Here is a 144,179-nt window from a genome sequence, read left to right on the forward strand (position 1 = left end):
GAGCACACCGCGTGCTTGTGTCGTGTTTCAGCAACACGAACTTTCAACGTGCGCGCGCTTTACGCCTTAAATACGCCTTGAATAATGGTGCTTTTCTCTATTTCTTCCGCAAATCCGACACAACATTCTTAAGGCCAGTTACCGACTGACAAAGCAAGATCTAGATTGAAAAAACTGCTCCGCAGGACTCGAACGAACTTTTCCGCGGATTTCCTCCCGTAGCGTGTTAGCCGTCGTCTGCTACGGCAGGCCCACTGCCGGCGGCGCCACCGTCGAGGCCGCGCCGAGCGGAGGAGGAGAGAAGTGAATGGCGCTACTTTGGGAGATTGAGGGGCTTTAGGTTAACCGAGGGACCCGATAATTATTAGTCATATAATGAGAAGCCAACAAACACTGACACCAAGGGCAATATAGGGAAATTGCATGTGCTTAATAAATGAAATAACGTAATGATAAATTAATGGAAATTAAAGTGGATGAAAAAACAACTTGCCGCAGGTGGGAACCGAACCCACAACCTTCGCATGTCGCGTGCGATGCTCTACCAGTTGAGCCACCGCGGCGGCGTTTCCCCATCCAATTTCTTGGGTATTTATGTGTACTAGTAGAACCCTGGGAGTGTTAGCCAGCGCCCCCACTCACAGACCTTGGCGGCGGACGTGGAACGTCTTTTTTGCCGCAGGCGTCACGAGAAACCCAAACTGTTGACCCAAACGCCAAACCCGTCACGAGAAACCCAAACTGTTGAAACGTCACAATTGGTAGAGCATCGCACGCGACATGCGAAGGTTGTGGGTTCGGTTCCCACCTGCGGCAAGTTGTTTTTTCATCCACTTTAATTTCCATTCATTTATCATTACTTTATTTCATTTATTAAGCACATGCAATTTCCCTATGTTGTCCTTGGTGTCAATGTTTGTTGGCTTCTCATTATATGACTAATAATTATCGGGTTCCTCGGTTAACCCCCTTTCTTCTCGTTTATTACATCACGAGGGTCTCGAATCCGGAAACATTGATGCCTTCAGGTAGCATATGTGGGTTTATTGACCAGCTGCCTTCACCCGAAAAGATCACGTTCTCGTGACGCCTGCGGCAAAAAAGACGTTCCACGTCCGCCGCCAAGGTCTGTGAGTGGGGGCGCTGGCTAACACTCCCAGGGTTCTACTAGTACACATAAATACCCAAGAAAGTGGATGGGGAAACGCGGCCGCGGTAACTCAATTGGTAGAGCATCGCACGCGACATGCGAAGGTTGTGGGTTCGGTTCCCACCTGCGGCAAGTTGTTTTTTCATCCACTTTAATTTCCATTGATTTATCATTACTTTATTTCATTTATTAAGCACATGCAATTTCCCTATGTTGTCCTTGGTGTCAGTGTTTGTTGGCTTCTCATTATATGACTATATATATATATATATATATATATATATATATATATATATATATATATATATATATATATATATATATATATATATATATATATATATATATATATATATATATATATATATATATATATATATATATATATATATATATATATATATATATATATAGTATTGACTCCCTCATATTTCTGTGAACTTGGTTTTGCTGGCATTTGTACAATTACAGCAGGACAATTGGCAAAGTTTTGCGCTAGCTGCTCATAAAACATACTCATGAAGCTCCGGCACTTGCATGCGTATTTTATTGCAAAAGCCGTAATTAAACCACCAACAATAAATTTTGCATAGACATTACCCAGCACATACGCCATATAGTTCATCGAGTACACTGGATTAACAAAGTTCATTTCTAGTATCATGTATGGAAACAATAAAAAAAGAAAGAAATGAAGATTATAAAATGATCTCCAATGCTTATATTGATGCCAAAAACTCGACAGTTTCGTCACAGACTTCACATTCCCCATATTTTCACTGAACTTGAAGTTGGTGTCATTTGCCGTTGTTTTATGACCCTGGGAATCGTCGCGGATAACGAAATCGTGACTCTCTGGAACGCTTGAATAAGTCATAATCATCATCGCCATCATCAGCCTATTTCATGTCCACTGCAGGACGAAGGCCTCTCCCTGAGATCTCCAATCACTCCTGTCCTGCGCCAACCGATTCCAACTAGCGCCTGCGAATTTCTTGATTCCATCACCCCACATAGTCTTCTGCCGTCCTCGACTGCGCTTCCCTTCTCTTGGCACCCGTTCTGTAACCCTAATGGTCCACCGCTTACCTAGTCTACGCATTACATGACCTGCCCAGCTCCATTTCTTTCCCTTAATGTCAATTAGAATATCGGCTATCCCTGTTTGCTCTCTGATCCACGCCGCTCTCTTCCTGTCTCTTAATGTTACGCCTATCATTCTTCGTTCCATCGCTCTTTGCGGGGTCCCTAACTTGTTCTCAAGCTTCTTTGTCAGTCGCCCACTTTCTTCCCCATATGTCAGCACCGGTAAAATGCATTCATTGTACACCTTTCTTTTTAGTGATAATGGTAAGCTTGCAATCTGGAGCTGGCAATGTCTGGCGATTCCTTTGTAAATGTCCTTCTCATGATCAGGGTCCACTGTGAGTAATTGACCTAGGGTAAACGTAGCTCCTTCGCAAACTCTATAGAGGCCGAATGGCGATCCTGAACTCTGATTTTCTTGCCCAACTATTGATCATTATCTTTGTCTTCTGCATATTAATCTTCAACCCCACTCTTGTACTCTCTCCGTTAAGTTCCTCAATCATTTGTTGTAACTCGTCTACAATGTTGCTGAAGAGGACAATATGCAAATCGAAGGTTGCTGAGATATCGCGCCATTGATCCTTACTCCTAAGCCTTCCCAGTTTAAGAGCTTAACTACTTCTTCCAAGCATGCAGTGAATAGCATTGGAGCAATTGTGTCTCATTTTCTGACTCATTTCTTTATAGGTATCACTCTACTTTTCTTGTGGAGAATTAAGGTAGCTGTGCAATCTTTGTAGATATCTTAGATATTTACGTAAGCGTCATCTACTCCTTGATTACGTGATGCCTCTATGACTGCTGGTATCTTCACTGAATGAAATACCTTCTCGTAATCAGTGAAATCTATATATAGAGAGGCCGATTGTACTTTGCGGATTTCTCGATTACCTGATTGATGACGTGGATCTGATCCATTGTAGAGTATCTCTTCCTGAAGCCAGCCTCTTGGCTGATTGAATTCCAGGGTTGCCCTTATTCTATTTGAATTATCTTGAATATCTTATACGATACTAGAAGTAAGCTGATCGGCCTATAATTGTTAAATGCTTTAACGTCTCCCTTTTTGTGGATCAGAACTTAAACAGATGAAAAACTACACATTTTAATGACGAATTCGTCGCTCAGCCATCGTGGTTTACCTTGCAAAGAAAGAAGTTTCTTTTTTTCTCAAAATAATAGTTAGGGTGTAACATATTATTTAGAACGGGAAACATCGCAAATCGGGGGAGGCGCCTGTTCTTTGAGCTGTACGTTTTCGTTCTAAATACCATCGTACCAATCGGCGCAACAACAATCTGTCTTGTGCAACATGATTCACAGTAAATAGTGCACTTAGACAGTGTAGCCTGTGCCGTTTATTGCTTACTTATGTTATTGATAATACTGCGCTCATGAGCATAGTGACAGTGCGAGTAAGTGAAAGTGCATAGTGATAGTGCAGTGAAGTAATGTGTTAAGTGATGGCGTCCGAAGAGTGACGATAAGCATTAGGCTGAAATTGTTGACCGTTCAGGTATAATCAGAAATTCTTTTTTACGTATACAATAAGGAAATTCTGAAATGTCTGCAGATGTGAACTTCTTCTTGGGAGTTTTGTCGTCAAATGTTTCCGAGGTTCTCTGCAAGAAATAACAAGAAAAGCGCGTTATTACATTTTTTTTCTCTCCTTTACATGGGTACCGAGAAAAATGGCACAAGTCTAGTGATGCACATCTCGCAGGTTTTGTGACGTCAAAGTTTGATTGCCGTTTCAGATGATCCCAGAGGATCACTAGCTCCAAATCACGCGCCAGTCTCTCTGCAACCCTACAAGATCAGATCAGATACGCTATATGGTTTGATTTCATGCTGCACCTGTCATTACTGCAACTGTGTTGACTGGCATCAACAGAGCACTTGAATGAGTGCGCCTGGAAACACATAATGCATACTCTGTGCTGCCGCTAAATGCCTTTCAAAACAATAGCTTCGATCGCGAGCGAACCATGAACGGGGTTATTGATATAGAGTATTGCTTGCATTGAATTCATTCGCAGGAATGTTTGCAACCCTGATCAAGAAGAAAAGACGGGGACTAAAATGCAAGATGCTCTCCGATATCCCCTGAACAGCACAACTTGAGGTTCACAAGGCCACAGCTGCAGGGACAGCATTTACGCAAAGCATAATCATTAAATGGCACAACACTCCGGTCATTTGCCATAATTGCAAGTACGGCGATGCCATATGTCCGTAACTTATTGGGACGTGCCCGGCCACGACGGAGCTCCGTGCCCAACCTTGCGGCACTCTACTAATTTCATCACAACCACTTAATTGACTCGAGATCCGCAACCGCCATTACCAAGATTACAACCATTCTGGAGTTGGCGAGAGAGCCGAATATCCTCCTTTTCACCAAACCTCATTTTCTCCTATGTCTTACAGAAGGCAAGCCGTCGTTATGCAATTTAGGCGTATGCTCGTCTCCGTCAAAAAAGATAAAGTTATGTTTTTATGATGATCAGTCCTCCTCATCTGTTGTGGTAATAGTACTGAAGCGCTGAAATAACGGCGAAAAATTTTCGTTAATTCGAGAAAACTTTTCTATCCCCTAAGTTCTAGAAGTTGCTACTGTAATATCGCGGCGGAAACAGCAAAGTGCGACTTCAGCGCTTTTGCGTTCGGCTGTCTGACATGTTTGTAAGACGTGTGTAGCATCATGGTGACATCTCGTGATCACTGCGCGGATCACAAGCGTAAGCATCGGCCTTTGATATATGTGCGGTGTGTAGCAATGCACAACGTAAGCGATTGCAAAGGCGAGGTAACGAGATGCAGAATGCTAGCCTCCTACGCGGGGGATCCAAGTTCGAGTTTTTGAAATAATAATAATAATAATAATAATAATAATAATAATAATAATAATAATAATAATAATAATAATAATAATAATAATAATAATAATAATAATAATAATAATAATAATAATAATAATCAGCCTATATTTGAGTCCAGTGCAAGACGAAAGCCTCTCCTAGCGATCTCCAATTACCACTGTCTTGTGCTAGCTGATTACAACTTCCGTCTGCAAACTTCCTAATTTCTTCACCCCACCTAATTGTCTGCCGTATTCGACTGCGCTTCCCTTCCTTTGGCACCCTTTCTGCGACTTTAATAGTCGATAGGTTGTCGCATTAGATGGCCTACCAGCTCCATTTTTACCTCTTAAAGGGCCCCTCACCAAACCACACATCAAATTTTCGTTATACCCTGGAAGTTGTTACACGCCCTCTAGGAAGTGTTCCACCACAATTTTTTCAAGTTGGTTCATTACTAGAAGTTAGAAGTTATGGAAATATTTAAGTGTGGCGAACCCATGATTTCAGGAGGCGAGCTTCACTGCCAACATCGACGCTCTCGCCACTTGCCCCGTCTTGCCTCCGCCAGCGAAATCCCTTCCTTGCGTTCTCCCATAACGGAGCCGGAGGAGCGCGTGACGTACGTGTAACGGTCCCCCCCCCCCTCTCTCTCTCTCTCTCTCTCTCTTCTAGCGTTTTTGTTGCGTTGCGCACTTTCGGTGTGCGTATCGCGCCCGAGTCCGCAAACTGTTGCGTTTGTTTCGTTTCGATCTGTGCACGATCTCGTGAGCTGTGCAGGAAAAGACCTACTTTGTTGTCTGGCTGCTTCTGCGAAATGGATCCCTAAGTGCGTACACGTTTGGAGAGGCTGGCCCGGCTCATGAATCCTTACCGCGATACACCGCGTCGTTGTACCGATGGAACCGCCGTCAGGTACGGTGCCCCTAACTAGCGGTATGATAAATCAGTGCCCCATGAACACTGAGGTAGACGCGAGCGGATGATAGAGCGGGATCGAGCGCTGGAGCACGGTAGAAAATTACATATTTTCGCTCTCTTCACGCGCAACTGCGCGACGTGGGAACATCTCTCTCGCCACGGTACGAATTAAAACAAGGACACTCAAGACATTCGCTTTCTATGTTTTATTATTTCTCTAAACTTTAACTCGTCTGCTGAAACAAAAGATCTAACAAATAACTGATGTTGCCTTGAATAATTCTCGAAGACACGTGTCACTGTGCGTGACGTCACAGAACTACCATTTACGCAGGCGCACTTGTGCGACTGACATCGCATGACATTGTCTCTCCGGCTATTCCGGATGGAAGCGCGGCGCCCGCGATGAGAAGGACGCACGGCGTTTGATTTGAAATGTTCAGCTGTTTTCACTGCGCGTAGTGGTGCAATACTTTGCAGACATGATCCTTAGCGCGCATTGTATGCACTGCGCTTGTCAGCTCAAAATGGCCAGACCTGGTGAGAGGCCGTTTAATGTCAAATAGAACATCGGCTATCCCGTTTGCTCTCTCATCCACACCGCTCTCTTCCTGTCTCTTAACGTTACGCGTAACATTTTATTGCGATAACAATTTTATGGACACTTCAGGCGCAATTCCACCGTCGGCGTTGGCGTCGCCATGATGTACCATATAAACTACAAGTGCGATAACATCGTTATCATCGGCATCGCATCGTGAGTGCCAGAGAAAGCGTGCAAGTGTGAGCCGAGGATGGTGGCTCGATCTCGCGCGCGAAAGGGAGGAAGGTGGGGAGGAAGCGTGCCGTGTTCCATCACGTGCCAGGCACCGGATGTCGAAGGGGCGTTCTACTCCGGCGGCGGCTGCGTATGCCGCGGCCACGGAGGAAGGAAACTAAGGAGAGGCCCTACCGCCTCCGCGCGCTAGGAGAAAAGTGTGGCGGAAATCACGTATAGGTTCTCATTTTTTTTGCTGCTTTTTTATTTTTTTGCTGCATAGCCACGCCTTTTGGGCCACAATGGCGGCGGCGTTCCGATTTTTTGAGCGCTCACACGTGTTGCTCTGGTCGGTTTCGTGCCGTGGCAAAGGCGCTGTGTGGGCGGGTTTGCGTTAGTCACCGTGTCTTGTTGCGCTGTGTTACCTGCACCGTGCTCTGCCGGATGTTGCGCGAGCGCGCGCGCTCCGCGCGCGAAACCACGCGCAGCGCGGCGTGGTTTCGCGAAAGATGAAAACAAGAGAGGAGGGTGGCACAAAAGGCGGAGCATCGCCATGAGCAACGCCAACTTCCGGCTTCACTTTTGCTTCATAAAGAGTGACGTCAGGGCCTCTCCTTAGTTTCCTTCCTCCGTGGCCGCGGCGGACCGCGGTCACGTGGGCCTTATCTTGAAAGCGATGTGCCATGGGCGAAGCTAACAGCCTTTGATGCGCCTATAGGCACATAAAGAGCTGTTATCTACGTGTGCTCTGTGTTCTCGCCGCTTAGTTCGCGTTGAAACGACAGAAAACACGAAGGTCAATTCGCTCGCTGCTGCTGCCTCTCTCCTTCACGTGTGTCCGCGATGATCAAGTGAATTAACAAGCATGGTGTCCCATGCTTGTTAATTCAATTAGTAAGCGAATGTTTATAAGTTCATACGGCCGATAAAATTACTATACTTAGTATAGCTGCCTAATAATTTGCTATCGCAATCGATGCTTCGCCTTTCGGACAAAACTGCGACATTTCTTTCGTTCCTTCGCTCATTGCGCGGTATTTTGCTGGAGTATTGATGAATAACTTCGACCTGGTGGACACACTCGATGTCAAGGCGTCCAGAAGAACACGATTTCTAAGTTGTTTGGCAGCAGCAGTAGCCTCTGGTGTCTTATAGGTTCGGAATACCTTCGGCACGAACGCGCCGCGGCCGGAAACTCCGTAGAACTGACACCTTATCTCCTTCGGCTGACAACTCGGTTGCTGGCCCCGTATTGTATAATTTGAATTAGGAAGGAACAGCGCCCATACTAAGACGATCACAAGGGCGGTAACGACACAGGACAAGCGCATGTCCTGTGTCGTTCTCCCCTCTTGTGATCGTCTTAGTAGGCGCTATTCCTTCCTAATTCAAGTATGCACCATCTAGCCCAAATGAATGTTGTCCTGAACTACGTATTGTATAATGTTCACCAGAACGGACCGGTGGGCAACTCGCTATATAGCACTGCAGTAAAAATAGTACTAAAGCGACACATAACGATTAGGCCGACAAGGAAGGACGTCGACAGGCTGCTACTAACAATGCAATGTTCGATTACACCTGTATAGATAATATCGACGGTTATCTTGGGTTCCTTTTTTTGTCATCCAAGTCCATTGTATCTGTACCTCCCCTTGTGTTGCTCTTCGTCTCATTAAATCAGCTATACTCAAGGTCATCTTCAGAAGAGAATATCGTTAGACTGCATATGCTTTGCGGGCCCAGAAAGCAACAAGGACGTTGCTGTAGCTTCACAAGTCGGTCAGTTCGCTGCTCGGTGCGAGCACTCACGGCCGCGTGCCGCAAGTGTTATTTCACTCCCCTTCTTTCTCTTTTCGTCCTTTTATCCCGATCCCCATATCACAACGCGGAGCAAACAGGAAGCCCGTCTGGTTAATCTAATTGCATTAACTACCTCTCTATCTCCTCATCCGTTCTACAATGTTTCTATAGGTTACACGCGCAATAAAAGCTCTGATTGCAGTGACGCCGTTTCTCCGCCATTTTTGACGTCGGCAGTGACGCATGACAATTTCGCGTTATTCTTACTGTTACCTACGGTGGCGACGGACATCTTTCATCAACCACGTAGGCAAGCAAGACATAAGGAGGAAAGCGAATTACCGTTCTTTATCTTTCCCAGGATTGGGTAGAGGACCATGGAAAGGATGACGCAAGAGAATATGCATACGATCACGATGGCGCAGGCGACCGAGGTGAACGTCTTGTTGGCCGCCATGCCTCGCAGCCTGTACGTAGGAAGGCTGATATATTTAGTGTATTCATCATACTCTCTTTCCAATTCACTCTGCGTTTAGGTTTCTAACAGTCCGGAAATGTAGAGCTGCGTGCTTTTTTTTTCTCGAAACGGGAGTGCGCGTGGCCTTGGAAGACAACTAATGTTCGTAGGGGGTGATCTGCCGACACGAACGAAGTTGTACGTGTTGCTTGGCAAACAGAGCAAGGCAAACGTGCGATATGGAAGGTTATAGCGCTACCCTGGTTACCATGTGATACAGCTTAATTTCTGCAAGATCGTTGAAGTTGACGAGGTCGTGTTCCCTTGATGTGACTACTTTCGTTTTCGCCGTAGAGACTGACAGCTATGTTTACGGCCGCCTGCGTGAGTACTTACAACAAGCTGCGCTTGAGAACGGGGCGCATTTTTGCAGTCCATTGTACCAAGCGTGGCTGCGATACGCAATTCGCGCTCATGCCCGCGTTGCCGGTGTTATTGTGATGCATATGTGCAAGGAAGATTATCCGAGGTTGTACATTGAATAGAGTCAAGTGTTAGCACCTCGTCACTTGTTGAAGGCACGATATAGCTTATCATTTCTTCTTATTATTATGTTTTTTGTTTACGTAATCATGCTCTTGTTGGTCGTGCGTATAGGCGCAGACGGGTAAGCATGCTCCTACAGTTTCAGCTGCGTTTATACTGCGTACCGTCGCGTGTGATGAGCAAGACAACCCGAGATCTCATGCTGGCTCCGTGCGGAGACAAGCAGTGTCTGCTACCTCCACAGTGTCGTCTGCTACATTACCGTTCAGCTTGGCTAGCACTTATGCTGTAACGGTGCATGGGAAGATCCCGCCATCTTGCCCAAGCAATTGACAGCCCACGTGCGATCTCCGAGGCGTCACCATCTGCCTCACTGGCTAGAAAATTCCCCGACGAGCCGTGAGACGAACTCTGTCTTTTTGTGACTGGCTCGAAGGCGAGCGATCTGTGCTCCAGCGACGTACCTCGGGTCGCGCTCAAAGCCGAAAGACACGGGGGGCTCGACGTCGTCGATGCGCTCGGTCGACTCACGACTTTGCTCCATTGCGTTCCGCTTCTTCTTTCTTTCGGGTAGGTGTCGAGAGCACTCCTTTTCTTTCACCGAAATTGGACTTGAATTGTTTTTGCTTTATGGTCACGCTAGAATTCTCACTTCCATAAAATCGTGCGGGCTCTACAATCTTTATCTTTCGATTATAGCTTGCCTGTTATAAAAATGTCGACTTATTTTACACTTTACCATAACCTACCCGATTCTTGGCCAATCCCCCAGAGTGGGTACATGCCGGTAGATCACAAGGATCCACATCTACACCTAGCACAAAATCGCCACGCGCGAACATACGTTGTTTGGCTCTGGGCTTGTTTGAGGATAGCCGCTTTGCTTTAGCTTTTATGCATGCAGGAAACTAACGATTCAATTTGGCCCAGCAGGAGTTCTTGAAGCAATTGTGCGGCGTACCCATTCAGTCGAGTGCTTTACGCCGGTTGTATTTGTTATAATCGAGGATGAAACCGCTTGTGTCACTAAGATGCAATATTCTTCAATGTTCATATACCGGGCGTTTCAGCGAACACTTTCAAGCTTTTTTTAAAGGTTGCCTGTGGCAGATAGAACAATTTTAGTTCACGAGCTGGTCTATCCTCGGAAGAGCAGACATTACTCGCACAAAAATTTTTAAATGCACAATCGACTAATTAACAATAATTCACTATTTATATTTTTGACTACCTACCTTATGGCCCATATTGCAATGACCGAATTCTAGCCATGGAGTTCGCAAGGCATATCCACTTGGAACGAGTTCTCGGCATGACGCCAGTTTCGAGATATGAATTCCCGAACTTTGCTGAGAAATGCATTGGCGTTCCAGTTATTTTTGTGCTTCAATGCAAGAAGTGACGTTTTGTTAAGAGAGTAACTGGAACGCCGATGCATTTCTCAGCAAAGTTCGGGAATTCATATCTCGAAACTGGCGTCATGCCGAGAACTCGTTCCAAGTGGATATGCCTTGCGAACTCCATGGCTAGAATTCGGTCATTGCAATATGGGCCATAAGGTAGGTAGTCAAAAATATAAATCGTGAATTATTGTTAATTAGTCGATTGTGCATTTAAAAATTTTTGTGCGAGTAATGTCTGCTCTTCCGAGGATAGACCAGCTCGTGAACTAAAATTGCTCTATCTGCCACAGGCAACCTCTAAGAATTTTTGAAAGTGTTCACTGAAACACCCTGTTCGCTGAAACACCCTCCATTCCTCTGGATGTGCTGTCCGCACATCCAGAGGACTGGAGTAGGGTAGGAATATGGGCCTGTCGGTGCAGCGTAGTTCAAATTCTGAGTAACAGCGCCTGGTCCTCCAGAATTGGAACCAGAGGGCGGCCTGCCGCGAACGATGCTTATCGTCGGCGATCGCTTGCAGATTATGTTGATGCAGCAGTATTGTCGCTTCGTCAAGCGGAGCAAAGAGCTAGCGAGCTTGCGCCACTATCATCAACGACAAAACGCAGCTGCCGCCGCGAGGTTACCGTGGAAACAATTGTACGCTGCCTTCTGCGATAGCGTCTATGGCTGCGGCGTACGCCTCCGCCGTCAAGGTCGGAAACGCCGCGCGCGGAAGCAACGCCGCCACGCTGCGAACTTGGCAACAGCGTCAAGAGTTGTGTCGTTATGTTTACCGCCGCCGTCTCGTTTCGAGGCCGTTGGGCCGTTCGTGGCCTCGCCAGGGTAGTTCGCCGCGATCACGTTGTCGATGCGGGTTGCTTCGCCGCTTATCTGCACCTACGCCGGCCTTCGCTTCATTTCCTGCTCGGCCGTCGATACCGGTGCACGCCTGCTCCTCCTTTAAATATGAGCGATCCTCTCGTCCGTCCAGGCGCTCGTTCGGCACCGCTGGACCGCTCCATTGCGTTGTGGGCGACCAACGGGCGCGGTCATTTCGTCAAGGAGGACAACCTGGCGTCAGGCTGCGCCGACTATGTGGCCAACCACAGCGGTCCGCTTCACCCCGTGCTCGCGAAGTTGTGTCAGGTAAGTCGGTCTCGAGCGCAAAAATAAGCGAGTCGAAGCGCGTTTCCAGCATTACAGCGTGAACGTGGTGCGGTATTAGCAGGTTTTTATTTTTTTTTAAATTTCGTAGTGGGAATAGCTGCTGCGCGCACTGTAGCTACATCTACCTTGGGCTGCTGATACCTGAGCAGCGGCCAACGAAGGGGGCGTGGCGACGGCAGTAAATGCCAGCGCCGACCTGAAGAAGCGCGGTATCTAGCCACTGTAGTATCGAGGCACCATAGAAGTAAATGATAGGAAGAAAAAAATAGCAGAAAGGATAGTGTGGTAGGAAACAACTATATACACTTATTTACAGATGGCGGGTATGTTAACCTTTTATACCATAGGTCGCTAACAATGTCGCTTCACTGAGTGTTTGATGAGTGTTTGTTACCGCGACAAGGTGCCCCGCACCTTGTCGCTGTAAGACGTTCGGACAGTAGAGTATCCAGAGGGGAAGTCCTGTCACCCCCCCTCTCCCCCCTCAGCACACACGCACACGCACACACGCACGCACACACATGGCAATATACCTGCTAACGCAGAAAGCTGGGGCATTTAGTTGCTTGACAAGCGACAAGAGGGGGGGGGGGCGGAGGGGCAGACTCCACATAAGCTGAACTTAGAGGGGAAAAAAACAGTTCTATTTATCAATAGTTCCGGTTAAGCGAAGGACACAGAAGATCTTAAAAGAAACCTTTGCTTAAGAATCATCTATTGTTGCTGATATTATTCTGGCTCAAAGAAAAATAAAGATTTAATGATTCTGTTTCGATTTTGCAGCCTAATTTTAACCACGCGTGTACGAAAGGCCGCGTTGAAGTTATGCGCAGCCGTCGTGTTCGGAATTTCGCTGCAGAGTCTCGATTTCACTTTTCCCCTCGCCGTTTGTCCGGATATTGTCGCGCACACTGGATCGCGACGACTGCATACTCGTACATAGCCATAGGCTCATCGACACGATATTCTTGTGTTTCTCAATGACAATTTGCTGTCGCTTGGACCAAATTAATCACTTCCACGACATCTTTCATCACGAGAATAAGAACGTTTGGTGTGATACAGCTATTTCTTTGTTCCTATAGCGACGCTCAACAGAAGGCGGACGCCATAAGACGCTGAGCATAGTGAAACGCCGCAAAGGACCGCTTTCACGACATTGAGGCAGTTGCCCATCTACCGCGATGGCATAGCTGCTATGACGTCATGTTGCAGGACATAAGGTCGCGGGTTCCTTTTCCCGGCCTCGACTGTCGAACTTCAAGGGGTCGGAGTGCGTAATCGATCGAGCATAATGTGCCCATTAAAGAATCCCTGGCGGCCAAATTTTATCCGCAGCCTTCCACTATATACGGCGTCACATATGTTGCTTTCGAACGTTAACCTGTACATAGTATAATCACTAATATCTTTTTTTCACTTTTGACGTTGCAGAAATGCGTCTGATTGGATAGATTATATACGTCTCAGCCAATATATTTCCCGCACCGTCGTCTGAAGCGGTGCTGTTGTATGGGCATTGCCGGTATATTACGGCCGTTGCAGTTTCGGCACAGGTTCCGTTTAGCCGAACTTCAGAGAAACAGGGGTTTCGTGTCATCGATGAGTGTATATAATAATGCACATGTGCCTTATATGGGTGGCCTACTTAAAGTTGGTGTCCACGTTCTGTTTACCCCGCAGTTCCTTTTTAAGTGCTCGTCGTTTAACAGGAATTCGCTGGAGTATATCCCGAAGAACTGGCTGCCATGGGACGCAAAGCAGATGAGATGAGCGCTGGAATTCTCGTTTGTCTGTCCATTAATGGACAGACAAACGAGAATTGCGCTTGGTTAATTAAATTCTGGGGTTTTACGCACACGTAAAACATATATGGCACGTATATGGCACGTATACGTGCCAAAACCACAATATGATTACGAGGCACGCGCCGTAGTGAGGGACTTCGCGGGATTAATTTGGGTCACCTGGGGTTCTTCAACCTGTAAGCAATGCGCGGTACACGATCGTGTCTGTATTCCCCTCGTCCCTCCCCTTAGCTAAATGCGGCCACCTCGTGCTTAGCAGTGTGACACTGATAGTCGCTAAGCAACCACGGCGGATCCGTTGCACTGGTAAAATTTCACATGGGGAAGATATAACCGGGGAATTTGGTGTGTAGCTAGAAAAAAAACTAATAAGAAAATCGAATTAACTATCAAACACATGTCGTATATATACCACGATAAATGGGAGCTATAGGCGTGCCTTTTATTGACCCAAACTGTTTTTCTAGACCGTTAATAGGAATATAGACCGGCACTCTTTTGGTGGTCAGATGCAGCGTCCTCACTTCCGTTCGGCTTCCCGCAGCAGTATTTCGACTGCCGCAAGCACCGGAAATAAAGAGGCCTTGACACAACGGAAAGATATTTAATAAACAAACTTCAAAACAAGATACACTCGGAAGGTATATTCAAGCAACCACTCAAGCACGAAAGTGAACGCACAGCCATCCTTCACCTCAGCACGACACATATCTCGCACACACGTGCTTGCTGCGCTGGCCCAGCAAAATCTCCCCGCGCAGCTAAAGAAAAAAAAACACCAAACGAAAGCAAACAAAGAACTTGCGTGTTTTGCGGAATGTTGTGTCAAACGCGCCGTACAGGCTCTCCTTCGCACACGTAGTCGGTTTGGGTTTTTCTATAGCATATTTAATTGGCCTATTCGAAGGAGCAGTCGCCGAATCAAATTCTGGGGTTTTACAAGCCCAATTGCATTTGCATTTATTGCATTTGTCTCACAATCATTCCTGCCGCGAATCTCACGTGACTGGAACCATCTTCCCGCTGAAGTTGTAGGCCTTAATAATTATGAACAGTTGCGTGAAGCCTTAGCTAATCTTTAATATACAAGTGCCATTTAAACACTCATGTAACCAACTGTATTTGTCTTCTTCATTCTTTTGTATTTACCAATCCCCCTCTGTAATGCCCTTGACCTTGAGGGTAAAGTGAAATGAAAAATAAAAAAGCATATGATATGATTAGGAGGTACGCTGTGGTGCGGGAATCCGTAATAATTTTGACCAACTGGGGTTCTTTAACGTGCTACCGATGCACGGTACACTGGTGTTTTTGCATTTCGCCCCCGTCGAGATGGCGTCACCGTGGCCGGGATTTGATATCGGACTAGCAGCGCAACGCCATTACTCCACCACGGCAGAAGAAAGAGCTGTCGTTAAGGTCATGAAAACCCCTTCATCGCCGCTACATCACGCTGCAGAGATTTTCCAACTTGTCCCAGCTTGGCGAACATGTGTTGCTATTCTGGATATTTTCAAATTCCGCCACGTTGTCATATTCTGTAACGGCGGCATTCGGAGCCAATCAGAGACGCCGTAGCATCCCTCTGGGCCCAACCAGAGCTGGAAAGATGGATAACTTGACAATATGGCGGGATTTGGCAGGCGCCCAGAATAGTGTCCTCGATCTCTCTCAGCAATACCACAAACAGCTATAGGGATCGCATACTGACGACGCAAGCAAAAGCCATTGATTGGGAGGTCATCTGTGGCAGCGTGCAGTAAACACAGATGGCAATTGTGCGAGGCAGAGGTGCATCTGCACATGCAGTACGCATAATGGGAATGCCACAGAAGCACGCCAGATGTGGCATGGGCCGATCTATTCTTTGTTCGCGTTAAGTGCTATATAAGCTCCAGCTGGGGGGTAGGGGGGGGGCGCAAGATTTATAGCTTCATCTCAGGAGCTCCTATTCATTTACATGGGTACGGAGAAATAATTTTTCTCAACTACATCAGCTTTGATGCGGTTTGTGCACTGTATCAAATTGGCATATTATTTGGCCCCTGAAGTTTTCAAAATATTCTTGAATATCGCGAAAAACTTTCTGATGAAACTCAGGTTCCATACAATTTTTACAATAGCACTGTAAATCAAACACCGTACATTACAGCACCCGCATGTCTCGCCGCACTGCACGTCCGTCTCGGATTGCCCGGCCTCTTTCTCGAACTACGACTTTTTGAGGTTCCTTTCTTCCCCTCACTGTTGTCGACTGGAACGCCCTCCCCGCCGATCTAGTCGCCATTACGTGCCCATTGTTATACACAAATGCTGTAACCGCTTATATTATAAGGCACTGACTTGTATATATTTGTTGAATATTTTAACCCACCCCGGGAGTCTTCAAGGTGAATAGAGTGAAAGTAAAAGTATCAAGTTTATAAATGTAATAAAATAAACGATGTGACAAATATGAAAACTACACTCATTGAGAGAAGCATTCCGGGCAAGTTGGTAATCCATTATTCAAATGATATTGCGCAACAAAAAACGACACGGGCGTAAGAGAAGACGACACACCAAGCGCTTGGTGTTTCGTCTTCTCTTACATCCGTGTCGTTTTTTGTTGCGCAATATCATTTGAGTAACACTTGTTGAGCCAACTAAAGCGGACAGAAATGAAGTTATTATACAGCACTCTGAAACAAACCACATCAACAAGCGGAGGATTTCGTAAAATCTCTGTGGGCTTTACTTAAACGCCGGCCGTACTCGTGTTTTTTGTAAGAGGGTGTGTTCGGATAAGTAGAGTAAGGGATGCTCCGGCTATTTTCAATTTTCAGCGCTATATGTATATAAGATGGGAAAATGTATCTGCAGAAAGGAATCAGTCTTCGTCTTGCGAAACTTAGCGCGGATATCTTCAAAAATATTTTTATTTGACTAAAGGTGTGAAAGGGCGTTTTATCGACTTGCAGATTAAGGCATTGTGCAACAACAGATTTCTTTCGGTAAACCTAAAACACTATAGTACTAGTGGCCGACGGGAAGTTACGTTTATGTCACCCAGAGTATGTTTTTGAAAAATTTGTGTTTTTGAGCAGCTGCCTCTGTTTGACCCCGAAATCAGTTTCTTGGGCCAATTTAGGAAGGCGATGAAGCTGAAAAATGCTTCTGACAAATCTTACTCTCAAACTTACTCAAGCTTACTCCCAAAATAAGAATAGAAGTATGCAAATACACGGCGTACTTATTTCGCTCTAAAACCGAAAAAATGCAAACATTGCAAGAATAGCGAAAATTGGAACACTTTAGGGACTTTTTTTTTAAATGATCATGTCCGATTCCTATAAGAGTTTTATAAAATACGCAACCAGGACTGTTCAATCTAGTGCTGCAAAACCATTTGCATTATTATATTTTAGATGAGAAAACAAAGCCTATATTAAGACGCGTGCATGGTCATCCCAGCGATGTGTCTCGTTCTAACAATAAAATAAAGATCCTGCTCATATTGAATTCTGAACTCACTCCTTTTTGCTGTAGTAAAGAAGAGTGACTCAGACTTTGCCTTTAACGCCTCTCTTTAGCCATGAAATGAGTAGAGCTTCAGTTTTCAGGGATCCTGCATCCGTGTTCCTACTACGGTACGTTGAGGTAGCAAGCACGCGAGAGCGCACACAGCAGTTTTTTAAGCCTAGTCGGGGGAACCTGTTCCTGGCATTCATCTCTGCTTACACCTACTAATTGAAATGTTCCCCTTGTACACAGACGATACAGCAGCCTAGTGGGAAAGCGCGATGGTGCCACTGCACTGGATGAGCTAGCTGATGAGGACAATCGTAAAGCGGGTCCCGAAAAATTGTTTGTTTTCACTTAAATTTTTATAGTAGGCGTTAGAATACTTTCGCACGGCGGAACTGCGACTACTTTTCTAAGACACAATTTTTCACTCACAAAGAATCTTAACTACAACAAGGTGCAAGAAATCTTGTTATCGATTAACAAAACGTTGCAAACTTTGAAATCGCGTGGTATAAAAGAGTTTACTAGAGGTTAACCCTTTTAATCTACATCTATACCACTTGGCACGTGGAATCAAAAGTGAAGTTAACCGACGATACGAGAAAAAGAGGCTTCTTTGGACGTTTCTTATGGCCCCTTGGATTAATTAAGGGTTCAGCTTCAATTTTTTCTTTCTATGTTGTTCGTTAAGTGCTACACAATTCGCAAAATACTCTGTTCACCAATTTCTTGCTTTTGCATGAAACTGTATGGTAAATTAGAAAAAGAGGGCGTGAAAAGTAAGGCTGGCGCCTATTTTTTCTTTTAATAAGAGAACCTTACAACCTCTGTTAAATTACTTGAGAACCATCTCTCGATAACCTTTCTGCAAAATATGTGTTGCTACACTATATTAATAATGACACTATTCGACGTAGACTAGGATTTTTGATCCGCTTAGCTGTCCAACGGCGTAGGTAATTATCATGGTTAACGGAGTACTTATCCTGATTTTATTTATAAAGCAACGAACTTCAGGGTGGCTGGACTATAGGTTCCAATAATGAACAGGTATCCCGAGCGTTATTGTAATACCAGGTTATTTAGAAGCTATCACGAGGCTACTAAAGGTTGAATAATTGATAATTCCCAACGTGGCTTGAAAGGGAGAGTGTGAGGAAGTGATATCAAAGTGCAAGAACGGCAGCTGCAGGTTTGGGATTTCTGAAAGATTTTATTCGCGTTACTCACAACCAGTAGTAATGAGTTGGGCAAGCAAGTTTTGCAAACTGCAAGTTCACAGCTTCTTCAGTTCCGTGTTTGCGCAATGCGCTACCTGCAACGAATTTCCTCGGTCAGATTTTTCGTCTTTCCACATGCGGGTTGTCTGAATTCCTTGTACCTACCCGACACCTTTCCATTCTTTTTTTTTTCTTTTTTCTAAAATCTGGCCCTTTATTCTTCTTTATGTGCAGTAATGAAAAACGTTTTTAAGTTTACCAGCGACAATGTTCACAAAATCACTTGCGCATTGAATGACTTCGGTGGCTGCACCAAAGCCTACTCAGGACCACCGAAGGCTATTCAGGACTACCGAAGGCTATTCAGGACTACCGAAGGCTATTCAGGACTATCGAAGGATATTCAGGACCACCAGAGGCTATGTTCCTGAATATTGCAGTCCTGTCCAAAGAAGCTGTAGTGTGAGACGCGTTCCATTCAAGCACGTAAAATACCTGAGTTGCATCTTTCTTTCTTAAACTACCATCTCCCAATTTCCGTCTTGTCCTTAAAAAAGGTCATTCGCTGTTTTTGTCCGCACCGTGCTCAGAATAAATTAAATTCAATTTAATTCCGCGTGATGTGTGGTATAGCTGTGGAGTAAATAGGTTAACGTGTAGAAAACTGTTTTATATACCACACGCTTCTAATGTGTGCATGGTTTTGCGACTCGATAACAATATTTTTTGCACCTTGTTCCAGTTACGATTTCTCGTGCGTGAAAAAAATAATGGGTGTTGAAAAAGAAGTCGCAGTTACTGGGTGCGGAAGAATTTTTATGCTTAATATAAAAAAAATGACGTGAAAACGAAAAATGCATTCAGCACCTGCTTTGCGACTGTCATCATCTGAACATACCCAGCTGGCTCATCCACTGCTGTTGCGTTCTGCTGCTGTTCCCAATAGGCTAGTGCTTCGTCTATATGTACACGGGAAGTATTTCAGTGAGCATATGTAAGTACAGATCAATGCCAGAAATAGGTTTTACTGAATAGTCTTAAAAAGCTTGCTGTATGTGCTCTCGCCGGCTTGCTATAATGTATATATATATATATATATATATATTTATTTATTTCAATACCCTAAAGGCCCAATGCGGGCATTACATAGGGGGGGATTCATCAAAGAAAACTTATAAATATACAACACAGGTTATAAATGGCTGAATACAGAAATAAACGAGTGAAGAAGCCAGGTACAAGTTATTAAGAAAGAAACAATGGCTAGGAACAGGAACTGGAAAATTGCACATGTAGCAAATTCAAAAAAAAAGAAAAAGAACAAAAAGCACCTTCAGAAGTTCTAAAACATGGCATCCAACATTTCACGCAACAATACGGCCGGCACGCACAAAAAAGAAAAAGAAAAAAAAACGAAAAAAAAGAAAGGAAAAAAAAAACAATGACGCACATCATTTTACGTTGGAATTTTCTAAGTATGACCAAAGAGCTGTCTGAAATTATGATGTTTCAGCGATATATATATATGTACACGTATATATATATATGCACACGTATATATATATACGTGTGCAGGAGCGTTGAACACTCAAGCTCAGCTCATTTCATGGCTCAAAAGAAGCAAAAAAGACACAATTTGAGTCAGCCGCCTTCACTACAATAAAAGGAATGAGTTCAGAATTGAATACGAGCGTAATTTTTATTTCATTATTAGGACGAGATACATCGTTGGGGTGACCATAAATGGGTCTTAAAATAAGCTCGTCTCTCACTTAAAATAATATTATGCAGCGTGTCTTTGCAGTATTAGATCTGTCAGTCTTGGGTGAGTATTCTATGAAATTTTCGTAAAAATGGGCGATGATTGTATTTTTAATATATGCCCATTTTCGCAATATTTTGCTATTTTGGCATAGCTGGGATTTTATAGCGCAATATATGCGTGGTGTAATGGCATACTTCCTTTTCTTTCAGTTTGCGAGAAATCTTTTGAAGTTTTGTCAGAAATATTTTTCTGCTTCAACGTCTCAGCTAAAATGACCCGAAAGGCCTTGGCTTTGTGGTAAGTCAGACGCAGTTGCTCAAAAACCAAAGTTGGGCAATTTTTTCAATACCATAATCTGAGGGGGGGGGGGGGGGGGGGCATAAATTTAACTTCCCGTGGGCAAATAGTACCAGTGGTCTAGATTTATACAAAATATTTTGGCTAGGTAGAATACGCTGATTTTAGAGCGATAGACCTTAGAATTTGTAAAATCTGCAAGTTGTTAAAACGCGGTTTTCCAGCTTTAGTGAAATATGACTTTTTTTTTTTTTCAAGAAATCCATGCCGAGTTTTGCAAAACGCAGGTTGGCAATGACATTTTCCCACTTCGTATAAAAATTAAGCTGAAAACTAAAAATACTCTGAACTCCCCTTAGTCTGTCTTTATTTGAACACACCCACGAGAGTAGATTTTTGCTCTTATCTTTTTGAGTAAGAGTGCACATTTGCCGCTTGTGATTGAGAAAACGTGTACCATGCGCAGGTACAGGACTCGATAAGTAGCAGGAAGCGAAGTCAATGTTTTCTAATAAGTACATAACGAAAGAGATGTGTGGCTCGTTTTGTACAAAAGATAAAGTGACGCAGAATTGCTGTTCCCCCACCCTTCTTTTAATTCTTACCCCCTATCGTTTCCCTATGTGTTCGTCATCAAAGGAGACCCAGAAGCAGCACTTTCGTGTAATGATGAGCGACACAGCGGAGCTTCAACTCTTCAACATCTTCCTCAAGGCCAGTGGAGCCAGAAATTACCTGGAAATCGGTGAGTTGATAATAATAATAATAATAATAATAATAATAATAATAATAATAATAATAATAATAATAATAATAATAATAATAATAATAATAATAATATAACCCCCAAGGTAACTTTCCTATGGAAATCAGGAGCGAGTCTACTTTTACTAGTGCAAACGTTAATAATTCCCAATGCTCGCTATAAAAGCGCGTAAACCAGCCAAACGGAAATAAAATGAGGTGTATCTGACAAGTAGGCCTGTGATATATACACCTCTGCTTTGCCTGGCAAACCAGGAACCACACCAAATTGACTCGCGCCGGAAGGAGGCGCAGGAAGGACACAGACAAGAACAAGTAAACAAGCGAAAGCGTAAAATGAAGGTTTCTATTAGTGTTTTTCTGGTGAGTTCTGGATGAATTTTAATGGAAGGATATATTCGCGGAACAACCATAGTTCTTTTGGGTCACTCGTTCACTGCTCTACCAATTGCCGAAACCGACTCGTATTGTTATTTGGGCAGTTGCGTAACGATGCGTGGCCGCCAGTCCCGTACAACCGCGTAGAGCGCAGGACGCTGCGGTTCTAGACGCACTGCACCAAATGCGGAAGCTTAGAAAAAGACCCAAATAAGCACATCACATAAGTGGCTACATCAGGCCGCTCGACCGATGAGTGTAGGAGTGTCATTCAAAACACTAGGAATTGTTCTCCACTGCCGGTGCTGCTTCCGCTCCACTGCTTCCGTTTTAAATAAAAATATGTTGATTATTAAACATTTTCATAAACAACGGTTAAATTTGTTAATTTTCGCTTCTCCTTCCTGTTTGGCTGTTGCCTTGGCTCTCTCCCTTTGAAGAGTGCTTAATTTCTCAACTCCTTGCGACTCTTGTTTCCAGTTGGCAATTTTGCACGAAAAGTGCTGTACAATTAGGAAAAAAACCAGACGAGGTGACGAGTGAGAGTCATAATGCTTGTGGGCTTAACGGTTATTGCAGGGTTTGATTGAAATTTTGAAATCTTTAGAGATGATTATGAAACGCAGCTCCTTGAAAAGCTATCAGTGGGGCCTTTCTAGCGGCAGCACCTTCAGATTCTGAAACAAACATCGATATAATGAGAAAGGCGAAAACATTCCGCTATCTTTTACCTGGGGGAATATCAATCTGTTTCACGCCTTCAGTTCAGTGTCCTTTCCCTTGACCCGATCAACGATCACTTCTATGTCCCTGCCATAATAATACTGTAACAGCAGCCCATGCACTGTTGGCCGCCAAATAGCTCTCAAGTCTCAAGATTGATTTGGCGGCGCTTTAGGAGTGGTGGCGTGGCCGGGGAGAAGATGGGGGGGTATGCCGCTGAATTTCGGGGTTCGGGGCGCCGCCTTGGGTACGTGCCTGAACGGTAGCATGCAATGACTGTACACATTTATTTTAAACGACAGTGGTAAGCTCAAGTCATGATTTGGAAATGCCATACCGAGTGGAACTAGCGGTAATTTTTCAACACGCACGAATAAAGCTATATGTAAAGCTTTATAAAGCATAAGTGCACGCAAGCTAACAATATGGATCGCGGCACTGGTTAAGGGACGTGTTTATGATACAAATGTGTATCTGAAGTGATACCATCTTGTTCATACGTCACTGTGTACTATACAGCTGTAGTGTTTCATTTATAACTTCTTTTATATAGGTGTATTCACCGGTGTAAGTGCACTAGCGGCTGCCCTGGCGCTTCCACCAGACGGCCGAGTCACCGGACTGGAGATCAACGCGGAAACCGTGAACGTCGGGAGGCCATTTTGGAAAGAGGTACAAATCTCTTCTATAGACTTCGCCATTTGATGCGCGTGATCGTTTCCTCTGTTTAATTCGCACATCTACTATTAACGAACGTACACAATGATCGCTCTGTCTGTTATGCCCGTTTGGTGCATCTCCTTGAGACATTTGCAGCGTGGTTTTTTACTCTAGGAACAATGTATATATGTACATTAACTGAATGCTTGTTCGTGGGGTGATGCATTAGTATACTTGTGCTTCAGCACCGAATGGTCTCTGCGATCGCAAATTACTGAAGCCATTCCTCAGTTAATCCCAAGTGTGAGCAACAACAGGAAATGGTGACGAAAGTTACTTCACCATAAAGACGGAAAGGTGTAGAAAAACGATTGCCAAGAATGGCCCTTGTTTGCGGAATTGCAATTTTTTTGGGAAATGGTTGAGCAGTGCCACATCGCGCAGCATAACTTCTCGTTCGTGAAATTTTCTCAAAGTTAATGGTAAGTGTCAGCCGTTGGTTCTTTTACTATTTTTTCTTTCACACGCACTTGGGCTGAGGCTCAAATATACTGCCCCTTAGTCCCAGCCACCCACGCCATGAATCTGTAGTAGTAGTCCTGCTCGTAGTGCGCAAAATTTTATCTCGGTATATGACTCGTTCTGTGAAGTGCATAGTTGCTACAGTACGAGCGATAAGAACATCGACGAGTAGATTACTTGCAATAAAAAGGGAAAAGAAAGCCTCAACGCCCATAAATACGTGGGGTTCGTTTTGCTATTTTACGGCGACCTTCTCATTACCTTGTGCGCTTTACTGCAGTGCATCCTGTGTTTTCGGAACAAATGCCACGTGTTTTCACGGCAACCGCGTTGTATTTTTTACTATTGGATTCCACAGTAATGACATGGCAGTGGAAATCTCTGTGTGCCCAGTTCCTAAATGCACAGTACCTGAACTACACGCACATAGCTCGTGCAATGGCAAACAATCTTATCGAAACTTTTTATTTGTAGGCTGGCGTCGACGGCAAGATTGACATCATTATTGGCGACGCAAAGAAGTCCCTAGGCAAGTTGGGATAGTCGATTCCCGGTGCCTTTTTCTTTCTTTCTTTCTTTCTTTCTTTCTTTCTTTCTTTCTTTCTTTCTTTCTTTCTTTCTTTCTTTCTTTCTTTCTTTCTTTCTTTCTTTCTTTCTTTCTTTCTTTCTTTCTTTCTTGCCCTGGTTGTGTGTTTATTTGTAGTGGCAGTGCTTATTGTTTCACGCCGCTCGCATTGCGTGTCAAGTTGTGAAGCAGCAATATAGTAAGAAGTGGGAAACGCTAAGCCAATGACAACGCTGACTGCTTGCCTTGGCTTAGCAACATAACAGAAAGGACTTGCATATTCTCCGTAGCATCACACCTGAATGTTCCCGTTTCAATAGAAGACCATGCTTGGCAGATAGAGAAAACGCAAAAATACAGCGACGAAGAAAGGCAGCCAAAACAGACAAGTCGCGACTTGAGCCTATTCCCGAACGCTCGTTATTATGGTGGAAAGCCCAGATTATGACTAAAGGTATTTGGTGGAAGTTAGTGCTCTCTGATCTTTCTTTCTTGGCTCAATTTATTTTAATACTTGTGCAGAGCAAACTTGAAATATAGAAGCAGATATAACGGTAAGCTAAAAACAATTAAAAAAAACACATGTTTCTTTTTTGTTTTTGTCTCATTAGATGCACGCTTAATTGTAGACCATTTTCTCGCAATAGTTACGTTCCTCCGTGGTCTCACTGAAAAAGATCTAGGGGAACTTGTAACCCAACCTAATGCCTGTAAAACTGAAATTTAAGGCACTGGTTTCATCTGTAACACAAAAGTACTCGGATCGTCTACTATATTTCTTGTTTTCTATAACGTTGACATTAGGTTCAAAAAATCAATAAGGGCTTAAAAGCATTTTCAACATGTTTCCATCTGCGATATACATAAGCTCTCACTTGGAGGGCGGGCTACGTTTCAAACACGCCGTTTCCTCTCTACAGTTACTATATTTTGGGGGGGTAAATGTATAGCAAATTGTCTTTCTTTGTTGTGTTTACACAATGTGGCCTACTAGTAGCTGCAGTATTGTAGAGATTGAAGAGCAAAGACGAAGGAAACGAAAGTTTGTCGAGAATCAATACACGAAAATCACAGTGCCCGGACGACTCGGTGACAAAATTGCTTCAATAAGTGCGCTGAAACTCCGTAACTGATGTGGACGATGGCTGCGGCGCTCTGGATCAATCTCTGCACTGGAAGAATCAATAATGTATTCTTTTTTTGGCATTATGTCACACGTTGTTTAGTCCCGGATGACTGCTTCAATGTTTCAAACGGACAAAGGCCAACCAAAGTACGTGAACCTTCTGACTCTCTAGTTTGCTGTGTATGACGCTCTGGGTCATTTCAGCAAGCGCAAGAGAGAGATACTTGATATGCTGAAATCGGCTCGAACATAACTTAGTATTTACGCAATGAAATACTTGTCTAACCGTCAACCGGCCGCTCCCCGTGAATGCCTTTACAGTACTTATGCTTTCAAATAAGTTAGAAAAAGAAATGTTGAAAAAAATTAGACGAACACAAAATTTAGGGGGAGACAAGTTGCGAATTCGGCGAATTTTAGCTCTCCTGATTATTATTATCTTTATTTTTTTTTGAGGAGGTGGATGGTGGAAGGGAGTAATGCAGCTGTTCCAAGTCCTTTTTGTAGATTTTTTCAGAACCCGTTGCTTCGCACTTCTTTGATACGCCAACAAGAGTAACTATCTTTATAATAAATATTTTTCTGTGATACCGGGCACATTTATTTTTTACATCGTTGTTGCTTATGCAATAAACTACGAAAAAGAAAATCGTACGATAACTTTAGATAACGCTTCATTTTAGCAAGGCATATAATTAAAAAATTCATTTTTCGTTATGTCATCATTACGCTCTCAGAATTTTCCAGATACATTTATATTTGGTTCATTGAACACACCAATGACTTTTCTATCTGATTGCGATAAATTACTTTGCTATTGCGAAGTAAATTTAGGTTATATGTACAGGCGCGACACCGAGATGTATTAACAATGGCTAAATAAAAAAAATGAGCATTTTTTATACGTTACTTAACACTTCAATTCCCCTAAAAACATGTGCCTTATAGGGTACATTTATAATCTGTATTTAGATATGAAAACCGTGCTTGGCAAACAAATGAAAGAAAACCGTACAGTGATGATGACTCTTCTGACTATTCTTCAAAAACAATTTTTTTTAATCTTCGCCCACAGTTTAAGCTTAATTTTATAATTTTAAATTGACTAACAAAGCATCAGAAAATTTACAACTGTAGCACCTCAGTGACACCTTAAAGCTTGTCTCCATCCTGCAGCAACTTGTCAGGGAGTCTTCGTGGAGTTCCTAATAAATAATTAAATAAATAAAACAATACACACGTGCTTACGTTTTCGTAGCGTCTGAGACAAAATCGCTGTGATTGAAAGCAATCTGGCTACGTGCTTTTTGTTGGCTATGGAAAACTGGACATTACAATTTGTTTGTTTATGAACTACTACAGCAACATATTCTATTACGATACTCGAATGCTTGCATATCGAGCCACTTGCCATGATGAACCGTTCTTTCCAGAGCCAGATGCAAAGGCATCTGATAGTAAGTCTGTGTACCAACGATTACCGCGGTTATTAAGTCCGATTAGCAAGATAGAGAGAGAAAGGGGAATAAATGGGAGAGTTAGGCAGGGATGTTAGCCAATTTCAATCCCGATTTGCTATACCGTATTCGGGAATAGCGGAGCAAGGAGGTAGACGGACAAGCGTATAGAACAGATAAAATAAAATATAATGCACCCGTAGACGCGAGAAAGCACGCAATTAATCATAGAGCCTGTCACACAGTTCGCATATAGCTTGGCTTGCATGTTTTGGGTGTCCCATGCAATTTTTCTTCTGCGTGGAAAACACGTTAACCAATTTATAAGGCTGCCGGTGCTTCACTTCCAAAAGGAGATTGAATGCACGTGTGATATCTCTTCTTTAGCGTAATTTGTAAACAGTTCACTTATGGTATTCACCAATGGCGACTGCTTGTCAATTCAGAACAAGAAAGCTGATTATAATAATCAAATCAGCTACATTTAACAGCGAAAAACCTTTCATGGCACACAGGGAACACACACAGACGTCTCGAGGCATGCGAGTGCGGCACATTTTCCCCGCGCAATATCCGAGTGCTCTTTGCAAATTATGTCAGGAAACTAGAGCGATGCTCTCGCACATGTTGTGGGAGTGTCGTGTTACATCAGCTACAATGGCAGCTAGCTTCGGAGGCTCTTGCGTCGAAGTGGGCCGCCGTTCTGCGCCGCTCCAACCTCAAGACGCAAGAGTGGGAGGTCCAGCAGGCCCGAGAGGCGGCGACGAAGCAAGGCCTCGAAGTCCCCTCATGGAAGACCTGAGCCCGGGTCGTCAAACTTTGCCGGATATAAAATAAAGTTGTTTCCATCCATCCATTCTCGTGCGTCCAGACGTGCGCCTTATAAATTAATAATGCAATACTGAAAATATTACAGAGGAAGCAGATATCAAAGCACGAGCGACAGCCACTGGTGATACCAACTCCACGAACAGTGCGTCCTAGCGCCAGACGCACGCACGCACGAGAGTGACGTATATAGTTAGTCAGGGTTCAGCTGTTTTAGTACACGGTCTAGCGGTTGAGTGCAACTGCCTTTTGCAGACACGTACAGCTTGCCATCGTCTCGTGTCCGCTTTCACCTCGCAGATGATCTGATCGCTCAAGGCAAAACAAACTTCTTCGACTTCATTTTCATCGACGCTGACAAGAACTGCATGGATGATTACTACGAAAGGAGTCTGCAGCTCGTCAGACGCAACGGCATCATCGCTGTCGACAATGTGAGTTGTGCGTAATTGGGGAAGTTAATTAACAGCGTCGTAAACAAGACCAAGGCGAGAGCAGACGAACTCTCGTTCTAGTCTAGTCAAGAGCGAGCGTATCTGTATGCCCTCGTCTTGGTCCTCTTTTTAGCGCTGTCACCTTCAATTTCTGAGATGCACTAACCCGCCCGATTCAACACGCTGCTCCTATATAGTCGCTTTCACGTGACCTGAGTGCAGGTGACATGGATGAATCACGCGACTGATTCCAAGAGTCTAGGTTTCATTACACTATACGATGGAGTTCTCAGCTCCTCTTCCATACAAACTTCGAAGGTTTGGATTGCCCTATAACTCCTGACATTGTGTTGCTCTGCCAAGCCGCCGCCTTCAAAAAGGTGCATTGAAGAACGTTTCTTGTAATAAAGGTCCCGCCCCTCCGTATACATAAAAGTCCATACATTATTTTCGTTCTTCTTCCATGTTCTATTAGAATGACTGTTTACTGAATCGTCTTGGATTTACTAGCTTTAATTTATTCATCAATATTATGGATTTGTAAATTTATTTGCTTAGCACACGTGTAAAATCTGCCCGACTTCTGGCCAGTCACCGTGAGTGGGTATGAGCCAAAGATTTTAAGATGATGATAATGATTGTCATCATCATCATCACCATTATAATCAGCAATGGTGCAGAAGGAATCACTTGCGTTAATGTGCGCGCACTCGCGGCGGCGGTACGTCTGCGCAGGTCCTGTGGCACGCGCGAGTGTTCGACCCAGCCATCGACGACCCCGAGACGGAGGCCATCCGGCGGCTGAACCGCAAGCTGGCGACCGACGAACGCGTCGAGATCAGCTTCCTCACCGTGGGCGACGGCGTCACGTTCGTCAAGAAATGAACGCAGCCACGGACAACGCCCAACGTCACTCTTAATACCACACTCACACGTGTATAGCACTCTCGATCACGATCTATAGCCTGACGTGGATCGAATTTCTCAGTTAGCCTCCTTTGCAGAAACCGAAGTAGGAAGTCAATTGCGATCGATAATTTGATTCCGATCAAGCACGATCACGATCGAAAGTACGCACGTCTGGGGTAAAATATCTATCCAAGCTCAAGGCCTCGCGCCGGTGATCGACCGGTGATCGACCTTGGACCAAGGACGGCCACTGTCTACGGTTGCATATGCACTGAATGACCAACTGCGCACAGAAACACTTTGTCACCGCTGCGATGTAGCGGCTACCATGACCTTTGTATAATACAACAAGAACAGAGGCGCCGTTTATCGTGCATACAGTGAACGGCGCCGCCACTATGAAAGAACGCGAAATATTACGTTCAGTATTAAAGAACATTCCGTTTGCTGCTTTTCTCTGTTGTTTTGTATCTTTCTTTTTTTTGTCGTACTATGCAGATGTAGCTCCTGTACTGCGGCAGAAAATGGATGCTCGCATGCCTCGAGTTGTTAATATGAAAGAAAATAGTAGCGCCTCTCATATCGGGCCTCCGCTTCTCCTCGTCGACCCACGTGCAAGGACAGAAAAAACGCACACACTAAATTAAGAACACAGCGAGGGCGTCATACAAAACACACTTGAGGCACAATTCATGCAACTAGTTGACCAAACCTCGCGTTCACTAAACGAGTTGTAGCACGACTGCACGCCGCACCACAAACAAGTTCAGTTCAGCCGCGTGTGGTTCACCTGGGCATGTTCTTCGCGCATCAAATGATTACTCAGTAAAATATGAGTCTATCTGATTGGCGAGACATCTCTGAAATTATTTTTTGATGCAATTGCGAATTTGTTAGTACGGCACGCTATCGCGCATTCGAAGCTGTTGACACTAATACCGCCAGCGACCCCCATTTTTAAAGCGAAACTTTACTAACCGCGTCGGGCCGAGTTTCGCCGTCGCCAGCAATTTGACCTTCATTTAACCGCAGCTGCGCCGTAGCCTTGGCAACGCATCACGTGTCTCGCCGCGCCGAACTCCGCCGCCGGCTCGGCGCGCTCTCCGCAGCTGGGTCGCCGCCTGACCGTGTGACTCGTCGCGCGCCTGACTGGAGGAGTGCCGCGCTCACCTAGTCAGTGCAAGGAGAGCGAGGCTGTGTCGTCTTCCCTGATCCCCGTATTCAGAAATATATCTTGAAGCTCATGATTGACTTGACATAAATGACGCCTGGTGCGAACGCGCCCAAGACGCTCATTGCGTTTCATTTGGTGCATTCACGACAGGCGTCATTTAAATCAAATCAAGCATGGGTTTCAAGTTAAGATGCATTTCTGAATTCGGGGGTGAGTGATCGTGGATTGTAGCGCGAAGTGACACGGACACAGACTAGAAGCAGACAGGGGTAAGTGTTGTGCAGGGGTGAGTATTGTGCGGGAGCTGCAGGCTTTGAGCCGTCGTTGCCAGACGGCGTCTGACCACCCCGTAAATATCGCCCGGCGAACTGCTTCACTGGAGAAGGTCCGTAATGCAACAGGCGTCGCACCGTCGCGCAAGCGTCCTTCCTTTCTCTAGACCACTATCATCATCATCATCAGCATCATCATCATCATCATCAATGTAGCGGCCGCGTTCACGCCCTGTCCGTTTGTGCTTCGACACTGCGCATGTTCGCGGCGTCCTTTTGCATGTCTAGCACCTGCGCTTTCCCTGTGGCACAACAGGCGTCGCACCGTCGAACGATGTTTCTACCCAAGCCTAATCACAGTCATGCCTAACCACTGACCTATGCACAGCCATCATGCCTGGCTTAACGATGATTTTATACATAAGTATAATAATTACAGCTAAATCGGAGGTTAACCAAGTGAAACCAAGACTTAACCAGACTAGACCACGCTTTCGCTTTGCACGTTCAGGGTGAGCTCAACCAAACCACAGCTAATTCTATTAGTGTGCCCTCCACGATGCAAAAATAGTGATCTTTTTAGCCCGAAAGTGTTTTATGCTGGATTCCAGCAAAAATCTGTCCCATGTATGCACGTCACGCGACCATCATCACGCAAGTCCTAGAGAGGGCCTATCCTAAAGCTTACAAAAGTAGGCATTGAATGGTTAGAAATTTTTGCTTTATTAAATAAACTGTGCTCTTGATGACGTATACTTGTTGCATTTAGGACACTTGGGTATAATTAGTTTTATCACAGTAATTCTGTATAAAATATGGCTGGCAGCCTGGACACCTTTAAAGGCAGTAAATATGGTAGTGCTTGGAAGCGTCCAGCCGTCTAGCAGCTCCAACTCAGTCGGTCTTTACGGGCGAGGCGGTTCAGGTGCAAGAACGCCACAGCACCTATACTCCATCTCAGTAGTTCCCTGCAGTACTGTGGAACCTGCAGCGCTCTTTAAGCAATAGGAAGGCAGAATGCCCTTCGAGATTTGTTCATCCACACCACGTCATGTGTTCAGCGTCTTCTAGCTTATCTTGTCGATACATGTTCCACGGTTGGTGGATTGAGGCAACAAACGTTTTCGCGTTCTAACCATAAACTGCGTTCACATGAATGCGACAACGGGGCTTCGCTTCATATTATACAATTTATCAACCGTTCATTGCAGCTTCCTTGGCCAAAAGTGTACGGGCGAAAGCCGTTATAAATGTTCACCGGTGCCGCGTCGTCTGCTAGGCCTCTATTTGACGTTTGCTCGCCACCGTCATCGCGTACCATACTGAGTGATGGTAGTAAATTAGCGATTCAGTGAACAATTGGCCTTTACAGCATTTCGCATCGTCAACGCATCAGCATTGATAATGCTTTGACGGCATCTCATAACAGGAAGTCAAACAACCATTACAACTCGGCGCCGCCTCTGCACTCTTAAGCAAAATTGCACCCTTTGGTTCGTATCTTGCCACACAACAATAATCGTAATCTGTCTTGTCCGCATGTCTTTCCTTTAACGCTGCGAGCCCGGTACTTCCAAGTCACGAACGGTATGCGCGTTATGAGCATGACAGAACATTCTCGACCGGAAAGTAGCGAGCGCAGCGTTTTCAAGAAACTCAAGTAAGACAGACGACGATTATCGTTGTGTGGCAAGATTTGACCCAAAGGGGTGTACATTTAAGAGTGTGTAGTCCTTTGCAGCGTAAAAAATGGCTGTGGCTTAGCTAAGGTTAAGCCCAGGATGCGAAGCATACTAGCCTTTATTTTAGTTGTTGAACCACTGTTTAGCCTGGTGAACTGCTGTTGCTTGGCTATATTTGGTTCGGCTAGACGAAGAAACAACTCATGCGTTACTCTGCTTCGCCTTCAAGAGTGGAACGCGGCAGCGTTCCCGTCGACCCGCCAAGGGGTGTAAGACAATGGGCTACGGCGCAGCGACTACGCGCCCCGCATTGGACGCGGTGAGCGTCGAGCAACGCAGCGTTCGGCGTGGCACCGAAATGTGCACCTGAGCAAGCGACGCACGCCTGAGCCTTAGAAACAGCTCGTTTCTAAGGCAACACCGCATTCACTAGAGGCGCTTTTGTACCGCTTTGAAGCATCGTACTCGTGGCTCAGTGGTAGCGTCTCCGTCTCACACTCCGGAGACCCTGGTTCGATTCCCACCCAGCCCATCTTGCAAGAGTTGAGCCAAAGCCACCTAGAAAATCAGACTCTGTAGCACGTCGCAACCTTGGCTTCTCATTCCAACGAGCAGCTCTTTTTCCAGGAGGCATCTCATCTCGTGAGTGTCTAGCACAGGCAAGCGCAGCTACGCCGCGAGCGACGGCGCGAGTTGGAGCCCCGTTTCTCCTCTTTCGTGACGTCACGGTGTCACGTGGTATTGAAGGCGACACCGCCGCGCCTGAGGAGCTGGGTTGAGCTCTCGTAATATGCTTCGCATAAAACAAACAGCTGATCTCAATAATAATGACAAAACATGCGTACCTGATGATTTGCCCTCAGCGTGAGATGAGACCAAGCAATGACGCATTTTGCCATTTATTTCTTACCGTCAGTAATTCGCGGTATATATAGGACTTACGTGCGCAAAGTGACTAATATGTGACGTATCGCTGTAACGTATCATCTACCAATCAAAACTAATCTAATTGCGCCAATAATCAAACAGTTGCGCCCGGAACTATATCCCGCTGCGCCTGTGTGCACCTCGTACCTTCGGCGGTGCTGCAAGTTAGAGCATAGTTGTTGTCTGGTGGCGTCTTTCAGTGATCGTGGGCAGACGCGAACAGCGCGTCGCGCCGGCGTCTCACGGGCGTCTCGTCAGCGTCGAGGCCCCAGTTCCTGCTGGCTGCAGCAAGTTAGATATCGCTTTAGAGGCCGCCGACTAATGAATAATGACACGTTGATACTGCGAACTCGTTTTATTGTAAGATATCAATCTGGAGGTTATATATACTGAAGTTCATATTTGCGTCTGGGCAGGGCTCAGGTGGCCCGCACTGTAAAGGTCGTCTCCCGCCCGATGCCAAACACGTGAGTGACAACGGCACCTTCTAGCCACATCTCTTCTCCCTTGCAAGATATTCCCTTCTCCTGTCTTCTACAATGACCTTCTTTCCTGTGCAAACAAACTTTAGGCGCCGCCCTCTTCACCATCACACACTATCATCTCTCAGCGATGACAGACTGTTAAGCCAGAACTGAACGACCGCTCGTGTGTGTTGCCCCATTTTCTTCATTGTGGTATTAGTGTTTTGCAGTGCTGGGGTACTTGATTTTCAAGCATGTCGTAATGTGGGGGAATTGCATCTAATGCGACGTAGCGCTATTAGTTATGATCAGTGCATGAATGCCAATGCGAAGTGTCATGGTGAAATTTTACCATTATAGATTTGCGCCAACTTGATATAGGCGCAAATAGACACCGTAGAGTCGCGTTTCGGCTGGCTTTGGGTTAGTTCTAACCAGTTCTAACCATAGTAGAAAGGCAACAAGCGCTGCCATTCTGTATGATTTCTTTCGTTTGCGCCCTATTAGCGCGCACGTTCATTTTTTTGTTATTGTGTGAAATGAATCAACTAACTTGTATGCCATTCAATGTTAGAGGCTTCCGCGGAACACTGAAAAGCAACAGGCAGCAGTCGACTTAACACTCGGAAATCATGCCGACGCACTCTTCCCACAGGAAACAAAATTCTGAACTTGTCTAGATGTTATCGCCTTTAGGAGCAAGTTTCAAGTGGCAGCTTTTCAATGTGATTGTAATTTTTACGGTACTTCGCGCACTCCCGGAGAGCTGGCTAGCTGGCTGTGTCTCTGACCGTATTCCCGCCAATTTGGGTGACCGGGTAGTCCATGATCTAGTGTTCAGAGCATCGCGCTGGCTGTGACGAGTGAACCGAGATCGAAACCAATCGTCGGGCCAATTCGGGCCACGGGCACGTGGCATTGCGTATGTGTCGCTCATCAATTAACCCTTGTTATCGGACTTCACGCACTTTCCGGGAGCTGCGTATCTATGTATCTACGTATGTTTGCATCTAACCGTTCTCCCGCCGACCTGGGTCGAATCTGGATCGTGTTTGGCTAGATACCTGGGTCAATTGAATCTGAACGAAATTACAAGCGATGAGTTCCTCCACCCTTGCGAATTCTTTTAAGCACGCGCCACGCGCGTACCTCATGGCGGCGCCGCTAGATGGCACAGCACGAACACTGCGAAGTGCGAGAGAGGAGCCCAGCTGCATGCACGCCTCATATATTATGCGTTTTGGTGGCGGCAGTATGGTGTGTTGCAACATATTTGCTTCAATGCTAATCGCATTAACGTCGACATTCATCGTGGGAGGGCTCCTGCCGGATTTTCGATGTTGGAAAATAAATCGCACATGGCGAGGCAAATATGCACCTGTGGCTAAAGCCCACAGCAGGGTCCCCGAGGGAATGTATTAGTGGTTAAACTCCTCGCTTACAAAACTTTCACACTTCCTAAGATATAATATGCCAGCGCTGCCTTTTATCTATAAGCAGCTAATCCAACTCTCTAGAATCCCTGCAAAACCACGAGACTGCGTTCACAGGCTTAACGAATACTTTCATAACACAGCCATCTCGGCTTCAGAAACACAGCCTGAACTTCCTATACTCACCTCCCTCCGTATGATCGCATGACTTTGTTTTTACCGTACGTTCTTTATGGCTCCCCAGCATACACCAACCAAATCCGTTCAGTGTTTGCCGCCACTGCCGCCCCAACGCCGTTTATCCCCCAAGAGCTCATACGGAACACATTTCAGTTGTTGTTCTTGTTGTTGTTCCGCGCATAGGCAAATACCAGAACGATCTCCAGGCCCACATTGCCCTGCAGTTACTGACCACTCTCCGTTCAAAGTCCACATCCCTGTTTGACCTTCCTTAACGCACGTACTATGCAACGCCGATTTCTACTCCCGACGATCATGTAATGTCCCACCAGAGGGCCCCTTGCGGCATATTAAATAAAAATAAAAAAATGATCGAGTTCGGGAAAGTCTAAGCTTTCAAAAAGGAAGCTTCGAGACGTCCTTTTCTTGTTATCGAGAATGAACGGCAGAGTAACAAGAAATCATGAATATTTTCAGATTCGAAGCAAAAAAAAAATAAAGAAATGACGTAAGGGACGCGACATTTGGCAGTGAAGAAAACGTCAACGTGACCGAGGGGCACGCGCGCCGCGCCCAGCACGCGAAAAAGCGAACGGGGGACGCCGAAGTCGGGTGTTCGCCGCTAGCTGCGCCCAGTGCCGGGGCCCTGCCGTGCGCCGCCGTCGCAGCTCCCGGTGTCGTGGCGGTCGGGAGACCTGCAGGACTGTCGGTGGGGGAAGGTGCGGACAAGGCACGTATACTGCGCAACGAGAGAAGCAGCTGGGCCGCGCGTGGTCCTCCGATCCGCCGACATGTCCAGGACTTTGCCCCCCTTTACCGAGGAGGAGGAGGAGGACACCACCCCTCCGGCGAAAAAACGAAGGACCGACGACGGTTCCGGCAACGACGCGTCAGACAAGGCGAATGTGAGTGCACACATTCCCTTGCATAGGCTTGAGTACACGCTTCCCGCTTCCCGATCCACATTTCCGTTGCTAAAACAGTTTTTTTTCCCCTAAGCCTGATGAAACCCGTAAACAGTTTTCGTAAAAAAAGCGCCAAAGACGAAGACGAAGTCGAAGGAACACATACGACAGGGCTGGCGCCAGTCCTGTCGTATGTGTTCCACAGGACGTATGTGTGTTCGTATGTATGTATGTGTGTTCGTATATGAGTGTTCGTTGTATGTGTGTTCGTATGTATGTTCGCCAGTCCTGTCGACAGGGCTGGCGCCAGTCCTGTCGTATGTGTTCCACAGGACGTATGTGTGTTCGTATGTATGTATGTGTGTTCGTATATGTGTGTTCGTTGTATGTGTGTTCGTATGTATGTTCGCCAGTCCTGTCGACAGGGCTGGCGCCAGTCCTGTCGTATGTGTTCCACAGGACGTATGTGTGTTCGTATGTATGTATGTATGTGTGTTCGTATATGTGTGCTCGTATGTATGTTCGCCAGTCCTGTCGTATACGACAGGACTGGCGCCAGTTTCGTCGTAAGCGTTCCTTCGACTTCGTCTTCGTCTTTAGCGTTTTTTTATGAAAACTGTCGAGATCAACCAACTCGCCCAAATCAAGGTATTGTTGCAAGCCCATAAAAGCACGTGAACAGTACCGCGCGCCTAGTCGCGCGGCCCTTTTTTGCATGTTGCGGGCTTTCAGTAAGGCTTACAAAAAAAACTTTCATGCATCATGTACAGAGCAACAGAAAGATGAATCGGGAATATCTCGTAGTGGCCTACAGCACTCTGATTGACAATGTTAGGCGAAAAAAGAAAGAACGTAGGTCTGACTTGCTCCAAGTGAGGGCAGACATTGCCATGGTTCAGTTCTGCTACGTGGCACTCGCGTATGTTCATACTGTGGTACAAGTTACGTTGGGCGCCCTGTATATTTATTGTACAGTTGCATATGTCTATAACGACCCCGGCTCTAACAATCTCTTGTTGTTGTTTTTTCTCACCAATACTGTTCACGTATCTTGCTTCTGATGACATGCTTTAAAATATGAAGCATTACTCCTGGCGTTTGGAACGCTGTTTACTTCGCTGCTCTAACGCCTTGTTTTAGCTATAGCGACGCAGGCTTGATAAAGGAGCCACACTGACGTCTGAGTCACGCGTGGCGCCTACAGCGCGGCTCTATAGTGTAAGCGGTACATATTTATCTCAAATGTAATAATCCAAGAAATCTGCGGCGCGAAATAGGCGCAGACAGAGAGCACACACGATGGGAGGGGAGCCCGTCTAGTCGATGTGTGTTCTCTGTCCGCGTCTATGATGCGCCGTCGATTTCTCGGAGTATGACACACCGACTAGTACAAACCAAGACTCTGCCTCTTTCAAAAGGTTTCACAGATGCCGTTGAACTGGTACTGAAAAGTTAAGACTGCGAATGAAAGGCGTTAGCGACGGTTACGCAAATCGGGAAGCCCAGGGAAACGAAAATTATGTAGGTGCATATATATATATAATGCAAGCCGATCACTGTCGTGCTTGGAGATAAAGTGCCGGATTTCGAACGCAAAGACTACCCGTGACTTGAAATTTGAGCGCCTGCTTCTTTGATTGTAAGAGTTTGCCCCTTCTCTGTTACAGTGACTTAGTATAGGTTGTTGCCTCGGGTTGGTTGGGCAGTTGCTTTCTCTCTTACACTGACCGTGCCATCTACATTTGCGCACGCAGGGACTGCAGGCCCCGGCTAACTCGTCAGCACAGAATCCGCCAGAGATTGACGAGAGCCTCTACTCTAGACAACTGTAAGTTGTCCTGTCACGTGATGCCTGGGGTGCTTACCGAAGTGAACCTATCGCATCGCGTTTTTTGTTTCATTTCAATGCGCAAGCTATTCTTCCCCGAAGTTCGCATCAACTTCTGGTCAACTTGGGCCTGCACTGGCCTTTTATTCTTATTTTTCGTGGGCGAGATAAGTTCTATATCGGCCTCAATCTCAGTGGCATACTAAAATCTCTTGTCTGCAATCTTGCAGCTAAGCGAAATTCCATATTGCGACTCGCTCGCCGGGGTTCGTGTTTCTTCATTTCCGCCCCCCCCCCCATCTCTCTAAAACCTGCCTTACTTCAATTTTTGTTCATCTTTCTTTTTATGGCAGGACTCTTTCCTCAGTTTATATGCCTAAACGAGAAGTTCTTTGTATTTTTGGTTTCGTTTCTCTCGTGTTGCTTCACTAACTTCCTGCAGAAATAAGACTTGCATGATGACTGGCGCACATTTAACGCGTAATATTAGCTTAGGCTGACAATTGACTTAATTAGCACACAGGGTGTCCTGGAAAGGGAACGTTCACGGAGAACCTGTATGTATCCTCGCGGGTCACATACTTTGGTTGTGAGACCAAATATCTTTATACAACTGCTTGGTTGCGTCGTTGGCGTTTTTGTAACGTATCGTGCTTTTTTCAGTTTGATTTTATACTTGTGAATGCCTGCCGTTACCCGTTAAGCAGTGGTGTAACAGCATAGGGAGGGGGTAGGGGGAGGCGGTCACTTACAACGCGTAGGCGCTGGCAAGAAAGATGAGCAAAAAAACAAAAAAAACCCCACGTGGCTCCTTTTTCACAGCTACGTGCTCGGGCGCGACGCCATGTTACGCATGGCACAATCGGACGTGCTGATATCCGGTATGGGGGGACTGGGCGTGGAGATCGCCAAGAACGTCGTTCTGGGGGGCGTCAAGTCGGTCACCATTCACGACACGGCCGTTTGCACACGAGACGATCTTTCATCGCAGGTGAGGACGTTTTTTTTTTCCCTTTTTTTCATTCGTGCCGTATTCCCTCAGGTGTCGTCGTAGGAGCGGGAACCAAATAGTGTTTAAACCGTGCAAATCTCCAGCGTTTGATCAAATAGTTGTTAATATGATTGGATTTTTGTGCGCTTCACGTACAGTAGCTAATAGTAGCTTGCACGTTTCGTATTAGTTGTTTTCATTGACTTCCAGCTTGTCGACAACTGCAGTTTAGACGACGTTGTCGGTAAACAGGAGAGATAAGTGTGGCTTCTTGCCTTTGTCTACTGCTACTTTGTGCTTGCGGTTTTCATTGTTGCATCGTGTTATCGTGGTGAAACAAGGAGCTCTTGGTATTCGAGTGATTTAGATGGGCGGATTACTTGAGCGCACAACTGTCACTGCGCAAGCATAAGTGCGGTATAGGATAGGTGCATTAATCGAATAGTTTAATTAGACGAGTAAACACATGAACAGAAATTGGTTCCAAGATCCATAATGCTCAATCCGACTACACCGATCCAGGTGGTGCAGGTTCACGACGAGGCTGGTGTGCGAGGAGTAGCTGCATCAAACAATGATGTGGCTGTTGAAAATGACGATAGAAGCATGTTCGGGACAGAATTGGTTCATTATTTGCAGGCGTAGTTATTAAAATGATTGCTGAATGTCTGAATGAATTTAATATAACCAATATTACTACAGTTCATAAGGGAGATGTTGCTAGTGATCTTAACAATTGCAGGACAATTTCAGTCCTCCTCCTTCATTTCAAAATTCTTTAGCGTGTTTTCACGACAGACTAACAGGTTTACAGCCCCCCCCCCCCCCTAAGTTATAAGAGAATCACAGTACGGTTTCCAGAAAAGCAGGTCCCTAGGACAGGCACGAATGCCCATTAAACATAAAATAGTAGGAACAATGAAAGAAAATTAGTGACGGTTGGTTTATTCTTAGACAAAAATAGTCGCTGTTTTGCCCGAAAGGTGAAGCATCGATTGCGATAGCAAATTAGTAGACAGCCATACAAAGTAAGGCTAGTGGTTTTATCGTCAGTATAGACTTACAAGCATTCGATAATTAACTAAATTAACAAGCATAGTGTCAACGCGCACAGGCAAACATGAACACATCACACTCGACGACCACCGACACTCGCTGCCAAAATGCTGGCGTGAGGAAGCGCGGCAGCAGCAGCGAGCGAAGTGACCTTCGTGCTGTCTATCGCTTCAACGCAAACTGAGCTGCGAGAACGCAGCACGCCCAAAGGTATGAGCCGTCGGCGCAGCTAGACCCTGCCCTCAAAGCAGGGCACTTTCAAGATACGGCCAGGGCGACTGCGTGCGGCCGCGCATGCGGAGTTGCTGGCAGAGCACAACGCCGCCCTCCATCCCTCCCCTCCCCCCCGGTGCCTCGCGCGCTACGAAAGACGGCGCGCTTCTTCCCCGCCTTCCTCCCTTTCGCGCGCGATTGAGCCAGCTTCATTGGCTCCCCACGCACGCTTTTCCTCGCACCTACGGCGCGCGGCGACGGTGATATCACCGTTGGGATTTACACAGAACATCACGGCGACGGCGCAGTCGCCGACAACGGCAAAAATGCGCCTGGAGTGTCCATATAATGCTATTGCAATGAGAAGGCGTTTGATGCTGTTCAAAGCGATATTTTACTCAAAAAGCTCGAAATGTGTGGTGTGCGAGGAGTAGCTCTAAGAGTGCTCAGCACTTAAATGTCAAATTGCTACTAGTATGTGCTTATTAATTTATCGTCTGGTGAAATGTTGATGCGGCAGGCTCTATTTTGGGGTCCTTGCTGTTTTTAAGGTATGCGGATGATACAACAAATTTACCCGGTTGCCTTGATATAGTGATGTACGCCGATAATAGGAATGTGTATAGAAAATGCTTAGAGAATAGTGCCAGTGCTTACCTCCAAGATCTGCGAAAATGTTTAGAGGTGAATGGCCTAAGCATAAATACAAAGGACACTAAATTCGTCACTTTTGAACCAACAGGCAGGAAAAATCGCGAAGCTATTTATTACGTTACGATTTGAAGACTGCTTATTGGAACAAGTCGGCGAAATGGAAATTTTGGGCGTATGGTTTAGAGAAAAACTCTCATGGAAGGCACATGTCATTAGGTTGTCACCTGAACTAGCTCGAATTGCAGAAAGCATATACAAAATACACAAATTATTACCTGTATGGCTGAAGCAAGTGCTATATAACTCACTCTTTTATTCCATAATTAGCTACGCAAGCCTTGTATGGGGAACAACTGCATCCAATAACTATGGGAAGCTAATTCTTCTTCGAAAGAAAATATTGTGCCTATTTGAATATTACACTGCAAATCCGCGGGACTTAGAAGAGCAACCGCTCTTTTCAAAATACAACCTGGTAAAAGCAGGTCTGGTTTACTGTTAAGTTATTACAGTGTATTTACGAAGATTCCCTGTACAACAAATCCAATTACAGTTCAGCCACCCACCCGATCTGGCAGCGTAGACGAACGCCGGCAACACAACCATTGACAGTAAACATTGCAGTATCAGATGACAAAGTTGCTTAACATTGTAGAAAATTAAAATGATTTCGAGAAAAAGCTTATACTTTCAATAACAAATGCAAGCAGATTCCGATTACCATTGACATGTCGTTTTCCATGACAGCAGCAGCACTAGGCATCACACTGTGTTCTTATCATAAAATGATAGATTCAGTGAACGCTTTTTGAGCATACATCTTTATTATGCTTTTTCTTGCAGCTCAGATAGCATTTTTTTTTATGATCGTCACACTATACGTTCTCTTTATTGCGCCGCTGTTGCTTTTCGAGGGAAATATCACCTCGTTATGGTAGTCTGTCTGAAGTGTATACTTTAAATTTGAGCAATACCTGAGACATTTATTGCTTTCTTATTACAAGTGATCTTTTCTACTTGTAAACTGATGCGCATTAGCTTTGTTATGTTATTTAAATGCGATACTTCGCGTTTTTTCTTATTGAATTTTTGTTCCGGACGTGTGCCAGTGCGTCCACAGCTGCGTGAACTGATAAACAAAATATGTTTCGACGTCATATGCATTGTGTAAAGGGGGTCTGGCCAAGTCATGCAAATCACTGCCTTTAGCACATACTGCTCTTTGACCTTTTCTGATGACCAAATAAAAGGAAAATAATAGAGCATTGCGAAGATTAATGTATCGATTGTCCAACCCTATGGGTTAAACACGCGGCGTTGTAGTTTGCTCAGCTGATGCTAGCTTGTGTACAAATATACTTTTACGCTACCGTGATTTAAAGAACGACAGTTTTGTAAACGTGCAGCATACCGACGCCACTGTGTGTTTTTTGAGCCAGGACATTTACCATTTACCAGGCTGTAAGCTCAGCGGCTATACTTCGAAGACAGCTTCGCTTCGGTCAAATAGCGCTTGTTGCCGCAATAGCGGGAAAAATATATGGCCTTTCTTTCCAAGGAGCGATGTCAAAACTCGATACCGCCTCAAGGCCTGAGGAACCTACAAATGCTACATTTTTTTTTTGTAAGAACGCTCACGCTGCACGACAATACGTATTTTCTTTGGACGCACTTCAGATATTTTAAAGTTGATTCAACATCTTACGATATTGTTTCACGTCTATTGCATTGCGGCACTAGCTTCCTCGCTAGGCGATACAGCAGAATATTTTTTACACTGGTTGGAGTGGGGTCAATACCATATTTGCTTAAGCTTTAGTATCAGCACGCTTCAGTTTCTCAATGGAAAAAGAGGGCGCGTTCAACCTAGAGGCTCAAATGAAGTCAGAATAAAGTTGAAGATTTGGCTCTTTTTACTGACCTCAGCAATTTATACGTGTTTGGGAATATTGCTGCATGTCCTGTTAGGATGACTTACTGCACCACGAACAGTGTTTGCCGCCTGCACTGTGATGCTTGTATGTTTTCCAGTACTACCTATGCGAGGAGAACCTGGGCGAGAACAGAGCCTCCGCTTCCGAGCCATGGCTGACGCGACTTAACCAATACGTGTGTGTGAAGACCTATACGAAGCCGCTGTCCCCGGACTTTGTGCAGAACTTCAGTGTAGGTGGCAATGTTCTGGAGCTAACGCACGAGTGAAATTCTGTAGCTTGCATTGGTTCCTTTGACATCGTAGCTAACGTCACTGGAATTCCGAAAATCACCTGCAGACCACAGTGAGAGTGCACAAAGCTTATTTTCGGGTCTGAGAGTTACCCGTCAATAATCTGCATTCTATAATTGTTGTACTCGGATTGGTCGGAACAGGTAACGTCATAAAAAGCTGAAACCGAATGATCACAAAGCGGAGGGCGAGAGGTACAAGGCCGAATTCGCAAAAGCTTTGCGCTCGTGAGTGATCTTTGCCGTTGGCTGTCCGCCTATGCTAAATATAAGTCCACTGCCAGATTTCGCTGAAAAGTGCTCTTACGAACAATTAAAGCGTAAGAACTTTTTGCGAACGAAAAGCATTGTGGGTAGTTAGGCTCAAGGGGCCGAGTTCACACATCAGTTCGATAGCTATTATCAGTAATATGAGCCGGGCAATCATTTGATGATTAAGCCACTGTGGCCTACCAATGATTCAAATAAGATTTACGCACCAATATATTTGTGAATTCAGCCTCATATTTATGTAGTGACCGGGGCTCTCATTTGCATAAGGTCCGTTAGGCACATGCTTATGTCCCTGGGCTTTGTCAAAGTTTCTTTGTAATTCAGAAAGGAAGTACACCGAAAGAATAGCGCCAATTTTTTATTGAAATCAGATTCAGTACCTCCACAGCATGAAAGTCATGTTTGCGAGGCATGATCGCGAACTAAAGTCTATATTCACTAAACGAAAAGAAAAGGTGAATCGTCACTAATATAAGTGCTGGCACGTAGCGGCTGTTTTTCTATAAGCTTGTTAGCAATAAACTGCTATGTTGTTTAGCCTTGCGTTGCTGCCTTCATTGCTGGCTTTAGAGCCTAGACTGTGTCGTTCTCCGACACTTGGCTTCGTGTTCCCACTTGCATGCGGCTTCAAGCTGGGCACTTAAAGGCGCGGATTTCGACACCCATTTGCAGGCAGTTTTCTCCCTTTCGTGCCCCGCTCAAGACAGCCCTTTCGATTGCTGTTCGATGCCCTCATTCCACAGTCCACGCTGCGGCTGCTGCCGCGTATCAACAATGGCCGCTTTAGCAAGGCTACGGAAAGTCACAATCGTGAACTTTCGTTGCAAGCACACTCGGAGCAGTCCGCGGAAAGCGCCGAGAGAAACATGTGCTGGCCTCGAGGGCCACCGCTAGAGAGACCGGCGCTGCTATCGCTTTGACGTAGAAAGTGACGTCACGGCACTCGCGTTCGCGCCTCTGCCGCAGCCAACGCAGCTCGCTGGCTGGGCGACTGAAGCCTTGATTATAGGGTTGTAGATAACGTGTTCCATTGCCCACTTGGCAATTTAGAAGGCCCCTTTTACGGCATGGTTTACTGCTCGGTGCCGCAGTGCCGGACGAATTCGCCCCCCCCCCAAAAAAAAAATAATAAAGAAGCGGAAGCGAGATGCTTGGCTGATAAATGTCACTGAAAACGAAAAAAAAATGGTCTGCCAAAGAGTCGAGCAAGCGATGCACACAGTTCTTGTAGCCTGATCACTTGATATCACATCAGTCGAAATACCCGGTGCGGAGACGCATGCGACCTGGGGACGTATTCTCGGACGATCACTATTCGTCCATAGTATCACCTTCGCATGACGCAGTGCTCAACCAGCCAATCAGATCATCCGGTTTTGCTCAACCAGCCAATGAGCTCGCACTGAAAGTGATATCGCCGAAATCGATCGTCCGAGAGTATGTCTCCAGCGTGCGCGCACATAGGGGATGCATTGGATTGAGGTGACAAAAATATAAGCTGTTGAAGTTCCACGTATTATAATAGACCGCTGATAAATCATCGTCCCGCGATAATTTTGGCGTAAGTGACAAGCTACACTCTCCGCGACGAATGTTCTGAACAGTATTCTTATTGCGGCAGCAGTTCGTATATCTACTTTTATGAAAGATCACGCGAGCTGAATAACCAATGTGAAAGCATTGGGTTGCTCACTCGCCACAACCATTTACTGCCCTACGCACTAGACTGGGATGTATATGCTAGGTTGTTTTGCAGCCAAGATGCCACACATATGACGCATAAAACTTACAAACACTCGGAATTAACAATGACTGAACCGTTGGCGATGCCGAACACTTGGCAGCCGGTGTCAGGTGATGTCGCCTTCCACGTCACGGAGAGATTGCAGCAGGTGGCGCCACAGTATGTCCACGAGGCCAATAGCCATTTAATAGGGGTGACATTAAAAAAAAAAAGTTCACTTACGCTAGAACTGTTCGCAAGAGCACGAAGCAGCCAATCGGGACAACGGACATATGATTACCGAAGGCGGCCGGCCAATGAGGCGCAGCACTTACGAACTAAACGCTTTGCGCTTTCGGCTGCAGGGGTGCTATGCAGGGTGCCCCGAGTTTCTCGCTCGCCCGAGTTTGCTGGACGACAGACAACGAGCAAAGATAGCGTGGAGCGCGCGAAAGCAGCAGACGGCAAAATGTCGAGATGAAGACACCTATGAAAACACGAGCGCCCCTGTGCCCGCCACTTCCTCGTTTCAATTAGGCAGACGAGTGGGCAATGTTACGCGCCAGCGGCGCTTATTGTTATCAGAGCAATATCGCGATACCGTGAGTGTCACAGGCGTGTCTCCTCTTGCGGACATTATCTGCTTATCCACCGTCGCAAGCGTGCGAAGAATGCACACTTGGCGCACTCCCACACCAACCCTTTCATTTCTTTCGAATGCATTAAAAGGCAATTTTTTAATAACTTACTTGCAGAGGTAATGCACTGGGCGGAACAATAAGAGAAGGAACCGACGGTCTGACCACGTTACTCCTCTTTTTTTTTTTCAGCTACCCGTTAGGTAGCGCTCCAATGATAACCCAAGAGTGAATCTGGATAAATCTATGAAATTGGAGCCGTGTCGAGGGTTGCATTTTATGCCTTGATACAGTTAGCCCATTCGTATGAGGGCGTCGGCACAGCTCGCGGAGATCCTGAACTTTGCCAAACTCAGGCTTTCCTTGCATAGCACCGCAGGCCCGTAATCGCAAAGAGCTCTTACCCTAGAACTGTTCGTAAATGAAAATTTCGGCCAATCTTGATGCTGGACACGTAATTTAGCTAAGGCAGACGCACGTTTTCAACGGCCTATATTGAAATGTCATGTGATTAGCTACACGTCGCACTCTCGATAAATTGAGACGCATTGTTGTAACTACAGAGTTGGCAGCTAAATCAAAGAAAAAAAAAGACGGAATATCTTAGTAACGCTGCTCCCTTACTGTTCAGCATATCGCCACCAAGCCCAAGCTTCCCTTATAACCAGATTGTGTCCTTGTAGGTGGTGGTACTGACCGAGACTCCGCTGGAACAGCAACAGCTCATTTCGGACTTCACCCACGGCAACAACATTTCTCTCATTGTGGCCGATACCCGGGGCCTTGCTGGGTGGGTCCCACAGCCGAGCGCCGTTTTCACGTAGCGAAACGTCGTTTTTCAAATCGCTTCGTAAAACCGGCGTTTGTGTCAACGCGTTCACACCTTCTTGCACCGCAGGCAGATATTCTGCGACTTCGGCGAAGACTTCCGAGTGCTGGACACGAACGGAGAGCAGCCGCTGTCTATATTGATCGATTCCATCACCAAGGTATGTAAGAAAGCACGTTCGCTCGCCTATAATTTTGAGAACGCATTACTAGAGGGCCTAGCGGTAAACAAAAAAATATAGATGAGTCTTTCTTTCTTATTCAGGAAGCCACTTTTACCCGTTTCGCTTTGGCTTGTCTCGCGCATTGTTAACTTGGTGTACCTTAGACATAACAGCAATTTAAACTGGCCCAGCAACTGTGCACAGTGGGTGCACGATAGATCCAAATAGAGGCTCTATTTTCGAGACTCATGGCGACTGCACGGACGCCATTATCCGACATGTTGACTCTGATTGGCTGTCGAGAGCTCACGTGCCTTTGAATTTGTGCCGGAAAACGTACTGAATAACGAACGAATACAGATACGACAAGTTAGGGCGCGCTTGTCCATCGCGTGTTGCTGAAATGTTTAGGCTTTGTAACAAAAAAATAATTTGCATTATTTGCTTCACTCACGCTACATGGTATTTGTGTTTTGTTCGAGCACGTCTACCGTTGTGTAGGTCTTTATTCCGTTGTTAGCTTCTTCAAGTGGTCTTGAGCGAAAAGAGAATGAATTGCGAGAAGTTCCGATAATTTTTACGATAATAAACGAGAACTGCCTGTTTCTCATTTAGTCTTACGTTCTCTCCAGCCCACCTATTCGGCAATACTCTACCTAACCGGCAGCATGGGCCACTTCCTGCTTTATCGTCCACACACATTATTAACGCATAATGTGGCGAAGAAATCGCTGAACAGGTCCACTCTTCGCTCATAAGATGAAAGGTTAAAACACATCGATTGATGGGAGCGAAATCTTGACTTTAGCCCCCGAGCGTTTTAGAAAAGTGGATCGAAAAGTGATTGAAAAGCACCTTATAAGGTAGACAGTATCAGTGCGAAAACAGGCGTGGATGTTTCGCTTTCGTTCGTTATGGTCACGGAATAAGATAAACTCTATCTTACACCGTGGTTACGTGATATCTCTCTGCGCACCTGGGCAGGACGAGGAGGGCGTGGTTACCTGCCTGGACAGAATGCGGCACGGCTTCGAAGACGGAGACTACGTCACCTTCTCTGAAGTCAAGGGCATGGCCGAGATAAACAACTGCCCACCGATGAAAATCAAGGTGCTCGGTGAGTGAGCTGTTCTTCTAGTGGCAGCGGAAGTATCGCTTAGAATGTAAAGCCTTCGCCTTAGTACGATGCTATGGAGTCCTTGCCTTTCCTGGTGTGTTTTACGCTCGTCCAGGTCCCTACACATTCTCCATCGGCGACACAACGCAGTTCGGTGAATACACCCTAGGCGGCGTCGCAACCCAAGTAAAGATGCCAAAGGACATCAAGTTTGTGAGTTCTTTTACGTTATTTTATCGAGTGTAGGGTATACTGTTTGTTAGTTGCTTTTAGGGTATACTATCAAGTGTAGGGTATTCAAGCTGATTGAAATCGCTGTGCGCTTCTATCGTAAGTGCGGCCTTGCCTTTTTGTGGTTATTTCTTCAGAGGAAGCAAGCGTTGATGGTCTGCCTGTGGTGTGCATATGCAGAAATCTTTAAGAGAGTCCATGGCTGAGCCGGACTTCGTCATTTCGGACTTCGCCAAAGTGAACCGTGCGCCGCAGCTTCACCTGGGTTTCCAGGCTCTTCACGAATTTCACGAGTTGCACTCGCGCCTTCCTCGGCCATGGAACAAGGTACGTCATCATCACAGTTGGCTAGATCAGTATACATTATAGTGCAACGTCGGCCAAGACGTCTACATGGAACTGGAATGTGTTGTAGAAGTGAGCGCGATGACAAATTCAGTAGTAGAGTATCTATATATGAAGATTGCGTCGGCAGTAAGAGGCATGGCTGAGCAGCATAAGACGCTACATCCATGCCTTTTGCACTGGAAGTTCGCAACGCAAGTTATTGGTCAATCTGTGTTTTTCATTTCAAGTGCTGGAATCGCAACGTTTTCTTTCCACGTCTTTTGTTTTGACATATCTTTTCTAATCGCTCTCACCACGTGATCACATATTTGCTAGAATTACAGTGAGCACGACCGTATTTATTGCCACGCGGCGATAAAGTTTAACGGAAAGTGAGCCGATTTTCGCTTATTTGTTGGCAAGAATAAAAAATGGCCACTCGAGTGCAAGTGTGCTTCAGTTGCTTTCAATATTCTGGTGGTTTACCTTCATTCTAAATCAGGACGTATATCGGCAACATTCCTGCCTAAGTGTCGTCCGTTATTGGCGATCATAGCGGTGATTGTCTCGTTATGATAACGATGCTTATCAAATAACGCCCTCATACGATAACTAATAGATCGTTTTCGCTAATACGAGCTTGATTGCTTAGAAGAAACGAAAGCGACCGTGTACACTTTGGTATGTCCTTCCACTAAAAGGAAGTCGCAATTTCGCCCGAAAAGCAAAGCAATGATTGCTATAGCAAATTATTAGACAGTTGTACGAATTAAGAATAACAGATTTATAGGCCGTAAAAGCTTGCAAACATACTCTTACTAACTAAATTAAGAATCCTGGTGTCGAGCGCATACACACAAACATGAATACATCTCAACGCTGGCAGGAGGAAGAGCGGCAGCAGCAGCGAGCGAATCGACCTTCGTGCTGCCTTTTGCTTCAACGTGACCTAAGCGGCTATAACACAGCGCACACGAAGTTGTGAGCTCTCGGCGCGTCTCGACTCTGAACGCATCGCAGATCGCTTTCAACATAGGGTCCACGCGGCCGCGCTCAGCCGCGCCATACGCCGCCACCGAAGGAGTATAGGTATAGGTATTGCATAGGTATTGGCTGACTTGATACATGAGGCTGACATCTTGCTTCGTCATCTTGTCCATGAGATTCGTCCGCTAAGCGACCGTGGTCGTTGCAGGACGATGCAGCGGAGGTTGTCCAACTAGCCAAGAACAAGAACGCTGCTAAGGCCACACCACTGGAAAGTGTAGACGAGAAGCTGATCACGACCCTGTCATGCGTATCAGCGGGCTCCCTGTGTCCCATGCAGGCAGTGATAGGAAGCATCGCCGCCCAGGAAGTGATGAAGGTGGGTTCCTCGCTCGTTGCCCGTTTGGCCTGAGCTCGGTTTCGGTTACACAATGGAAATTTCGGTTACACATTGGAAATGTAAAGCGCCATCTAATAAGCCTGTTACGAAAACAGTGTTTCCAATAGGATCAGTATTGGAAGAAATTGCAGAAATTAACTGCCCTGCTATCATGCCGCCCCAGGAGGTGAGAGTTACTGCCAACGGAGACACACTCCCCCTCTGCATCTTGTAGCGTTTCCAAGCGGTGCTTTTTCCCTGCCTTCTCCCATACCGGAGTCGAGCAATGCATCGCGGCGTAAGCCCCGCCTCCTTTACTGCAGCGTTGCGCCTCCCGCTTTGATTGGTCATGGTCATGACTGGATTATTGGTCATAGTCAGTGACGAAACGCGCACGCCAACGAGGAATGTGCGTGCGTATGACCGTGGCTCTGCGGCTGGCAGGGCGCTGTAAACGAGCGCGAGGGAGTGCGGCGTTTGCTTTGAAATTTCAGCTGATCTCGCGGCACACAGCGCCGTAATGTTTTGCAGACATGATTGTCTCCGCCCCACGTATGCGCTGCGTTCGTTTGTTAAAGATGGCCGAATGTGGTGAGGGGCCCTTTAAGGGTTTACATTCAGGTGGCTGTGCTGCGCAGAGTCAGCTTCTAAAGCTCAGCTTTGTAAGCTTTCTATGAGTAGTGCCGTGAAATGGGCTACGTACTTAGTAGATACTTCGTTCTTACATGGGCTGCGTACTTATAGCAGACACTTAGTAGAACCAAAAGACTTGCTGCCGCTGCCTTCTTGAATATAAAAGGGTGTGTAAAATAAGGTTTAAAAATCGTGCATGCTTTCCTTGCTACTGATATGAACATGATGTCAAATCAATATGAACGCGCTGTGATGGAGAATGTTATTATCGGCCGCGCAAGAATTTTCTTTAGAACTGTGTAGAAAATCAACAAACTTATTGAACTCCATACGGAAGCGTTTCGAAAAGACCACATAGTGCCGAAAAGCCTTGAATTGCCGGACACAGTTTAGCCGTTAAAGCTAAGCAGCGAATCTCCCCCCCCTCCAAACAACTTCACTCCCCCCCCCCACAAAAAATAGAGAAAAAAGGAAAACGAGCACGAAGGCGACGTTCCGTCACTATAACCGCGAACGATGGCAGTGCGACAACTTTGGTACTCTTTGTATTTTGATTTCTAAGTCTCTCGACCGTAGCTTTGGACAAAACCAAAACGATTTCGCCTATTCGCTTATTGGTAGGTGTGAAGGCCTAGGTGTACAGCAGTCAAATGTGACAGAAAAGCAGGCATTAGCTTTTTAAAGATTCTCACGCACGCAGGATATAAGACCATAATACCATACGTAGTCCCCGAATGAATTTTATGTGTCCTGTTTAGTAGGGAACATAAGCTGCTTTCTCAAACCGCGAATTGACTGATAAAATTGGCAAGTGCTTTTTTTTATAGGCAGCCGCATAACGCAATATTTACTGTTTGCACGTATTTTTCTCCCTCGACTATACTTTCACGCTGTTCAGTTTATTTATTACCTCACAGGCTTGCAGTGGAAAGTTCATGCCGATCCAGCAATGGCTCTATTTCGACGCTTTCGAGTGCCTCCCAAAGGGCGGAGACGTTTTGGAAGCGGCTGCCAACGCAATGGTGAGCTTTCTATAGAGTAAAGACTGTCAGTAGTTTCGGAATGATTCGTTGCGTTGGCCAGGAATTCGCCAGAATTTTCGCCGTTGCTGCAGATTTATTTATTCAGGAGTGTGCGGCTTTCTTCATCCTCTTGTCTTCACTGCGCAGGAGCGCACCCGTTACGCTGCACAGACCCGGGTTTTCGGAGTCGATGTGCAGGACCAGCTGATGGCTCAAAACTACTTTGTGGTGAGGAATTTAATCTTACGCTATCGTTACCTACTTTTTGTTCGCAATTGCTTTCTTGGGCGAATTTTGCGCGGTCGGCTGTCTTGTTCTTTTGAGCTATTAGGAATCGCGTATGTTGTACTTAGCCCTGTAATGCCCAACCTATCGCATGTATATTCGACGCTGTCTTAATTCCTCGGGATACCGATTTAGGGGCGTTTAAAAGAACGTTCTTAACGCTCTTATTGCTTCTTGTGGACTAGCTTACGCAACCAATTTGGTTCCGCTTCAACGAATTCAATATCAAGCTATCCGTGCGATTACCTTTTAGTCCTCGCGATTCTGATGTCTCTCCACGCTTTCATTATTTCAGTACACTTAGGATTGATCACTTATAGTTCATTACAATGCGTCAATATTTGCCTATCGCATCATTAGCAACCGCCTTATACTTAAGTGCATTCGTAGGAAGGAGATTTAACAAGATTTTCATTACGAAATAACCTACTTCTGCAAAACGTTTTATTTCATTACGGCACTCAAGCGACTGGTTTTCAGTAAATAAACTACCGAATATTTTACCTTTTAAGGTTAGGACTAAATAATCGCTTTAATCATTTTAACGAACTCTGAGGTCGCGCATTTTTTTCTCAGTAGTTAAGTTATAGTTAGCATCACATACCTCACATCGTTTTAGGACTTTAGTTTGTGTATCGACCGGGTCCCGGTCGAAGAAACCAACAGCAGGCGTTTCAAGACAACAGTCAACCCTTATGTTTATTGCGCTGGGCATTTTATACCACAGCGGGGGAAAGGGGGTAGGGGAAATAGAGGGCAAGGAAAGGCACGTGTCGTTCCAGCGTGCCGAGATAGCTTGTGCTCGTTGAACTGATACGATACATCTTCCCCTTCAACGCCGTTGGTTTGTCTGCTGGAAGTTTTGATCGTATCCCAGACGTTCAGGAGGACGGGTGTGACGCAGCGACCTTCGTTGTGGCAGAACTTGTTGCGAAGGTGGCTGCGTGCAACTAACTTGTTGCGAAGGTGGCTGCGTGCAACTAACTTGTTGCGAAGGTGGCTGCGTGCAACTAACTTGTTGCGAAGGTGGCTGCGTGCAACTTGAGTCGGATGTGCGAGATTCTAGAGAGGCCGGAAGCTGGCCTTCATGGGAATACTCTTCGTCTGTAGTGTCCTCAAAAGGTTCGCTCGTTGCCAGGAGGTGCTGCCGATTACGGCGTAGGATGTTGCGGTCCTGCGTTTCCACATCGAAGGAACGTGATCCGACTGATCCGAGCACTTTGGCTTTTCGTGCCCATGCCGTCCCTTTTATGCGAACGACGTCGTTGCTCTTGAGGCCAGGAAGTGCGCGCCTGTTGTGCTTGCCCTGCTTGTGCTTTCTGACTCGCGTGGCTGCAAGGGGTCCGAAGTCCGGTATGGGTGTGCGCAGACGTCTTCCTTGCAGCAGCTCCCCTGGTGAGCGGCCATCCTCCAGTGGACTTGCTCTGTAATTCAGGACGCCAAGCCAAAAATTTTCATTCGCATCCTTTGTCTTTTTTAGAATGCGCTTTATTATCTGTACACCTTTCTCGGCAAGACCGTTTGACTGAGGGTACTCTGGGCTGGATGTGACATGTTTGAAATCGTACTGCTGAGCAAATAGCGCAAATTCATGGCTGGCAAACTGAGGGCCATTATCTGTGCAAACTTCGGTCGGTATACCATAACGAGAAAATATGGCCCCCAACTTTTGTATCACAGAACTGGCTGTGCTATTAGGCAATAGTTCCACGTCAGGGAAGTTGGACATTGAGTCATAGGCGCACAGGTAATGTTGGCCGCCGTACTGAAACAAATCAACACCAACACGGTACCAGGCTTGTGTGGGTGTTGGGCGCAAGATGAGTGGTTCTGAGTGCTGCTTATACGCATAAGTCTGGCACACTGGACATTTGTGGATCAGCATTTCAATGTCAGCATTCAGATTTGGCCAGTATACTAACTGTCTTGCTCGGGCTTTGCATTTTCCAATGCCGAGATGCCCTGCATGAATGCGTTTTAATATTTCCAAGCGCATGCTACTTGGCACTACCACCTTCGTTCCTTTCAAAAGAATTCCTTTTACTACAGAGAGCTCAGAAGCAACAGGCTTTAGCGGACCTTCCACAGCACACCCCTGCCCAAGCTTTTGTAGTACCTGGTTGAGATATACGTCACGCTCGGTCTCACTTGCAAGCCTTGAAGCGGTTCTTTCACTTACGAGTGCCGATACTACGGTGACTCCGTGAACTTCGACGTCACTTGTGGGCGAGGCTGTGCCATCTTGAGGAGCAGGTGCCCGGGAAAGCATGTCTGCCACCACCATCTGCTTTCCAGGAACAAAAGATAAGGTGTAATTATATTTCAACAACCGCAGAAAGAAACGTTGTACTCTTGGCGGCATATCAGCAATGGCTTTTTTTTGTATGTCAATTAATGGGCGATGGTCGCTCTCAAGGATGAACGGTTGACCGTAGACAAAGTGATAAAACTTTTCACATCCGAAAACCAGCGCCAGAGATTCCTTTTCGATTTGCGAATAGCGTTGCTCCGATTCGCTCAGGGCTCTTGAAGCGTAAGCCACAGGCCTCCAGCTACTTCCGTGACGTTGCATGAGTGCCGAGCCGACACCGTACTGAGAAGCGTCTGATGTTATCTGTTTCTCTGCCGGGCTCGAAAATTGCTAGAAGTGGCGATTTACTGAGCTCTTTGCATATAGCCTCCCACTCGCTCTCGTGATTAGGCGTCCATTCAAACACAACATCGTTTTTTAGCAACGAACGCAAAACGGAAGTGCGCTGAGAGAGCGACGGCACGTATTTGCCAAAGTAGTTGACAACGCCCAAGAGCCTTTGAACCGCTAGCTTGTTCTGTGGTGCCGGCATCTTCAGCAGAGCTTCGACCAAAGCAGGGTCAGGACGTATGCCCCTGTTGCTGATAATGTCACCAAGAAATAAGACTTCCTCAACACCGAACCGGCATTTTGACGCATTAAATGTCAGCCCCGCTTTTGCTGCTGCTCGTAACGCGTTTCTCAGCCTGTCATCGTGTTCTTCTCTGGTAGCACCCCAAATGAGCACATCATCCACATATACACGCACCCCTGGCAGGCCATCGAATATCTCATTAAGCGCCTTCTGAAATACTTCGCTTGCCGATGAAATGCCAAAAGGCAGTCGGAGAAACCGGTAACGGCCAAATGGAGTTGCAAACGTGCATATTTTGGAAGACTGCTCATCCAGAGGGATCTGATGAAACCCAGCGTTAGCGTCAAGGCGAGAAAACATCTTTGCGCCTGCAAGCTCCGCTTCTATGTCTTCTCGGCGGGGCATCTGATAATGCTCCCTCTTCAGGGATTCATTAATTTTTCTTGGGTCCATGCATACCCGCAACTTGTTGTCTTTTTTAAGCACGATTACCAGTGGGCTTACCCAATCTGTCGGACTGCTGACTTTTTCGATGATGCCCTCCGCTTCCATTCGCTGTAGTTCCGCACGGAGAGGTTCTCGGAGCGCCAAAGGCACTCGTCTGGCTGGCTGGATGACGGGCACAGCATCCTCGCGAAGGGTGATCCTGTACTCGCGCTGTACACGGCCTGTTCCCTTAAAGAGCTGCGGAAATCCCTCGACGACCGCTGAGCTGCTGCTCGTTGTTACAGCATCAATATTCCGCTTTATAAGCCCCAAGTCCTCTGAGGCTTTTAGACCAAGGAGGGCGCTGTGGTCTTTCTTAACAACGAAAAAGTCAGTGTATATCTTGCGGTCACCAATGGTAACGTGCGTCGAAAATTTGCCGAGCTGTTTGATGACGCTGCCACTATACGACCGTAGAACTGCGTGACTTGTCTTCAGCGAACCGGCTTTCAATTTTCGAAAAAGCGACAGTGGTATAAGGTTTGCTTGAGACCCTGTGTCGATCTTGAAGTTGATGTCCTTGCCTTCAACATTTGCCGTCATGATCCAGTCCCGGTCACTGATAATATTACCGATGGCGACGTCCAGCACATTGAAATCGTCGTTTTGGTCCAGAGTCTTCAAATCGTGCTGTACCTCACGGACGGTGTCTCTAGTTTCGCAGCATGATGCGAAATGGTTACGCCCCTTGCACAAGTAGCATGTTTTGCCGTAGGCTGGACAGCGTCGTGCTGCATGTGTTCGACTGCAGCGGAAACATTTAAAGACTTGCCGTGGTCCTTGCGCAGCGCTTCGGCTCGACGATGCTGCAAGCACGTGAAGTTCCCCGTCTGCCTTCTTCCACAGCGCGTTCTCGCGTGCTGACGTTTCCGCCGCCTTGCATAGAACAACAGCTTTATCCAGGGTAAGCAACTTGTCCATTAGCATCTTCTCTCGAAGCTTCTGGGAGTTAGTCCCAAATACAATTTGGTCCCGCACCATCTCGTCCATCATCGTTCCGAAGTTGCAGAGCTGTGCTTGTCTCTTCAGCGCGCGAAGGAACTGTTCAAAAGGTTCAGCTCCGTTCTGGAGTCGAGAGCGGAAGACGTAACGCTCGTGAATTGTGTTTTGTTGCTCGACGTAGTATTCCTCAAGTTTAGCTATGACAGTCGCATAGTCTTGCTTGTCCTCGCCTTCGCTGAACGTGAAGTTATTGTAAACTTCGAGGGCCTCCTCACCAGCCACGCTGAAGAAAAGTGCTGTCTTCGCTGCCTCTGACCTCGGTTTTTCAGAGCATTCCGTGGCTGCCAAAAAGAAATCAAACTTTTGCCTGAACAGCTTCCACGTCCGTCCTCCGTTGGTCGCCAGGCCCAGAGGTTCCGGTGGCTTTACGTACTCCATGTCCTTGGTCTTCTGTTGCAGGCATGCAGGGCTTCAGCATCCCACTTCTGACACCATGTATCGACCGGGTCCCGGTCGAAGAAACCAACAGCAGGCGTTTCAAGACAACAGTCAACCCTTATGTTTATTGCGCTGGGCATTTTATACCACAGCGGGGGAAAGGGGGTAGGGGAAATAGAGGGCAAGGAAAGGCACGTGTCGTTCCAGCGTGCCGAGATAGCTTGTGCTCGTTGAACTGATACGATACAGTTTGTACTTACGTTCCATACTGTAATATAAATAATCGGTGCAGTGATGTTCTGGTTACGCGTTTATAATCAGCATGCGATCTGATTGTTAGCAGTTTCTTGTTTTTACTGAAAAATGTTTTGGACTACCGATGATTGCCAATTATTCGTTCGTCTTGTATCAGCATTGATTTACTATAGCTTTAGTTTGATTTTACTTAGTTTAATGCTTACGCATTACCGCACCCCCCCCCCCCCTTTATGCTGAAAATATGAGAGGTCCCATTGCAGCGATTTCACACCTGAACTTCCTCTTTTGTATAGTTTCTAAAATGCATTGCTGCACACTAGATATTGAGTAAATTCTACTTCTCTCCCTTTATTAGCTTTTTTTATGTGCTGGAGCGTTTGTTCAGTTATGCACAGTTCAGCTAAGCAGTTACTAAAAAAATTAGTTACTATACATTTAATTTTATTGTACAAATGTACTCTGCATATCCAAATTATAAAGTATTTTTTCAATTTCTCTTGACGTGGAACTGTGTTCAGGCATTAATTGGTTCAAACGGAAGCGGGCGACCAAAACTGACTTTCTTATTTTGCTAACATGTAGCCGTTCCTTGTGCTTTTGATGCCCTAATTGGAGCAATGGTTGCGTATTATACCCCACGCGAAGGTTGGCGCTGGAGCTATTGGCTGCGAGCTTCTCAAGAACTTCGCCATGATGGGCATTGGGGCAAGTGACGGCCTCATTCACGTGACAGACATGGACGTCATCGAGCGGTCCAATCTCAACAGGCAGTTCCTGTTCCGACCCGAAGACGTCGGCGTGAGTCTTTTATAAGCTTCATCCGTTCTGCGGTGCCGGTTTCTTGCCTGTGAAAACATTTCGGGAAGCGTAATGTGCCCTTCAATGTCTGTATCTGGTTGGGCGCAAAAAGAGCAGAGTATGGTCGTTTTCTCCTCCTGCGGTTGTGGCTCTTGAATCGGAACACTTCGAATTATTTTCGCTAGTAGGTAGGAGCGTATGACTTACTTGCCCGTTTTTAGGATAGGGGGTATACTAAAGCGTCACGGCTCTGTGCTTTGAGCGAACCCTGGTCTACGACACCTTGTTCTCCCGGGTGCTTGTGAGAAATAGACCCATGCCCTCATCGTCTCCCTTTCGGTCATCGCACGAGCGCTCGATCAGGCCCAATTAAAGTGCACGCCACTTCTGGGATACAAGCAAACTGGTCTGCACGACCACGCTGCAACCTGGCAATAAGATCGGCTCGCGGTGTCCGTCTGTTCCTTAGCTACGCCGATGACTACGCCCCTTCGCCGTACGAGGCCACGGCTTGGCCCTTCTTCTGCAACGAAGAAAAATAAGTATTAACGCGCCACCAATGCGATTGGGACGCATCAGTTAGCAAGACCTTTGCGCGTTACATTGATTCAACCCGACCAGTTGGGGCCTGTTGCATGTGAGAAGCGTAATGTGGGCGGAAAATAAACAGCCAACAGGAGGCAACCGCCATTCCACTCGCTGCCGGTTGCCTTGCCTCGACGCTGTTGGTGACGGCTACACTTCGACTTGTACCAGAAACAAGTTTATGTGAATGTGGTTAGGTTGGGCTTCGGCTTCTGAGTAGACTAGGTCGTATGCGAGTCGTATTCAAGTCCCGTATTCACACGCACACAGACACACACACGCACAAAAATTACGCCGGAGGTTTTAGTGAAAGCAAAGTCAACCCAATCCCGATGCTGGACATAATATTATTTGGGGTGGGAGAATAATCGAAGTTTGGAATACGACTCGAACGTTACACCCTATTCTTATACGTATTCGAGAGTTGCCTCTCCGGTATCTTAGAATACTTCAAATATTGTGCAACAACCGACTGTTAAAGTCTTGTGATTCATATGCCAAACAAAGGATCGCCAAACTATCAAAAGCGGAGCAACGACAAAGGTTTTCGAAGCAATTGAGTCACAAAATGGGCAATGTAAGCTTTGTTCTTTTTTTTTTTTTGGTGTCGCGGCGGAAGCCTACGTGACAACGCATGATTTTTGCTTGTATTCTGTCATTCAATGTTTTTGGTAGTCCAGTCATGTAGCAGTTTTAGAACCAGTGGTTTCTTCCCATTTCTGCATGTGTTTACGGTTCACAAGACTTTCAGCAGCTGCTTGTTTCCTTTTTTCTCACCTTCTGATTTTTCTTTTCTGGCGACCACTTATGTAGCATTTTTGTAAAGCTAGTCATACAGCAGCCATTCATTCTTAGAAAGCTTGTTTGGAACAGGGCCCTAAAGATCTGAGGCTATTTGTGCAATTTCTGAAGTTACAATTATTGAAGCTGTGTTTAAAACCGATTTTAATTGTCCCTAATAGTTGGCTGTCTTCCTATTTCTGACTTGTGAGCACAAGCGTAGTGCCTAATTATACCAAAATATATATTCCAGCTGTAAATGTAGCGTCTGCGTTGGACTATACCATAGTCGATTCGCTATTCGAAGCTTACTATTCGTGTTCGATTCGTATTCGAAAAAAAATATTTTCGCCAACCTCTAATAATTATTAACGAAAGCAGCCTTCCAATAGAAATGACCACTTAAGAATGAAAAGCTTTGTGAATTCAGCCCCAGAGCCCGTATTTACGAAAAGGCTCTTGCACTAGAATTGATTTTAAGAGAAAATTCAAGCCACTTCCGACGCTGGAAATATTAAGAAATTGACCAGTAAATGACATAAAGCACTTATCAACGAAAATCTTTGGGTCGAATTAAGGATTTTCGTTCTTCATTACTTTGCCACTGGCTAAAGGCCTACCATGATATGTCCAGCGCAAAAGGATTGTCCGGAATTCGCTATTGCGAACACTTCTGGCGAGATTTTTGTCAGTGCGGGCCTTCGTGGATTCGGCCTCAGTTCCTGTAAGCGAACCCTATGTCCTACTGCATAATTGTTCGCTTGGCACACGGTCGACTCAAAATTTTTATGCATAAAATTCACCTACTTTGACGTATTGTCACGGTGATTGCGCTTTTTTTCAAGCGCGTTCTTATGGTTTGACGCCGCGCGCAGCGCATGAAGTCGACCACAGCCGCGAAAGCTGTCGTTGAAATGAACCCCGACGTGAACATCGCAGTCCACGAGGACAGAGTGGGTCCAGAAACGGAGAACGTATACAACGACGACTTCTTCGGTTCTCTCCACGGCGTGGCCAATGCACTGGACAACGTGGACGCGCGTGAGTGTGCAGCCATCTTGGAAATTCTGGGTTGTCGTCACAGCTCGGGAACGCATTGCGGGAGTAGTGGTTGGGGTAGTAGGGGCGGGAGGGGGGGGGTAGCTGTATTATCGTCGTGCCTTCCTCTTTACGAAGGCGTAAATGCTTGCTGGAGTTTTTTGGACTATATAATTCGTAGTGCTGCATTGCGCGTTTGCGTGTCCATTAACAGAATGCTGCTGCCTGGATATAGCCTGTCAACAGTCTAGGTCAACCGCTTTCGCAGTATTGGCGTGGGTACATTGCGTCTCACCTTAAAATCTCAGAACACAGCAAGATATTGAAAGCCAGTGCCTTGAGCCTTGTTAGTAGTAATGAACGTTCTTTTTTTTTTGTCTGTGTAAGGTACACTTTTTCTTCGTGTTTATTATGAAGTGTTCCCCTAGCTACAAGTGTGACTTTAACCGTTCACTCCCAAAAGCAGTCGCTAAAGCTTTGAATGAGCCTCCTATACATGGAGAATTTTTTTTTTTGTCACGCACAATAAGTAACACTATCTTCACATTAACTAATGTCGTGCAGGCCAGTACATGGATAAGCGCTGCGTGTACTACCGCAAGCCGCTGCTCGAGTCCGGCACCATGGGCACTAAGGGAAATGTCCAAGTGGTGAAGCCGGACTTGACCGAATCCTACTCGTCCTCCCACGATCCGCCCGAGAAGTCGGTACCCGTCTGCACAATCAAGCATTTTCCAAATAACATCGAGCACACCCTGCAGGTCCGTATTGTGCCTTTCCTATCCCGAGCGCTCTTTTTGTTTTTTAAAGCGAAGAGTTTTAGCGAACCGTCGCGGACTTTTGGTGATCGTGGGCTGCTGCTGCTTGTGTCTGGCCGAATAGCTCATACGCAGGATAGACAGCACTCGTAAAAGAAAGCGGCTTATATGTAGCCCCTTTCTGGCTACAATGTGCCAGGGACTGGTTCTGCTTTTCACGGAATTACACAAAGAAAAAAAGAACGGTACCGCAACGAAGGCATGCCTTCAAGGGGTTAATTCCTTTATATATAGCGAGGCGTTCTGTGCCTTCTTTCCCAATGTTTAGCACGTCTCTTGGTCAATTTATTGTCTTTTTGTAAAGTAAGCCGATTCTGGACAAGTAAAATGGGCCGATCGGGGAGACAATGTCTTAGCAAATCGGGACGATCCCCAAGACTGTGTAATTCCCGGTCTGCGGGAAGGCACGTGTTAGCTATGCAGCAAAACACGTTGGTGAATACGAACAGCAGCGAAGAGTTTAGTTAACCGCTTCACTAAATCTTTTCACATCGATTTGAATATGCGAGTTGGTTCGTCAAGTGTTTTTTTTTTCTTACACAATACACCTTATTGGTTTTGTAATGCCCCGCATAATTTCACGCGGATGGTGGCCTGTATTGGTTATGTTGGAAAAGCATCGACATGCAAGTTTCACCGCTGTCGTCGATCTATTAAAATTTTAAATCACTGATGAAGCTGTTGCTCGTAGTGCTGGTTGATCTCGGATCAACTGTCTGTTTCTCTTGTAACTTGCGTCAATAGGAGTAGGTAATCCATGGTCTGATGGGTAGCACATCGCGCTGCTGGGCTGAGGGAACAGGGCTCGAAACCACCTGTCAGACCAGCTTGAGTCACTCGGTATGTGGTACAGGGCTTGTGCCGTTGTTCAATGAACTTTGATGCCAACTTGGATCACTTGAAATGTGCCACCTTATCTGTGCGGCTTTTCAATGAACCTGAGGCCAACATCGGATCACTGCCGAACATGCCACATAGGCATGTTCCGCTTTTCAGCAAGCCTATTTGACGCCAACTTGGGTAACTGGGCTTGTCACACTGCGTGTGCCGCTCTTCAATGACAAAAAAATAAATGAAAAAAATCATTCTTCATAATTTTCTCCAGTGCTCAGCGGAATCGCACCCACGCCATGTAGAGGCGGCGCCGCTACATGGTGCAACGTGTGCGGAGGGAAGCGCGAGGAACCTAGCTGCATTAGGTGCTTCGACGTTGGCAGTAAGGTATCGCTGCATCGCTGCAATGCTAATCGCATTAACGTCGTTATTCTTTGTGAGACGGGTTCTGCCAGAATTTTTTTTGTTGAAACTTTGCAACTGCAATCTTTACAACCGTAGAATATTTTACGGCCAGTTCCTTATGAACAGTATGGGCTTTACGCAACAGGGGTGCGATCGGAGATCGTTGTTCGGCGCGTTCGTTCGGTTACCGGCGCGTGCGATTGGCCTACTCCGCGCTGACGTCACCAGCCGCGGAGTGCGGCCACGTTTTTGGTGACGTCAAAATGACGGCACGCTCCTGTCAATAATCTTGCAACCGAATACGTCGTCTGCTAGGCGCCCAACGCGACGGGAGTTCGGATGTTTGGAGCGATCGTACGATAGCGGTTTCGCATGGCGCATCTGGTGGATTGATTAGATCCAAACGGCTGCTTCGGTCGCAAAATGGCAGGATCCAATCCAATCCAGTTTAATTTGAGAAAATGGCGCTTGGGATGGGAACTTCTTTTGTTGCATTGGCGCTGCTTGAGGAGGAACGAGAGCAGTGGAGGTGCGAAATGCGTTTGAGAAAATGGCAGAATGCGAATTGCGGCGTCGCTTTCGTTTCTCGAAACAAATAGTGCGTTGGTTGTGTGCCAACGAGCCACTATAATGTTGTCGCCTCTTGAAATGTGCGTCATTGTTCCCGTCGTTTCTTTTTTCTTTTCTTTCCTCGCCGTGCGCGACACCACCTAGGGACGACGCTGCGAAACTAATAGTTATAAATTGTAGTAGTCACACGTATTACTATTTGAAAACGTGTTTAAGCTTGAGAAAAAAAAAGCATTTTTTAGATAAAGATTTCACTCATTGGAAGACGAGAAACATTTCGTTTTGTAGTATACTGTCTCCAAGCAGACGACAAACGAGGGAAGTGAACTTTCGGGCAGTTCACCGCTTGCCGATTGGCTGCACTCTCCGGCCCATTCTCTCAAATTTTGCATACTGCCACTTTGTGACGCTGCAGCAACCGAACAGAACGCATTTCGAACAAAGATCTCCGATCGATCGCACCCCAGGAGCACTGATAGATCAACTTTATTGATTTTAGTTTGGCCAGTCGTCCAACCGGCGACATGTATGTGCCGTCAGATTTTCATTCTGCCTCTCATTATCTCGTGTAGCTTGAGACTTGATTGTGAATGTACTTACTGGGCTGAGGCTTGTTTGTCTGGTGGCAGGTCTAGTTAGAAGTAGGCGTCTCTAGTCGGAGGTATAGCTGTGTGTCTAGCATGCATGCGGTGGCTGTTCTTTGAGACATGTGGCGGCACTTTTAGTGAAAGAGGCAATCAAAACAGCTTGTGTTCGCAGTATTGGTCAGTAGTGATGTTAGACAAATGTATCACCGAAGGCGGCTGGTGAATTGCAAGCAGCTTTTACAATCAAAAAGCTTTGTGAATTCTGGCCCAGCTTCAGCAAATCGAGTGTCCGCTAAATGTTTTTTTTTTTCGACCCAAGGAATGTCTCGCTTATGTACAGCTCCGTTCCACTACTGGTGTGTGTGATGACGTCGAAATGATACTGTGCTGAAAAAAGGACGGAACATATTGTCTTTCCAGTGGGCACGAGATGAATTCGAAGGTCTGTTCAAGCAGTCTGCAGCAAGTGCTGTCCAGTACTTAAGGTGAGTGTACAGTGCACGGAAAAAGCGGATGTACGCGCATTTCTACGATCTGACCCCTCTTGTAGACAATCAGTTTGATTATGTTAACAAGACAGAAATTAATATGCGCGAAAACAAAACAAACCAGCTCCATGCCTTGTTTTGTTACCCGTTTTGGAAAAATTACCCAAGAAATATAGCCCTTGGTAAACATTTACACTCCTCTTACATTTCTACCACCTTTCTTCTGGTCCCTGTCTCTGGAAATAAAGTGAGCCGTCCGTTTGAATCAAAAGAGCGCATTTCCCCATCGTGTTTGCCTTCAGATCTGTCGTATAATGCAAGAAGCTGATGGTCGTTCATGAATCATGTAACGCTCTCGCTTTCTTACGCGTGCTTTCCTGCAGGAAATACGTTTTTAATCGGCGTACGACCTTTGCCTCAAACACCTCGAGGTTGAGGAACATTGATGAGGTGGCGCGCTTTGCGCACGATTCCTGACACGTCATAGAAATCCTTAAACCAGGCCTGCACAATTCAGAAAACCAGCAAAGGCAACACACAACTTCTTAATAAGGCAAAATGGGCCAAGCTTTAGAAAGGAGCATTGCACGTTTTGCTTGCTTAAATGCAATCTGTTTGATTTCACGTCACTATTTGCAGCCTTGAGAACGTCTCGTAATGCCATGGTGGTCATCGAAGAGAGAAGGATGCTCTCGTTCTCGCTCATAAAAGCAGCGTTATTGCTCACAGAAATTGGCTTCGCGGCGTTTGTTATACGCGTTTTCATATTTGTTCGCCATCGAGGTTCTTGTAAGACCAAAGGAACTCCTGCTCCCATCGTAGATTCAGCGCAGGTCGAAGAGCGCTGCACTGCAGAGTCACTCTTCCAGCATCAGAGAGAAATAGTGGCGGAACAGATGGTAGCTGTATTCTTTTTATCTTCGAATGACCTTTGACGACGCATTGGATATAAAAATGTTCTGAAGATACAGTGTTGCACTTGCTGCTCCGTTTGCATGAGCATATTTTTTAATTTAAAAGTGTCGTACTATACTAGGAACAATGAAGAATGAAAAATGTCATCACAGTTCGAATTTCCAAGAACGCGATAGACGAAAACGTTGTGTCTTTCCACGATAGAATGGATAAGATGTGGCTATGACTGCATTCGAATTTCTATATTATCACGTGGGCTAGCACTATGTGAAGAAGTCGGCCCGCCACTCTCTGGTAAAGTTATTAGAAGCGACGTGAAGATGCAACATTTAGATTTTGGTTTCACCTCAGCCTTGCAGTGGGAGAGGGGGGCATCTTGGTGCTGTGAGGTTGGTGTGTCAAACACAACAAAGTCGCTGATGCTTTTTTTTTTTTCATTCGCTAATCTTTACAGTGACCCTCATTTTCGGCTGAAGATCCTACAAACGCTGCCACTGAACCAGAAAGTAAGCATCTTTTTCTTCGTTTTTATGGCAGTCTCCGAATGTTTTAAATGTTCTGACATTGCTGCCGCGTCCTGTGTCCCATGTAAAGTTTTTTTTCTTTGAAGCCCTTCCAGCTGGCGAGCCTCTTTTGCTAGCCAACTTTGCTTTTCGAGACACTTTATGTAAAAGAACCATGGTTATACTAACTGTACAAAGAGGAAAATTTGGCTGTGCTTTTAGATGACTACCAAGATAGCGTTTGATATAGCAAAAAGAAAAGTGCTGCTGGTTATAGCAAAAACAACTGTCTACGAATTCCTGCATGAGTTGATGCCAGTCCTCAGTGTGATTGTCGTCTCGTTTTGTGTGACCGACGGTGCGGCTAGCTATCAGCTGTAGCTGCTTCGGTGGCATTAGATTACAATAAGGCTCAATCACCAACATCGGTTTTTCATTCAGCCCAATGCTTCGCACGCAGCAATGCATGGCACCTTTATGCGCGCAATCAGGATGACAGATACGGCGAAGTGTGCTCCAAGACGTCCAGTTCACGTTTGAAAGACGGTCTTTATGGTTACAGTGGAACAACCATACGGTAATACATGCAACGTAGCGTATACAAAAACGACTGGTTCCGTGTGTAGTAATGTAATGTAAGCGGTGCATGGGAACTCAGCAGATTTTTTCAAAAGAACGACAGAAAGCTGAGCTAGTTGGTAAGGATTCATTATGCAAAAAAGACGCGTTCGTGTTGTCCACTTCTCTACTCTTGTGTCCTGTCTGCGCGCCTCACCTCTTCTTTGCATAATGACTCCTTCAAAAGTTTCGTTTCATTCCTGTTTGACTAAAGAGAACCGAAAAGCTAGTACGAAAACAGATTGTGCGCTGTCCCTAAGAAAGTCAACTGTCCGTCGTGGATTTGTTTTCGCAATACATGTTTTGAGCTGATTCAACATTATATCGTGATTACCATCGTATTTCAGTATTTCATCACGAGGCAAGCAAGCGATTAGAAGAAACGATTTTACTGGAGAACTCTCGTTGGAAACCCGAAGGACCTTTCGTCGTAAATACAGTTTTCTTATATGAAGGTTGTTCGTCTTCTATTGCCGCTCACATTTTACAGGAAGGATCTGCGGGCGCATATATTCCCAAGTCCTCGTATGCTTCATCGTTAATGAACACACCACGCTGTATTATGTTGCACTTCGCCTATTTCTTCCGCCGACAAGAGGGTACAACGTAAATAAACATAATGGAGGATTCTCTAGCGGGATTCGTATAAGAAAACTTTGTAGAGGAATGTTGAAGGGATGTCTGGTGAGGCGGGGAGCAAGTAAGAATAATTTGCCATGGTGACGCGGCGAAGATAGCACCGCGCAGCTAAAGCAATATATGCGGACGAATATTAAGTATATCTTGGATCTTACTTGATCACCTGAGAGGGAGTAACAACATCCACGGCGTTTCTTCAATTTGGTGTAGCGACAGGGTGTTTAAATTTCCATCTCTCCAGAGAAGGTAAAAGTCTTGCGCTCGACAGTTTTCTAATGCGACGAGTGCACTCACAGCTGCGTCAATGTTAACTTGAGTCTGTGCTCTGCGTCCCCCACGGCATGTTTGTCTCACCGGCATTACGGAAGCTTGTTCGTCCAATCTACTAAAAGTTCGCGAGCCATATAGAGTGTTCTGAAAGTTCATAAATACTTCTCGAAATGAGTTTCTCCGCATATGGTGTTTGTGGTACTTCCATAAAAAAAGCACAAAAATACAAAGCGAATGATCCCCATGAAGGCAAAATAGTGCGTGACTTCTTTAAGGCAGTTATTTGTAAAAATACACAAGCATAGCATGTAGGCGAGTGCTTGCTGCACCCTCCAAAGCTCTGGCGAAACAATACTAAAATGAGCTTTGTTCAAAGGAATGGTTTATAGAATATTCACTTGAGAGTGCGCCATTTTGTTGTTTCGTGTACGAAATCATCCAGAGGTTTCTTTTGTCTCGTGAGAATGCAGAAGAAAACCTGACATTATGGAACCAGTGAAACTATGCTAGAAATTCAAACAGGAAAAAAAAACGAACAAGCAAGTATTTTATTCAGTAGACCGAATCCTATCATTAAGAGCGAATACATTTTGTTAAACTGTAGAACATTAGCTGAGGAAACCATCTGAGTGTTAGTCCATTTTCTTTCAGTAAAAGGCTTCGTATCGCGTGCAAACGATACTTGATTTTTTGTACAACTTTTGTATGCTCAGTTCCACACTCATTGTTTGTTGTATAGGCATATTTGAGCGTTTGCTGTATGCCATGTACAAGAGGGTCTCAGGTTTCCTTCAAGTGAACTTTTCGCTTTTTGCCTGGGCAATCCCGCATCTTCCCGACGTAAACAAATAAACAAACAAATACTTCGGAAACAACGCATGTATTCGGCGCAAGGTAGGAATGGGTGTATCACCACGTTCCCATTACAGGTGGTGCTAATGGAAGAAATGAAGAAGATTCTGGTCGACGAGCGAGCGATTGTTTTCGACGACTGCGTCGCCTTCGCCAGGCTGCGGTTCCAGGAGCAGTACAGCAACCAGATACGACAGCTGCTCCGAAACTTTCCCGAGAACCACGTACGAGTTCGCCTTCTCAGGCTTTGCTGGCGAAGTAGACGTGGGAAGCGTGCTACCATATACTACTAGCTTGAAAAAAGACAATACAATTTAGCCGAGAATGATGTATACAATTTAGCCGAGAATGATGTATAAAACTTCTGAAATGGCGATCGTAGAGGTCTCGCCATTAACTGATAGTTGGTAAGCCAAGAAGGCGAATACGGAACACAAATGTCAACGTCACAATAATTCTGGAATCGTCTGCTCGGCGCTGTAAAACGCTATACAAATATATGAGGGTTCAGTTGCATTCAAAGCTAAGCAATGACTAAACCCGGCAACTACTGGGACACAAACGACCGAAATGAGATAAAACGCTGTGAAGTAAATGGCACCACAATGACGTTGTTGGTGCCTCAGTTGCATTGGTTTCGGAGGAACAGAAAAGACGTTGGGAGTAGCACAGATTGGCAGGAATTATTCGAATAAAACACATTTTGTCATCACCATGACATTGTACATTTTCTGTTCATCTAACACTGACTTTAGCAAGTGATGAACTAAACTGGTGTGTCTAACTTGCGCAACTGTGTGTGTTTTTTTTTCTCACAGACTACAACCTCTGGTACTCTTTTCTGGTCTGGCCACAAACGATGTCCTCATCCCATCGAATTTGACCCCGACAACGTAAGAGTACATGCTGCTTGTGCGTTTGTGTGTTTTACTGTTTGTATGCATGCTTCCGTGCTTATAAGCGTATATCTGTTTGTCCATATGTAAGGTGCGTCCGAAGTATTCAGATTTCTACTGCAGTTACGGCTGTTGCTTCTATTACAACGCAGCGCTCGTGTCGCCATTCTGACTCGCACTTTTCATTTCCGTCGTATCGCAGACGCTGCACATGGACTACATCGTGGCTGCAGCGAACCTGCGGGCAACTATGTTCGGCATTCCGTGCATCACGGACCGTCAGGCGATCGCCGCCATGCTCAAGGAGGTTGAAGTCCCAGCATTCGATCCGCAACCAAACGCGCAAACAGCCGTGAACGTCAACGACGCAAACGCACAGCCTGTAGCGCAGCAGGTCGTACCACCACCGAACGGTGCGTGCTTCGTGAGTTGTTAAATCGCCTTCTCTTTTGCCTTCGAATGTTTGTATTGCAATGATATACCGCAACCATATGACGCACACTGGGATCGAAGGCAAGAAAAGCATAGGGAAAGTTAACAGTGGTTTCAATTGAAATGCAGAAGCAGTACAGGAAAAAATGAAAATGAAAGTGGTTGAAAAAAATCACAGTTTCGTCCGAAACTCGAAACATCGATTGCGATAGCGAACTGGTAGACAGCTATATGAAGTGAAGATAGTAGTTTAACCGGCCGTACAATGTTGTAAACATTCGCCTACTAACTTATTTAACAAGCTAGTTGTCATGCGTGCAGAAACAAACATAAACACATGTTACTCGATCACCGCGGACGCTCGCTGACAAAACGCCGGCGTGAGGAAGCGCGGCAGCACCAGCGAGCGAATTGACCTTCGTGTTGCCTCTCGTTTCAACGCGAACAAAGTGGGGAGAACACAGCGCACACAAAGCTATCAGCACTTGGCGCACTCTGTCCCCGTCGCAGATCGCTTTCAAGATGGGGCCCGCGCTCCGCCGTGCCATACTCAGCCGACGCCGGAGTAGAACGCTGCCCGGTGTCTTACGCGCGGCGAAAGACGGCGTGCTTCCTCCCCACGTTCCTCCCTTACGCGCACGAGACCGAGCCACCATCGTCGGTTCACCCTCGCGCGCTTTCACTCGCACACAGCATACGGCGCGCGGCCACGATGTTATCGCACTTATCACGGTGACGTTATCATGGTGACGCAGACGGCGGCGACGACGTCGGAAATGCGCCTGGAGTGTCCTTATAATTGTTATCGCAATAAAAATATTTCAGCTGCCCGCGCCACAATTTTGCAGCGATGCCTTTCACGCGATTGTATGCCACTCTTATCATTCGCCGTTCAAGTCCGGCTGACCACGCTGATAACGCTGGCGGAGCGCCGCTCTGACGAAGCGTGAAAAGCATGAAAAGGAATAGGTACCTGCGAATTCCCCCGATTTGTCCGGGGACGCCGAAATTCTGACCAGCCCTCCAGAACGTAAGGACACGGTTATAATTATGCCGAAAAACTGCTGCTTAGGGTATGAGGGAAAAACTGCTTACAGGGGTATGAGCCATTGATGATAGTTTTTGTGTGCGTCCACGAAAATTCTTAGGTACCCTTGCCATATACACCTTCGCTGTAAAACATTGACAGAATGTTTCTATTTGTATAAACATAAATTTTCATAAGGGGTCGCATTGCGTTTAAAATGCGTTTAAGCTATCCTAGATGTCTGTGCGTTAAATAAATAGCAAATTGCCTTTCTTTGTTGCGCTTATACACGCCAGTTTACTCATTTAGATTAGTGGCCACAGTATGGCGAAGATCAGAGCGCGAAGGCAAGGTAAAGGAAAGGTTGTCGAGAATCTGTTTCTGGAAGTGAGTTGAAACTTGGTAATTAATGTGAAGGGGGGCTGCAATATTCTTGAATAAAGCTGTACACTGAAGAAAACCAGTATAGATTTGTGCAGCCTGTAAAACGTTGTCTTGCTCTGAATGAATGCTTCAATCGCACTATGTGGCAAAAAAATAACCACGTACACCTATGTGAACCTTCATAGTTTCCAGTTTTCTGTAACTGACGCTCTCAGTCATTTCAGCAGTGTCAAGAGAGGCACACGATATTTTGAAACCAGTTCAAATAGAACACGGCCTTTAGGTAGCATGAACTTGTCATGCAATTCAGCGGCCAGTCCCTGTGAAGGCCTCAGCTGTAGCGCTGATGCTTCAAAACAAGTCAGAAATATAAACGTGAGGTGCCCTGTGGGCAAAATAAAGAAAGAAACAAGAAACAGGAATAGGCAAACTACGAATTTGGGGAACTTTAACTGCCCTGAATTTTTGTTTTGTTTTGTTTGGGCGCTGCAGATGTTTCACTTTTTTGATTTTCTCAACCCACTTTATCAACAAGGATAACTACTTTTCTAATAGGTCTTTAACGGTACTTTCCACGCGGGTTTCTTATATAGGTGTCTGTGCAATGAATCTAAAGACATGAAATTGTACGAGAAGTTCTGATACGGCTGAATTTTATATATAAAGCAAGGCAAACCTATCAGGACCACACATTCCTTTTTTTGTTATTGTATCGTTACGCTTTCAAGATTTCGCGCATCTTTTTAGTTCTTGCTAAATAAATTTTTCAAGAAAAAATTATCAAAACTTTTTTACGCTTCATGTGACTTCAATTTGCCTTGAAAAATGTGCTTGATAAGACAGGCTAATGATCGGAATTGTTTTTCTTCTCGCCCAATTTTTTTTTCGAGCTTGACGTGATACCTTACGTGAACTGTGACGTCCTGCAACATATTTTTTTTATATCCTCTCTGCTTCAGACGAGGAGCGCTTGGTGCAACTGCTGGAAGAGTTGCCCGTTCCGGAGAAACTCCAGGATGTGACACTGACGACGCTGGAGTTCGAGAAGGACGACGACACCAACTTCCACATGGACTTCATCGTCGCGGCCTCGAACCTGCGTGCCGCCAACTACGACATCGAGCCAGCCGATCGGCTCCAGAGCAAGCTCATCGCGGGCAAGATCATCCCGGCCATCGCCACCACCACTTCGCTCGTGGCGGGTCTCGCCTGCCTCGAGCTGTACAAGGTGAGGCCACCCGTTTCGAGGCCTATACTTAACGCCTAGACATCTTAAGGTTTTTGTCAGGGGCTCGGGCCACGTGACCGTCGACAGTGGCCTGTTACAGATGGCCAAGGAAGCGCACGGTCGAAAGCGAGGAGTGCCTGCACGAGGGGACCATTCGAGCCAGCCCGCGTTGAAAGTGTTCGAGAGTGCACGCCTCGGGGGGGGGGGGGGGGTGAAAACTGTATAGGGTGTTGCGAAAATTAAAGGCACACCAAAGAGAAACACTAAATCAGCTTATTTTTTTTCGAGTTAAGTGTTCTCGAGTTGAGTGGTGCTTATGAATCATTAATTCTGTTGTACTTTGGAATATTGGGCGCTTGAAAAAAATTTTTCTTTAGCACACTCCAGGCAATACAATAACGTGGACGTATCACGGTAGTACAATGGTAGGCTTGAAGACACAAAATTTCTGGTTCGATCACAGGTCGGACGCTTTTACGACACGTTCTGCCCCACTGGAAGTATAGCGCAAGGAACGAAGCATGATCGCACAATTTCCTCCATAGGCGGAAAGTTGTGACTGCTCCAGGGAGGGGGGGGGGGGAAGGGCTGGGGCTCGACCAGCTTTCCGAACCTCACCCATGTGTGTGTGTGTATATATATATATATATATATATATATATATATATATATATATATATATATATATATATATATATATATATATATATACACACAGGTCAAAGTTCCAATTTTGAATTTTGCGCCGAAACTCCAGTGCCGTTATATTATATAAGCGTCACGTCATGGATTTCAATGTATCTTTTCTTATTCAGTTTCTTTCAGTTTCGTACAGCTGTCACTCAGGAAATGCTTTTTTTGTTAGAGCTTACCAAGTTCAGTCTTTAGCTCTTCTAGAAAACAGCGTTATCTGTTTCAGCGGATAAAGAATTCACTAGACCCAAGTTATACGCTACCAAAATGTCACGTCATGGCGGGATGGTGCGTCAACTTCAAAACGGGAGCATCGCCACCGGTGCTTTCCCTGAGCGACCTTTTGTGACAAGTAAACAGGACGACACAAAAATTGCAGGAAACAGTAAATGGACGATGCGAAAACAAACTTCAGTAGTTGTCACTGTCAAACTGTCAGTGCGCACCAGGTGGTCACAATTATTACACATTTGTCAACTACGGCTTATCTGATCACAGGTGTAGTTTCACTTCGCCGTCGTGTACAGCAAAATTTCATTAGCCTTAAAGGCAAAAGGTGTTAGACATGTCATACAAAACAGCACGCTTGAGTGTGCAAGAACCTTTACTGCCTTCAGGCCGCATGTTACCTTGTTGGCGTCCCAGGTAGTCGGCTTGCCAAATACCCCGACGCACCCGACCTAAGTAGCGAATAAATGCTCTACTAATGTCGCTCTAACTTAGTTATGGCTCTTCATTGCCCGAGTGCAGCATTAGCTAGCACCTACAGCAGATGTCTGAAACGAATCAACTACGCACTTCGGACATGTGAACGCGAATAACACCGCAGCAACACCCGATAGGTGCGCTACGTTCTAATAATAGCAGCAGTGCCTGGTGGAGACACGTTGGCAGACTAGCTGGTTTTAATCCGTGATAGAATGTGTAAGCGCGACTGAATGATGACGTAGAAAGGAACAAATACAGATAGACAGCGTTGTTTCTTAGTGAGGGGTCGGTGGTGGTATACAAAACTAATCAGATATTGGCCTCAGGACCTGTTTCGGCTCCATCTCCTACAACATCTAATTCAGGCCAGACTTCAAGATGCAAAAGATTAACAACTTGGGGTGAAGACGATGCACCCATGCGCCGTGGCCATCCGGATTATATAAGCTGGGATGTGCGGTCGAGGAACGTGGCTCCTAGTGGTGTCTTTCGTTCTAGGTGCTTTCAGAGTCTCGGTTGTTCAACTGGTTCCGATGCTCATTATCTCCTGAAGGCGTCTAGGCAATAATGTTTTTTTTACGTACTCGGTAACAAGTGCTCTCTTGCTGCACATCTAAGGTACGCGCACACCCCGTATCGTACTGATCCGTGCTTTGTAGGCATGCAATGGAGCGCACGCAATGAAGAGGAGATAGTAATAAAAACATTTTGTGCAAAGCAGATTTCTAAAGCGGTACAACAAGAAGCCTATAGAAGATGGAACAGGAACGAGACCTCTGTTCGGTTCGTGTTCTAGGAGAACATCGCATTTCGCAAGAAGCAGAAGTACAACATAACAAGTTCATGATTTCTTTCTGCACGAAAACACTCTTAACACGCAAATCTACATTGAAATCCGTGACGTCACGCTGACGTGCCGGCACTGCATTCAGTTGGGCAGGCAATTCAAAAGGAAAACCTTTGGTCTTCATCTCACCCCCCAATTAACCATCTCCCCCCGAAAATAAATGCAAGTAGCTCTGAAAGAATACTTCATCGTTCTATGATTTGGCGCTGCTCTTTCAAGCCTTTTTAATAATGTAACTATTGTGAACGAATAGCTTATTGTGCGGAGGTGGTAGAGTTTTTTCTTTGTTTCCGTAGCTGCACTTGTTCCGAATAAAGTGACCGCGATATGCTTACGATAGCACTGGTGGAGCCTTATACATTCTTTTTTTTCTTTCAATTTCGTCTATTGAGCAGCTGGCTCAGGATCACAACGAGCTGGAGTTGTACAAGAACGGTTTCGTCAACCTGGCGTTGCCTTTCTTCGGCTTCTCGGAACCGATAACTCCCGTGAAGAAAAAGGTGAGTGGTTTACTTTCATGCGTCGTTAATAAAAATTCAGGCTGAAGAACAAAGCAACTTTTTTGGGGTGCTCATATCTGTTGCTGAGTTGCCGCTGGTCGCCGAGTTTTATCAGGATACCAGCGTGATACCCTTTTTCTGATATGGAATCGCTTTGTGTGCTCCACACAACTCGTCGTTGTAGTTGTGCAAGATACAGTTATACATATGGGCCTGTTTTCCCAATAGAAGTTATGTTATAACTGTTAGTAAGTGTTTGTGCCAGCCAACTGGGATGTTGGACATATTATTGAAAACGGTCTGCCAACGGTAAATGATAATCACGCACAAAAAGATTCGTGCATTCTGCCCGTTGGTGGAACGCCCCTACGCCCCTCTTCAATGCTTGCAGAAAGCGGAATGCGCTATTCCATATATATAAACATGAACGTACTGCAGGTAGAATCTTTGTAGAAAGGGAGACTGCACCGGAATCAAAACACCGCTAAGTGCAGTTAGTTCAATGGATGATTTGTTTGTTTACTGCAAACACCTAAGCAACATAAAAAAAAATTTTGAAGCCCGTCGCCAAAGTAAGACAAAGATTTCACTAAATTTCCGCGAAATCCTGCTGCAAAGCCACTATGATTGTCGGTAAATATTTTGAATGAATTTTAGGTGCCGTCGACGTTTTGGAACACTAAAAGTAACAGCTTACGTGGCGTTAATAATGTACCGCAACGTTTCAGGTTTGTCTTCGTTGCCTACGGGCGAGAAAGTGAATTTACCAGAAAGGGTATAGGGAACTTACAGCTTACTAATATGACAACTGATATTGAGAGCTGAAATTCTGCGTTTATCTTCAAATATAGTTTACAAATGAGGCAAGCTTCGAAATGACACGAGTAATACGATTCTCCTAGGATGAAAAAGGTACTTGGTTGGCGCTTGAAATGGCACATGAAATCTCGCCAAAATGAATCCAATTAATTAATTAATCAAAAGACTAGCGCAAATAACAGGGACACAGACAGAGAAGACGACAGGACGAGCGCCTTGATCGCTTTGAATCCAATTGTTCTTTCAAGTAGCTAAAGGAAGACGCCAGTCGATTACTGGAAAATATTTTTGCTGAACGTTCAGCAATGTCATTAAATCTAGAAACAGAATTGCTAAATCGCCAACACTGCCAAGGATTTCGTGTAATGATTGCGCAAAGCTCTCCCATGTCACAAGTGGGGTGCGTATTACGTTTGGCCAAGAGGCTACTTTAGGCCTTTCGCGGACGACCAGTTGCGATGGCGCTGCGCAGCTGAGTTCGAGGTCGGGGGTTCAATCCCGACCACGGCAGCCACATTTCGATCCGGGCCAAATGCGAAAAAGCTCGTGTATTTACATTTAGGTGCACGTTAAAGAGCCCCCCAGGTGGTCAAAATTATTCCGGACGCCCTCCATAGCAGTGTGCTTCTTAATCAGATAGTGATTTCGGCAAGCAAAACACAACCCAATTTTTTTTCAAAGACCACTTTAGTTATGTGTTGGTGCTTAGCATGCCTGCATAATGGAAGAATCGAGTGAATTCAACGCACTGAGCTTGGGCCTCACGCACTGTCCTTTTCGATTCTGCTGCAACAGTTTCGAGACCTTGAGTTCTCCCTATGGACAACGCTTGACATTCAAGGCGAGCTCACCCTTCAACACTTCATCGATAATTTCCAGGTACGTGCGGATTGATTGATTGATTGATTGATTGATTGATTGATTGATTGATTGATTGATTGATTGATTGATTGATTGATTGATTGATTGATTGATTGATTCTGCGACTGAGACCGGAAATTTCGTTATGGGAGATAATAAAAGCACGGTTACCATTCCAGAATCTACATGTTTGAAGGATAGTAAACAAAACGGCAATCATTCCGCTTTGAAGACGTATCAGATACACCTGGAAGAGAGGTGGCGTGAAGGGACAGGAGCACATAAGAGGAGCATAACTTCCTAAGGTATGAGAGTACTTTTGAGGCACGATAGTTCATTAGCAAGAACCACGGATCTTAAGCGCAGAGAATAGGCGACGAAGAAAGGTATGAATACCGAGAAGGCAAAGAACAACGCCTGTACGACGAAACAATGCCAACGCATAGCTTTTTCGACGCGGGCCCTTTAAAGCTGCTGTTTGCTGTAGCTTATACGAAGACACCCAAGATAGTTTTTCGTGTCGAAAATTACTAGCGTTTACGTATAATCGTCCTGACGACAGCGCGCTATAACCACTAGGCAAGTGCCGATAAGTGTTGCAGACTTTCAGTGTGATAGCGTCATAGGAAAGGATGGATAAGAGCTATCAGTCCACTGCTACACCAGTGCACTGTGGGATCCTGTAGTAATCCAGATCTATTTCGAACATTTGAAGTACAAGGGATCTCGGCGTACGCAAAACATCTTGGGTTGTTTTGCATTCTGTTTCCGGTGGAATTCGATCAGGCTGTGAGCTATGGCGAGTTCGCTGATTAAAGTTATGAATGTTAGGCAAGAAAATGGACCCTGCAAAAAAAAAAGGGGGGGAGGGGGAGGGGGCTCAGGTTAAGTGCACAGCGCCGATTTCTTTCTCATGGTGAAAAAAAAAAAACATAGTGCGAGTGTTACATTATTGGAGGCAAAATTAACCTTTGAAAAGAACCACATTCTCGCTCATGTAATTACGTTCACGGACACTTATGTTTATACATACCAACTGTCGATCGGTTAGAAGAATCAAGCAGATATCGTAGCAAATGCTGTGTCTTCGTGCGACCTCTGCCTTATGACTTCCCTCCTTCATTGTCCTATCACTGCTTCTACCGTCAATTACGCAGCAATAGGGATCTGGTTAGCCTGCTTTAATTTTTTGTTGTACGTGCAGTATATGCCTTTGTACTAGAAATTAATTTATTTCAGTGTCAGTGTACCTATGTAGATTACAGTTACTTTTTTACACTTGTACGCCTTCAGTTTGGGGAGGGGGGAGGCATAGTGGCAGCAGCACCACTGAGAGATGTTCCAGGGTCTATAACTTTATTTTGTATTTGTCGCGGCTTTCCTGCGTGCTTTTGGCCAGCGAACGGTGGTACAATGAACCCGTTTCTATTTCATTCTTCCCAGAACGAGTATAAAGTCGAAATCATCATACTGGCTGAGGGAGCCCTGCTACTGTATGCCAACTTCATGCCCCCGCCGGCGAGACGTCTTAAGATGACGTGAGTAAAGCGTTTCTTTTTTTTATTATTTTTTATCAATGTAACTTCTCCAGGCGAGATTGGCGACGCTGCTTTCGGAAAGTCAAGTGGCGTTCCATCATAGAGACGACGTCGCGTTATTTTGGCTTTTTTTTATAACTATGCTTATAGCTTGCTTACTCCTGCCATGTAGACAGTTGCTTCAGTTGCTTCAATAAGAGTTACCGCCTCGAAAAACCGTGCTTGCCACGGCTCCGACGGGAACGAACCGCTTTGTGCCAAAAGAAAGTTGGAGCCAGAGCACAAGCTTAATTTAATTAGCCATATATTCTTTGCTTTTTCCCTTACAGTGATCATTCATTGCTTTTCAATAAATCATATTTCATGCAATAAATCCTATTTCATGCGGCATAATGAGGACTTTGATGTTTGCTTGCTTGAACTTTTGGTGATTGATGTCGGCTTTGGTTTTCCATAGAAGCTCCTCGTGAAGCTCCATTTGTAGACGTCAGCTATGACAAACTGAGAGCGTATAGGGTGGTTCCTAATGTCTTAGGCATGAAATGCTTTTATCTCCCGTTGTCAGCTACCTTCAAATGACCTTGAGCCATAAGCCAGAGCCATTATCCGGGCCCTCAGACGAGAACAAAACGAGATCCCCCCACCCTTCGTACAGGAACGCATTACATACGCTAGTTACTCCCACAGGGGTTGCAAAAAAATATTGCTTCTAGGTTCTTCCTAATGTTTGCTCATAATATCACTCAAGCTGTAACTTCTATTGCGCTGAAACTTTATTTCTCCTTTCTAAAAGCGACGTTCAAAAGGCAGATACATAACACCATACACTTCAATTCTGGGGAATGGAATTTGCTGCGGACCTACTGCGCTCGACGAGCTGCGGCATGGCGTGGCGCCAGAAGTGTCTGATGCGCTGCTTTGCCTTCATGGAGGAAGGAAAAAAGTTAGGAGAGAGCATTACGTCACGCAGCTAGCCTTGGCGGCACAACACGTGACCTCTTGCGTCGTGATCACGGAGCAAGCATCGAGATTTGCTGAGACGTTCGGTCGCGCCTCTTTCAGGCACTTTTCTTCTTCTAGCTGGGCATAGCGCCCCGTCTCCTTGACGTCTTTCGTTGCCTGTCGTGCCGCCTTCAGCCGGTTTTCTTCTTCTAGCTGGGCAGCGTCCATAAGGACCAGTGCACAGTATGACGTGCTGTGGTGTGCTCTACGTTGCGAACATGCACTACACTCATTTTAAGATTCTGGCTAGTATCATTTCCAACCAATCTTCTGCTTTGGCGGTTGCCATTTCATGCTTAACACTGCTCTCGATTAATGGAGAGCCAGAATTTTTTTTGTGTGTGTTAGAAGTGCTAACAGTCACTGTATGAATCTAAAAGAATAGCAATGCACTCTAGCGAGTACAGGTCCTTACTTACAACTCCCATACGACAACTCTTTTGTATATTCCTCACTTAAAAGGGCCCGCTTGAACACTTGCTTTCTGAAGGCTCAACACAACGCCGGAGCCCGTGCCTCGTGTATCTGCTTGCCGCCTTTCGGTATTCACACGCACGGACAACTGAATCTACAACGTTTATTGGCGCGTATACAAATCGCATGCCTTTATAGGACAATTACACATTGTTGATTACTAGTGCTGCACTAGCGCATTTCGTCCCGTACCTACAGAGTCCGCTGCGAGAGTCCAAAAAGCTGGCATTCTCCAGCACAGTGAGTAGGCCCACAAACAACGACTGATTAAAATAAAAGGCCACATATACGGACCAATAGTTTCTTGATTAACCTAGTCGATATAGTGCGTTGAGTCACAAAGTGCAATGTATGGAGGTCTGTATACTGCGAATAAAAGCAAATAACCTGAAGCGTTTGTAAAGGATCTACACACAATCTACGACAGGAGTCAGTATGGAGTGTATATAGACATAATACATGACGAGATGTCTTATATAAATGCGTTCAAAGCATGTGTATCTTTTTTAAAGCCAAACATATAAATTGGCCATGGAGTCTATATATACGCGCTTTGAAAACGCATGCTTATACGTCCGAACATTTAGCAGCGTAACTCAAGTCAAAATGATGCATCATCAACCAGTCTATAAATCTCTATAAATCGCCATTGAATGCCCTTTGTAAACTATAATGAAGTTGAAGTTTCTTTTCACTGAGCGTACCCACTAAAAAGAAATCGAAGCCCTTATTCGTAAAGAAGTACTTCTCCTGAAAAGGTCCGTAAGAACAAGGGCGGATCCGTCGCGATAGCGAACGTGAAAGGGCTTTCAGCAATGGAAAATCCAAGCGTTTGCGTACGATATGAGGACAGTGGTGAGTTTCTCGTAATATTATGTAGATGATGTTGCACCAGCGAGGAGTGTATATATTCTTGTGTGTGCAGGATGGGCAGCGCTTGCTAACTATCTGCGCGCTCTTTGTAAAGCTTCCTAATGTCATCGACTGCCACGCCAATAAGGAACACACTTTGGGTACGAAAAGGTCCCATTCGGGCCCTGTGAAATGCCAGTGTGCTAGCTGTTCCTAAATGCGATTCCGAGCACTGTCTTGACGTTTTGCCACCGTACCCAGCATTTTCAACTCATTGCCTTCTTTTTTTTTTTTCTTTTCGCAGCCTGAGCGAAGTGGTGGAGGAGGTGTCCAAGAAAAAGATCGACCCAGGAAAGCGCGCCCTGATGCTTCAAGTGATGTGCGCCGATTCTGACGGTAACGAAATAGAGGCGCCCATGGTACGCTACTTGCTACCGACGCAAGAGCAAGAAATTGCCGTCCCTCCAGTCTGAACGGTATGCTCTAATGCAATTCTTTCATGCCCTGCCGGGAACTGTTACGATATAGGGTAAGGAGACGTTTTGAGTCCGGGAGAAATTTTAATATTTCGAACAAAAAACGAAAGTGTTAAAAATGATCCTATAATTATTACTCCTCATTAAACATTGAAAGGACACTCGAACATATAAGAATCAGCATCTTAAACCTGTCCGTAACACCGACAAATTCGTCGCCCAATTATGGTGATCCTTAAAAGAGATTCAGCGAAACTGTACAAAAAAGGGCTACGCACGCAGAGATGCAAAACAGCAACGAACATAAGAGAAAAATTCAGCAAGGATAATAGTAGAGCTTTCCTGTTGAAAAGTAGTACGCAATTCGGCAAGGAACTTAATATGTAGAGCCCACAGAATGTCGATGACAAAAAAAAAGGGGGGGGGGATGGGCGGACGTAGAAGAACGGTGGGAAAAAGACTTTGGACATAGGGAGTTTAACTGAAAGCTGTGTGCAATGATATCTGCATAAATGCAAACAACGTGTTCACTCGTGATTAGTTAGCACATCTGGTCAAGCAGTAGAAATCTGAACAGTACCACAACAGGACAGAGAAAAGAGACAAAGGACAGATTGTCGTGTCCGTGACTCTTTGTGTCCTGTGTCACACTGTTCGAAATCGTGCTGTTTGCATGAAAGCTGTCAGGGTGACGCAGAGAAGCCGCAATTTGGGAACACTCGAACAACTTTTGTCCTGCAGTAAATCTTAGCAGGATGTCCGGAAGTTATCCCGATGCAACCTAGTTCACCACACCCTCTTTCTCGTGACTTGACTCTACGTATTTGACTAGTCCATAAAACTGGATGAAAACTTTCTGCAGCAGTTTGTGAGCTGCCTTGGGTACCACTGAACTTCATGAAACTTCGCTCCATTGGTTGAAACAGGGAGCAGGGTACAGCTTCTTCGCTTTAAGAAGCTGGGTATACGGAGCTAGGTATATAGTACATTAGTCGGGTATTTTCGCGCTGCCCCATGAGAAATTATAACTTCACACTTTGCTTGGAAGGTGTGGTTCTGAGGGACTGCATTACGAGACCCCCCCACTTACCACTTCTTTTGGGTATTTGTGTATGTGCAATGTCCACATATACACAAATACCCAAGAGATTGGATGGGCGGTATTCAGTTGGTCGAGCATCGCACCCGTAATGCGAAAAATGTGTGTTCTATTCCCACCTGCGGCAAGTAGTTTTTTTGCGTTCACTTGGGATTCTCTTTATTTTATCATTTCGAAGTCTTAAGTGAAACAATGAATTTCCCCTAAGCTTCTCTTGAATTCATGGCTTGTTGGCTTCATGTGGTTGTGAGCATGAGGTGTTGGGATAACATTAAGGCATTTTGTAGACAGAGGATGCAATCGCAAGGGAAGGGTTAATTGGAGATCGCTCGGAGAGGCCTTCATCCAGCGGTGCACATAAATTTTTTGATGATGAATCTGCGTTAGTGTAAAGGTAAGGATCAGGGGTAAAGACCACTGTTAATGTTTCTCATTATTACGTTGCAAAGACCCGGGATTTTAAAGAAGTCTCTGCTAAAAACTCTTCCTTGATTTCGTGATGATGACGGCCGGTGATGTTTCTTGAAGGCATCTTTACTTAAACGGTTTGGTGACAAATAGTCAGTTTGTCTGCATGACGTAACGCGGTTTTACATGTCTACTGCAGTGTAGTTTTGTGAAGCTACCTATGCCTTCAACGACCCCTGCACTGTTCGCTGAATGGAGCACAGCGCTGTTCCTCCTCTTAAGGAGATACTTCAGCACAAAAACAAAGCTTTGTAACTGCTACACACGGAATTGTTTGAGAAACGCACCTTTGACACGGTAAATTAGCGCTGAGGTCACAATCATCTGGCTACGAAGTTTTTGATCAATGATTGCAGTGGTGCGTCATTGAAGCCCAGTGATGGTATACAGTGTAACCACAGCCAATAAAGGAGCTGCCATTCCCTGCGTTGAATCGATGGGAAGTGTGGGGCAGAGAAACGTTTTAGAATGCAAAAAGCGACAATATTCGCTCCGCCACTACGGATACTTGGCAAGCCTCTGTTCGTTCTTGTGCAATTTTAAACATTTCGTTTCAGGCAAAAAGAGAAAGCCACTATCGACGCCATTTCTACCACGCCACTTCACAGCCCGCGTCGATGCCTTCTCGAAAGCCGAAGCGAGCGACAAGCCCCTTTTTCATCTCATCGACGTCCATGTCACCTGGAATTGGATGTTCTCCACTAAGGCCCCGCCCCTTCATCTTTAAATTGACACAAATTACAGCAGTGAAATCCGAGCATGTGGTTCGCTTTGCTATGCGTCTGGTTCTATTAACGCGTGCACACTCAATTACTTTTTTATTTGCTGCTGCTACTGATGCTGATAAAGCGGGAGCCGTAAGCCCCCAGAACAGCGCTTATATAGAAATTGTCAGCTCGCGCATACACGAATGCCGCTCCACGAATCCTCTCGAACCTTCCGCATTTGAAGTAAAAACTCGAAATTTTGCTGAAGCGCTTTTCACTAGTGAAATGTACCGTAAACCATGGGCTTCATTGCCTTGGCGCTTGCGATATGTCTATCGAACGTAAAATAAAGCGAACCGAACTGCGCGAACCGAACTGCAAGTTCAATAGGCGTCGCTTGCAGCATGAAGATACCATCATCAGACAATGCTCTGCGCCTTCAGTCTCCGTGCCCCTGGGCATGTTTGTAAATGTCTGAATAAACTACTATGCTACTAAACTTGTGCTATCGAAATAGTGCCGCTAGTGGGAGTAGTGCGGACGTGGCGTTCGCATTTTAAAGCGACAGCGTTAAGGAGCCCGTGTCGCAGAAAATCCGACGTCGGCGTCGGACGTCGCCTCGGCAAAAAAAAGTTTCGCACCAAATTCCGAAACACGCATATCCAAGCACTTCTGTAGCACCAGAGCTGCTCATACCTTGTCTTTCATTCTTTACAAAGTTATTCCTCGGAATTTTCAGAACGGCAGCGCACAAACAAATGTAATGGACAAGAACACCGACAACGCATGGTGCGGAACAATAGCAGGAGATTGACCCACGCCAGAGGCCGCGTTTCTGCCAGAAAGCTCGCCTTCGTGCCTTGCGTTCGCAGCCAGCATTTCCCAGTAAATGTTATGGTTACATAAAGCTACAGTTTCCGGGAAGCATGAAAAGCAGTAAGGGATCTCTGAACGCTATCGCGTTCCTTCAAATCTTTTGCGACGCATTATAGCACTGCAATACGACGTTTCCAAGGTTATGGAAGTGTCAAGATGAAGTCAACGCGGCCAATTCTGATTCTTCTATTCAAATGCACGCATTCCAAGGCAACGTTTATGAAGTAATAAGATGAAGCTGCAGCTCCAATTTCCCTATTCCGATACACGTGAAACGCAGAAATGCTCGTTAGACAACCACGAAACCTGCAGCTAGTAAAATTTATTTGATTTAAGAGGGAAAACTCAATGCTGACGATTGCAGGAATCAAAATTACTTCGAACATCAATCTTTTTTTGCGAAGCACCGCAGCAATGTAGCCTCGACGAAGTACTTTCTCAATGTGAGTACAACACAGCTACGTCTCTCGGAGCAACCAGTGTGACGGTGCGGGTTCCACGAATGGCTTACGCTACTAGAGCCGCTGACTGCAGACCTGCAGCGTGCATGGAACAGCAACGATACGCTGTTACACTATCACGAGAAGACAATAAATGTGTGGGAAACATTAGGTTCCACAAAACGTGGCTAACTTGTGTTTTTGTTTACGACGGAAGGACAAAAATGCAATGCAGATATCGCTACGAATAAATCGGTGAAAAAACGAGAACGTCGTAAAGACACGGATGCGCACTTCATTTATTTAGATCAGCTGTAGCTAAGCTAGCCTAAGAGCAGTTGTGAAAGGAGGATCTCAGGTGCTTGCAAAAAGCAGGAAGACGATTGTTTCATTATGGTGAGTATTAAAGGGTGATGATTTACTATAGTTCGGTATTTACCAGCTCAACAACAACATTTCATAGTTAGGGGACACTTGACTGACAGTTATGGACACACATCTGACCCCGTTATCTTCCAATTAAACTGCCCAAGCTATCCGCACGTTGAATTCATTTCGTCGTTTACAATGTCTCTTTGAGAACAGGATACGTTGCAAATAGGGACATGATACCCTGGGTTTAAAATTGGGCCACGAAATCAAGGTCGTAGTGCGAATGTTTCTGGATTATAAAGGTAAGCATCGCCCGGTGTAAAAGAAGGCACTAAGCAATACATTTCAAATTGGCATCCTGAAAATCGCGCTGTATGATCTCTGTTAGCGTAGGAAAAACAAAGTAAAACATAAAAGGAAACTTGGTAGAGTTACTTGCAAAACTCGAATTCGAGGCAGACGGTTGCGACACATTACGCTTAACATCCCCCTCCCCTCTTCCTTTTCAAGAAGTGTTGACCCAGTGTGACGTGGAGTTCTTTCGCGACAGTACAGGTAGACAGTTCTCACCACCCTAGTTGGCCGCTGAGCGATCCACGATGAATTTCGCTGCCCTGGGAAGGCTTTCGGTATTGCTGAATTTGCTAAATGCCACCCCCCCCCAATACAAACAAGATAGATTTAGCGGGGAAAAAAGACAATGGCGAGCTGTAATAGTCTGCCAAAATGCAATTCCGCAGATCCTTTAGCCCTTGTCTTCCACAGCTGATCACAATTTGACAAAGACGTTTTCCGCAGTTTGCCCGACAAACTATGTATAGTATACTGGAGGCATGATCTACTTCTTTTTTATTTGAAAACGTAAAACCGTCAACTAAAGGGATACAGTGCTCCGTACGTCGAGGCAAATTGAAAAGACGTCTCTTTCATTTTGTTGCCGTCTATAGAGCATGGAGGAAGTTGCTGAGTTTTATCGCGATGCCGCCCCTCCTTCCTTAAGGGGGCCCTGATGTGATCGACCGACATGCACGGAGTTTTACATTACAATGAACAAAGGTTAGGAGCTCGTTCACCTACAAATTCCCGCAGTTTAAGAGCAGCTCTAATTATAACCCAGAAAAAAAAACTGAAATTATCAGTTCGAAGTTCCTTCACTCGGCAGTTACTGGCGTGCTGACACGCAGTGTACGGCTTCGAGAACGTGCTGACACTGCACGTGAACGGTATTCGCAGTACAGCAGTGTTGTCGTGTCTCCCCGGCAGCAAGGTGCCAAGCGGGGTCACATTTGTCTTGTGCGAAAGCCACCCACGCTACGCGGGCACGGCGCTGTGCCTGTACGCGAGCGATTAGCCTGCCGAGTCATCGGTATTACAAAAGTGTCGCTGGCAAACTACAGTTTACCACACTCTGTAAAGAACAACCGACTAGCGGGCGTAGCCGCTCCTTGGCACGCTTTCGTGATGACGGCGCCGACAAGGGCAATTTGGCGATCATCGTCGTTCCGGGCGTTTCCGGAAGATTGGTCGCTGAACAAAACAAAATTTTCAAGAACAGCGACCGTGCCTATAGGTCGCAGAACTTGTATCTTGAACTTGCGCTCAACAAGAATCGAAGCAAGGTACTGAAACGCAAATGGGCAAACCCCTGTGTTTCGTGGGCTGCATACGCGCATATTTTCTCCGATGCCCTCGCCGCTGTCAGGATCGGGGGCTAAATCCCATCGTCCGTGGTCCTTTGCCAAGATTGGAGTACGGCATGAATTCGAAGGTAGCTGGCCCATGCCGTCGTCCAACTTATTTACGCTGAGATCGTTGATGAAGTGAAGAACTGTTTCTCATCGAGAACGAGGAAAAAGGGTTTATTTACAGAAATTAAATCAGTCTAACATGACTGCTTGAGAAAAAGAGTAACAGTCCAACATGACTGCATGAGAGAAGTGACTCAGTCTAACATGACTGCTCAAGAGAAGTGTCTCAGTCTAACATGACTGCTCAAGAGAAGTGTCCTCAGCATTCGCACAACCACAGTTTTTATACACTCGATCCGCCGGTCATACGACGCGGCGACTGTTCGTTTACTCATCACCAACTCGCCGCTGCTCTGCAGATCAGTTTACGTACACAAAGGCAACCGCGCTCTGATGCCCGACGACGGCGTTGGCGGGGTGCCGTTCCGGGAACTATCGACGCCGATCGAGGGTCGCTCGTTGTTCCGTGCCCCGCCGAAGCGTGAGACGCACCAAAATACGTCGTCCCCACGGCAGCTTGTCCATGCGTGTCAAATCAGCTCCGCGTTGGGGAACTCCGGAATCATTGTTCACACACGCCGAACTAGTTCCGTCACAATGTCGATGGGGCGGGTGGAAGGCGGCGGATTCCAGCGCAAAGGCCGCTTCTTTGAACGCCTCCCAGCTGCAGCGACGGAGAGGGAAAGGTGCGCGTCGTGTCGCCCTGTCGTAACTGTGTGGCAATCTTGTTTCGCAGCTCGCCATTCTTGACAGCGCCTCCATGGCCCGGAAAGTCTCAACTGTCTAGCGCTGACAACCGCTAGGCAGGAAGAGAACGGCTGCTGGTCAGGGGGGGGATTGATGTCTTGGCTCGCAGCGACCACTTGTGCATTGATGTCACCGCCCCAAAACATCCAACAAGGACAGGCAACTGCAAAATGAACCCCACAACACGCCTCTGCGCCGAGATGACGTGCATTGGCTCTCACTTTAGACTCGCTAGGCTTCAAAAAAACAACAACAACATAAGTGCAGAAACAAAAAAAATGCTACATTTCACTATGCCAATTTCTGAAGCAAATTCCTGCTGACAAATTCAGCAATTAATGGAGGGAATTCTGCTGAATGAGAGGGGATTTTCTTCGCCTAAAGAAAAGCTAACACTAGTAACCCTAAAATTTATGCGGGACCCTCAAACGCAGAATTCAAATTAGCCTGCTCAAACCATCCGCATTGCTATGCAACTTTCCCTTCTTATATCTAACGGAGAAGTTGTACTCTTGGAGAGTGAGGCTCCATCGGAGCAAGCGGCCGTTTTTGTGTGACATTTGATTGAGCCACGTCAGAGGACAGTGGTCGGTCTCGAAGATGAACTTCGCTCCGTACAAGTAACACGACAACTTCTGGGCGGCCCAAACCAAACAAGCGCATTCCTTCTCTGAAGCGCTGTAGGCTTCCTCTCTTACATTTAGTTTACGGCTGGCGTAGAGGATAGGATGCTCCTCGTTATCGTCGCCGACCTGACTAAGTACCACGCCCATACCTCTGTCGCTTGCGTCGCATTGAACTATGAATTCCTTTGTGTAGTCTGGCGCGCGAAGCACAGGGCGAGAAACCAATAGCGTTTTCAAACTTTGGAAAGCGTTCTCTTTGTCCTTATCCCAGTGTACGTTACTCGGTGCTCCCTTTCGAAGGGCGTCTGTTAATGGACTTGCCAATTGCGAGTAATTCGGAATGTACCGTTGATAGTACCCCATAAGTCCCAAAAATGAACGAAGGTCCGTTTTCGTGCGCGGCTGAGAAAATTCTCCAATCGTAGCTATTTTCAGCTCAGCCGGCTGTCTCATGCCTTGACCGACAACATGGCCCAGATAAGTAACCTGCGAACAACCAAACCTACACTTTTCCGCTTTCATCGTTAAGCCGGCTTCCCTCAACCGTGAGAACACCTGATTGAGGTGCGATACATGTTGATCCCAGCTGTCCGAAAAAATGGCCACATCATCAAGATAAGGTAAGGCGAACTCCTGCAAGTCCTTTAGGGCAATATCCATTAACTTAGAGAAGCAAAACGGCGCGTTCTTCAGCCCGAAGCTGAGTGCGAGAGGGCGAAAAGTGCCTACAGGCGAGATGAATGCGGCATAGCGGCTGGCACTTTCTGAAAGGGGAACTTGCCAGTACCCCCGCACGAGATCTATAGTTGAAATGTATTTAGCAGCGCTAACTCTTTCAATTCGTTCCTCAATGTTGGGTATCGGGTACAGCTGATCCCTAGTGATCGCATTTAACTTCCTGTAGTCAACACACGGACGAGGGTCCTTGTTAGGGGTTTCTACGAGTATTAGCGGTGACGTGTAGTCACTCTCAGCGGGCTCAATAACTCCCAACTCTAGCATGCGCTGTATCTCTGCCTCCATAATCTCTCTCTGTCTTGGAGACACCCTGTAAGGTTTTGATCTTACTGGTTCGGTAGAGGTCAGCTCAATTTCATGCGTTATCAGTTCGGTTCTACCCGGCCGATCGCTGAATCTGTCGAGATATTCCCCTAACACCCCTTTTAGCTCATCTAGCTGCTCGGGTTTTAGAGCGTGCGAGCTTACCGAGTGTTCTAATACTTCTTCTAGGCCGATTTCAGAGTTGGAGGTTGCCCTATACTCCTTAAACTTGGTACCAATGCCATCCGGCTCTTTGACGGTATAGTTAACGACTCCGCTCCGCTCTACATACGGCTTCATCAAATTACAGTGATATATCCTCACTTCCTTCCTGCGACCGGGCATTCTCAAAGCATAGTTAGTATCTGAAAGTTTGTGCAACACTTTAACGGGCCCGTCCCAGTGAACTTCAAGCTTGTTCTTTCTTGAAGGTTTGAGGATCATTACCTGGTCTCCGGCGTTAAACGTACGAAGCCTCGCATTCCTGTCGTAATAGAATTTGGCGTTCTTTTGAGCTAGTGCCATGTTCTTTCCGACTAGTTCTTGGGTTGCGCTTAGCCGTTCCAGTAAATTTAGCACGTATTCAACCACGGTTGGACTCTCCCCTCTTTCCTCCCACATCTCTCTTAACATTCTCAGTGGAGACCGGAGTGTCCTCCCATACACTAGTTCTGCTGGTGAGAACCCTGTCGCCTCATGTGGAACTGTTCGCAAAGCAAACAAAGTTGCCGGCAGACAGTTCTCCCAGTCCTCCTTGTGCTCGTAACATAGCGCACGCAAAACTCGCTTAAGCACCGAATGCCACCTCTCTACACTGTTTGACTGAGGGTGATAGACAGAACTGTGTATTAACTTTACCCCGCACTTTTGCAAGAATGTGGAAGTCAGTGCGCTCGTGAATACTGACCCTTGATCTGCCTGAATTTCGGCTGGAAACCCAACTCGTGCGAACACTGTCAAAAGCGCGTCTACTACTTCGGTGGAGCTGAGCTCTTTCAAAGGGATTGCTTCTGGAAACTTCGTAGCCGGACACAGCATGGTAAACAAGTACCTGTAGCCTGATTTTGTTTTTGGAAGAGGCCCTACCGTGTCTATTACAAGCCGTCTGAAAGGCTCTGTTATTAAGGGGACTACCTTCAGTGGAGCTTTCCATGTCTCTCCTGGTTTACCAGAACGCTGGCAGGCGTCGCATGATCTTACAAAGTTTTCTACATCTTTGAAACAGCCAGGCCAGTAGTATTCCATAAGCAATCTTTCCTTTGATTTGTTTATGCCTAGGTGGCCGGACCACCCATTTCCATGACAAAGACTCAAAAGGTCCTCCCTATACTTAGTAGGTATGACTAACTGATCTAAAATCCTACCCTTTCGATCTCTGTAATGTCGATACAACAATCCTCCTCTCTCATGTATCGTTACGTTGCGCCTAGCAATGCCTTCTTTAGCTGTGTCACGTAATTTAGCTAAGCTCTCATCATTCTTTTGCTCAGCTGCCAGTGACTCTCTATCCACGCGTAAGAGTTGATCAAAGTTCTTTGAGGCCGGTGATAATAACGACCCTGTCTCGCTTGTGAGCGCGTCTGCTTGCTCTTCCTGCAGCCTAGAACTCTGACACTCTAGTGCTACGCTCTCATTGAGCTGGTCAGCTGGCAGGCTCTCCTCAACTGTTCTTTTGTCCTTCGGGCCTAGCTCGGATTCGGGTATTGAAGTTATCCCCTTTTCTGCTTCCGCTGGAGGAGCTTGAGCATTTTCAGCCGAAAGCGCCGCGATCTTACTAGCTTGGCCTCGGGTCAATGCCTGTACTATGCCCTCTCCCAGTTGGAGCCCTCTGTCACGCAGTAACTGATTCGAACGATTCGAAAAGATGTAGGGATACTGCAGTGACAAAAATTTGGAAACTGCAGCCTCAGTCTCTAGCTCCCCGAATGGTCCACTGATTTTGACTTTGGCCATGGGCAGACACACGCTGTGTTCTTCTACAACCTGTTTTATCCACGCTACTTCTCCGGTGAAGTCATCTACCATCACGTAAGACGGATGGACAATGTCCAGCGTGGCGGCACTGTCTCTTAGCACTCGGCATGGTTTTCCATTAACTTGCAGGTCGTGGAGATATGGACTTAAAAGTTCCATATTCTCATCTTTTTCCTCCACGTAGGAAAAAACTACGCTAGACTTCTCGCAGTTTACAGCTATATGTCCCAGTTTGTGGCATTTGTAACAGCAAATTGGTCTAACAGATTCGAATTTTCTTTTCTGTTCTTTTTGTGCGGTTTCTCCGTTAAGTTTCTCCTCGCTCTTTTCTGCGGGCTTTTCCGCCATGTCTACAGGCTCGGATCGTCTAGTTTGCGCACCCTTTTTGAACGGAAATGGTTTCCGCGGTCCATTTCGACCGTCCCAGTTTCCCTCCTCGGCGTTCAACTTTCTACGGGTTGCGTACTCTTCGGCTAATTCAGCCGCCCTTTCCACATTGTTTACATTACCTCTGTCTTGCACCCACAGTTTCACAGCTTGGGGGATGGTTTTGTAAAACTGCTCTAGACACATGCATTCAATGATCATGTCTCTGCTGTCGTACGCTTCCGCGCTTTTAAGCCACTCGACTAGGTTGGCCTTTAAGCTATATGCAAACTCCGGATAGCCCTCGCTATCTTTCTTGCCTGTGCTCCTAAACCTTTGCCGAAAAGCTTCGGCTGAAAGGCGGTATTTCTTCAGGAGACTAGCCTTAACTTTTGCATAATCATATGCATCCTGCACACTCAATCTGGCGATTACTTCCGCCGCCTCACACGGCAACATAGACAGCAACCGCTGTGGCCATGTACTCGGGTCGAAGTTCATCTTTTCGCAAGTCCTTTCAAAATTGCTTAGAAACAAGCCTATGTCGGTCCCGACCTCAAATGGCTTTAATAGCCTGTCCATGCGGTACAATTCTGCCTCACTTGATCGTCCCAGAGCGCCTTCACTTCTTTGAGACATCTCCAAACGTTTGCTTTCGAGTTCCAGTTGCATTTTTCTTAACTCGCGATCTTTATCGCGTTCCTCTCTCTCTTGTTCTTTTCTCTCTCGTTCTTCTCTCTTTTTCAGAAGTTCAAACCCCATTTCAATTTCTTCCTCACTGGCCTTTTCGGAAATTAGCTCCAATAATTCCGATTTGAGCATTTCCTTGCGTACATCTAGGCCCAGTTCCTCACCAACAATCAACAACTCGTCTCTCAGCAGTGTCCTTAACTCCATGACTGCTGCTTTACTGCCTTGATTCTGCTCTCTAAATCTAGCTAGGAAAACACAACCTAGCTAACACACAACAATCTAGCTTCCCTACTGTTCTAAACAGAACAACTACACAATGAAGCCTAGAGAGTCAAAGCAAAAACCAAGCACTCACCGCAGATACAGCACCCTGTCGCAAAGTCCATCCCACCGCTGCCACCAGTTGTCAGGATCGGGGGCTCAATCCCATCGTCCGTGGTCCTTTGCCAAGATTGGAGTACGGCATGAATTTGAAGGTAGCTGGCCCATGCCGTCGTCCAACATATTTACGCTGAGATCGTTGATGAAGTGAAGAACTGTTTCTCATCGAGAACGAGGAAAAAGGGTTTATTTACAGAAATTAAATCAGTCTAACATGACTGCTTGAGAAAAAGAGTAACAGTCCAACATGACTGCATTAGAGAAGTGACTCAGTCTAACATGACTGCTCAAGAGAAGTGTCTCAGTCTAACATGACTGCTCAAGAGAAGTGTCCTCAGCCCTCGCACAACCACAGTTTTTATACACTCGATCCGCCGGTCATACGACGCGGCGACTGTTCGTTTACTCATCACCAACTCGCCGCTGCTCTGCAGATCAGTTTACGTACACAAAGGCAACCGCGCTCTGATGCCCGACGACGGCGTTGGCGGGGTGCCGTTCCGGGAACTATCGACGCCGATCGAGGGTCGCTCGTTGTTCCGTGCCCCGCCGAAGCGTGAGACGCACCAAAATACGTCGTCCCCACGGCAGCTTGTCCATGCATGTCAAATCAGCTCCGCGTTGGGGAACTCCGGAATCATTGTTCACACACGCTGAACTAGTTCCGTCACAATGTCGATGGGGCGGGTGGAAGGCGGCGGATTCCAGCGCAAAGGCCGCTTCTTTGAACGCCTCCCAGCTGCAGCGACGGAGAGGGAGAGGTGCGCGTCGTGTCGCCCTGTCGTAACTGTGTGGCAATCTTGTTTCGCAGCTCGCCATTCTTGACACCGCGCAAAACCTTGATAGCGCAGACTCTGAAAACGCCACAGTCACTTCTGGGTACATATTGTTGCGCTAATGAAGCGCTGACTAGGCTTAATACACCAAACTTCGAAGCGATCGTTGCTAAGACGGGTGCATTTTGACTTCATGTACCATAGGTCGTAATCGTGCGTTCGGTGTGTGTGCATGTCGCTCTTTTTGTCTTGTGTCTGATGCAGCTAAGGTCTTCAGCATGATCTGTTAGAAAACCCAACGTTGAATCGCAGTAAACTTTTTTTTTTGCTTCGTGCAGAGCGCCTTGAACAGATGAAAGTCACCGGCGGAATCTACTTGAGCAGCTGCGAATGCGCAAGGCTTGCCAGGCTACATAATTTAGGTACACATCTGCATGGAAAAAAATTTAGACATGTCTGACTCACCAGAAATGACCCCAGTGTGGTCATTTGATGTGCGGAGAATATGGTTGAACAAGGCTGAACTGAATTGTGCTCTGTTGTGGCAGCCGTGTGACGACTTTAATGAACGCGAGTATTTGCGAACTGTTGGCATCAACTGCGTTTTGTATGTCACCCTCCCTGAATTCTCGATTAAGTATACTAAGCGGACATCGGCATTCAGCTACAACTGCCTGTAACCTTGCCTATACTTAGCAGTGCCGTCCAAAATTTTCAGTATGTTTGTAATAAATGCATTAATAGCGTGGTAAATTTGGTGCAGAAATAAGGAATGCTCTTAAAAATATTAAAATGTAATTAAATATTGTTTGGTTTGTTCAAAGAACATGTATGAAAATCTTTATGTTGGCAACAACATCCAAACTTTTCTGATAGTATTATATGAACTTTGATAGTATTATATGGCTTTGATGTGAACAAAGATAATTATTGTAGCTTTGACCATTGTGCAGTAAAAAAGTTTACGTGCCGAATACTCACATGTTAAGCCATGTTTTTAGGCATAGTTGTTAATAAAGAAAACTAAGTTCTGGTGGCAACACATTTCCTTCAGTAGGTGTCAGTAGGTGTCACAAGGATTGAGGAACACCTCACAATATTAGTTGGAAAGTACAACGGTTGCAGGGAAAATGTTCCTTTTGTCAGCAAAAGTGGTGTTTTGTTAAAGCTGTGCTTTATTAAAGCTGCTATAAAGATACCATGTTAAGCACATATTGCCGTTTATTCACGTACATTCTATTTGTATTTTTTAGAGTGCAGCTCTAAGGCGCCCGTTCCTGCGGCGAGCGTCGGCGTAGGCGTAACCGAGTGAGCGAGCACAGCGAAAGATGAAAGAGCGAACGCGGAGCGCAGCGGGGTTTAAAGATGCGAGAAAGAAAGCGGAGGGGGAGGGTATGGCGAAAGCGTGAAAAATAAAAGTGCAGTGCGGCGGCGATGGCTACCAGATGGAGCCAGAGTAGCGCGCGTCGTCTGGTAGGTCGGTCCCGGCGGCTGCTATGAATCGCGCCCACGCGATCTCCATATTAGCGAGGCAGTGGCGTCATACTTCGCTCCGTTTGCAACATGCCGCACGACACAGATTGTCCGCGCCAGCCAATATACCACGAAATGAAAACACGTGTAGAGCTGCGCTCAACTTTCGCGTTAGGGAGGATTGCAATTGTCGGTGAATTTTTTTTTTTTAATCTTGGACGGTTTCATCAAAAATCGGCATGTTCACTGTTCAATAATTTTTCTCGCATTTTTTAAATAATTGTTGCTACGTGACATTAGGTTGCGCGATAAATGACATTACATATTATTTCCATTGCCATCTTGGCCAATCTCCCCTAGTGGGTACGTGCCATATGTAACAGGTAACAAGTCCCTGGCCTCGGTTCCACACTCCTCAGGTCGTCTTCATACAGGCAGGCAATTGTTGGCCGCTTAGATGTACACGGTCGTCCACTTCCAATTTGAACACAGCTCCGGGCGGCCGGCGAGGCCGGCGCTCCGCGGAACGCCGCTCGTGGGCGCCGGGGTAACTAACGCGCCGGCGCACTGGCAGACACAGGCCTGGCCTCAGCCGCCAGCACACACTAGTGCAGACGCGCTGTAGCAGACGACGCGGCTCCGGCCACGCTTGTGGCGGCCAGTGCGCCGGCGCGTTAGTTACCCCGGCGCCCACGAGCGGCGCTCCGCGGAGCGCCGGCCTCGCCGGCCGCCCGGAGCCGTGTTCAAATTGGAAGTGGACGACCGTGTACAATTATGTGAGGTCCTTCCCATTGGCAGTGAGAGAGAGAGTCTCCAGATTATATTTGACGACATATATCCAAACAATGCGAGACACCTTTCCTACATTAGATTAACAGGGCTGTTACAAAATCGCTCATTGGAGCTAAAAATAAATGCCGTCACAGCGACAGATGCATCGCAGTCAGAAGAAATATCGGGAATTGGAATTGTCTCTTTCATTTTAGACTGGTCGTTCTCTTTAAGACTTCCTGATTACATATAGGTTTTTTAGCGGAGTTTCTGGCGGTTGCATTGGCTTCCCGAAAAAAAGTGAACTCCTCAATCTCGGGAGTTGTAGCAGTAACGGATCCTTTATGTTCAGGTGTCGCTGCACATCGTGGCACATCACGTACATTATATTGCTTAATAGACTCTCACTTAACACCAATTAGACTGCTCTCGGTAATTGATCACAAAAGATGAGTTATAAATGAATCAGCAGACACCTTGGAGAGAGCGACGCTCATACAGTGGTCCAATTATTCCGATCCTTCCTGTATCAGCTTTCATAACTGCTGCTAGGTACAGAAGATGTGCAGTTATGCAAGACTCTTTGAACCTATCATTAACAAATTTAGCTGATTACCGACACCTCCTATTTCCTTGGAGCAGAAACTCCTGCTGTAGTAGAAAAAGTGAAGTCCTCTTTACAAAGTTTAGATGTCGGATACCTACATTAAACTATTACCTACATCGATCTGGTCTGGCGCCCTCCTCCTTGTGCTCTTACCGTGGTTAGCATGAGACAATGGAACACTTCTTCTTGTCATGTCGCCGTATTTAATCATTCAGAAAACATACCTTAGAAAGGCAATTTCGATGTGCTGGATTGAACACAACGATTCCTCGTATTCTATCTTTCGGAGCCTCTTCTCTGGGACGCTATCATAGGGATGCTGGTTCAGCTGCTGTGAGATACATAATTGAATCAGGACGATTCCCTTGCTAAATTCTCAAATTTGATCTGACTTCATTCTTTCAGCTATTCAAAAATTTTCAACAGTGCTGCTTTTTAGATTCGTTTATTCTGTTTTATTAAGTCACCAGTTTCTTGGCCAATCCCCCATATAGTGGGTATGAGCCACTCTTGGAGGCAAAGAAACAAACAAACAAGTTCGCAGGCGTGGATCCTGGCGTGGACGAAGCGGGCACAGGTACAGGGGAGGCGGAAAGCAGTGCGACCGAGCGTACAAGTCTCCAGGCCGAGTTTTATGGCGGCTGCCATTGAGGAGAAAGAGGACCCCACCCCTCCCACAAAACGGCGCAGGAGCGACGATCATTCTCGCATCGACGACTCTGAAAAGGCTACTGTGAGTGCACACTATTTGTCTTCACTCATAACAACTGTGACTGCCCAGAAATCTTGTGCAAGCTTGATGACGCTCGTCTGCGGATTCGTCGCCACCTGCTCAAGCAGCATCCAGAGGAGCGCGTCGCAAATGGAACGTTCCCGCCCCGTGTTCGCGGTCGAGGCTTGCATCGACGCGCTAGAGCACAACTTATCAAGCTGAGGGTGGGCTGTGTGAACGTGCACGATAGTTTATACAGACAAGGACGTGTGGCGAGTCCATCGTTTACGTCTTGTGGCCGTTGCGAGACACTTCAGCATCTTATATCTGAGTGTCCCGCTTTCAGTGCGCAGCGCATGTCGCTAGTGAGAATCTATCATCTCCTTGGCCTGCGTTTTACGACACTCGACGAATGTTTGTACCCCAGTGGTTGTGCGTCTAAGCGTGATCAGGCTCATCGCGTTCTACTTACTTTTCTAGAGTTAACTTACTTAGGTTGCCGTTTGTAGCGTCGAAACTATTTTATTCAACATTCTGTAGTAGCGGGTGACGTTCAGTGACCGGCCCTACTGTGTGTGATCTGTACTGTGTTCTACTTTATTCTTTAGATTTGTCCTGTTTCTCTTCCTTTCCTCTTTCCTCCCCTCCTTCCTATCTTCCATTTCTGTGTTGCTGTCACCTCCATTCTGAAGAGTAGGCAGGCGTTTTGCCCCTTCCGGTGGCAGTTGCCAGCCTGCTCCTCGTTCTCCCTTTCCTGTTAATTGTATATATGTGTACAAAACAAGTATGCGTGGCTCGGGCGCAACTCTTCGGGCTCCGTAAACCTGTGCGAAGCATTAGGGCGAGTGTCGGGGCTGGTACGTTCGGCAGAACTCCGCGGCATCTTCGCTGAAGGGTCACGCCGATCCATTGTAGTGTATAGTCGCTGGTACCCGCACATTCTTATCCGAAATATTGTCACTTACGTATGACTGTGCGCTTTCAGGGAGGCAGGGAAGCGAACCTGCAGGCAGAGTTTGAGCGCGAACACGTTACTCAGGAAGGGAGAGAGAGGAGCACGACGAGATGATTCCAATTATTACCAGTATAGTCGAAAGTACACTGCACTGTCTCTAGAATCTGCGCATCTAGCCTCTTCGGGGAAAAAAAAAACTTGTCAATCCAAGTCGAGACAAAAGAAGACAACGCCTCGACATATATGCGCTCGAGAAAAACCAATGAAAACTCGACATGAATAAAATTAATGGAGGCTCCGGAAAAAAAGAAAAGCAAGGTCTGCACAGTGGGGCGAAGAAAGTAATCCAAAATATGTAATTACGCAAGATTGCACCACCTGTAATGCCTCAATTTGAGTATTTATAAATACATATACCATGTACGTCAACCTTGTCTTATTTCGCATCGACTTTGATAACCAGACCTTTTTTTTCAAGCGACACTAATCGATTGCTAGAAAAACGCTTCCATTATAGGCTGTCCAGGGTGCTCAATGCAATGCCGGAGGCTTTGGTTGCATAGAAGTAGGAACGCCAAGACACGTATGTTGTGGTTCTCGACGACAATGCGCGCACGACGAAAAATGTATATCTTCTATCACGGCGTGTGGCACGTGCGTGTACAGTTTGTGGCCAGTGCAATTTCCCACGAAACAATAGGCCACGGGTACTTTGAAGGAAAGTGGAAGGTTCTTGAGGACGAAGCAATGAAGCGAGTGGGACAGCGCAAGCTCATTCATTGTTCCTTTACGAAAGCTTTCACCACAGTCTACCTCGCACATAATGTGCTCCGAGGCGTAGCTATGTTTGTGCTACGCGATGCGTCCTGGCATGAGGTGCGAGCCCCTCATGCGATGAACCTAGGTGTGAATCGAGGAGGAAAGGAGAAGGCAACGTACGGCCTCCGCGATACCATCGAGCGAGCTTGCAAAAATTATAGAAGGCTATAGTATTGAGCATACAATGGTTTTAGTCGAAGCATAATCACATCTCACTCGCTCTAACATCACCACCAACTTTCCTTTTTTTTTAACATGTAAATCGTACGTAGCACTTGGCTCTAATAAAAAAATATCAAATTCGAAAGAACCCTTGCAAGTGTAATGCATGACATTCAATTGTATCTCAATACAAAGTATACTGTCAACAAGAACTCAACAGAAACACAACAGAATTCCCGTAACGTCATTTTCAAGGAAAAACAGAGCAATGGCGTTATCAGAAGAAGAAACTTGATGAAGCTGAAACAGACAAACCTTGTCACTTGCATAAGTGCACCTGTCTTTACGACAGTGTGAAAATTTCCCTGAGTTGAAACCTAATCTGTAGTTTATTGGATCACAATTAATTGTCTCCACTTTCTTTTGCTGTCTTCACAATGTTGATTTTCTTCTGTGATGTCGAATATGGCAAACCTCGGCGCTTTTCTTCCGCATAGGAACATGGAGACAAGTCGTGCTCCTCAGGTCAGAACCCACCCGTTATCGACGAGAGCCTGTATTCCAGACAAATGTGAGTCAACTCGCCGCCACTATATATACGTACAGCCCATGCGTCTGTGACGCTAATTAGTCCGAATCAGTCTTCGAAGCAATCTATAAGATGCGTTGGCACGTGCAGACGGACCGATATAAAAAGGCCTGGGTATACCGATCCTGATATATTCCAAGCGGACTACGAGCGTACTCCCCAAGGCTTTAACGGGACAGCGTTATACATGTAAAACCTGAACTTCTGCATTGTAGAGGAAGCACGTCCTCGTCGGGAAGAGCAACTGGGCGGTGTGACAGCGCGAGAGCGGGAAAGTGAGCAGTTGAGCGGTGTGACGTACAGAGGCACGTGACAGGAGGAGTGGATTGCGCAATGCTTTCCACCACACGGTTGTGCATGGAGGTGGCCCTGCAGGTGTGCTACGCGTTACTTGGGAACAAGGAGAGCGGGGCAAAACGCGTTAAAGGTGCGACGGTGTTCGGATAGTGAAAGCCTTGAAGGACATGAGGTCTGAATTTTAAATAAGATGAGCTTAATTATTGAAAGGACCACAGAATATTTTCAGTTTTTCTCAGAATAGAGAAAAGTTCATGGAGGGGAAAGGTGAAAATAATCTGATTGTTCCTCTGCGATACACGTATCGCTATGCGTAAGTCCGTTAAACTGAAAAGCTTGTAAGCTAGAAAAGTCGCCAGGAATTCGCGTTGACATACAACGGGCACTGGCACTCAGGTGTGCCGGTTTACGATATTCATCGACCGTTTTTCATGGCAGGCAAACTCCAATACTTGTAATGAGCCCGCATATCCGGTCATAATCAAATATTTGAAGAAAGCGATTTTTATATTCTTGAATAGAATACTTCGATTCGAATAAAAAGCTGTCGTATAAAATTAAAAATTTCAGATATTCTCACACATCAGCTCAATTTTATAACCCCGGAGACAAAGGCGGTCTACTCAGCGATAAGTACACATAAGTGTGTCATAATTTCGGACGATTCCTTGGTGATACAGGTAAAACATCAATGGAAAAGATTTGTACGGCATGCACTGTCCGTTTAAAGTGAGGCTATATAATAAATTATATAGTTTGCCAGTGCACACAGTGGTGCCCACAAAAAAGAAAAAAGATGACAATCTGATAACCCTTAATTCGCGTGTAGGGCGAGGAAAGGACTTTTTGTTTAGGCCGAACTCATGCTAGTTTATGCAATGCACAGAACAACGCAAAAATACAACCCGTCGCGTGCTGTTCTCAGTAGTGCTCGACCTTTGCTCCAGTTCCTCACAAAGCAGCTATGCTCCAATGAAACAAAGCTGTTCCGTGCACCTGTGGAAAACCACAGGCATCGCTGCTTCTTGCTCCTTCCTGTTCTCTCCTTCAATGCGTTCTGCCGCAGCTTCCAGAATTTATTTCATTGCGCTGCTGGGTTATGTTTACCCCGCACTGTGACGGCTACCTCGCAGGGTTCAGACGCCTCTAGCAGTCGCACTTAGTTCGCATCTTGGGGTCTAAATTTGTTGGGTAACGCCCCGGGGTTCAAAATCGCTGACGATGCTTTCGTTTTCTAGTGTTTTATATTCGTATCATATTTTATCGTCGGCATGCCTATGTGGCGGTTATAATCACCAGAGATACACCACATGGCGATAACGTATGGCGACGGTGACACCGCTAACGCAGCTGAAATTTTTTTTTTGGCAGCGGTATAGCCGCAAAAGAACGATAGAGGTGTACCGAAAGTGAAGCCGAACGGACGCCATCTTGGAAACTTCACCCGCCGTAGCTTTTATAGCAGCATGTAGAATTCTCCTGACGCTTCGATGGAGTTTTGATTCACAGATACCATATAATTTTCGACATATGTATTTGTGTGACAGATTTTGTTCTAATATCTGAACACAGGTGCGAATTTTATTGACAAAGAACCTAATATGCAACCAGAGTAAAACGTTGGTTTAATGTTAGTCAACATAAAATTTCTCTCGAAAGAAAACTACATGCGCTCTAGTGCGACCATTTTCTTAATTCGCGTAAGAATATAATTGTCACTTAGTTCACGGGACATCACAGCTGGCTGCAAGGGCAGCCGCGCTAAATTTTATAGCCACGAAGGTGGAGACTTCTACTAAGACGCAGCGTTATGAGCAGTCAGAGCAGTGAAAACGCACACACGCACCCACACACGCACACACTCACACAAAACAGAAGCACCGCCATAAATTACAGTATAAATCCGAAGTATCCTCATGCCATCATGAAGGTTTCCGATTCAAGTGGTTTCTACATCCATGCCCGTTGTCAACAAGGTATTCTTTTCTGAAAACGGCATCTGACAGCGTCATATCACTGACAAATAATTTTTTTAATTTTTTGTTTAGTACCTACTGCAGTCAGATATACCAAGCGGGGGTGGGGCGAAAAAATGAACATAGGGAACAAAACTGAACAAGTTATACAAAAGCATATAGCAAGCATTACCACTCAGACACGCATAGACTAGCAAACATGATTAAGAAAATATTCTTGGGTCAAAAATTGCGCAACTCTGTAAAATAACTTTTGAGCTCATTAATTACCATGTTTCTGTCTACACTAAGGCACTCAAATTTTTAATAGAGGTGAAATTCACTTTGCAGCTACGTGCTTGGGCGCGACGCCATGGTGCGGATGGCCCAATCGGACGTGCTCGTTTCGGGCCTTGGCGGCCTAGGAGTGGAGGTGGCCAAGAACATCATTCTAGCTGGCGTCCGGTCAGTCACTCTCCACGATGAGATGGCGTGCACACGAGACGATCTCTCCTCGCAGGTTAGAAAATTAGCGAATTAGCACGTTCTAACTCATTCGTTCCAAATATGTGTCCAAGCACCAAACAGATAGTGTCCCATTTACGTGTGCATTCCTTTCGTCGCCGTATGTTTCGCGCAAGAAACTGGTTATTTTCAACGCTCCTGCTATACCTCCGTTGCGGGTGGCTTCGACCCGTGCTCATCTCGGTCTGTGTCTTCTTCCAGTACTACCTGAACAAGGACACCTTGGGCCAGAATCGAGCCGAGGCTTGCGAGGCCCCTCTGGCACGACTCAACAAGTACGTGCGCGTCACGACCCACACCAAACCACTGACGGAAGAATTCTTGAAGCGATTCGACGTGAGTGATCTTGATCTAATGGAAAGATTTAGAGCGCAGACCCAGACATCTGGGTCTGCGCTTGCGCAGTACCGTGGCCCCTAGTTCTTGCCTTCGCAAACCGCTCGCTTCCTCTTATCTAAAGCTCTCTGATTTTTCTACTTCTGTTGCGCATAGTAAGCGAAGTCATGCCGAAAGCTTTGCCATGTCACGCGTTTAAAAGCGAGTGCTTGAGCTTGGCACGACCCTTTAAGAGCTTCCAGTGATCCTGAACTTCGTCATTTTTGAAACGGCGCAAAAGAGACGAAAGACACGGGTAGAAGCATACAAGTGCGCGGGAAATGGGCGTTGACCAATTCGCCCAAACGTACATTTAGCTGTAGATACTGACGCGCAGGTACAACCCTGGTTTCACGAAAAAAAAAATAATCCCAGGGAGAGTTTTCAAATTGTGCATATATAATTTACCCGTCCTATTTCTCGTGTCTTCTTAAAAATGCGCCCGCTGCCTCCCAGGTGGTGGTGTTGACAGAGACGCCGCTGGATGAGCAGGAATACATCTCTGACGTCACCCGCAACAACAACATCGCTCTCATCGTGGCCGACACCCGAGGACTCGCTGGGTGCGTAACCGCAGCCGGGTTGTTTGTCGCACGGCAAAACACTGCCTGTGAAAGCATACATTGTGCGAAGGATGTGCATGCGCCTTTGCCATCTCGCAGGCAGATCTTCTGCGACTTCGGTGACAACTTCCACGTGACCGACGCGAACGGAGAGCAGCCGATTTCTGTGCTGATTGGCTCCATCACCAAGGTATTCTAGTAGGCCGAATTCGCGGAGTACTCTCAAATCCACTTTCCTTAGATACGGTTGACGAGTTGCGGTTCGAGCTTTCCTTAGTACGTGATTCGGTGATGACTGTTACGTTGTTCATATTTGTTCGCGTTAAATTATTGAACATTCGATGTTCGTCTACGTCTGATTGTTGTTGGACAAACTCAACGTTGAATGAGACATCCACCTGTTTGTAGCAATTGCTACAAAGGAAACCCATACGGGTTCCTTTCTGCGGAAACTCACGGGTTTCCGCAGAACTACTTCGTCAAACTCAACGTTGTGTACCGGCTTTCCAACGGGAGGCTTTCAAAATAGTATTTTTCTTTTTGACTTCCAATCACGTATTGCTTTGGTCACCCGTGCGCCCAAAAGCTCATATGGAATCGCTCTTTCGCATTCACTCTGCTTTTTTTCACAGCGCGAGTGCTACTTGCATTTTCTGACACAGGAATTCTGTCGCATTGTGTCAAATTCTATTCTCGAACTGGGAGTTTTCGCAACATCTTACTTATATAGGACCTGTGGTCGATTTGTGACTCTCTACGAATATTAAATGCTGCTACATAGACGGAAATCAATGCAGTGTCGAGGCTCATGCCGCAACTGAATGCTGAGGTGGTTCTCGTGCAGAAGGCCAGAAGGTGCATTCATTGATGTTTCAGTGCCTTTCGCAAAACGTATAGAGATATAGGGTATAGAGATATGTAGGGTTTTCTTAGTGCCTCATTTAGCAGTGTACTTGACAGAAAGACATGTTGGACTTTACTCAACGCTGAACATTTTAGCAGCTCGCGGCACACTTTGAATAGTACTGGAATGTTCTTGTTATTTTTATTTTATATGTAGAAATTTCTTAAATTTTCAGTGCAGAAAAGAGGGTCCCTAAATGCAGGCAGCAGGGTGCCGGAAGCAAGGCAAATCACGTGGGATAGTAAACTTCACGGAGGAAGGGAGGATCCACGATAGGCATTTGATGCATAAATAAGGGAGTCCTCGGTGAATTCGGCCAAGCTTGAAAGATATGCCAAAGTTCTCTAGGAGGACTCGATCAAATGCACCTTATTGGCTACTGAATGAAGAAAATCACACTATTTCTTTCTATTCCACCTGATTGCCTAATTAGTCAAGATTAGTCAACTGATTTCGCACGTATTACCTTTACAGGGCAATACTCTTAGAGTAAAAAGTTGTTGCAATGGTGGTGGTGGTAGTGGTGAAAGGAGAGTTTGGGAGATAGAAGGCAAAGCTTACGTCGGTTTTATTCGCACCGAATATGTTGGATGTGTGTTATGGGCCTCTCCTTTGAAAGAGGGTGGCGGGTTGCTCCACCAAGCTCTTTTTCTTATTTTGCCTAATGCCTCACTTATCTTTCTTTCTTTTTGAACGACAAAAATTCCCGCAATCAAGTATTTCCAACCGTTGCTTGGAACCTTGTTTTTGTACCCCTCCGTTTTCTGCGGTCTTCCTCATTTTCTACCACCAAACTTCCTATCGCCTTTTACTAGTTTATGTTGCTCACATGTTTAGTTTCCTCCTGCTATCCTTGAGTCTGAGGGCTTCAAGAAGGCCAGCGGAACCTAAACCGACAACTCTTTATAACCATGCGTTTTAAGGCATCCTGATCTGGCTTCGAAACGTTAAGAGCTTCCGTTTGAGTTATCGTAACTTGTCTTTTTTTTCTGATTTTGTTTTTACCTCTTAGGTAGTTAATCATAGCCGGTTTTTTTTTCCATTTCCGCCACCCATGAAATTCTATCAGCCTCTCTGTCTTTACGTTTAACTACAAGATCACAGACTTTGGCTATAAAACCATACAACGCCGCTCAGTTGCTCATGTGGTTAGGTACCAAACTTGTCCTGGGCACAGCGGCTCAGTGTGCTAGTTTCTTGCACTTGCGCTCATCGTACACCTACTTTGCTCCGTGTGTCTCTATAGGCAAACGAAGGCGTGGTGACTTGCCTGGACGAAATGCGACATGGTTTCGAAGATGACGATTACGTCACCTTCTCCGAAGTCGAAGGCATGACCGAGATCAACAAATGCCCACCGATGAAAGTGAACGTTCTAAGTGAGTGGTGCCTCCTCATGTTTCAAAAGCACTGTTGTTTGCAACGTCAGCAGCATCGCTTAGCATGTGCTTTAGCTACTTTTACATTACCGAGGGTTTTGTCTTTTCTGGTTTGCTTCGCATTCATCGAGGTCCGAGCACATTCTCCGTGGGTGACACAACGCAGTTCGGTGATTACACCTTAGGTGGCGTTGCAACGCAAGTGAAAGTTCCGAAGGACGTAAAGTTCGTGAGTAGCTTTTACTGTCGCAGTCATCAGATTTCGAAAAAAAATTTAATTTGGGGGTTTTACGAGACAAAACCCCGATCTGATAATGAGGCACGCTGTAGTGGGGTACTCCGGAATAATTTGGACCTCCTGGGCTTCTTTAACGTGCACCTAAAGCTAAATACACGGGTGTTTTCACATTTAGTCCCCATCGAAATGCGGCCGCCGTGGCCGGGATTCAATCCCGCGACCTCGTGCTTAGCAGCCCAACACCACAGCCGCTAAGCAACCACGGTGAGTAGCATGTTTTCTGGCTTGGCATGGATTGCTATCGGCAACGGGATGATTAGCCTCGAACAAGTGTTCATCAGACCGCGCAAAGAAATTGCTGCACGCATCTACTTTTCACACTTGCAGAAATCTTTCAAGGAGTCATTGGTGAACCCGGACTTCGTCGTGTCAGACTTCGCCAAGATGAATCGCCCTGCGCATCTTCACTTGGGCTTTCAAGCTCTTCACGCTTTCGAAGAGTTACACTCACACCTTCCACGGCCTTGGAACAAGGTACGTGTGCAAGCATTAAAGCCTGGAAACGCACTGTACACTAAAGCTTTAAGTGCCGTTGCGTCTGGCACGTCCACGACAGGTGAACGCTAACAGTAAATCCTTGTCATAATACAGTAACGTTATCGACCTATACCGGGTGGTTGATTAGGACTATAGAAATTTACAGACTGTAAGGAAGAAGAAGTGCGCCGTGCAGAGCTCCGCAGCCGGATCGCCAATGCCTCTGAAGTGGGGCTCGGGCTAGACGCTGTTCCGTGTATGACTGGCTAAGCCTACGCTGTTGCGTCTTCTTGTCCGCGTTCATCGTGCCGTCCACAGCCGTGTCGTAGTTCTTTGCCATAATTGGTGGAGGTTTGCTGGGTCTCCTGTCATCCTGGAACTACGCAGCCGGACTCTCCGTGCCATCATGACTACCGCAAGCGCCACGAGCTTACCATCACCTGCTCCCCAGTCCTCCGTATGTCCCGGCACACTCCGTCAGCGGGACCCTCCCATCTTTAGCGGCACTGACGACCACGATGTTGATGACTGGCTCTCGTCCTACGAACGCGTCAGTCTCAACAACAAATGGGATGACATCACGAAACTGACCACCGTCCCTTTTTACCTCACCGGAATTGCCCACTTGTGGTTTCGGAACCACGAAAGCGAAGTCCCAAGCTGGACGGTGTTCAAAACAAAGTTCAGCGAGGTCTTCGGCCGCCCTGCTGTTCAAAAGCTTCGTGCCGAACAGCGCCTGCAGTCGCGCTCTCAGCAGCCTGGTGAGACCTTTACCAGCTACATCGAAGATGTCATCGATCTCTGTAAACGCGTCGATGCATCCATGACTGAGGGCACTAAAATCAAGCATATAATGAAGGGTATCGACGAGGACGCATTTCAGATGCTCATTTCAAAGAGCCCCTCTACTGTTGCACAAGTTATTGAACTGTGCCAAAGCTATGACGAGCTCCGCCGTCAACGCATCCTAACTCGCCGTCCTGTTCCCCATCACGAATCGTTGTCCGGCTTGACTTCCCCTATTCAAGATTCCACCCTCCTCTCGCAGATCAAGGCTTTTGTCCGGGAAGAAGTAGCTCGCCAGCTCTCCCTCATCTCCAACCCGCCGCACTCAAGTTCGTCCCTTAGTCCGACCCTACGACATGTTATAGAAGAGCAAGTGTCCGAGGTCCTTCCTCTGGAACGGGCGCCTCAACTCACCGCCCCATTGACTTACGCCGACGCCGTCGCACGACCACGACCGCCGACCTTCCGGGCTCCGCCTCCGATGCCTAGCCCGGTGTTAACCCCCACGCCGCCACGACCTCCAGCCCATCGAGTAATTAATCCCTGGCGCACACCGGACAATCGGCCCATCTGCTATTCGTGCGGTATTCCCGGACACGTTGCACGCTTGTGCCGCCACCGTCCACTTCATCCACGTGACGACCTACGCACAGCCGCATACGACCGCCCTTTGTCTTACGCTCCAGACCGCGATTTACCCCTTCCCCGCCCAAGCCTTCGCCCAGTTTCCGACCGTCGTTCTCCTTCTCCTCGTCGTCGCTCGCTCTCCCCGATGCGTCGACGTCCCTCTACCGCTGACACGGAAAACTAAGTGGCGCAGTTCCCGAGGCAAGAACTGCGTCATCGTCACAACGCTCAAGCCCTCTTCTTTCGCCGCCCAACGTTATTGATGTCGCTGTTGAAGGAGTCTCTGTGCTTGCCCTCATTGACACAGGTGCCGCCATTTCTGTAATTGCCGAAAAACTATGCCGCTCAATACGAAAAGTCACGACGCCTTTCTTCGGTCCTTTACTCCGCACAGCCACAGCAGAGCACGTCCAGCCGGTGGCTGCGTGCACCGCCAGACTTGAAATTCAAGGAGTGGTCTACACAGTCGAGTTCGTCGTTCTTCCCCACTGTTCCCACGATATTATTTTAGGTTGGGACTTTCTCTCCCGTCACCAAGCTGTTATTGACTGCTCCCGTGCAGAAGTCGCCTTCTCTTCGCTTGGCAATGCCATATCTGATGCCGTTTCGCTTTCCTGCACCAAGTTGTCCCTCAATGACGACATCCATATACCTCCGCACGCATTCGTTCTGGCACCTGTATCCTGTTCCATTGCCTCCAACTCTACCGTACTCTTCACGCCTTCGACTGCTTTCGTTCACCGCCACCTCTCACCACTCCCAACTGCGCTGCTTAGCCTTCAAGCTGGTGCTACTCACCTTCCTATACACAACCACTTCCCATTCTCGATTGCGTTGCTTCGCGGTGAATCTCTCGGCACTGTGGAGCCTTATGACAACATTACCACGTCGGAACTTCCTGATGGATCGTCAGAGGTCAACACCCTCTACTGTAGTCCCGCACCTGCCGCATCGCCTGAAGACGTTTTCAGCCATGTCATCGACAACGGCTTAAGCCCCACGCAACGCCATGACCTTCTCCGTCTCCTCGAGAAATTCCGCCCTGCTTTTGACAGTCATAGCACTTCTCTGGGCCGAACGACGACTGTATGTCACCGTATTGACACCGGTTCTCACTCACCGCTACGGCAGCGACCCTACCGCGTCTCGTCGACAGAACGACGCGTCATTGATGAGCAAGTAGGTGACATGCTAAAGCGTGGTGTCATTGAACCGTCCGACAGCCCATGGGCATCGCCAGTTGTTTTAGTTAGAAAGAAGGATGGCTCGATCCGCTTCTGCGTGGATTACCGCCGCCTCAACAAAATAACCCGAAAGGATGTTTATCCATTGCCGCGGATCGACGACGCCCTCGACAGCTTACAAGGTGCAGAGTTCTTTTCCTCCCTCGATCTACGCTCTGGTTATTGGCAGGTGCCTATGGCTGCAGAAGATAAGCCTAAAACTGCTTTCATCACACCAGATGGCTTATACGAATTTCGTGTAATGCCATTCGGACTTTGCAACGCGCCCGCGACTTTTGAGCGGATGATGGACACTCTTCTTCGAGGCCTCAAATGGAACACGTGCTTGTGTTACTTGGATGATGTAGTAGTGTTCGCACCAGACTTTCCTACTCACCTTCATCGCTTGGAGCAGGTTTTACGCTGTCTCAGTGACGCTGGCCTCCAACTAAATCTGAAGAAATGTCACTTTGGGGCACGCAAGCTGACAATTCTCGGACATGTCGTGTCGAAGGACGGCGTTCTCCCTGATGCCGCTAAGCTCCGTGCTGTTAAAGAATTCCCGAGGCCAACGTCTCTAAAAGACTTGCGCAGTTTCATTGGTCTCTGCTCGTACTTCCGCCGCTTTATTCGAAATTTCGCTTCGATTATGGCACCTCTGACAGAGCTTCTTCGGGGAGACCCCAATCTTTCCACGTGGTCCCCGACTTGCGATGATGCCTTCGCAACGCTACGTCGCCTGCTCACAACACCACCGATACTGCGCCATTTCGATCCAACTGCTCCCACGGAAATCCATACGGATGCTAGCGGTGTTGGTCTTGGCGCTGTACTCGCCCAGCGAAAGCCCGGCTGCCAAGAATATGTTGTTGCTTACGCGAGCCGCACTCTCACGAAAGCTGAAGCGAACTATTCCGTCACGGAAAAAGAATGTCTCGCGATCATCTGGGCTATCTCAAAATTTCGTCCATACCTGTACGGCCGGTCCTTCGATGTCGTCACCGATCACCACGCACTTTGCTGGTTGTCGTCTCTCAAGGATCCCTGCGGCCGCCTAGCCCGGTGGGCACTGAGGCTCCAAGAGTACGATATCCGGGTTGTCTACCGCTCAGGCAAGAAGCACGCCGATGCCGATGCTCTTTCGCGCTCGCCTGTCCATGCCGACATTGTCAGTGTGTCCGTCCTAGACGACCCACTTCCATTCACTTCTGTCGACATGGCTTTGGAGCAGCGCAAGGACTCCTGGGTTTCATCTTTGATCGATTACATCTCCAATGCACCTACACGCCCACCATCCCGAGCGTTACGCCGACAAGCTTCGCACTTCGCCATCCGCGACGGAATTGTCTATCGCCGTAACTACAGTGCCGACGGCCGCAAATGGCTGCTTGTAATACCCCGGCAGCTCCGCACTGATGTATGCGCCGCTTTCCACGCCGACCCTCAGTGCGCACACGCTGGTCTCTTCAAGACCTACACCAGACTACGTCATAGGTTTTATTGGCGTGGTATGTACACATTTGTGCAAAAGTACATTCGCTCTTGCACAGAATGTCAACGCCGGAAGCCTGATCCTTGCCGCCCTTCTGGACCAATGCAACCTTTGCCGTGCCCTTCGCGACCCTTTGATCGGGTTGGGATAGATCTCTACGGGCCTCTGCCATACACAGCTGCTGGCAATCGCTGGGTCATTGTAGCTGTAGACCATCTCACGAGGTATGCAGAAACAGCCGCTCTACCAGCCGCGACGGCTCGTGACGTTGCCTCCTTCCTCCTTCACCGCTTCGTTCTACGTCACGGCGCTCCCCGCGAACTCCTGAGCGACCGTGGCCGCGTCTTTCTCGCCGATGTCATTCAAGAACTTCTCGCTGAATGCCGCATTATTCATCGCTGTACCACCGCATATCACCCGCAGACAAACGGATTGACAGAACGCTTTAACCGAACTCTCGGCGACATGCTTTCGATGTATGTCGCCTCCAACCACACCAACTGGGATCTCATCCTTCCCTATGTCACGTACGCCTACAATACGGCACCCCAGTCAACGACGGGCTTTTCTCCCTTCTTTCTTCTATATGGCCGCGAACCATCATTTCCCATTGACACTATTCTTCCTTACCGTCCCGACTTATCAGAGGGTACACCTGTTTCCGAAGCCGCCCGGTATGCAGAAGATTGTCGGCAACTAGCTCGCTCCCTTACAACGCAAGAACAAGCCCTACAGAAATTTCGTCATGACGACGGGCGCCCTCACCACCAGTTTTCGCCTGACGCTCTCGTTTGGTTGTGGGTGCCTCCTACTTCGACACCAGGTGTCTCCTCCAAGTTTGTATCCCGATACCATGGGCCCTACCGGGTTCTACAGCAAACTTCTCCGGTGAACTACGTCATCGAACCTCTGACGCCCCCTACGGACCTGCGTCGCCGAGGCCGCGAAACTGTGCACGTAGATCGGCTCAAGCCGTATCACGAGCCCTGCGTCCTCACGACGCCTTAGGCCTCCTGTGCGGCTCCGTCTTCAGCGAGGGGGGAAGTTGTAAGGAAGAAGAAGTGCGCCGTGCAGAGCTCCGCAGCCGGATCGCCAATGCCTCTGAAGTGGGGCTCGGGCTAGACGCTGTTCCGTGTATGACTGGCTAAGCCTACGCTGTTGCGTCTTCTTGTCCGCGTTCATCGTGCCGTCCACAGCCGTGTCGTAGTTCTTTGCCATAAGACTATTATTTTTTTTAATAATGTGTTTTTACGTGCCAAAACCTACATCTCATTATTATGCACGACGTGGTGGGGGGGGGGGGAGGGGGACTCCGGATTAATTTTGAAAACCTGGGGTTCTTTAACGTGCACAGAAATCTAAGCACATGGGTGTTTTTCGCATTAAGCCCTCATCGAAATGAGGCGGCCGTGGCCAGGACTTGATCCCTCGACCTGCAGCGCAACACCAAAGCCACTAAGCAACCACGGCGGGTAATTACAGACTACGCATACGATGAGGCGTGCACCAGTCACGTCACTGATGTTTATCAGCTAAACGCGTGACAGTTGCTCCTTGGGCACCTCAGTTCCGGTTTTCTCACTGAATTTGGACAGAAATCACTACGCTACAGAAATGAGCAGCGTCAACTTTTGTGCGTCTGGAAATTGTTGTGTAGTCTCCGGATGACGGGCTTCAAGTTCTGCATCACGGTGAATTGCCTGGCTCTTGCGCGTATATTGTTAATTGTTTTCATTAGCACAGTTGTTTGTCTCATTACTACCTCGATCGGCTGGTTTTATGATGTAAGCCGCTGTGAAAAAAAAAAGCAATCCCGGCTAAATAGTCTTATTGTCATATATCCTCTATTTAAAGAAAATCAACGATTTCTTTAAATGACTCTATACATTACATATACGTAATCACGAAGAAAGTAAGACAAACGCCAACCAAGGTGAAAAAATTAATAAAAACTTGACGTTGTGGCTCCCACATGGAGCCTTCTTTCTTAGTAATGTTTGAATAAACGCCTTTATCTCGAGTCATTGCATATCCAGACAACTACACGAACTTTGAAGAGCCAATTCAGTCACGAATTATGATGAACTGCGGACAGATGTGTGAAATGTAGATAATTTCATGCCGAGGTACTGGAGACACAATTGAGAGCATGTAAAGATGGATAGGATGATGCCTTCCGCGCTTTCGAGTGAGTCATCAAAGTTAAAGAGTAATTATATATAGCCACGCTGCGTTTCTTCACAAAATTAATTAAATCCACAGCCCAAACCCATACAAATTATATTTACTGGTTGCTGGCATTAGGAAACAGGAAAGAATATTCTTTCGTAGTTGCCGACGAAACGCGGCACATCAAACGTCCCGTCAAATGTGGTACAGTGACTTGAGCGAAGTGATCGTTTGTAGCGATACATTGCGCTCAGAAATTAAACAGAGCCACTTAAGGCAAGCAGAGTGTTTGGTTTGCTCTAAGCTCAATGTCCGCAGTTTATCACTTCACTGGGCATTCCACCACCGCAGAGGAATGGCAAAAGGACGTAGCGTACACATATGTGTGCACAGTGACTGAAGCGGATGCGAAAGACGGAAGTCTTAAGCCGATCGGCACACGCACCCTGTGTATGGGTTCAACTGCATATAACCTCGCATATAACCGAATATAACCTCGCATAGCCGTTTATAACCAGTTTCCCCTTTATAGTGAACGATGCTCCCGTGCTTGGGGCCGACGCTTCAAGTTGTCAATAATTTCGTTATTTTGGTCAGCGTCTGTTGTGTTTTCTTCCCGACCACACGAGAACCTTTTCAGACTCTCGACCTCATGTGCGAAATAACAGAGGCAGGTGTACGTGAGCGCAAAATATTGAAAGCACTGGCCATCGCAGGAGGACGCCGCAGTGCTGGTCCAACTGGCCATGGAAAAGAACGAGGCGCTGGCCGCACCGCTGGAGGAAGTGGACCAGGAACTAATCACGGTGCTGTCCTGCGTATCTGCCGGCTCCTTGTGTCCCGTGCAGGCGGTTATTGGAAGCGTCGCAGCGCAAGAGGTTATAAAGGTAGGCATTTGGCACGTCGTTCGGCTTTTATTTTCTGTCTGAATTTTGTTTGGCTTCTGTCCTGTTGATATTTTTTTTTCGAAATTGGTAGCCTCCGATACTCAAATGCACCACGCAGCAACTGCTCTGCAGTTCCTGCTCTGGCCAAGACAAGTCCTCTTGCCTAAACGTTCGCTTTAGCGACATTCTCTCTTCCTGCACTGTTATTCAAGATTTAACGCGTGTAGTGCGTATGCAAATCTGCCTTTTTATACTTCGTTGTCCTGTTGCCCTTTGACAGGCATGCAGTGGAAAGTTCAGCCCTATCCAACAGTGGTTCTACTTTGACGCTTTCGAGTGCCTCCCACAGGAAAGCGACGTTTCGGAACCAGACGCCAACGCCATGGTGAGCCCTTTTGAACAACATCTTTTGATGGTGGTGGAGCCTCCCGCGTACTTGCACATAAGCCAGACAATAGCCTCCTGTCGTATCCATGCCTGCCCGGTGGCTCTGTAATGGATGGAAGCCGGTGGTCCAGTACGGTGGCACCGCATTCGCAGTAATTTTATGCCAATTGTTGTTAGAGCATGGAAAACTTCGAGAGGACATGGATCGGCGTCTTGGCATCGCATAGCGCATGACCCGCCGCTGTTGCTTTGTGGTTACGGTGTTGGGCTGATAAGCACGAGGTCACGGGATCGAATCCCGGCTACGGCGGCCGGATTTCAATGGGGGGAGATGCAAAAACACCCGCGGTGTACTTAGATTTAGCTGCACGTTAAAGAACCCCAAATGGTCCCCCATTACTCCGTGCCTCATAATCAGATTGCGGTTTTGGCACGTAAAACCCGATAATATAATTTTATTGTGCAAACCGCAGAATAGTTGGCGTGACCCTAACCATGTCCCACGAGCAGTTACTAAATACTTGGAAAGTGGCGCCCTCTCAGTGACAGCCGGTTTGGGCATCACTGGGCTGGCATCGAAAAAATACCGCACACTATGGCCAAGACCTACCTTCAGCCAGGTGGACAGTTCGCCGAGTTTGTTGACATTGATTTTACTTGCAGCTCAGAAATAGGTGACGTGCAGCACAGGAAATAAAATCATACAGGACAGGCACATTTATCAAATTGAACAGCAAGTGTTTACGTCACATCTAATTAGATTTGCGTAGAAATCTTTCAATGTGACCTGCGGACTGCACCAAATAGCTAGGCCGTGCTTCCGGCGCTGATGCCCGTGTTGACACTACTTTTGTACTTGTGACTTGTGTTATAGCGTGGGCCGCGTTTAGTACATTATTCTTGTTTTCGCCTTTTTTCTATTTCCCTGCATAGCATTGTAAGAACTTCAGAATAGCCGGCCCTGAAGTACAGGCCCCGCATGTCTTGTGTGCTACGATGACGCGCGCTGACGTCCATTTTGCTCTTGCAAGAAAATAAAGTCCCACCTTACTTGCTGCTCTGCATGCGAAAATACAGAGAAACTGGTTTGTGCGAGTGCATTCTTTTATTATACTGACTCCAAGCGTGTGATTTTTCAGGAGCACTCACGGTACGCAGGGCAAGCCCGCGTCTTCGGCGCTAACGTGCAGCGCCTGCTGATGACTCAGAGATACTTTGTGGTGAGCGCTGCTTGATGTAGGATTGATTCTTGAAAACACTTTTCTCGCGCATGTTTTGAGCGAAAATGTGGAGCCCGTCAAGGCATTTCAGTGACTTGCAGTCCCCGACCTTTGACATCCTTGCTTTCCCATATGGCGATGTTCAAATAAACATCAAAGATAGAAAGGTGCAAATAAATATATGCAAATGCCACGTAGCTGGACAGAACCAAGGTAATGCTTGCCGTTGCTTGGAGATATTCAGATTATTTTATGCGAAGCATATTACGAGAGCTCAACCCAGCTCCTCAGGCGCGGCGGTGTCGCCATGAAACCACGTGACACCGTGACGTCACGACAGAGGAGAAGTGGCTTTGGCTCAACTCTTGCAAGACGGGCTGGGTGGGAATCGAACCAGGGTCTCCGGAGTGTGGGACGGAGACGCTACCACTGAGCCACGAGTACGATGCTTCAAAGCGGTACAAAAGCGCCTCTAGTGAATGCGGTGTTGCCTTAGAAACGAGCTGTTTCTAAGGCGTGCGTCTCTTGCTCAGGCGCACATTTCGTTGCCGCGCCGAACGCTGCTTTGCTCGACGCTCACCGCGTCCAAAGCGGGGCGCGTAGTCGCTGCCCTGTAGCCCATTGTCTTACACCCCTTGGCGGGTCGACGGGAACGCTGTCGCGTTCCACTCTTGAAGGCGAAGCAGTAATGCATGAGTTGTTTCTTCGTCTAGCCGAACCAAATATAGCCAAGCAACAGCAGTTCACCAGGCCAAACAGTGGTTCAACAACTAAAATAAAGGCTAGTATGCTTCGCATCCTGGGCTTAACCTTACCTAAGCCACAGCCATTTTTTTTTTGCATTCCTCCTGATTACATAATTAGTCTTAATTAATTAGGCTACTTCTAAAGTATTATGATTAGAGGAAAAGGGTCAAATGAGAAAATTGTAGCGCAACATTGAAAAGCTCCCAATACAGCCTTCTGTCTATCAATACGTGCTACACAAAAGTGTTTTTCCGAGCATGAAAGAAGCCCGCGAATATACACGCAAAATTTCAGCGCGACTGGGCGCTCGAGGCAGTAATTGCTCGTTTCGCTGAAAATCAGGCTCCGAGTCTGTAAGTTTGCGCAAGTATCACACTTTTTTCTTGACCGTGAAAAGAAATAGACAGCACGTACAGTACCATGCCCATCTTGGCGATTTGGGTGCGGGGTGTAAGCTTGAATTTCGCGCAGGTGTTCCCGCATGGATAGCCTAGAAGGGCGTTCTGTTTACTACAGATTATGTGACAAATTCGAGTTTTATATTAAGCAAACGTCACTTTTGGTACATCGCAATGATGCACATAGATATCAGCAGTGTTCTGCTACAGTGACTTTTGCAGTAGAGTTGATCAATGCTGTTTAATTACATACGTAGCAAAAGCGCCTAAAATCGTCTTAATGTCTCCTAGTAGAAGGGGCAGGTGAAGCGTTGCTTGCTGCATATATATATATATATATATATATATATATATATATATATATATATATGCCACAATCACGTGAAACGAACAGTCAATGACAGTAAGAAATGTATAGGAGGAATTACGTGTTTATTATTTATTGAAATGTACAAATTATAAATAAATGAATAGAAAGTGGACGAAAGAACGACTGGCCACAGGAGGGATACGCACCCAAGTCTTCGCATTACGCGTGCGGTGCTCTTATCAATTTTGGCGCTCTTTGGCCATACCTGGCCCTTGCGCCATAAAACACCACACATCATCATCATCTTACGAATTCAGCTACCGCGGCACCGTTTTCCCGCCCACTTTCCTGGGTATTTGATACATATATGTACTAGTGTTAGGCCTGGGAGTGTTAGCCAGCGCCATCACCCGAAGATTTGGCGACAGATGTCGAACATCCTTTATGCCTCAATGCGTCACTGGGCACGTGAACATGGGGCAGGACAAATAGCCAATAAAGCCTCGTATGCTAGCGGAAGGCGTCAAAGCTGTCGGAGGCAAGACCCTCGCTATGTAATGAATGAGAGGAAAGGGCGGCAGAAGGTGCCGGTTTACGTAAGTCGCTAAAGCATAAAGCAACCAGATAATGACAACAAGGAAAGTATGATGGAATATGACTGTACCCTTCGAAACTACGACATAACACGGAACGAACAAACACGTGCACTGTTGAAAATCGAGGGGTCCGATTTTTATTAGTCATACCACAAGCCGCCAACTAACAATGACACCAAGGATACACATAGCTCTCGTGTTTGATCATTTTGAGTGACGTCGTCGTTTCGAAGTGCACTGCCATATTCCATCGGGACTAACTATTTAGCCCAGCAGCACGTCCTAAGCAAGGAAAGTATAGGGGAAATTACTTGTTTCTACATTAGAAATGAGGAAATTATGAATAAATGAAAGTAGAAGTGGACTAAAACACAACTGGTGATATATATATTGAGAATTCAGCACATTCTTTTCCGCCATTTGCAGCTTGCATGCTGGTTAGCTTACTGGCATTTGGCGATTTGCCTCGTTCAATGGGGAGAGCCCTTTAAGTGTGATTTAAAAGCACTTATCAGAGCAATGGTGCGTTTGTTGTCCCGCCCATAGGTGGGAGCTGGAGCCGTGGGCGGCGAACTTCTGAAGAACTTCGCCATGATGGGCATTGGAGTGGACAATGGCTGCATACATGTCACAGACATGGACGTCATAGAGCGGTCCAACCTCAACAGGCACTTCCTCTTGCGGTCCCACGACGTGGGCGTGAGTGTTCCCTGAATGTTTTCTATCGATTGATTGCATTTAGTAGAACGCTCTAGTTGTGAAAAAAAAGTTGTCCTATTTTCTTATAAATTTCGTTGTGTGTGTGTGTGTGAAATTTTCAGACTTCTTCTTTTTTTTTCACCTACTGCTTTTTAAACACGTCCCCGTTTTAAAACCACATAAGCCCGATTGCTACCATACCCAATAATCGCATTTGATTTATAGGAGCCTGCAAATCCCTATAAAAGAAAAACCCGGGGAGGAGGAGCGTGTAGGAGGAAAAAAGAACGACGATGGAATAGGAGTGTATACTCATACGAGAATATTGGACATGGAGGTTGTGTGTAATACGGATGTAAATATGGCATATGTATAGAGATGTGCCAACCAATTTTCATAAATTGACGTGAGAAAATTGGTGAATGCGCACCTGTTAGCCTTACAGAGACATACAAGCTGCTGTCATGTCTTTCAAGCATTGTGGAATACGCAACGCTTGCTGATGGTTGGTGCGTTGGCGAGGCGGCCCTGTTGATGAACTAGCGTGGTTAACTTACTGCATTTAAGACCGTTGACATTGACATACTCAAGCTGGACTCCATAAAACGAGCGTGTGTATGTGCACGGGGGGTGTGGTACTTGTGTGAGTTCTACGATGATAAGGTGACTTGGTTTTCCAACACTGCATTCCAGCTAGTAACGGCTTATAATCGACATGACGCCGCTGTCGATTCTGAGCCCTACGTTGTGCAACAGACGGTCTCTAGTTTGTTTCTGACATTACATCTCTTCTTTCGACCTTACACGCGAAGGCCATGAAGTCTATCATGGCCGCGCAAAGCCTGGTCGAAATGAACCCCGAAATCAACATCCACGTCCGGGTGGATAGAGTGGGTCCGGGAACGGAGCACATATACAACGACGACTTCTTCGAATCTTTGGACGGCGTGGCCATTGCGGTGGACAACGTCGACACGCGTAAGTGTCCGCCTCCTAGTCGTTCACACGCAGCGTGTCGAGGAATTTTGGACATTGCCCCTTCGGCTGTCTGTTGAACTTCACCGCAGTGCACCAGCGCAAATCAACGGGCAGTATTTAAAAAATATATATATTTCCGAGGAACGCCCGAAGTTCAGCAACTTTCAAGTAGCAATGCCTATAGGTCACGCCCTTTTATTAACAGGTGTAACAGTTGTAACGTCTTTGCTGCGTTGTAGCAGTGTTTTGGTCAGTATTACTAAAACACTGCTATAAGTCAGCAGGAAAGTTACGAATAAGTGTCATAAATGCGCATAAGACGGACGCACTACACTCTTCACGTTGCTAACTGAGAGCTGTTGAAATTCGCGCGGCCTTATGAAGTATCACTTTAAAAAATGCTGCCCATTGAGTTACGCTGGTGCACTACGGTGAAGCTCAACAGGGGCGCGATCGGAGATATTTTGTTCGCTGCGCGTTCTGTTCAGTTGCTGCAACGTCACAAAGTTGCAGTATGCAAAATTTGTGACAGCGGGGCGGAGAGAGCAGCCAATCAGGAAGCGGTGACCTCCCCGGAAGTTTACTTCCGTCGTTTGTCGTCTGCTTGCAAGCAGTATACTACAACACCAAATGTTTCTCGTCTTCCAAATGAATTAAATCTTTATCTAAAAAAATGTATTTTTCTTCTCAAGCCCAAACACGTTTTCAAATAGTAGTACGTGTGACTACTGCAATTTATAACTACAAGGTTCTTTGCGTCGTCCCTAGGTGGTGTCGCGCAAGGCGAGAAGGAAAAAGAAAAAAAAAACGACGGGAAGAGTGGCGCACTTTTCAAGAGGCAGCGACAACATCCCAGTGGCTCGCTGGCACCGATGATGTTGTCGATTTCTCGGTGCAACCGACGAATTATTTGTTTCGAGAAAGAAAAACGACGCCGGAATTCACTTTCTGTCATTTCTTCAAACGCGTTTCGCAAACGTGCCATTCTGCAGCCGCAAAGGCCGCCTGTTGGATCCAATCCAATCCACCAGACGCGCCATGCGAAGCCGTATGATCGCTCCAAACTTCTCAACTCCCGTCGCGTTCGGACGAAATGCTCGGTGGGCGGATGATTGACAGGAGCGTGTCGTCATTTTGACGTCACCAAAAACGGGGCGGCGCCCCGCGGCTGGCGACGTCGGCGCGGAGTAGGCCAATCGCGCGCGCCGGTAACCGAACGAACGCGCCGAACAACCATCTCCGATCGCACCCCAGATGACCGCAGGGGTAACATTCGAAAATTCCTTAGTATGCGTGAGCTTACAATGGAGGCAGTGTCAGCATAAGAGAAGTTGAGCGTACTTTTTCATTGAAATGGAGTCAAGAAAAAGATAAACTTATAGCAGACGATAAGACAACTTGCCGCAGGCGAACCCACAACTTTCGCATTTGCGTGTGTGATGTTCTGCCAATTAAGCTACTATGGCGCTCGTCCTCCCTTACACTTTCTTTAGTATTTGTGTAGGTGTACTAGATGTAGCCTTTGGAATGTTACCCAGCTCCACTAGTGGCTATGGCGGCGGATGTGTAACATTTTCTGAGCCGCAGATGTCATCTAGCACGTTAACATTAGGACAGGGTGGAAATTTGGTTCCATGGCGTTACCTGTATTCCGTAAGGTCACAGAGTGACTCTAAGGTTCTGATCCCATCGAGCACAGATAAATTGCAGTGCAACATTGAATACCTTGCGATGGAATTGGCCCAAATTGGGAGCCTGCTGCACTTCTCGGTAGGTATTGATGCAACGTTAAGCAGCACTGTGTTGTTGATAAATTGGTTGTGGGAGCTTGTCTGAGAAACATAGCGAAAGAACGGAACAGTGCAAAAAGAGAAACGACAAAACGCTGCTTGTATTCTTGCTTTGTCCCGTTCTTTCGCGCTGTTTTGACTCCGATAAGTATCAGCTATCCCGCGCCAATGCTCTCGTCTGGGGACCGTGCAAAGTACAGGTCGCTACGTGGACGGGCGCTGCGTGCTCTACGGGAAGCCGCTGCTCGAGTCCGGCACCATGGGTACCAAAGGAAGTGTGCAGGTGGTGGTGCCGCATATGACCGAGTCCTACTCGTCCTCCCAGGACTCGCTCGAGAAGCCGACGCCCACCTACACTATCAGGCACTTTCCCAACAACATCGAGCGCATCCTGCAGGTCTGTCTGTTTGTTTGCATTTGCCTCGTATCCATTCCTCTACGCGTACCGTCATTTCGCTGCTACATGCGCCGTAGATTTTATTGCAATAGCAATTATACGGATACTCCAGCGCATTTCTGCCGTTGCTGTGAACTTCCGCATGAAGTCCAAGGGTGATAATATCGTCGCCACGCACCATATTCTTATGTGCGAGTGAAAGCGTGTGAGGGTGAGCCGGCGATCAGCTCAATCTCGCGCATGCAACGGAGGAAAGCGGGGAGGAAGCGCGCCGTCTTCCGTCGCGCGCAGGGTTTTGGGGGGAGAGTAGGGAGGCGGAGGCGTTCTATTCCGGGCGGCTTGGACAGCCGCGTGCGCCCACCCGGGCTGCTGTATCTTGAAAGCCATCTGTGACCGAGACAGAGTCCGGCTTGCGCTGTGTTTTCGCGGCTTAGTTCGCGTTGACGCGAGAGGCAGCACGAAGGTCAATTCGCTCGCTGCTGCTGCCGCGCTTCCTCACAGCAGCGTTTGGCAGCGAGTTGCCGCGGTCATCGAGTGAGATGTGTTGATGTTTGCTTGTGCGCGCGTGACACCATGCTTGTTAATTTAGTTAGTACGCCCATGTTTACAAGTTTATACGGCCTATAAAGCTACTATTCCTACTTCGTATACATGTCCGCTAATTTTCTACCGCAATTGATGCTTCGCCTTTCGAGTGAAACCGACACTTTTTCTCTTTTTGCAGGATGCAAATTTCTTCAGGATTTTTTCATGATAAATATTATTACAAGTCGCTTCCATGAAGAGGAAAATTAAAATACACCGAGTGTTCGCAATTTGTCGATTGAACATAATTTTTAAAAATGTTTAGAGTGACCGACAGAATAGTTATAACCAATGAGTTGGATAACTCGAAGAGGCGAACATTACATGCACGAGAACTCGAAAGGCATAATCGAATAAAGAACAGTATTTCGCTAATTAGATTTTTAAGTAAATACCTAACGGTAAACATTGCAATTTATGAATTGTAGCCGATGGGTTTGCATTGTAACGAATTCTCAAGATGACACTAGTTTCGAGATATTCCTAGAGTGTACGAAGTGTTACATTCGCATTGCAGTTTTCTTGTGTTTCAATGCATAAAACGGTGGTTATTAACAAAAAGTAAGTGGCACAAGTGAAATTGTTACCACAAGTTTCTCAGCGGATATATGAAAACCGGCGCCATCCTTGGTTTGACATTAAGAGAGAAAAATGGAGCTGTGCAGGTCATGTAATGAGTAGGTTAGATAACTGGTGGACAATTAGGGTTACGGAATGGGTGTCAAGAGTAGGGAAGCGCAGTCGAGGACGGCAGAATACTAGGCAGGGCGAGAAAATTAGGAAATTCGCGGGCGCTAGTTGGAATCGGTTGGCGCAGGACAGGGGTAATCGGAGATCGCAGGGAGAAGCCTTCGTCCTGCAGTGGACATAAATATGATGATGATGATGATGATGATGATGATGATGATGATGACCATCCTCGGAATTCGTTGCATTTTTCGGCCGCGACATATTCGTGTTCCTGACGAGAATATGCACCAGCAGCAAAGCAAAATACACTTGGTTACTGCAGTATTAGCTGTGTTTGTCTCGTTGAGCTCTGAGCAACCAGGTGGCTGCACCACGTAGGCCATCCACATTTGCACCTCCACTCGTCCGGCAAAACGCCCAGTGTGCTTGCGTTTGCCGGAATACCGGAACAGCTAATACTCTCTATTATTCTTTACAGTGGGCACGCGAAGAATTCGAAGGCCTGTTCAAGCAGAGTGCTACGAATGCTGTGCAGTATTTAACGTGAGTACAACGCCGTGGTGTCTACGATCCGAGCCCGCCTCTTACCCTCGCGAAACAGAACTCCGAGGAAAGTAAATATAGCTGCATATATTCCTGCACTAGCACGGAACGCATGCACAGACACTTTGCTCCTGGTAGGGGCGTCTTCTCGCCTGTGATGGACTAACAACTTGGAGACTATTTAAGGGTTTTGGAAAAAAAGCAGGCATTCATTACGGCGATAAGGCACCGAGCCAGAAATGCAGTGGTTATTCCCTGTCTCTTCTACGTATGGGCCATGCTTTTCCTGTTACCAAGAATCAACAGCTCGCGCGAGCTGTTGCGCCTGTTCGAATATAATAGGGATAAATATTAAACAGTGATATTTTCCCCTTTCATCTTAGTGTCCAAGAGTCTCATTAAGGTACCTTCTCCCGTCTCTTCTTTTTTTAGCAAAGTGCTAACGTTCGTAATTATCTCTCTCTCTCTCTCTCTCTCTATATATACATATATATATATATATATATATATATACATATATAGTCATATAATGAGAAGCCAACAAACACTGACACCAAGTACAACATAGGGAAAATTGCATGTGCTTAATAAATTAAATAAAGTAATGATAAATTAATGGAAATTAAAGTGGATGAAAAAACAACTTGCCGCAGGTGGGAACCGAACCCACAACCTTCGCATGTCGCGTGCGATGCTCTACCAATTGAGCTACCGCGGCGGCGTTTCCCCATCCATTTTCTTGGGTATTTATGTGTACTAGTAGAACCCTGGGAGTGGGAACCCTAGAGCATCGCACGCGACATGCGAAGGTTGTGGGTTCGGTTCCCACCTGCGGCAAGTTGTTTTTTCATCCACTTTAATTTCCATTAATTTATCATTACTTTATTTAATTTATTAAGCAAATGCAATTTCCCCTATGTTGTACTTGGTGTCAGTGTCTGTTGGCTTCTCATTATATGACTAATAAATATCGGGTCCCTCGGTTAACCCCTTTCTTCTCGTTTATATATATATATATACATATATATATATATATATATATATATATATATATATATATATATATATATATATATATATATATATATATATATATATATATATATATATATATATATAGAACTTGAGTGGTGCTACAAGGTAAACAGAACAAGTATTTAATTTCGACAGTTTCGATCGGTGGACCGATCTTCGTCAGGGTTTACAACGAAGATCGGTCCACCGATCGAAACTGTCGAAATTAAATACTTGTTCTGTTTACCTTGTAGCACCACTCAAGTTCTTTACGTTTGAAAGGTAGCCTGAAGAAACCCTCTTTGCCTACTATATATATATATATATATATATATATATATATATATATATATATATATATAGAGAGAGAGAGAGAGAGAGAGAGATAGATAGATAGATAGATAGATAGATAGATAGATAGATAGATAGATAGATAGATAGATAGATAGATAGATAGATAGATAGATAGATAGATAGATAGATAGATAGATAGATAGATAGATAGATAGATAGATAGATAGATAGATAGATAGATAGATAGATAGATAGATAGATAGATAGATAGATAGATAGATAGATAGATAGATAGATAATTACGAACGTTAGCACTTTGCTAAAAAAAGAACAGACGGGAGAAGGTACCTTAATGAGACTCTTGGACACTCTGATGAAAGGGGAAAATATCACTGTTTAATATTTATCCCTATTATATTCGAACAGGTGCAACAGCTCGCGCGAGCTGTTGATTCTTGGTAACAGGAAAAGCATGGCCCATACGTAGAAGAGACAGGGAATAACCACTGCATTTCTGGCTCGGTGCCTTATCGCCGTAATGAATGCCTGCTTTTTTCCAAAACCCTTAAACAGTCTCCAAGTTGTTAGTCCATCACAGGCGAGAAGACGCCCCTACCAGGAGCAAAGTGTCTGTGCATGCGTTCTGTGTTAGTGCAGGAATACATGCAGCTGTATTCATAGTTAGAATATATATATATATATATATATATATATATATATATATATATATATATATATATATATATATATATATATATATATATATATATATATATATATATATATATATATATATATATATATATATATTCTAACTATGCAATAAACCTTTTGTTTGCGTTAGGAAAGGTTCTGCAATGGTTGCTCACGATGATACTGGCAGCGTTTTCATGGCAACTTGTTTTCAATATAGAGCATTTCGCACTCTTTAAAACAGGCCTCGGCTATGAACTCACTGGACTAAGCCGGAGAGAAAGGCAGTAGGAGCCGCCAGTAGTATGCTGATACACAATTAGTTACCTGCCAGAAATTTTTCTCTGCATCTGATCGTAATTTTACGCAATTACATTCAAATAAACATATAGGCTGCTTTGTGTCATGGGCGAAATACCGCAGCAAGTTGCCTTCGAAAACAGTCCTTTTTATTACGAGAGGAATTGTATGGACCCTCCAGGCGAAATTTAGCCATCGTCGTCGCCTGCGCCGTGAGGTTCCACATAATGTCCAGGTGCGATGCGGTCCTATCACGCTCCGCGCACCGTAAGATGTGGGTGCGAGGGAAAGCATACGAAGGTGAGCCAAGAAGGATGGTGTATTGTTGCTTGATTTGTGCCTAATGTTGGAGGTCTTGTGATAAAGCGCACGCAGGGCAGGTGAGTGGGCGTCTGCTCCGCTAGCATGGCCGTAAGGGCGCATGGCTGTCCACGCATGCAGCTGAGCGCACCAACCACCTGCGCCCTATCTTGGAGGTAATCTCCAGAGGGTGCAAAGTTGGGGCGTGCCGAGATGGCTGGTGACTGCATGTGCGCTGTCTTCGCGCTCGCCTGTAGTGCCCTGGAGGCTGCGTAATCTCGAGTTTCGGAGACGCGTCGAAGCCAGAAGCAGCAAAAAAGTTCGCTCTCCTTTATTTGCGCTCAGTTCATCGCTCCAGCATTGTGACAATGAGTGCTTGCACTCATGGAGCGATATCTCTTCATGTTTTCCTGTACGGGCGCGTGACATCATGCTTGTTGATTTATTTAGTAAGCGAATGTTTACTGCACTTTATAAGGCCGATAAAAACTGCGAACATTGCTTCGCGTAGTTTTCCGACGCTCTGCTATTGCTATCTATGCTTCGCCTTTCTAGCAAAACTGACACTTCTTGATCGTTTTATCCTTGTATTTTAGTGATATGATGCGTGAATTTCGGTGCAGTTCTTTTCGAGCTCTCGACATTTTGTGTCTTCATGCTAGCTGTTCCTTGAAAAACAAGCATGTGGGCGCTGACACCTTCGTTCGCTAATCGCTGCAGAGATCCTGATTTTCTGCCGAAGACATTGGAAACTCTACAATTTACTCAAAAGGTAAATTTTACTCCTTAAGTGTTCTGCCTTACTCTTACGTTTCTCAGCGGGTTCTCTTCTAGTGTGTATTGAAACAATCATGCCACTGCGGACGATGAATATAGCTTCAGCGACGCAGCAGCAGTGAAGACTATCACTGGGTACGCGCCAGTATATTCCAAGGGTCTACATAAACATCTATAAGGCACGAATTGTCGCAATTTTCCGTTAGTGAGCAAGACGCCAAAACAAAAGGGAAAAAAAGAAGAAAGAAAGAGAACGTGAACGTATGCTTGTTCTGGACAGCTAGCGCAGATTTGTTTTCTGTGCCGCTCCTGGTCTTGCATCGTATATCTTACAAAAGAGAAAAAAGACAGAACGAATATTATGGATATGCGGCGACACACGGTACGTACGTGATTGCCGCAGCATGCTTGAGAAATGTTTTAACGGAGCCCTATAGCAATAATATCAACCTTATTTTCATAGGTTATTTTGCTAACAAGAGTAATGCAAAGAATAGTTTATGTGATTGCGTGTTATCGGTAAACCATCATTTTATGCATGTGTGTGTGCTTCAGAATAGACTTCAGCCGCACTGAAGGAATAACGCGTCTAAAGTACGTGGTATATATAGACACGCGTGTACGCACACCAGAGCTCACAGCTGAAACACTCCCCATCACACGGCAGTGCGAAGCAGCGCTGTCCAGCTCCGACTCGACAGAGCAGCGCGAAGTGATCAAACGAACGAGAAGGGAAGCTAAGGCCGTTGAGCTCCTGGACTCAGGAGACCACCCGCTGCAGAGCCCAGGAGCTACCCACGCTCGATTCGCTCGCGCGCTGTTCTGTATAAAGCTGTCTCTCTCTCTCTCTCTCTGTCTTCTCTGTCTGAAATTCATTTATACATCGCGTAGTCCAATGAGTAGAAACCTTATGCTCCTGTAATGCAATTGTCACGGACCCTTGTATCCTGGTGTTGTCCTGTAGTGCTTTTTTGTATTATCACTATTCTGCCATCCTTTCGTGTATTATTTTTTTGCGGCTGAGCATTAGTCCATTGGCATTGAAGATGTTTATGTGAAGTTTAGACACGATTTTCTCGATGTTTAATATTAAACGAGCTTGAACTTAGTGACAATTTGTCGAAGACTCCTTTCAATCGGAATGTATACGTAACTGGGTCACTATAGCATGCGTCCACCTCAAAGAGGCGTATAGGGAAATAATATATTAATGTCGGTGATGTATGCTGTAGCATGACTGGGCTCAGTTAACGTGCAATAATGTCTGGTTAATTTAGGCAAATTGCAGTAAACGCGGCTGGTACTTGGTTCTTTCGAATAGATTTCAGTGTTTATGCGATGTGTTTCACGCTGCATAATTAGACTATATCCGAGCACTTTTGCGATTATGAAAACGATCTATGCTATTGGTACAGATTTAAAAATAGGGAGGAGTGGTTGAACATACTGCATGATCATTACCCGCAGTCTGTAATTAGTAGCAGATGAGGGACCTATTGTGGTGAAATATTGCGGCCTGTCATCTGTAAATAACCCGTTTAGCAATTTTCTTGGTCATTACAGTTTCTGTAGATTAATTGGATAATTTAATATGCCAAACCAGCTCATCTGTAAGATGCAGTACCCATCCTGGTTTCCTGCTGTCTTGATATTCGCTCTCCGCAACAGAAAAATTAAAATGATGATCTTGCTACACGCCCGTTGTTCTGGCCGTCATATCTATGTGCGTAACACACAGACGTGCGCAAACTGTTGTGGCTGCACTTCGCCTAAGCCGTCTCTGAATATTGCCCCCACGAGTCACACTGCTCTCTTTGTAGCTGATTCGCTTTCAGAAGGTACTGACTTCGAAAGCAGCAAATGTTTTCACATTCGCAGTTGCCATAAAAGCTTCCGATTAAAAGCCATCGTCGCGCTTAGAAACCAAACGTTGTGCGCCGTATACACTAATGCCTTACCGGTAGATGTACACGTGAAGCTTCACCGCCTCTGCGCTCCAATTACAGGTGGCCCTACTGAAGGAAATCAAGAAGATTCTGGTGGACGAGCAGGCGATTTATTTCGAAGACTGCGTGGCTTTCGCCAGGCTACGCTTCCAGGAGCAGTACAGCGACCAGATACGACAGTTTCTCCGCGTCTATCCCGAGAATCACGTGAGATTTTGGCTTCTCTGGTCAATGGTGGTGAAATTGTTAAGACGAGAGTCTGGCACCATACTTGCCTACTCGCAGGTCACAGCTTCGGGCGCCCCATTTTGGTCTGGCCATAAACACTGTCCCAGGCCGATTGAGTTTGACCCCAACAAGGTAAGCACCGAAAGGAATGTGTGTAGACGTTTAGCCGGAGGCCCTCAGTTATTCACGTAGGCTGACGAAGTAACACGAAATCACCGGCATCACCGAACGTTGGTCATGGCAATGAAGTCAGGTTAAACGCTACTGAGCCTCGCGTTGACCATTCATTCATTTATGGCCGCAATAGGTGCCATACATGGAGGGAAAAAAATAGGAAAGGCCCTGACGTCACGTTTTTGAAGCCAGAAATGTAGCCATGCTGGTGTGCCATCTACCTTTGCCCCTCCAATCAGCTCGCCGGAGCAGGTAGCCGCGAGCTTTGACCTTGCATTGCTACGAGCCGCCGGAAGTGTACGCTGCCGACGCGCGTCAGAACAAAACCTACGAAACTTCTGTATCAGCTTTAGTGAAGCAGACGCGCTCCTGTGTTTTTCCGTGGCGCGTTGAAGAAGACGACGAAGACCCGCGCCGTAATTACTTGAGTGTCTCTGTTGCTGGCTGACACTCACGCTCATAGACCTTAAACATAACTTTCAAGCTTAAACACCATGCTCCAATGTCGGCTTGTCTCGCAACCAAAATGCGCTGCGAGAAAGACACGGCCAGGAAATTCGTATCTCATTTTTAAGAGGCCGAGAGCAGCAGCGAGAGCTTCAGGATTGTAGTTGCTATGGCAAGATTGACGTTTGGGGTACCAGTCCCAGGGCTCCTTTATGAAAAACAGCACGTGACTTCCGCCACACTTTCTCCAACACACCTGTGCAGGCCTGGGCCTCACCTACGCTTTCTTCCTCCATGGCGTCATGCCAACAACAGCAATTGCACCAACCACGTGACCAGAACTGGTCACATGGTGTCTTCAGCTCTAAAGTGCAGAGCCCCTCAAAGGGCGGTTGGATACGTGTACCTCGGGATGAAGCAAACGAATGTGTCCCAAGCAGGTTGTCGAACCGAAGAAAAAAAATAGTGGATCAGTTCCGGCTTGGGTTCCAAGGGTTCTCAGCTCATTCCGGTCTATTTCCGGTTCGGAGACATACAACTTTGTAGCGGTTATCGAACCAGTTCGCAACACTGAACCGGTTCGTGAACCTGTACGGCATCGTAAACTTTATTCTGTCCTGCATTTGCGACACGCTAAACAGTGCTATTGACTTGTCCGCATGGCGCATGCGCAGGTTTTGTGATGGGCTTTTTAGCCCATGGCCGAAGTAGAAATTTATAGGGATGTCTCTTGCCCTTCCCTTTCCCCCAATCCAGAGTAGCAAACCAAAAGCTCTTCCAGGTAACTTTCCTGCTTTATACACCACATTTATCTCTCTCTCTCTCTCACTCTCTCTCTCTCTCTCTCTCCAAAGGTATTCAAATAGTGAAATTATCTCATTGAATCGAATACAAACATTCGAGAACAAATAAGTTTATCAAATATCGAATCGAATATCGAATACTCACAATTGCTAAAAAATGAAGTTTTGTGAAGGCTGCTCGGCAACAAAGGGCTTATTTACGGTTTTAATTAGATGTACACAAGATATTATACAACACGATCACATCTGGTGCACGATGACAATAAAACTGATGAAAAAGAGGAAGGGCACATCCCAGATGTATTTAGTAGAACACGGTGCTCGTTGAAAGAGCCATAGGCAATACTACAACACCGCGCATCGTTTTGAAGGAATTCAAACTTGTTCAGATGGCCCAAAGATGATTGATTGCTTTGTCTATATCGAGACAGCGAATTCATAGGCTGCCTAAGACGAAACATACTTACTCGATGGCCTGGTAGCTATTGCGCTTGAGTGACGTGCTCCGTGTGTTTGCTTAGGACCTCGATCGTCCGCGCAACAACTGCAGTCCTGCAAACCAGTATTATTAAAACAAGTATCCATTTGCATCAGTCTTTTTATGGGTGTACGAATAGTCATTTTTGAGGTCTAATTGAATACCAATCGAATATTGCCAGACGCGAATAGAATCGAATAATATGTCGAATACTTTTCGAACAGTTATCGAATAATTAATAGCCGTTATCACAAGTATTATAAAACGATGTTCACATACCAGTATTCTTAAAGTTGGCAGGCTTTCTGTCATTACATAGTATGTGATGAAACGATGTTTATCAAAAGCACTAATGGAGCATTCGGAGCAAACAAGAAGTTTCTACGCGCTGAGACAATGACAACGTTTATATTAGCGTCCATATAGCGTTGGTGTTACAAGAAGCCGTCCTGTTGAACTCGTTGGATTTCCTACTTTCCCTTCTCGAGAACCCCGTCATTCTTGCTCTACCCCCTGTGCAGCGCGGTTGAGGTGTCCTCTGCTGAGAGACAGTTACTGCACTGCACTTTGCCCCAACCTTTCCTTACCATCATCAAGAATCTCCTTCTCTATCCGTGTGTCCACGCGTGGGCGTTTTAAGGTTTATATATAAAGTAATAGTAGAAAACTGGCCTATAACGGCTGAATTTGGAGCTTCAATAGAAACAGCGATTCTGCGGAGCTCCTGAAACAAAGTTTCGGCCGTAGGACAAAGTTGGCATGGCCGAGTTTAGAAGTGTAAGCGTCTCTGCCTAGGTCTCTCCGCATTCTCGCACACGACGCAGCTCGCTAGTCGTAACAATCTGCTAGGAGCGTGTGTCGACTGAAGAAGTAAATATTTCAAAGAGTCGCTCATCTATTAAGCACCCATATATGATATTGAATGCTTATACCGTTTCGTGCCGAACCGGTGACCGTTAATATTTTTTTTCGATTCAGCTTTGGTTCGGGTTCTGGCACGTTTAAGAATATCGGTTGTGATACGGTTGTCGATGCGGGTTCGGGTTGAAAGCCTGGTCCGGATTTCTGCAGTCCGAATGTAAAGCGTACCAAAAAGAGCACTCGAAAGTCACCACTCAAATGTACCATTAGTCAAGTAAGCTTCAGCTTTTTTTTTTTTCGTCGCATGCGATGTGTTATATTGCCTTCCAACTATGTTCATGGCTGCGTTAAAGTAGCGTAAATCATGCTTCGTTCAAATTTCATCTAGTGCCATCAATATTGGAGGTCTGTTTCTGCCTTGAGCTACGAGACCTCCTGTATTTTCGACCGCACGCAAAAAGTATCATTTTGATTGATTGATTGATTGATTGATTGATTGATTGATTGATTGATTGATTGATTGATTGATTGATTGATTGATTGATTGATTGATTGATTGATTGATTGATTGATTCGTGTCGCATGTCTGAGCCCATGCTTTTCCATCCCGTCGTAGACGCTCCACATGGACTACATCGTGGCTGCTGCGAACCTTCGGGCAACAATGTTCGGCATTCCGCACTGTACCGCCCGCGAAGAGATCGCTGATATGCTCGAAGAAGTCGACGTACCAGCATTTGATACTCAACAAGAAGACATGCAAGTTGCCGCAAACGAAGCGAACCCACCGCAGCCCGACGTCCCACAAACCGATGGTATAGATTTACCTCAAATGCATTGCTACGCGTTCATTTATCTCATCATCTACAGCTGGCTCGCATAAATTAGGGTTTCATAAATTACAAGTGGCATAAGGACAACTTAAAGCAGATGACGTCCGAAGATAATTCAGCTGCACGCGAATGTAGTTCGAGAATGTAGGGCGAACAGCAGCGGTGGTTTTGGTCGCGACGTATATGTCTTACGGTACTGCTGCAGCACACCAAAATAGTCCAAATAGTGCAGAAGATCCATTGCACCTCGGCTCCCTCAACTACCACTGCCACCTAAATGTGCTCAAAGTGCAAGACTAAACATCGATGTAGGCAGGAAACGAGACGCAAGCGGCCGTCATTCGACTCGACAACCGTTGACCACGCTTGTGGCTATCGCGACACCGGGTTCTGTCTTTGTTCAGACGGCACACGTTCACCCAGTAAACCGTTTGCAGTGCATTCCGTCTCGGCCTCCCTGCGGCGCCGTTACCGCCACGTGACAATATCATGATAATGTTTATGACAGTTATTGTTAATCTGTCGTGAACCGACCTACCACCGGTAATGCGAGAGAGCTTCGCTTTAGGTATTTCGCTTTATGCTAATGGGGTAGTCACGATGATCACATGTTGCCTTCTTAACTGCATTTGCTCACTAACTGACACAGACTGAAATTACTCACAACAATGGCAATTCTGCTTTTAATACGAGACGTTTCTTGGAGAAGTCCAGGCACATTACGTTATAGGTCGGTTCCCGTCTCGTATCGGGGCCTGTTCAACAACAACAACAAAATTTCAGGTGTCTGACGTTGAGATTGAAGTTTGTTATGCCAAGGAAACATACGCATAAGCTCTAACCATTAAACCACAATCGCTTTTTTTTCTATATTGCCTGTCATGCAGGTGGTACCTGGCACCGTACGCACAAGCTTTCCCTATACTGACAACAGATCACACAGCCTAGTGAGCGGGAGAATCACATATTGCAAGAAACGTTGCACATTCACGATGCCCTATAGCCATCGTTTATTTCGGTGCAAGCGTTTGCACATTCTACGCACAACTGTGCATGCCACGTCATGGCCAATCTGTAACTCGCGTCTGGCGTCCGCGCAGTTGCGTGCTCCAGAACGGCCGTGGCTGTATACGTTGGAACCCTGACGTGGATCTGGCAATTTTTCGGTTATCGCATTTGAGCAACCATACAGTTCAAGCAAGCCACTAAACAGTCGCGCGTGCGTTGCTGATCAGAAAGTCATCTCATCTTCGTCGTAACCATTCGTAACACAAGCAGTTGGGGGCGAACAGCAGAAGTCAGAAGCTGAAACACCCGCAAAGCCATCTGGCCAGCGCCCGGTGCCCATACAGAATGAATCTGCACACAATACATGAGTGTAATCCTAAAACCGTTAGCACTACGGGGCTGAGAAAGTTTAAATAAAGTTTAGGCTCGCGGAGCAGTACTCCCACTCTAGGTACCCAGTCTTCTCCGTATGTAGGCATTTTTGTTGTTCACTTCCACGAAGCGTGACGATCCTCAGGACTGGCAACATGTTCTGTGTGACTGCTGCCGCTATTAGAGAGGAGAACGTCGTTGAGGATTGCACTACACTTGTAGCACGACTCGAGCTGGGAGCTGCGGCTTACTCTCGGCCCGTTGAAAAAAAAGACACCTGCGCGTTACGCGCCACGCCACGAAAGCGCTGCTGGTGTTTCTTGAGGTCCACAGGCCTTAACGAAGGTTTGACAATATTTTTGTTGGGTACGCGTGTGTTAATGACTGTATGTGCTGTACGTGTGTTTAGTTAGTCACCTTGTAGATCGTGATTATCATCGAACACCTGAAGTAGCATGTCAGGCAATCAGCCATGCTAACATCTCCAGTACATAGCTAAAGTTTCTGTATCTCTCTTGTTAGGGAGATCACTGAGCAGCACTGAGGGAGGCTTTTGTCTTCGAACTTGACTCAAGTTGGCCGCTCACAAATAGTACTCGCACCTACAAAAACACAGATAACTGTTGATATGAAAACGCATCCTCACCAGCACCTGTAATTTTTTTTTGCCGATGCCCGTTGTACTAAAAACTGTTTGTGTGAGTTCGTGCGCGAGGCTGGCTTGACCAACAGGTTATGAACTTGTAGTCTCTTTTATATTTTGTTTGTTTATTTATATTATGATGCCTATCGTTGCCCCTCGCCCTGCTTAGGTCATTGAGCTATCCTCTTCAATAACTTTTATTCTCGCTCCGTTTTTTGCACGTTTTCTCAGACGAGGAACTGCTGGCAAAGCTGCTGGAGGAGCTGCCCGATCCGGATTATCTCGATTACGTGTCGCTCAAGACGCTGGAGTTCGAAACAGATGATGACGCCAACTTCCACGTGGACTTCATCGTGGCGGCCTCGAACCTGCGCGCCGCCAACTACTGTATTGAGCCGGCCGACAGGCTCAAGAGCAAGCTCATCGCAGGCAAGATCATCCCGGCCATCGCCACCACCGCGTCCCTCGTCGCGGGCCTCGCATCCCTCGAGCTCTACAAGGTGGCGCCACTTTACTTACTGTAGCGAACGAAAAGATGCGGCATTTTAGCTTTTCGCCCTTAAATTGTGTTACCGCGCTTAAACATGTGTAAATTATTTCTAGCGAAAATTAGCAAACTAACTTACAAAGTACCGGCCAATATTTACGTGGTCAGAAGCTCTTTTAAAAAGTACACTGGTTTAGTAAGATATTGGTATCTGTGGTATTTGTTTCCTTGTGTCCTCGTCTTTTTCGCGCTGTTTCACCTCAGTTCTGCACTGGTTTAAGCGGTTCATCAGGATGTTGGAAATGAAGTGACTTCTGTGAAAAAGTAAAGCACGAAAAATAAGTGTGTCTCTAAACACAGAAAAAAATGAAATCGATACTCCGTTGGAAACCCGCGGGAATCAATCACGGCTTGGCAGCGACGATGCATTGAGCCCAGAAAGTTGTAAATGGTCGCCTAGGAAATGTTCGTCCACTCAATGCAGCAGCTGCTTGGACTTCTTGTCGGCGCTGCTGGCCTTCATGGCATCAGCTGACGCCCCAACACTTCCCACAGATGTTCCATGGGATTCAGGTCGGGTCTCTGGCTCGGCCACTCCATGACACTCACGCTTACCCTTTTAACCGAATTCTTGATCAGATTCGAGGAGTGTCTCGACCCGTTGTCCTATTGGAAGGCATATCCACGACAAAGTTTCTGCGTGCCTGTGCAAGCAGCACGCTCTCAAGGGTTTTCTCGTTCACCGCTTTTGTCATGGAACCTTGAATTCTGTGCAGCGGACCAGCTGCACGAGCGGAAAAGCAGCACCGTACCATGACGTTTCCTCTTTCATGCGGTGCAGTAGGAATCTGTTATTGGTGCATATTGAACGCCATCGGACCAGAACAACAAGAACTTGTATTCGTCCAACCAGATCACCCGTTCGCCTTCCCGCGTATACAGTTGAATTGCTATTTTGCCCACCTTACTCTGGCATCCCGGTTCTTTTTACTGATGAGCGGGTTTTTTTTTTTTTTTTGCTAACTTCCTAGCATTTAATCCAGCGAATCGTAGGTGAAATTTAACAGTCCTGTTAGCCGCAGCAGATGTCGATCTTGGTCGTCCAGGTAAAGATCGCGTGAAAACTCCGCCCCCCCCCCCCCTTACCATGGCCCTGATCCTTTTCAAAAGCACTGAAATCGTCAACTGCGCCACGTAGAACTTCCGCAGAAGCTCGTGATGTGTACTGCCGGACTGCAAGCCGCGTTCATTTGCCATTTGAACTGACTTTGCTAAATTACTTCTTTCACTCTGCCCGTTATAAACAAAATACACAGAAATGCCTATATCTGCAAATTATTGCAGTATAAAATAAGAATTACTTAGTAATCACCGAGTCACCTACTAGCCGCACTAGTAATAGTCAAGAAAAAACCAGCTAATAATGCGATACAAAGTTTCCTTGAAAGGAAGAAAAGGGAAATCTAACAGGAAGATAAGCGCTACGCCCTAGCATGTCTCTGGTGGCAGAAAAGGGCAATATTTAGGTAAGTTAGATCTGAAACAGGCACTTTTGTGATATGTTATGCGGTAATCCTTTTTAAATTTCAGCGCGAAAAATTTAAATATCACATCTTTCCTTTTTCTCTCTCTCTCTCACTATTGTGTCTTTGTTCTTTTGACGGCGTTTTTGATCGCGCCTCTTTTATGCCATTCAAGTGCTGCAATTCAAAACTTGAAACACTGAAATGAGTGAGGTTCTGAGCAATATTTTGAGGGGGACCGTTTTGTGGGCAATGTCGCACTAAGTGAGGACATTACACGTCCAGCAATACAATCGTTCTTTTTTAATGTTTCGCGACATCTAGCTGTTCAGTTTAGGCGAATTGAAATTACATCTTAAGAAAATTGAGCGCAACATCACTATTAAAAAGCGCTGAATAGTTGCTCTGTGGCTTTGACTGAGGAACGAATAAAAAAATTGTAGAAAAGCTGGGAATTAGCACTTCCACACGTCTGCTTAACAAATTTATGTATATACGTTGAACAAAACAATTGTATCTGTCCAGTTGCTTTGTTTCTGTCCTCTATACTGCAAGGCTCACTAACAATGTAACTCCTACGCCCTGCGTATATTAAAACATTAACTATTTCTGAGAGACCCCAGTAACGTTCACCTACTGGTTGTAACAAGGAACGCGCAAACACAAATGGCCAAAAAGGTTTACGAGTGTTTCAGCTAACATTGGGAGATGGCAGTAACAGTGTATCCACCCTTGTTCAGTTTTGCCACGGCACACTCAGTACTGTCAGTGACGGCGTGCCTCAGGGGAATGGGGAAGTCCTCCTTCTTGGATCCGCCAGTGCGTTGACGAGTAACTTGCGATAACAATTCGCAGGTATCCACTACGCGCTTTAGTAAAGTCTAAGAACAGTTTACACCCTTTGGCTTGCCCCTTCTGCCACACAAAAATAATCGTCATCTGCCTTGATGCGTTTCCTTTCTTTATCGCTGCGAGCCCGGAACTTTCCAGTAACGAATGGCACGCGCGTTATCAGCATAGAACAGCTTACACCCTTTGGAGTGCCTCTTCTGATAACGCGCGTGCCGTTCGTCACTGGAAAGTTCCGGGCTTGCAGCGATAAAGAAAGGAAACGCATCAAGGCAGATGACGATTATTTTTGTGTGGCAGAAGGGGCAAGCCAAAGGGTGTAAACTGTTCTTAGAGTGTAGAGCGTCTGGGCTTGCTGCGGTACAGTGTTATGGTGCCATCTATAGCACATTTGAAGGAATCACTGCTGTTTTCTCCGAGACATCTGCGCACACCTTCGCGTCTGTTTCCGCTGAGTAATCAAGCGTACGGCTAACATGAGCCTACATTCAAGATGACACGGAATTATTGCAGACACCAATGTGTATCTTAATATTGCAGTTAAAATTTTGAGTGATTACACATCTCAGATGCACATGTTATGCACGAGAGGCTTCAAACGATAGTCTTCGCGAACCAGTGCAAAGGCTAAGTAAACTTGCTTTTGCAAGTACGAATAAGTGCCTATAGAAGACGCTGATCTCATACTCTCATTACACCTATTGCGGAAATGTATGGTTACAAAAAAATTTAGACGTCATCATGACCCCCAAGCCAACACCACCGTTCAAGATCGGAACGATCTGCTGACATGACTACCGTGATAGTGCAGGTTCCTCGCTTACATCGGCAGGACCGGTTTGGACTGTTCTGTTGTCAGTGTCCACCCATTCACTTGTGGGCTTCGAGGTCATTTCATAACAGTAAAGGAAACTAAGGTGTCAGAACAAAGTAAAATACTTGTCCACATGATGTGCTGTCTTTTACATCGTAGTCCATTCAAGTACAATCCTCTAGGGACCTGCTGGAAATGTGCTGGCGAATTTTAACGGTGCTGTTGCTATAGCGGGGGGCTCGACCTTGGTGTTCTTTCACGTATGTTTTTTTTTGCTTGTATTCGTTGTCTACACCATTAGCTTTTGATATGCAATTATACGACTCTTATGAGTCTGTAATTGTGGTAATGATGCGATGGCTCTTTACAAATTACCTTTTTTGTATATTTGCAGCTGGCTCAAAGGCACGACGATCTTAAGCTGTACAAGAACGGATTTGTGAACATAGCTTTGCCTTTGTTCTGCTTTGCGGAACCCATTGCTCCCAGAAAGAAAAAGGTATGCCATTGTTTCTTTCTTTCTTTCTTTTTTTTCTCTTTCTTTATTTCTTTCTTCCTTCCTTCCTTCCTTCCTTCCTTCCTTTCTTTCTTTGTTTCTTCCTTTCTTTCTTTCTCTCTTTCTTTATTTCTTCCTTCCTTCCTTCCTTCCTTCCTTCCTTTCTTTCTTTCTTTCTTTCTTTCTTTCTTTCTTTCTTTCTTTCTTTCTTTCTTTCTTTCTTTACGGGTCGGAAAATTCTAGTCTCATAAGCGGGCTAGCTCTCTTTTATTACACATGTGTTTTCTACTTTGCCACATGGTACCTCGTCACTTTAGTCAGTTTGTCAGTTACACCAGCAGTAGTAACAGTGTCACACTAACCCTAACAAGAAAGAGGTTCACATGAAGATGGAGGCTTGAGAAAGAGAAAAATTGAGTTTCATGAAAAGCGAATGTGTCAGCCCTGCTATATGCAGAGCTTGCCACTTGAGATGAGGTGTTCAAGATGACACGAAAGGGAAAGGATACAAGAGGCTGAGAAGACAAAAGAAAAAACAATAAATAAACTATTCAAGCCCAGATGACTAACAAAAAAGATGGATGCTTCAGGTGATGAGCAGCAGCCAAACGAGAAACGTCGCTGGAGCCAACGTTTCGACAAGGGTACTTGTATTCGTCAGCAACTGCTTCGACCATTAATTTTTATTCGACCACTGTTGATTAGTGTTGATTAACATTGGCGTGGTTGCACTTGCGGGCGTCACTACCACCGCGGCTAGCGCGTGATAGACTCGCGTTCAGCTGGAAACACTGCAGCCGTGATCAGGGATGCTGAGAGAGGGGAGTATAGCGTCCCGCGTCGTTTGCACAGCTGAATGAGTCGGCGGCTCCTCGTTGGTCTCGTCAATCGGCGGCGAGCGGCATGCCGCAAAAATATAGCTATGAGACTCGACTATCAGACTATGAGCGATGAGAAATGTTGCCCGTGGCCTGTTATTGCGGCGCGCTTTCCGCCACTTGCGGCATGCCGCGCGCGTTTTTTCCTCCTAGTGTGCACGTACCTTCACTGCAAAAGAAATAACGTTGTTATTACCAAGTTTGCTGACATCACTGGTTGCACAAAGATTGACGGCAATCGTTCTCACCCGAGCTGGGACTTAGTATTTACGTTCAGGTTGTGTTGGTACTGCTTCATGTGGTCAATAACACGGAATGAAAGGTAACGTGTTGCAATTAGAAGTTACCCAAAAAAGTACACGAACAGCCGCCGTTAACGCATTAGTGGTGACTCCCTGCCCAATATTTACTCCTTATGTAATACTAATTCTTTAAGGTAATAAAGTGAAACGGTTTGTGTCAATCTAGAGCACTCTAGCACCAGTAACCCGCAGTGCATGGTCGGGCTCGCACGAAAGGCGACAATTGAACTTTTTACAGACGAGGTGGAGTGCTCAGCAACTGAACAGCGATAATCGGACCGCATGGTGACAGCCCCTCCCACTTTTTTTTTTTGTGCACCACCGGTCAGCGCTGGCTGATAGCTGAGGGGTCCGAATGCAGTCACAATCCATCACCACAAAGGCACCCGCTTTCATGCGATAGGAACAATGTGAATAAGATCGGTGTTCCCAGCACCCACCGGTCGCGCAAAATAGTTCTGGCAGCCGCGCATAGTCACGAACATACTTATACTGCAAGAGGGCCTTGAGCGCGACACGCGTAACTTAGGCCTCATGTAGTGTTGTTCTGGGCCATTCTGGAGTATGCTCATCACACTCGGTGTTTTCCGCTTTTCAACAGTTTAACGACCAGGAATTCACACTTTGGGACTGCCTCGAAGTTGAAGGGGAGATCACGCTTTCCCAGTTTCTCGAACATTTCGAGGTAGGTGGTGTTCATTTGATGTCACCTGATACGTCTGCCCAATATTCCTTTATACGTCTACGCTACAGAATATGTCTTGCGTTGTGCCATGACTAGCGGACTGTGATGTACACATTTTTTTTATCGTTCGAGCACAAATTATTAGTAATCAACACGGGATCGGCATCCTATTCCTGAAAGCGATGCAGAGAATCCATGGACGGAGAGGACTATATAGTCCCTGTTAAAAGCAAGGGATAGGGTACGGTGCTTTCTTCCAATATGAGCGTGCATACGGAAGCATTTCAACTGGTTGAGCACCGAAGAAAGCCTGAGAGACAAAGAGACTATCATAACTAGAACATTTTTCACTGTACCATATTCGTTTTCCCCACGCCGCAGTTCCGGAGCGGACCGCCCATTCCCTGGCGCCTTGTCACGTGGTCCCTCCGCCTCGAAAAAAAAAGATTTTGTGTTAGAAACATTGCTCATATTCTGACGTGTAGATTGTATATACGGTCTAGCGTCCAGAAATAGTCACTTGAAGCAAAAAAGAAGAGAGAGAGAAAGAGAAAAAGAAAGCTTTCGTAAAGCTTTTGGATGCTTCGTTTAAAACCATTGAATTATTATCGCTCTAACTGTTGACGTACACATTCTAGTCCAAACTGAAGCTCTACGATTGGTTCATCCACTGCGGCTTGGTGGTTTTATGACAGCCGTAGGCAACCACTTCCGCTGATTGCGCTATACTTAATACATAAATTTCCAGTGACGCTTAGAACAAATTGCAGTATACCGTTGAAGGGCTGCAGAGCAAAAGCCCTCCTTAAAATAAGAAAGTCTGTTATCGTATTTTTTTCTTGTATACGCACTTGCGATAAATTTCGTCGTTCCGCACAGAGTGCCTAATGTTCGCCTACCACCTTAATTCACACAGAACGAGAACAACGTCAAAATCATCGCAGTAACTGAAGGGGAGCGAGTGCTGTACGCCACCCTCCAGCCGTCCTCCAAGAGTCGTCTCGAACTATCGTGAGTACAGTGACCTTTACTGACCAAGTGATACACAGATGCCGGTTGAGAGCTGTTTCTTTCTCAATTGCGCAATGCGTGTGTGCTAAAGAAGCCGCTACATGCGCCTCGACGCATTTTTATTGAAATAAGGCGTGGTCGGGCAAAGTCAATTTATTTGGCTGACAAAAGTGATTTTTAATTTGAACAGCATTCGTGGCATTGTCGAGCCAGTTTTATATCCGGCTATCTAGCTGTCTTGCCATCCCGCCAAAAATGTGGGCCGATCCCGAACGTACTAGTGCAGTCTGAATTGTACGTGGACCGTTCACGGGGCTATGTGCCACTGAGCATGCGCCACTTGGAAAGTGCCCTTTTTCAGTGAATCTCTTTTACGCCAACGTGGGTTACTGGGGTATTGCGCGGACTTCAGGGCGGCGCCGCCAGAAGGCGCAGCATGTCCGGACGGCAGCGTGAGAGATGAATCCGACCGTTGTACTTGTCTCAGACATGACGCTCTTCGGCTATTCGCCTATTGGGTAGTCATATCGTATATAAGTTCTGCCCAAATTTTTGTGGACACTGCAGTCTTCGTAGAAACCACAAAGTTGTACACACACGCTGACACGCACGTACACGCACGCACGCGCGAATTTTGTGACGAGACCAGCTCCAAAGCACCTAACGTAGCAGCAGATTTGTCAAATCAAACCCGTCTAATACCAAGCGTATGTATTGCCTTATAATGTTCAGAACTTCGTCCGAGATGCATATAAGTAGACCGATATACCGCCAACGCATAAGCATTTCCTTCTCTTGATCCCTCGCTTTATGCTACAATCACTCACCCGCATGACTATTGTCATCGAATATCAAGTATCTCGAAAGCCAACACTGATATGGTAATACATATAGGCTCGACATGGCACAAGTTTGATTTGAGGTGGATGGTAATGGTTGCACGTGTTCTGCGCTTTGCACCTAGCCCTTTATTTTAATGAAAGATAAAGTTAGCGATCAGAAAGAGAGAACAAGCTGTATTTGTATTGTGTCCGGATACTTTCCTCGAGTGTGCTCCGGTCCCGTCCAACTTCCTCGCGTCTGTCTGGTCTGTGGCCAAAAAACTATCCTTGATCCGTAATGATGACCCGGCTAGTCCTCCAGCAAGTATTCATGACGGCTGGCTTTGTAATAGTACGTTGAACTGACGTGCCTTGCCGAGCTACCACTTATACCAGTTACTTTAAATGCGATCCGTACTGTTTTGAGCCCTTGCCGTTTTCTATCCGCAGCATGAGTGAAGTGGTTGAGGAGGTGTCCAAGCAAAAGATCGACCCGGACAAGCGCGCCCTGATTTTTGAGCTTACGTGCAAGAACGTGAACGGTCAGGACGTAGAGCTTCCACGAGTGCGATACGTACTGCCCAGATGACCGCCCCCGCCGTCTGTGCGGAAAGGTATGCTTCTATTTTAAGCAAGCGCTACATAATCCATCAATGTCTTACATAGAACTGCAGGAGGAGTGCATATACTATGAAAAAGTGAGTGAGTAAGTAAAGTGAATAAACTATTACTGCTTCTTCGAAAAAAAATAATCAATAAACATTTAATATAATTGAATTCCGTGGTTTTACGTGCCGCAACCATGATTTGATTATCTGAGGCACGCCGTAGTCGGGGACTTCGGATTAGATTAACGTGCCCCCGATGCACGAGACACGGGCGTTTTTTGCATTTCGTCGCCATCGAAATGCGGCCGCTGCGGCCGGGATTCGATCCCGCGACCTCGTGCGTAACAGCGTAACACCATAGCCGCTTAAGCCGCCACGGCAGGTCAATCGATGAGAATTTTTGCTTTTATTTCTTTGTGCGTTTCCTTTTTCTTTCCGAAGAAACAGACTGTTTTCATCGCCGCACCCACACTTCTTTCGCTCTTAAGACCACTAAGACTTCGTTCACATAATGAAACGAAAGTGACAATGTGATTGGGAATTTCATGTTTGAGACGATGAGAAATAGCCTCAACTCAAAAGGCACGCGTCTAATGCTTGCGCTCATTTTTGGCGTCGCGCAAGGAGATACAAGATATACATGCCAGCAACAGCGTCATCGCCGCCCAAAGGCAAACTATATGTCCCTGAATTAGTTATAGCAGACCGGCTGTTTCCCACACCGGTAAAGTAACCGGCACGGGGGATACGCCACTGAGCATGCGCAGACGAGGCGTGAACGGTAGCGCACACGCGCAGTGTATAGCGTCTCGGAGGCCTCCCAGAAATCTCGGAGGCACCAGGGAAATTCAGGCTTCAAGTTAACAGCCATAGCATGCCTTCGTAACTACCTCTACGGTGGCCGAGCTTGGTAAGCACTAAAGACACTTCGCCCAGCGCAAAGGTAGAGCGTACTTCGTAAAAAACGTCGGTCAGAACCTTATAGCATTGTGTTGCGTAATTTTGATCATGACCCATAGTTCCTAAACGTGCTGCGTTGCAAACACAGGTCTCGGGAAATGCAGCCTTCTCTTTCTGCCTATCTCAGTCTTACCCTCCAATAGCCTCAAGGTTGTAAGTCCTGGCTTGCGTCATAAACAGCACCAGTAATTAGCGGTGGATGGGCCAGACCTGCTCCCTATGCGTGAGCAAATAAACTACAAATAGGCTTCAGTTAAACTACTCGAATTATGAAAAAAAACAAGCACTTTGAATACTCTCATGAAGAAGTGCATTACTCACAGCACTTGGTTGCTTTCGTGTAAGAAATGAGCAGCGAGAATCCAGAGCGGCTTTCAAAGTGAATGACGCTTTGTAAGTTACCTCACCGTTTACTAAACTGAAGCCGGTCAGTTAGGGTAACATTTTGAAATGTCGCACGCGTGTCTTGCTGCTGCGTCATGTCAACTAAAGCTGTAAGCATTCTCTCCTTCTTTTTTTTTTCAGAACCAGGCTATACGGTAGGCCGGGCTGCTTCCATCCCATCACTGCGCAGCCGGTGTCGCTGCCTGCGTGGTAGACAGCGCCAGCGACAACGCCCCCTGCGATCTCACGCCTGCGCCCGGAAATTTCCGTCTTGATTCGAAACTTCTCGTTTAAATTGATGCGACTTAAACCAGTGAAACCTTAAGGCTTATAGGAGCACTGTTCAACAAGTGATGTCAGCTATATTTATACGTGTGTTCATGTTTTTCCACGAAGTTCGTGTTGGGATCCTGTAGTTTATGCGAGTTCAAATACGTTGAGGGAAAATAAGCTCAGCTATGTTGTACAGCGATAGCCGTCAACCAGCTAGTTACGTAATGGGTACATCCGGACAGACACGGTGAAATGAGAAACATAAAAATAGTACATGAAACGCAGTACTACTCAGTTTCCTCTGCTTAAAACCGCATAGCTCGGGTTCAGAGTGGATTCAAAGGGTGTTGCATGTTCATTCCGGTCGCCGTGAATGGCGCTGATAAAACAGTTAGGGATAAAAATTACGAATATGCGCACGATTATTGTATCCGCCGGCTGTCTGCTGTTCGCTTCGCAAGGCGTGCCCAAACCTTTAGTATGATTTCAATATCAATTACATATTCTCCTACCAGCTTTCAAAGCTTTCAATCCATCGTAGTTGTCTGTGAGACTAGGGTAAAAGACCAATAAAAAAGAGCGACCAGAGAAAAGCAAGAAAGTGCTGTAGAAAATATTCTGTGTCCGCATATCTCCCCTCGAGTGGCTGTCAAATTGTTCTAGTAGTTTAATCTACAAGCATACAGCTCCGTATGGTATTTTCTTTGTGTTCCATTCCATAATAAACTACCAGCAAACACCAGACTAACACAGTGTCTTTGATATCACAAAATATAGGCCTATCAGCTCCCCATGACGGCAACAATCTCATATTGGTGTTTTGTGCCATCAGAAGCTGCCTTTTACCTTTCGAAGCTCTTAGGCCATATCTTATCACTCGCGCCGCAGCTTGAATACTTCCTGTATTTGCCAAATCCAGACGATCACGATCCAACACCGGGTGCTTTTTGATAATGGTGTGTTTTCTCTTCCTTTCTCACCCGAATCTCTTCGCTGCAGGTTGTTTGGTGCCCCGCTTACTGTTTGTGCTTAGTTCGTATTCTGCAAAACTCTGCTTGCT

The 144,179-nt window shown here is 46.2% G+C and overlaps 4 protein-coding genes and 1 long non-coding RNA gene across 5 annotated transcripts; 4 read left to right on the forward strand and 1 right to left on the reverse strand.

Moving 5' to 3' along the window:
* Window positions 1-11,764: 11,764 nt before the first annotated feature.
* On the forward strand, window positions 11,765-29,556 carry LOC135901372 (O-methyltransferase MdmC-like). Its single transcript, XM_065431133.1, has 6 exons — window positions 11,765-12,115; window positions 21,373-21,478; window positions 23,153-23,271; window positions 24,256-24,310; window positions 28,058-28,191; window positions 28,927-29,556. Exons 1-6 carry the CDS (start codon window positions 11,936-11,938, stop codon window positions 29,074-29,076), a joined length of 744 nt encoding a protein of 247 aa, XP_065287205.1. The 5' UTR covers window positions 11,765-11,935; the 3' UTR covers window positions 29,077-29,556.
* Window positions 29,557-37,885: 8,329 nt separating this feature from the next.
* Window positions 37,886-82,482, forward strand: LOC135901327 (ubiquitin-like modifier-activating enzyme 1). Its single transcript, XM_065431076.1, has 25 exons — window positions 37,886-37,965; window positions 38,788-38,956; window positions 42,911-43,045; window positions 46,423-46,529; window positions 46,638-46,728; window positions 47,716-47,848; window positions 47,964-48,061; window positions 48,260-48,406; window positions 49,602-49,772; window positions 51,323-51,427; window positions 51,575-51,655; window positions 57,367-57,519; window positions 59,760-59,925; window positions 60,487-60,683; window positions 63,557-63,621; window positions 64,994-65,045; window positions 67,499-67,645; window positions 68,240-68,314; window positions 68,520-68,730; window positions 71,120-71,388; window positions 74,032-74,136; window positions 75,751-75,834; window positions 77,260-77,354; window positions 79,987-80,158; window positions 82,283-82,482. Exons 2-24 carry the CDS (start codon window positions 38,810-38,812, stop codon window positions 80,153-80,155), a joined length of 3,003 nt encoding a protein of 1,000 aa, XP_065287148.1. The 5' UTR covers window positions 37,886-37,965; window positions 38,788-38,809; the 3' UTR covers window positions 80,156-80,158; window positions 82,283-82,482.
* On the reverse strand, window positions 52,385-56,698 carry LOC135901328 (uncharacterized). Its single transcript, XM_070536638.1, has 2 exons — window positions 55,102-56,698; window positions 52,385-53,996 (listed from the first exon to the last, which is right to left on the reverse strand). The coding sequence occupies exons 1-2, from the start codon at window positions 56,461-56,463 to the stop codon at window positions 52,545-52,547; spliced, it is 2,814 nt and encodes a 937-aa protein (XP_070392739.1). The 5' UTR covers window positions 56,464-56,698; the 3' UTR covers window positions 52,385-52,544.
* A 13,475-nt stretch (window positions 82,483-95,957) lies between the features above and the next one.
* On the forward strand, window positions 95,958-139,754 carry LOC135901358 (ubiquitin-like modifier-activating enzyme 1). The gene is made up of 24 exons (XM_070536474.1): window positions 95,958-96,056; window positions 98,469-98,542; window positions 101,164-101,332; window positions 101,539-101,673; window positions 102,169-102,275; window positions 102,375-102,465; window positions 104,426-104,558; window positions 104,690-104,787; window positions 105,184-105,330; window positions 112,347-112,517; window positions 112,798-112,902; window positions 114,044-114,124; window positions 116,722-116,874; window positions 117,687-117,852; window positions 119,843-120,039; window positions 121,793-121,857; window positions 125,179-125,230; window positions 127,242-127,388; window positions 127,467-127,541; window positions 130,789-130,987; window positions 133,260-133,528; window positions 137,096-137,200; window positions 138,979-139,062; window positions 139,701-139,754. Exons 1-24 carry the CDS (start codon window positions 95,958-95,960, stop codon window positions 139,752-139,754), a joined length of 2,976 nt encoding a protein of 991 aa, XP_070392575.1.
* Window positions 139,755-139,935: 181 nt separating this feature from the next.
* Window positions 139,936-143,198, forward strand: LOC135901329 (uncharacterized). Its single transcript, XR_010564091.1, has 3 exons — window positions 139,936-140,073; window positions 141,345-141,508; window positions 142,988-143,198. It is a non-coding gene; the product is annotated as an uncharacterized lncRNA (long non-coding RNA).
* Window positions 143,199-144,179: the final 981 nt, after the last annotated feature.

The sequence above is a fragment of the Dermacentor albipictus genome, chromosome 3 (assembly GCF_038994185.2).
Source record: "Dermacentor albipictus isolate Rhodes 1998 colony chromosome 3, USDA_Dalb.pri_finalv2, whole genome shotgun sequence".
NCBI classification, from domain to species: Eukaryota; Metazoa; Arthropoda; class Arachnida; order Ixodida; family Ixodidae; genus Dermacentor; species Dermacentor albipictus.

Bases quoted from the DNA above. Each gene is read 5' to 3' on its own strand.
- LOC135901372 (XM_065431133.1), top strand. From the start codon at position 11,936: ATGAGCGATCCTCTCGTCCGTCCAGGCGCTCGTTCGGCACCGCTGGAC. The intron at 23,272-24,255 runs GTACAAATCTCT...TTTTATTTGTAG, and splicing joins GGAGGCCATTTTGGAAAGAG to GCTGGCGTCGACGGCAAGAT. The intron at 28,192-28,926 runs GTGAGTTGTGCG...ACGTCTGCGCAG, and splicing joins GCATCATCGCTGTCGACAAT to GTCCTGTGGCACGCGCGAGT.
- LOC135901327 (XM_065431076.1), top strand. From the start codon at position 38,810: ATGTTACGCATGGCACAATCGGACGTGCTGATATCCGGTATGGGGGGA. The intron at 46,530-46,637 runs GTGGGTCCCACA...CTTGCACCGCAG, and splicing joins GATACCCGGGGCCTTGCTGG to GCAGATATTCTGCGACTTCG. The intron at 57,520-59,759 runs GTGAGTCTTTTA...CGCCGCGCGCAG, and splicing joins TCCGACCCGAAGACGTCGGC to CGCATGAAGTCGACCACAGC.
- LOC135901328 (XM_070536638.1), bottom strand. From the start codon at position 56,463: ATGGAGTACGTAAAGCCACCGGAACCTCTGGGCCTGGCGACCAACGGA. The intron at 53,997-55,101 runs GTAAGCCCACTG...CCTGGAAAGCAG, and splicing joins TCAGCAGTCCGACAGATTGG to ATGGTGGTGGCAGACATGCT.
- LOC135901358 (XM_070536474.1), top strand. From the start codon at position 95,958: ATGGCGGCTGCCATTGAGGAGAAAGAGGACCCCACCCCTCCCACAAAA. The intron at 105,331-112,346 runs GTACGTGTGCAA...TGGCCATCGCAG, and splicing joins TTCCACGGCCTTGGAACAAG to GAGGACGCCGCAGTGCTGGT. The intron at 112,518-112,797 runs GTAGGCATTTGG...GCCCTTTGACAG, and splicing joins CAGCGCAAGAGGTTATAAAG to GCATGCAGTGGAAAGTTCAG.